This window comes from Sinohyriopsis cumingii, unplaced genomic scaffold, assembly GCF_028554795.1.
Source record: "Sinohyriopsis cumingii isolate HCF-2022 unplaced genomic scaffold, ASM2855479v2 utg000229l, whole genome shotgun sequence".
Classification (NCBI taxonomy): domain Eukaryota; kingdom Metazoa; phylum Mollusca; class Bivalvia; order Unionida; family Unionidae; genus Sinohyriopsis; species Sinohyriopsis cumingii.
The window spans coordinates 358,878-503,056 of record NW_028315879.1 but is presented as its reverse complement, the minus strand read 5'-3'; the positions used below and the strand labels follow the sequence as shown (position 1 = coordinate 503,056).

The 144,179-nt window shown below is 38.3% G+C and overlaps 2 protein-coding genes and 1 pseudogene across 3 annotated transcripts; 2 read left to right on the top strand and 1 right to left on the bottom strand.

Annotated features, from left to right (window-relative positions):
- Nucleotides 1-18,162: 18,162 nt before the first annotated feature.
- LOC149774423 (general transcription factor II-I repeat domain-containing protein 2 pseudogene) lies at nucleotides 18,163-19,965 on the bottom strand (annotated as a pseudogene).
- A 37,146-nt stretch (nucleotides 19,966-57,111) lies between these two features.
- Nucleotides 57,112-96,397, top strand: LOC149774422 (mitochondrial inner membrane subdomain organizer 1-like). 2 transcript variants are annotated; one of them, XM_089945144.1, is made up of 5 exons: nucleotides 57,112-57,215; nucleotides 61,667-61,726; nucleotides 63,208-63,253; nucleotides 70,095-70,258; nucleotides 91,704-96,397. In XM_089945144.1, exons 1-5 carry the CDS (start codon nucleotides 57,117-57,119, stop codon nucleotides 92,004-92,006), a joined length of 672 nt encoding a protein of 223 aa, XP_089801270.1. In that variant the 5' UTR covers nucleotides 57,112-57,116; the 3' UTR covers nucleotides 92,007-96,397. The 2 variants fall into 2 exon arrangements, with proteins under 2 accessions (XP_089801270.1, XP_089801268.1); XM_089945142.1 differs by having other exon boundaries at nucleotides 63,208-63,367.
- Nucleotides 96,398-135,449: 39,052 nt separating this feature from the next.
- LOC149774421 (uncharacterized) lies at nucleotides 135,450-139,927 on the top strand. Its single transcript, XM_089945188.1, has one exon. It carries the CDS (start codon nucleotides 135,536-135,538, stop codon nucleotides 136,784-136,786), a length of 1,251 nt encoding a protein of 416 aa, XP_089801314.1. The 5' UTR covers nucleotides 135,450-135,535; the 3' UTR covers nucleotides 136,787-139,927.
- The last annotated feature ends 4,252 nt before the right edge of the window (nucleotides 139,928-144,179 follow it).

Below are 144,179 nucleotides of genomic sequence, written 5' to 3'. Positions count from 1 at the left end.
GACTTCTCTGCGTTCTACCAAATTGAAGTTAACGGTTCAGAAACTTACGAATTGCTCACCTCCAATTTACGGTACTTACTGACAGATACAGTGTTTGCAAACTCTACGTTACATTCCTTCAATAATCAGAGAACAATAGTAGATGCAAACCTAAGATTCAACTTACCAGTCACTCGGTTCAACTTTAGGAATGTAACGCAATAAATCCTTTTGGTCCCTAGTATGTCCTATACTGTATCTAATATGCATGTACTTGGAAAATACGATATCTAGATTTTGCATCGGGCTTGAAAATACTATCTTGATTTTGTCGCATTTTTTAAGAGTCTTGTCACTGAAAAATTCCTTCCAATCTTTTTATAAATCGGTAGGCTCGCTTGTTACATTCACATGATATTGTCCTCAATTTATTGCACACGGACTTTATTATGTGTGACTATTCCTCTGAGAGAGAGAGAGAGAGAGAGAGAGAGAGAGAGAGCACAGGGATCATGTACGTAAAAAAAAAAGAGATTTTATGCTACCTTGTCGGACAATTGTTGTCATGTGCGCGCGTACATAAAATCTCTTGCTATGTTCGATTTAAGGTTTGATCTATGTTTTACAATTTTAGTCTAAAGGTGATATTTTCTGAGTATTACGGCTGAATCCGCTGCCATAACCACATCCATTCTAGTCATCGGTATTTTTGTGATAACTATCCAATACTGCAACTATTACCACAAGGAAAGTATATAGTCTGTAAACGTTACAGACCGGGGGTATGGGGAAAAATATTTATACTTGCTGTGCCCGCGCTGAAATCTAAATTCGAGACCCACGAGTCGTGTTATGGATGTTCCAAAACTGCGCTGCTTGAAAATTGTGTGTGATTACACTAACTTTAAAGTGGAAAGTGATTCGTATATGACTGTGTATATCAAATTATTCTCCTTATCGAATGTTCTTCCAGCAATATTAGAGAATAATCACCATGGGGGAATGCTTGCGTGTAAAGTCATTGTTAATATCCAAAATGTGTTACAGGACACTAGAAGGGCGAAACAGCCTAATTGTATCAAATGAAACTTACCGAATCCGGGCTTTTCATAATATCGCGCCTTTCTCGGATCATTATTTTTTACATCCAAGGGAAAGGGTAAAAATGTCCGGATTAAATATCGTCTGGAAAATAACTTAGTTGATGTGGAGTTATACAATAACCTCTTAGTTATTTATTGAAACTAAAGCATTTTGTACGAGATACTCTTAATTACTGCTAAACATGCCACCATCTTTCTCCTTATTTTTTTAAGTATATTATTATACAATAAGTCATAAGCAATACCGAAATTTGGAGAAAGAACCCTTTAGGTTAAATTTTGCGAAATAATATGGAAGATTTAAGGATATGCCACTATGGAGCTTTCCTTCTAGTGTCATATATTGCAATAAACGTTCAGTAGATTCGTGTGCGAGCCAGAACATGATTTCCGGTAGTTGAAAGAATATTTGAACTACCGGAATCATGTATTTGTGGTGGAGGAAGACCCAGGGAAGAACTACCCACCCACGGTAGGCTATCTGCAAAAACTTTCTGAGTAACCCAAATGAGCTCAGCTGAGAGTCGAGATTCGAACCCACACCATCAGAAGTGAGATGCGAGTGATGTGTAATGGCGATTGTCTTAGACCACCCGGCTACCCGCGTTCCGAGTGTGTTGTACAACGAAATACCCATTTTTTCATCAGACCGGGGCCTTTGTGTGTGTGTGTGTGTATGTGTGTGTGTGTGCGTGTGTGTGTAACGACTGTTCTGCGGTACAATAATGTATCTCGCCTGTAAGCTGACTGAGTAATTTACAGAAAAATCATACATTTTGTTCGTCGGAAGGTTCTTCGCAAAAAGTGAACCACAGTCTATTCGGATCACCTTGGCTACTCCTACAAGTGGGTTGACCCTAAGATTGACCGAGAAGTAGCGAATGTAAAAGTAGTTATAGAAATTCTCAACAGCTCGGTCGATCATTGTTTTTTAAATAACCGAGGTCGTCCGAACGGCAACTAATGGCAGGTATTGACATACTTTCAACGTGTGATCTATTGGATTGACCTCGAAGTTGTGAATGAGGCATACGTGGTTGAAGAAACTTATTTCATCCATAACCATTGTTTTCCACCGGGGGTGGGGGGGTGGTGCTCAAAGACCGATAAATTAACATAGCTAAAGGACAGATAAGTGTCCACCTAGCTTTTACATGACCTGGGTTAAAGAACGACTGTGAGTTCAATGGACCCATGATAATACATATCCATACTTTGGTAGTCTTTCTTATATAACATACTACCAAAAGAGAATATACATTCTATATCAACCCGAGCACACTAAAGACATACATTATTTCGGGTCGTTGCATCTTTTGTACAAGGGCGCCCGCAGAATTATTTATGGGTGAGGGGAACTTATGTAGTGGTCAGCTATTAACTTTTACGGATATAGGCCATACATGTTTAGAGGTGAAATCTGGAGCGGGAGGGGTGAGAAGTGCCCCCCCCCCCCTCGCCACTGCGTGCGGACTCACATGTTTTTGTCCACTACAGTAAGCCGGTCAGGTAAATTTGGTGCAACATGCTGACATTTAACGGCCGGTTGTTGTTATAGCGGAACGTTATGGAATGTAACAAACTGATTGCCGCGGGAGAGAGGGCGTTGTAATTTTACTTCTGTTTAGCATCAAGTGTATTTGTGTAATTTATCTCCCTTTGTGTTCTGATAAGCAATTTACATCGCCTTAAGGAGGTAGTCTTAACGTCCACATGTACACGGATACTTTTCTTCTGGATAATTCTAATTTTAGCAGTTGTACATGTATAATCTAATGTGATGATGATGATGATGATGACGACGATGGTGATCATGGTAATTGTAAGTAAATGCATACAATTTTACTAAAAGGAGACAAATTAAAATAACAAGAATGAATGGAAAGAAAATACACAAACGAGTATTTTGAACCATTTGTCGGTTGACTGATTTCTTATAATAGTTTATGCAGATAGGGATACTGACAATGGCGTGTTTAGAAATTTCTACTGATAAACAAAAACAACAATATGGACGACGATGGAAACATCAAAAGTTACAAAATTACAAAATAAGAACTGAGGTGTGCTTTCAACTTGAAAAAAAAAAGTTCAGTATTTGGAACCGATATGTTAATGAAGTATCTCTTGCAGTGAATATAAATACCTATATTTAGCTCTAAATCATTCTACGCAAAAAATTGCGCCGATGAAATAGCTGTCACGTGTTTCAAAGGCCGAGTTGAAATATGAAACTTGTTTACGATTACATACTTATTAAATCCGTTCATGAAAACATATCTGTTTGGAGAAAGGTGATACATATTTAGCATAAGTAGACTTTGACGGATAGCACATATCAAATCTTGCACATCTATGGAATACTTTACCTGCGTTTACAATGTCTAAACGTCAACTGTTTTATAGTTATTTAGGCTACCATTAGTCACATCAAGAAAAGTTGACGCATAACAGCCTATAACGCGATAATTCAATTCCATACCGCGCACAAGTCGTCAAGGGACCTATTTCATTGATAGAGAAGTCGATCCACTAAAATGGACCGTAGATTACGTGATCAACATACAAGTCGGACCATTCTTACAATAAACCAAAATGATATTCAATAAAAACTTCACTCGTGATTCATGAAAGGTGATCAACATGAGAGAGAGAGAGAGAGAGAGAGAGAGAGAGAGAGAGAAATCACTCGTCCAGAGGCAATGGAGCTGGAGATCAGCCTTCTTTTTGAGCATATATGGATACAAAATAATATGAAGGCGTTCATGTCTGTCTGAATCTTTTCAAATCAGACACTGCGTGTATATGACCGGGTATAGCATGGCATGGATATGCCTTTGCGTTGACATGATCATTTCTGTAAACTGGAATTGGCAATGGCGAAGTCAAGGGATACATAAAAAGTTTCTGCAGGGATTGGCCTTACTTTATATCACTGAATATATATATGTATGTTGAATTTGAAACGGTGCATAAGTACTCAAACGATCTGAAAACAGAAGAGTTTAGGTTCAAAACGGTTTCATGTAATTGGAATACATAATTGCAAGGTCATGTAATGTATTTGTTACAGGTGTTTTTAAATTGTATTTCAAATATCCTCTAATAACATGCATTCTGATAGTCAGCATGCTCCTTCATCTTCACGTTGTGAAAAAAGACACGATTATAAAGATTAAACTAGTATTATTTAGTTATTTTTGTTGTGGTTTTTTTTTTTGGTGTCAACTTACCCTGCTCGAAAAGGACACAACACAGCGTTTTATCAATCTATTCATTTACCCACACAATAATGGTTCAGTCAAGAAAAAATGCAATCTAACATAAAAGCGGGGACGCTGTTTAAAATGGAGGTCAAACTTTGAACTTTGAATGAAAAAGAAAGAAAAAACTTTGCTTTTTTGGGACCGGTAATCGAAACTTTATCTATCCGGGAAATAACGCTAAGGCTTAGCCTAAGTCAGGCTCAGTACAATGTGAAATAAAATCAAGCTTATAAGACAATCACGTCTAATACAAATCACAAAAAAAAAACGTGTTCATATTCTATCCCTGTCTGTCAGTATGTCTGTATATATTTCTGTGGCCGTCCACTTGTCTGAACAGTTTTTATTTCTTTGCTCTGTTAAAATGTTCTTTCAACCGCCCATATGTTACCATACACTCCCGTGCATCAATTACATCGTGTTCTTAAAACTGTTAAAAAACTGTTCATTAATAAATAATTACCAGCTGGAGTAAATACATTGTGTTCAATCGATGTTTAAAAACCCCAGCCAAATGGTATTAAAAATTAAAAGTAAGCAAAAATTACGTTTATATCAAACAGATTGTGTAAAGGCTAAAATATAAAAACTCTTGATGTAGTGAGAAAAAGACAACTTTTTGAAAATTATAAATGGTTTAGGAAATTAGAGTTACAATTCTTATTTGGACTTTGAAAGGTACAATATATTGTAACCTGACTCTTTTGCTTCTCATCTTGTCAGTCTTTAAAGTATTAGGCAAGCCAGCGACTCGTTGGAATGCAAACAATTTACATATATAAATGTCTTCTCTTGAAGGAGTATGTATGCACTAGAATGAAACAAATACATGGATAACTTACCTATTGACGTCTTCGTCCTTAATTTTTCTTTGGTTACACTGTATCAGAGTGATCCGTCAAGCTTTTGTCATAGACTGGTCAGTTCCTTTTATGTGAATGACACGGTTTGCACTAGGAATGGAATGTCTACCCGTCACTCTCTCTCTCTCTCTCCCTCCCATTACTCAGCTGGTTTCGGGGTGAAAGGTCACGGAATATCCTATTTCACCAGCAAGTTTGCAGACGACTCCAGGGAGTTAAACGCACAGGTTTCATCTGGTCTTTTTCTCGCTCCTAATTAATTCATCTCACACTCTTTATACTGGAAAGAACATCAGTTCGAGTGTTAAGTTCCCATCTATTCCTTTGTTTTAATATTTACGCCTTGAGAAAGATGGTTTTATCGGGAATTCATACACAGGTGCGACCGAATCTCGTCTGCCCAAAGGTATCCTTTTCCACATGAATGCTTCTATACCGTCATGCCGTACCACATTCTTTCGTATAAACTTCGGCGTAACAAAAAGTCACCTAAATAAATATATCAATACTACATTGTGATAAAGACCCGGAGAAAATTCAATATTTTTCAAAGGCAATTAGCCTGGGATGGCAGGATTGCTCAATTTCATTCCAGTCTTAGATCGTTCCTCCACTAATGCTATTACAAATGTACCCTGAAGTTATACATACATATTGTATTTATCCTTATCGCTGTAAACGGCCGGTCACGTGATGGACAGGACAATTTTCCCCATGGCACAGATGAATATGTCGCGTCGAATTAGCAAAGACAGGAACAATTAATAAACTCGGGCTTTTCTTTCCATTAATCTCTGAATGTAGCCCATACTATATACGAATAACTCCGCCATATTTTTACCCTTAAAGGCACGTCCTTTAAGAAAGGATACTGATCAGGTTAGTGTACACGTGTGTGTATAATACAACAGAGTGGAAGCGGATAATGACATTTGATAGAGTTAATAGATGATATCATTTCCCTACAAATCCTGTCTTTTCCGATATGGTTTGTAGGGAATTATATAATCATGACAAATTATAGATGAATAGAAAGGTACAAACGAACCAAAATAAAGCTATTTTTAAAATACCTTTAACGACTGCACATATGGTTTTTAACATTTCTGACTTTTGCAGAAAACAAAGAATTAAGGAGCTTTATAGCTGTAAACAACTTTTTATCATTTAATATTGTTCATTAAAATAAATCATTCATTCTGGTGTGGTTTTATTGTACAAACTGAATGTTTAGTCCACATATGTATCCACACCCATGTTAAAAATGCCAGCCTAGGTTTCGTGTCATATTAGAAACGGTATCTTCCTCAATCCCCCCCCCCCCCCTTCTTCTTACGGAATTAAGTACTTGAGGTGACAAACTGGATATATATATATATATATATATATATATATATATATATATATATATATATATATCCAGTCGAAATCTACCCTAAGTGGTTTGGTGGAAAATGGATTTAAAAGTGATTTAAATGTAATAGTAGAATGCTGGTAAAAGTGTGACCCATGACATACTGAATATAAAATATATTATAGTGGAGGTTTAAAAAAAATAACAATAGTATTTTGTTCGGAAAAGAGTTTAAATTACACTCCGTAATTTAGCTTTTTATATTTGAATAATGATACAACTGTTTATGAAAAGTTATAACTGTCTTAGGCTTACACACCAGTTACATAATAATGGCGTATGGGTTGTTGTGATATGTGTGCCATATGGAAGAATACGTAATCAAAGAAAGAACGAAGGAATAAGCAAACGAATGAATGAATGAATGAATGAATGAATGGAAGGCTCTGTTATATAAAATTAGGTAATTATACATACACAGATTACAGCGGATAGAGACCTGTACATACGCACGACTGCAAACGACAGAATGTGTCAACTACTTCGTATGTTGAGTGATTCCACGAACCTTTACCCTCAGGATTCAGGGTAGTTAACAAATACCATCTACGTTACACAGTAAAGGTCAATCAACTCCATTTGCACACCGCTTAATTGGTCCTTTTTTTCTTTTCGGTCAATGTTCTTTCTCTACCTTTGCTTGATATCTACACTGTGCTAACATTCATTTCAAAGAGCACTCCTACTCGTGGAGCTGTAAAATAAGTTAATGACAAAATTCACGTTTTTAGTTATATTTCTTCCTTTGTATGTGTCTTTATCCTTCTTCGACATCCGTGTGTGTGTGTGTGTGTGAGAGAGAGAGAGAGAGAGAGAGATTATCCTGGCGCCTTTTGTACGGATCCAACAAACGCATTAGCAATTGCAATACCTGAATAACGAATGTCCCGATGCGTATACTTAGGAAATAACGTTAACAGTATTATGCCGGGAATGTTATTTCATTGTGTTTACTCGAAGTAGCATGTAGCATCTAGCTTACCTAAATACTTAGCTAAATTTATTATCTTTTATTTCTAACCTATATTTTTGGCCTATATGAAACTTAGTTCTAAATTACATTGCCCCATGCTGTCAAGTGTTGAATAATGTATTCAAAGAACCGTCACTATGTTTAATCCAAACACAGTGTCTGTACCATACACATAATCCAAAAAAATAAACCTGATCCATTGTCACTGTACAGTTCTTTTCAGGATAAGCCTGATCCATTGCCATTGTACAGTTCTGTTTAAGGAAAAACATGATCCATTACCACAGTACAATTCTGTTTCAGGATAAACCTGATCTATTACCATCGTACAGTTCTGTTTCAGGATAAAACTGATCCAGTACCATTGTACATTTCTGTTTCAGGATAAACATGATCAATCACCACAGTACAGTTCTGTTTCAGGATAAACCTGATCCATTACCATCGTACAGTTCTGTTTCAGGATAAAACTGATCCATTACCATTGTACAGTTCTGTTTCAGGATAAAACTGATCCAGTACATAAACCTGATCTATTACCATCGTACATTTCTGTTTCAGGATAAACCTGATCTATTACCATCGTACAGTTCTGATTCAGAATAAACCTGATCCATTACCATCGTACAGTTCTGTTTCAGGATAAAACTGATCCAGTACCATTGTACAGTTCTGTTTCAGGATAAAACTGATCCAGTACCATTGTACAGTTCTTATTCAGGATAAACCTGATCCATTACCCTCGTACAGTTCTGTTTCAGGATAAAACTGGTCCAGTACCAGTGTACAGTTCTGATTCAGGATAAAACTGATCAAGTACATAAACCTAATCTATTACCATCGTACATTTCTGTTTCAGGATAAACCTGATTTATTACCATCGTACAGTTCTTATTCAGGATAAACCTGATCCATTACCATCGTACAGTTCTGTTGAACTTGCTATTTAAAAAGGTCGGATATTTCGGATTGCCGGATAAACGGTTTGAATTTGAAGTGCCTCAAATAAATCGCTCCAATGTTGAATAATTCTTACACACACACACACACACACACACACACACACACATAATGCATAATCGGACCCCGTATTAATATTGATTATCGATATTTTTATCTCAGTTTGCAATCGATTTTAAATCCTTTTGTTGTTGGGGAGAGGGCTGCGAAGTCAGATTAAAAGGAATTTGCAACTAGGGGAAACCACACGGTGCACCATGCCATCATTCAATGCACCAAATGATCACTGTATGTGACACCACAGGCGCTTTGCCTCTGATTTAAAAAAAAAATTATTTCTCCATTAAAGGTCTTATAACGAATTTTCATTTCCTTACAGTATTATTGAATGGTACAAACAAGGACTGTAGCCGCCATCTTTGTTCGTTTCGGTAGAATCATAAGGGCAATTATAAAGCTCACTAAACTGACTAAATATTATTTCTGAAATGGATCAGCAGTTAGTACACTTAATTTGTTATGTTCATCGCCCAGTTTTCCATCATTGACTGCAATTATTGACCATGACTGCGACGCGTCATATATGATAATGGAACGGAAATTTATAGCATGTTATTGGAATGTCAGACCCCGTTCTTATTGGTCGAAAGTATACGCAGTTATCAGTTCCTCTTGTCATCTCAATCTCTCATGTTTGAGACCGAGCAAATATTTGTTCTAAATGCACCATAAAATAGTGAAATCTCTTCTACAATATTATTACCTAAATTTTTTTTTAATCAATAGTCTTTTTATACATGTATATCGATCGATTAACGATTTATTCGATTAATCGCCTCACTCCTATTACTATCTACCTATCCATATCCATACATACATACATACATAAATACACACACACGTACGTACGTTCATACATACACACACACATCTACATACATACATACATACATACATACATAACCCGCCAAAAGACCACGAGGTACCAAAACCAGCACGCTACAATAATCAACAGCGTCAGAGCCAATTGTTTTTTTCTTGATTAGTCCATGCTTTACTAATCCCAAGATTAAGACACCCCAACAAAAGTTTATCCAGTTAAAGCGAACAGTAAAGTTACTCAATTAGCCATGGAATTTCTTTTCAACACCACGTCCTTACCTCACTTTAAAGGTGACAAGCCACCAGCGAACTTTTTCTTCCAAAAATCTTGACTTTTTGTCCGCAGTTACAGAAGAAAATCATAAAAATTGTACAAAATTGGATACCTATAAATTTAATGGCATTTTTTGTCGTTCATTTCTATTTTTGTTATTTTTTAGTACCAGAGAAAGTATAAACTAATTAAGCAGTGGAAGAGAAAATTCGAAATTTTTACTATTTTATATTTCCGTATTGTCAAAAAGAACAGGAAAATCAGCACCTTTGGACTAACTGTGTACAAGCCACAACTACGAATCTACAAAGATCCTTGGATGTTGTCAGTAATAACCTGAGCCATTCAACAGCTTTCCCTACGTTACGCCTTTGAAATGGTTTTTTATGTCAAAACTTGCTGCAATATATAATTATTGAACGATTATGCAATTCGGACGGAATCCCAAGATTCATTTATCTAAGCAACAGCCATTTTTGAAATTGCCGAATTATAATTACGAACGAAAAGATGTGTGAAATATATATTCTGTTTTAACTGGCCAAATCTCACCTAACACTATTTCCTTCAAATTATTAATCTATCCAATCGATATAGATCTATCTATCTGTTTGTATGTCTATCGAATCAATACAGATCTGTATCCATCCATATATGTGTGTATATATATATATATATATATATATATATATATATATATATATATATATATATATATATTGACGTTCGTCAGTTGATACTGTTGTTTAGCTGAGTGAGAAATATCCTAGGCTGTTGCGGTCGAATGAGAAAAATCTCAAATTGGTATTTGCCTCGTAAAAATAGTTTGACGATTCAACATGAAATTTACATTGGCTCTGACACATGACTTGAAATCCAGTTGATAATAATATCGAGTAATAAATATTTATGTCACGAATGGTTTTCAGGGGAACATATGGGTCATGTGTAAAGAGAAAAGTTCGTTTACAATAGTTTTGCATAGATCTGTCGTTTAAAAAGTGTGTTCTGCAACTTCAAGTTTGGGTAGGAAAAATACATTAACCAGTGTGTGTGTGTGGGGGGGGGGAGGAGTACCCTGTCTTCAGGTATGCATCAGGAACTTAATGCATACAACGTGCGGATGATAAGCAATTACGGCTACATGCTACATTTTAGTTACACCCTGACCGAATTCCTGATATATGGGATAGGATCTCATTGTTAATTTTTCATCTGTGTGTCATATCTTTGTTACTGTTACGACAAAGAATTTATTGCAATGAAACATCTAGGATTGGCATGATATAGACTCATAGATGGTACAACTTTCCTTTCTCTTTCTGACATCAATACTGATTTCTGACTAGCATCACAAAGCTGGGGTAGTTTAAACATGTATGTATTTCTTATTTTCATTCTTTTCTTTTTCTGCTTTTTGTTAAAGCAAAGTTCTGGCAAATTAAATCGTCATCTCCTAAGAACTATTACTATTAACACCTTCCAAACAAGAGGCATATTACAGTGGCATATATATATATATATATATATATATATATATATATATATATATATATATATATATATATATATATATATTCATTCAGACGCATCCGTAATTAAAAATTAAAGTAGTTGTTGTGGTGACTTCTTTGTCCATTGCGACATATGTATGTATGTATGTATGTATGTATGTATGCATGTACGTACGTTCGTACATACGTACGTACGTATGTATGTATGTATGTATGCGTGGATTTCCAGATTTTATATAAGTCAGAAGCTCATATTGCCTTGGAATGTAAACATTCTTCAAGTTCTCCCCCTTTTAATACCAATATTGTCTTACTAAATCGAGTGAGCCTACCGTATGGTTGATAACTGCGTAATTTAGAAACTAGCTCATTAACGGTAACTCGAGAGTTATTTTGAATAAGTATTTAAACATACTCGCTCTCTTTATTAGGGTTACTGTCATGGTGGCCGCATCAGAGACACCGACAATCATCTCAACTACCCCTCATGCGCCTTCTCGTACGTCATCAGAGCGACTAAGTCAAACATGATCGCTTTGCTACAATGTTAGCACGCATAACTCCCGACCGAGACAGTGCGGGTTCGAATCTTACCATGGGATCAGACCATGGCATGTTGAACATGTCCGTGAACAAGGCACTTTACTCCAATTGTATCGGCAGTAAAGCTGTGTTGCTGTGTAGTAAAACAATTAAGTCCAATCAACATTTATTTCAAGGAAATGAGTCTAAAAATATAGTTACTTAAGCAGCGGCCATTTTAAGTAATCTGTTACGGTCCTACGTGACGGCCTGAAAGCGACCGGTTTGGGGTCATTTTCTGATGACTTATGATAATTGCAATGATCACTAATTTTATCAGCAAATGAGAATAAGCCTTATATATTCGCCTTTGGGAGTATGACTGAAGAGCATCAATATGTGCCGAACGATTTGATCGACTGTCAAATTTGTGAAAGCTGCATTTCCACTGGCTAATTTAAAGGTCACCAGAACATGACCCCTAAGCGGTCGCTGTCAGATCTTAACGTAGAACAAAGGAGATCTGATTTTAATCAGACTGTCCGTTACAAGTAGGATAAGAAAAGTATTTGATATATTAATCTTATTTTATATGGCGCATTCTTATGGAGATGCAAGAACCATGGACATTTCGTAATTCACATGCTCCATAAATCTGAAAATGCCATCCTTCCGGAGCTAGTGGAGGAAACGCGTTAACATACAGTAAACATTCCTAAACAGGACACTTGTATGACCAATATGTTTTGTCTTGTTTTTAGCTGCGGTCAGCATCAAGATATTTAAATTGCACTATGACCTTCCTACTGTGACCCAGATATGTGGTCAGTCTGCAGATGTGGTTGGGTTACAAACTGGCATGTTAGGTGTGAATGTACTACTGTAATGAAGGTGATATTTAGTGAAACTTCACCAAATGTCCCCCTATGCAAACTGACCACATATTGTGTTTCTGTCGTTCAAATACTCAGAAAATTTTCATACTGTAGGTATGTTATTAAATAAGTACAGAATAGACCATCCCATGGTATGATATAGCAATATGTGACAGCCAATGCGCAACATTCTGCTTGCTTTAGCGACCAGAACCCATCATCATAATAGCAGCTAAATCCAACATTATAATCACACTTGGAAAAGATGTAGCAGCTAAAACCCAATATTCTAATAACCCTTGGACAACCTGTAGCAGCTACAGCCCAACATTCTAATAATCCTTGAGCAACCTGTGGCATCTAAACCCCAACATTCTAATCACTCTTGGACAACCTGTGGCAGCTAAATTTCAACATGCTAATAACCCTTGGACAACCCGTGGCATCTACTGCCCAACATTCTAATAATCCTTGGGCAACCAGTGGCAGCTAAAACCCAACATTCTAATAAATTTTGGACAACACATAGTAGCTAAAACCCAACATTCTAATCACCCTTTGACAACGTGTGGCACCTAAAACCCAACATTCTAATAACCCGTGGACAACCTGTGGCAACTAAAACCCAGCATTCTAATAACCCTTTGACAACGTGTGGCACCTAAAACCCAACATTCTAATCACCCTTTGACAACCTGTGGCAACTAAAACCCAGCATTCTAATAACCCGTGGACAATCTATGGCAGTTAAACCCCAACATTCTAATCACTCTTGGACAACCTGTGGCAACTAAAACCCAATTTTCCAATAACCCTTGGGCAACATGTGGCAGCTAAAACCCAATATATTCTAATAACCCTTGGACAACCTGTGATTGTCCAAATCCAATATTCTGGTAGTCGCTGGACATTCCATAAAAGCCCAGACCTAACATTCTGGTAGCCCTTTGGCTCAGGGCACAATATTTGTCAAACTCTGTTCTGTTTGCTAGTCTCTACACCTATCTAACCTCCAGAATAGAAAAGTATATGTAAGATAATGTTATAGTCTGGCACAATCATTCCACAGTTGTATTACTTCTTAACAATTTAACTACAATTTTCTCTCCATCAAGGGGACCCCAAGTGACCGAGTGGTCTAAAGCGCTCTACGTTTCGGATCACTGCCATCTCACCTCTGTCTGCGCCGGTTCGAGTCTCGGATTTAGCCAATGTGGGTATGTGAGAAAACTTGCCAGTAGCTTGTCGTGGGTCGGTGGTTCTTTCCGGGATTTTCCCGGGTTCTTCCCCTACCATTAATACTGGCCGCCATGAACACGTGTGTCTATCGTGTGCTAAAAAATGGCGTTAAACCCAACATACAACAACAACAACAACTCTCCATCAAAAACTTATTTCTTCAAGTTGAGTGGTCAGATTAGAAGCACCCGACGACAATATAGTCAGTAAATCTAACTATTCGAAATACAACTTACCACTACATACTGTTTAATATAAACAATGCCAAGAACACTTCATCTTTAGAAATGCAGCAAACGTTTGTTGGCTCAATGCGGAAATGAATATATGCTGAATTTTAAATTTTTGTTCCTCATTAATTTTGAATTAACCACCTACCATAGCTTTTACACGATAAAGGCTTATGCTGCTGTTGCTGCTGCTACTACTGTTACTACTACTACTACCACTACTACTACTCATTCATATCCACCAGCTACGGTGACCTATTGGTTAAAGCGTTCCCTCGGATACGGGAGGTCGCGGGTTCGAACCCCGGCCTAGTCATAACAAATACTTATAAAAATGGTACTATCAGCTGCCTCGCTCGGCACTCAGCATTAAAAGGTTAGTGTTAGGACTGGTCGGCCTGGTGTCAGGATAATGTGACTGGGTGGGATATCATGCTACATGTTTTTCTTGATGTTCCAGTACTCGACATCATTATAAACTGCCACACTGCAGACATCGTAGCGATATGACTGAACTATTGAGCTACCGTAAAATCCAAACACACATACGCAATCACACACACACACACACACACACACACACACCACCACCACCACCACCACCAGCACCACCAATCCAGTTTTATGCGATGATATTGAAATCATCTGTATTCTTTCTATCGTATTGATAAAATCACTTATGCCCTTTCTATCGTATTAATGAAAACATCTGTACTATTTCTATCGTATTAATAAAATCACTTATGCCCTTTCTATTGTATTAATGAGATTATCTGTACTATTTATATCGTATTAAATCACCTATACTCTTTCTAGTAGTAGTAGTAGTAGTAGGGGGTACAAGAGAGGGAAGAGGATATGAGTAAATGTATGTTGCCCATTTGCCCATACGGGTGTACGTATACTTATATAGTGGCGAGAGCAGCAACAGTATCAGCGATGGTACTGGTGGTATTGATGACAATGGTGTCATTATGATGACACTTATGGTGGTCGATGTGAGAAAATGATAAAAAGGGACGCACCGTCCCACCCACCCCTCAGCTCTCAAGTTCTAAGTATGCTAACTAACTTTAGTTGTTTAATGTTACCGGGAAGACTTCCTGCTCAAAGCTGTGCAATAATAGCAGGGATGTCTTTTTATTTTTTATTTTAGTAACATGTATGTATGAAATTCTAAGACTGGCAAAACTGAGATATCAAAAACTTTCTATGTAGATGGATATATTGTGTCTTTTAAAATATAGTTTATTAAGTCACATGTAAGATGGTTCTTAAAATCATGAAACTGGCCAATAAAGTCTTTGCACCAATATATGCTGCCTGCTGCCTAATAGTATGGAGAGAGAGAGAGAGAGAGAGAGAGAGAGAGATCTTCAACGTCAAAACAGACGATTCATTATACTTTGGAATTTATTTCGTTTATGACATGGGTGGTCTAAATACGGCCCGCGGGCTGAATGCTGTCCATGACCTGGTCTTATCCAATAATTTACATCATAGGGTGTGGTTTAATGCACTTATCTGTCCCGCACCCCGGAGGAAGTTCCCCATGCCTGGCTTATAGCATGCATTTCCATAAAAATCTAGGTTGTATATGATGGAAGAACGCTTTGCCCCTTGAGCCGATTATTTGACATGACGCACCTGTCTACGTTCATTATCTCTTGTGTGTCGATTGTTTTGGATATTTATGTCTTGTTTCGGGATGCATATTTCATTATGACAATTCTTGTACCCTAACAGGCACATTTTTTGTTGTTAATGACCATAACATTCACTAAAATCAATTATAAGATGTGGGCGCGCGCATGTCATTGACAGGCTTTATTTCAATCTTATATTTCCGTGAGGGCAAAGTTGTTGAGACGCCTACAAGTTGACAGTTATGTTACTCCGGAGGGTATGTAATCGTCACGTTACTTTGCATCCATTGACAATTTTGTCATAATACATACCAACCAGCGGTAAAGAAAGATGGTTCGTGACGTAAGGCGTTAAATTACCTAATAGAGACATACGCGTGCGCGCGAACGGATAATATTTTTTTGCAGCTGTAGGTGGTTGAAAAATGTAAGACCATTTACTGACACTTTTCACCTAGTGACATGTGCGCGTGGCTTTTGTTATTCGAGTATTCTGGCTTAATCATGTGCGATACAAATTTCTTGAACGTGTCTAGATCTGCATGGTCATGAGCTCGCGTCGGGTTGGAGGAATTTTAAACAGATTCAGGCGAACTCAAAATGTTGACAACGTTAGATACCATCGTAGGCTTTAAGACTGCTCGAATGCTAAGCAGTTTCCGAATACATTTAGTTCAACAGTGTGTGTGTGTGTGTGTGTGTGTGTGTGTGCGTTCTTATCCTTCTCGCAATCATGTGTTTATTAAGTCTAATATGACAGTATTTGTTAGTATTTCGTTCGACACGAGTTGGCCTTTGTTAAACCATTAATTAAAATATTTTTATTGTAATTTTCCACCTTTGAAAAGTAACATGGGCGCAAAAATTGGGAAACTTTTAAAGAGAACATGCTCATATTTCACTAAACAAATTTCCTCAATTTTGAATTATTTCTACTATCTCTTCTTTAACAAATATACAAATACACAAATATTGGAAAAATTATCATAATGCAGGATCACATGGAATTTCGGTTTAGAACAAAATTAGTCAGAAATCTCTTTGTTTAATAAATATAAGGCTCTATATTAAGTCATTGAAGGCAAATCTTAATCTATGATTCTCTGTCAAGTCAGACAATGCAAATCTTAATCTAGGATTCTCTGTCAAATCAGTCAGTGCAAATCTTAATCTATGTTTCTCTTCAGTCAGTCAATGCCAGTCTTTATCTATGATTCTCTGTCAAGTCAATAAATGCAAATCATAATCTTGGATTCTCTCTTCAGTCAGTCAATGCAAATCTTAATCTAGGATTCTCTGTCAAGTCAATCAATACAAATCATTGTTTAGGATTCTCTGTCAAGCCAGTCAAGGTAAAGTTTTATCTGGGTTTTTCTATCAAGTCAGTCAAGGCAAATCTTGATCCAGAGTTTTCCATCAAGTCAGTTAGGGCAAATCTTAATCCAGGGTTTTCCATCAAGTCAGTTAGGGCAAATCTTAATTTATGGTTTTCCAACAAGTCAGTTAGGGCAAATCTTAATCTAGGGTTTTCCATCAAGTCAGTCCAGAGAAATCTTAATCTAGGATTTTCCATCAAGTCAGTTAGGCAAATCTTAATTTATGGTTTTCCAACAAGTCAGTTAGTGCAAATCTTAATCTAGGGTTTTCCATCAAGTCAGTCAAGGGAAATCTTAATCTAGGGTTTTCCATCAAGTCAGTTAGGGCAAATCTTAATCTTTCTACTGCCTAAAGAGACCGTGATTTGGTTTCTTCATTTTAAAATCTTACCGTGCAGCATGCTTGAAAACAATCTATCTCAGCCTAAGCATATCTTTTAACAGTATTGGGGTATTTTTCTTTCTACTCATGGTTTTCACTCGGCCACGAATTCCCATCATTATACGATGCCCTTAAATTTCAATTTTTATGTTTATTTTAACGTTGACACCCAAAGAAATCATGGATGCTATTCTGTTCGACTAATAAATAACCTTTTACTGACCCGATCGAAACTGTGATAAAATCGTGCTTTCTACGCCGTTGTTTAAAAAAGTGTTAACTTAAGGATACAAATACAATCTCCTATCGCGGTGGTACAACAATCTGGTGAATTAAATCCAAATATACGAACAAGGTTAAATTTCTCTGCGGGATCTAGTTTTAAATTTCACGTCCAAGTTTCCATAGGATAGTCTTTCAGTGTCTCTTAACAACAACGTGTTTTCTTGAATTTCACAGCTGTGTCGATGTTTTAATTCGGTCGCATCGCCTCGATTCGATTATGAGAAGAGTGTACGCTGTATATGTTTAGGAGTGAGTAAGATGTAATATAAGTGTACGGTAAACAATAAGCGGAAAATTAAACCTTTTTTAAACATTAATATAAATTAAAACAGAAAAAAGTTTTAATAATAAACAATTATTGGCATACCCATGTTCGCTCTTATGCCAATTTGTCAGAGCTGGATGTTTGGCATCTTTTCTTGGCTACAAGTTCGTTTATGTTGGGAGCAATGTTCTGTGTCATTGAGATTCTCATGATGGACTGCAAGTGTTCATCAGTGAGACAACTCCTGTGTGATGTTTTGTTAATCTTCATCACAGAAAACAGCTGCTCACACAGATATGTGCTACCAAACATGCTCAAGGTTCGAGCCGCATGCAGACGAAGCTGGGGCATCTCTTCAGAAATGAAACGAGTGAACTGTGCAGGCCCCACAGTGTCGTACTTTGCCTTTAGTGTCCCATTACACTGCAGGTCTATTAGCTCCATCTGCAAATTTACAGGTGCAGTTTCCACGTCTATGGCAAATGGGTTACGAAACAGCTCGAAATTACTTTTCTGTGCTTCAAAGTCACTAAAGCGCCGTGTGAACTCGGCGCGAAGTAAGCTAAGTTTTTCAGCAAAGTGTGCATTGGGAAACACCATAGCGTTGACTTGGTTCAACATTGCTTGGCAACAAGAAAAGTGAGACAAGTTGCATTGGTGCATTTGTGTCTCCCATAAGCGCAGCTTCACTTGAAATGCCTTCACTGCATCATGCATATCAGTGATCAAGTGGTCCCGTCCCTGGAGCTGCAGGTTCAAGTCGTTGAGATGAGTGGTTATGTCAGACAGAAACGCCAACTCACATTTCTACTTTTTATCCCGAAAAACTGTGGAGTCTTTTCCTTTGCTGTCCATGAATTGACAGATTTCCTCGATCAGCTGGAAAAATCTACTAAGAACTTTTCCCCGACTTAGCCACCGCACCTCTGTATGATAAGGCATGTCGCCGAACTCTGAGTCTATTTCCTGCAATTGGCGGTGATTTAAACCTTTGGCTCTGATAAAGTTGACGGTTTGTGTTACAGTGCTCATTACACCTTCCATGTTGAGGATTTTACCACACAGCGATCCTTGGTATATGATGCAGTGATATGCTATCAATTCACCAGTACAGTTCTCCTGCATCTTTAACCGTATCCTTCCAACTAGTCCACTTTTTTCGCCGCACATCGCCGGTGCTCCATCTGTTGTAAGTCCAACAAGTTTGTCCCAAGGCAGGTTCATGTTGGTTAAACTTTGACATACGTTGTCAAAAATGTCTTTTCCTGTCGTTGTCCCATGCATGGATTTCATGTCCAATATTTCTTCTGTAACATTCAAACTGGAGTCCACTCCACGGATGAAGATGGTGAGCTGTGCAGTGTCACTCGTGTCATTACTTTCATCGACAGCAAGGGAGAATGCAACAAAGTCTTTGCCTTTTTCGATCAGCTGTGTTTTCACATCAGTGGCCATCTCACAAACCCGATCAGCAACTGTATTTCTGCTAAGGCTTGCATTTGCAAACATCTGCTTTTTGTCTGAACACAAGACGTCACACACTTTCATCATGCAGCGCTTCAGAAACTCTCCTTCTGTAAATGGTCGGCCTGATTTTGCGATCTCCTCCGCCACAATAAAACTTGCTTTCACAGCAGCTTCAGTTTGTGATTTTGCTTTGGTGAAAAACGTCTGCTGTGATGTTAGATTCCTCTTCAATTCTTCTACCTTCTGTAGCTTCTGCTCTGCATTCAGGCTTTTTAACTTGTCTTGATGTTTAGTCTCGTAGTGCCGTCTCAGATTATATTCCTTGATCACAGCCACATTATCTCCACAAATTAGACACACAGGTTTACCGCCAATATCAGTAAACATATATTCAGCCTCCCAGCGGCTTTGAAAGGCTCTGTTTTCAGAATCAACTTTTCTCTTGGCCATTTTAAGGCTAGCTTTGATTTAAAAAAAGATTGTGCATCTACCGACAGACGCTTGATTGATATCATGTTAGCCGTAGCGGGAAAAGGTGATGTAATATCCGGGCACTACACTACTTTCATTTCTTATGCGCCAATCCAAAACGAGCACCTGAACGTTGCAAGGTTACTGTAACGACGAACATCCACTCACTACACAACTTTTATTTTCGCATATTCTGATCGAAGCGAGAACGCTCTCAGGTAGCCTATCGTTCGGCAAGGCTGCTAATTAGGGAATTTGATTTGTACTTTATATCGCAGGGCCATTAAAAAATATTTTTGCCTAAAATTCTCGCTCGGGCCGGATATAATTGTACGCCGGTCAAGACCTCTCGGGCCTGATATAATTGTACGCCGGGCCTGATCTGGCCCGCGGGCCTTGAGTTTGACACATATGCCTTAGAGGTTATTTCTATGAATCTTTTTCTATATACCTCAAAATCAGGAAATCATCATGTGATCTGGTCAGCTTCTCTGCCGCCTTTATAGCATACAAAACATTGTATTTGATTTCCCATCTTCCTTCATACATGTGTCCGATATTCTAGTGTTAAATGTTTATTTTATGTCCATAACGATTGAGAGGGTAGATGGAATTTCAGTAGTAAAGAGCTGTATTTATAGGCCATATACAGTTAGTAAATCCTTTGGTCAGGAGCACTTGTATCCTTTTCTCCATTCAAAATGGAAATTCAACTAATCTAAACGGAAAAACATACACCCCTCAAAAAATAAATCCCCACAAGAAAGAGGTATATATCAGACGTATAAACGATGGAGAAATAATTTAATTTTAAAATATGAATTGAAAATATAATTGAAAAAATTTATTGGATTTGCATTTCGGTTTAGCCCAAGGCATTTCGTTAATTCATTCTAATGCTAAGAAAGAATATGCCGTATTTTTGACAAATTCATAGTACAATAGGGTAAATTTATGTACATTGTGACATTTTCATCTAATTTTAGGAGTCGTTTTCGATTGCTACCGATACCCACCCCACCCCAGTGTTCTCTTTTATATGTCCCACTCGGAGGTTTCCGACTGGCAAAAGGTAATGCGCAGGATAAAATAAATGGATATTAAATGCATTTCTTAACCTATTTAAGAACCGCAAGTTGGTACGTATTATAGGAAAGGATTAAAGTTGACAGTTAATTAATAGCTGCTGTCAACATTGGTTTAAAAAGCAGCATGAAAGCGTTGACACTTTACAACTGACATTTCAGTTACGTATATCTTTGTTAAAACATAAAAGTTTTATATTGCGAACGACTGTCTGTATTTGTTAGTCTTATGTGTTTGAGAGGATATATTATTAAACTGAGAAACAAACGTAAAGTTTAAACATACTACACATGCCTGAGTAAGTGCTGTGTCTCTTTGTTTAGTAATGCTTCCGTGTTTTGGGTTACCAGATATAGGGTACGTGGAATATAGTTCAAGGTTCTCGAATTGACGGAGAAGAACGAGGACGTACCGACTGAGGGAACGTGTGATAGTCGTTAAAAAGGTTATGGCACCGCCTGATCATTACACGTCGCACAGGCTGCATAAGTTTCTAATTCTTAAAGGAGTTCTAACCATACAGACTACTTTATTCACCCAAGTTTTAAGGACTTTAAAGAAACATTTAGATTACCTATCTAATACATGAAAATTATTAAAAAAGAAGAGAGTATACCGCAATTCTGTCGCGGTGCCAACATGCTATCATTTCGGACATGTTTAACTTCCGTGCAGGGCCGTAGAGAGCGACCACTGGCCCTGGGGTAAGAAACACTCGGGCCTTTCCTAGTTCTTGTTCAAATCGTGGCTGCCTGTCCCACCCCACTCCTCTTGTCGGCCTTGCTTCCGCGCTGATCTCCACCGAGGCATTCTTATTTAGGATTCTTTTATCTTGTTACAAATGTTGGGGGGGGGGGGAGAGAGGAAATTTGACTGATGGCAAACATAGCGGAAAAAAATCAAACGTCTATAAACCGTTCGAGACCTTTACAGTTTGCCTGTATATTAGACAAACGGACAGTTCGTCATTTGTAAGTTGTCATTTTCAATAAGAAAATTCGGATATAAAATAAGTACACAAACCACCACTATATAGCTATTGGCATCTCATTTTCGTACAATTTTATAAATTTTCTTTATAATAAAGGAATTTATAAAACTGTTTGAACCATATTAGAGACTCCCCGCTAGATCTTTTATAACGTTCTCAGTAACATAATGCGGCACAGCGTGACTGAATGAAAACACTATCGGGACAGCTATATTGAGAGTATACGCCAAGAAAATGTATCGTCATATTGTGTGATGAAATTCAGCTGGATCCTACTATTTTGTGATTTAAAAACCCTGGATGTATCATCGATATTTAATACAACAATAAAAATGGTATTATCTTTTGTATCTTTTCTTTTAAATTGTGTCAGAAATGAAATTCGGTTACTTTATGAATGAGTTCAACGGTCGGTTATAACATTAATAGTGAATTTTGGCGGGCAATATCTCCACTTCCTCTTGAACATTCTTCATCTTGCATTAAATCAAGCGATATCTGGCATCATTCAAAATGTAAATACATGTTCTAACGATTGCACAAGCTTTAGGAAAGTGAATTTTTTTTAAAAGAGATATATCCAAGGCTTAACTCGAGCATGCACTTTTGCATAATATTTAATCAAACTGATTTTAATTTTAATGGCAATTCCTAAAGTTTAAGAAAAGTATTTTGGTCTAGCCATGAGCAAAATTCTCACTTCTTCGTATGCTGAGTATGAATGTCTGATGCAGATGTGTTCAACAGCGCTGAAGTGTATCCTCAAAAATCTGCGTCAAACTAGCTTTATATTACTGTCGAACAAGGACGTCATTTCAACTTTTTTTTTTTGGGGGGGAGAGGGGCAAAACTTGATTGGGGGGGGGGGTGGAAGAAACTTGACGGCTTGTTAATTTTCGTATATAGGCTACAGCATCTTTACAGCACATGCAAATTCCGGGGGTGGGGTGGGGTGGCAATGCCTCGTTAGCCACCGCGCAACAAAACGGCCGTTACTTAGACACTCACCATATTGGCACCCCCATTTACATATGAAAAGAGTTCCACTATATTGTTCAAAGACAGCGAGGGTGTTGCCAGACTTTGCATTATATTTATCGATGACCAAATATAATCAGTACAAAATGCTGTGAGTGCTGCAGCGGTTGCTGATGATGACACGTGAAACAAGTGTTTACAGCATAATACAACACTCCTGTTAGATAAGTAAATCACGTGACTATTTCTAGTTAGGTATCACATAACTTTAATACGTCTTCCTTTAACGAATTTTCGAGATCAGTTACTTCAGAAATTCGGAGAACATGAAATAGGCGCTGGCGTCAGATTTCTTATTTCAAGTCACGAGCCACGTACGCTGCTACAAACACGTTTCAGCGTACATCTTTCTTGGGAGTGAGAAACCTCTCAGTTGTCGAGAGATGCCCCGGTAGATTCATGACAAAATTTCTCTGTAGAAAATACGAAGGTTGGTAGGCCTACTTATATCTGGGTTTGCCACATATCACACGCCGCGCTGTGTTATTAACTTGAGCAAAGAGATATTTATACTCAAAGTGCTGAACACAATGTTTTCTTTGATAAATGTTTTAGAGATTTCGATCGATCGATCGATCGATCGATCGAGAGAGAGAGAGAGAGAGAGAGAGAGAGAGAAGGGGGGGGGGGGAGGGAGAGGGGCAGGCTTACATGGCCGTAGAGAGCGATCACGGGCCCTGGGGTAAAAAAAAAAAAAACACCAGGGCTTCTCCTACTTCTTGTTCAAACAAGATTTTTCTTTTATAAAATTAAAAAGTGTTGTTTGTTCCGGGCCCACTTACGGTCCCGTGTCCCGGGCATATATTCCTGGTTGACCCCCCACCTCTTGTCGGTCCTGTGGGCTTATCGTTATTGGACAGCACGTTCATTATAATTTTATTACTTTTGGTGTGTAAATCTGTACACTGCACAATGACCACATGGGTTTTCATATAAAAGTTGAGTTTGTATCTGCAGTTGAGAAATAAAGTCCTCGTTTAAGGGAACTCGTAATGAACCAGGCTGAAGCAGCTCTGCCTTCCTACCTAATAAAGTCCTCGTTTAAGGGAACTCGTAATGAACCAGGCTGAAGCAGCTCTGCCTTCCTACCTAATAAAATTATTTTCATGGATTTATTTCTGAAAATTCTTCCACCAGTATGAACTAGTCTCAAGTACAGGCAACGTTTGAGGAGAAAAGTTAACATCAGATATAGAGGTTCAAAAACAAAATATTCAGTTTAACGAAGAAATAGTCGCTTGAGAAAAGTTTGGTTCTGGTTTTGTGGTGCTGAACGCCACATGATAGACTATACCTGGCGGCCAGTACATTTGGCATATTTGGTAAATGAAAAATATAGGGAGACCGCGGGGACACATGCGAAGCTCCCGACAAGCTTTCTCATATACAGACGTTGGTTGAGCTGAAATTCAAACTCACAAGGGCAGAGGTGAGATACGAGAGTGATTTGTAAAAGCGAGCGCCACCTGGGGTCCATATGTGACCCCCCAACAAAACAAAAATGGTCAGTTTAACAACATCTCCATTATGCAAAATCTTTACTTTTGCGTAATCCGTCAGTATATCCTCAGTGTATAATGTGAAGAAACCAGAGTTGTGGCCAGCATGATACAATACAAGGGAGTACAAATATAAATTGATATAAATTGTGTCACTTTATAAATCACAGCATCGTATATGGGCGTACAGGGCAGGCCTAATAACTTTACGTTCGATCTCAAGAGATAAAACGATTAATTGATACTTATTCTAGGGGGACCAGCAGTGGGGAATATGCGGCATGGATGCGCCATCACTTTTATTTAATTATCACCTTGGATGGTTTTCAGCTATTATCGAACGTACTCATGCCTTTTTTTTTTTTTATAGCTGATCGTATCGATCGAACTTATGAATTTTAGGAAGACTCGTACAACAAATCGCCTCCATCCTTATAGTTTCCTGTTATGATACCATCGTCTACTTAATGTCAACGATTAAATCATTATTCAGACCAACGAATTTCAATTAAAAAAATTATAATACAATTTAAAAAGGGATGCTTAAAAGTGTGATTATTAAAAAAAAATTATATCTCCTCAGGTGGAAACGCGCATACATTTCTGGCATACCTGCATGCATTAGACCGGAACCGGAGTTCAAGTAATTTTGTTCATGTTACCCGTATCCCAAAGATTTGGGTATAATGTATCGTTGTTGTCATAGCAATGGCACGGAAATATGATTCTACGGTAAGTGACACCTGGTTGAGAAAGGCCTGCCATTTGGGGAATACGTTGGTAAATGCCGGTTATCGAGTATCGCTCATCTGTGGTGAAACATTCTTATACTGGTTCTAGCAGAAACTAAGCAAGAATTCTTAGTTTAAATAAGTTTGTAAAGCTGTGTTACTATAGCCACTTTGAAATATGGGTTACTATAGCCACTTTGTTAATATGGGTTACTACAGCCACTTTGAAATGTGGATTACTATAGCCACTTTGTTAATATGGGTTACTATAGCCACTTTGTTAATATGGGTTACTATAGCCACTTTGAAATGTGGATTACTATAGCCACTTTGTTAATATGGGTTACTATAGCCACTTTGTTAATATGGGTTACTATAGCCACTTTGTATACATGGGTCAATATAACCACTTTGTAAACATGAGTTACAACAACCACTTCGTACAAATTGCCTTAATAAAACGCATGGGAGAATATTTTGATATATTTGATGAAATCTTCTGCGAGTTCAGGCGACTGAGTATAGGAATCATAAACGTTGTCCCTCTTTCATCTACCTGTAAAATTGACGTGTAATTGCCTTAACGACACACATCTTAGAATCTAGAAAATGAGTTTCACTGTTCATAAACCACGTACGTATCCTGGGAACAAATTTGAAAATCTTGTAAGTGATACGATTTACAAAAAGTATTAGAGTTCAGTCAAGCGAACATAAATTATTTTTTATTAAAGTTTCATCTCACGGAGATCCAATATGTCAGCAAGAATTACATACTGCACGTCTTGAGATGAAACGGACATACATTATGTAGTTATAGATTATTCTCCTATACACAGACAAACAAACACCTCCTCTTTCCCTCTCTGTCTGTCTGTCTGTCTCTCTCTCTCGTTAAATGTTTTATTTTTCTTCTTATCTAATCAATCCTCCCTTCGACCTATCCATCTCTATCCTTCCCGTCCCACCCCCATCCCGTCCATCTTTCCACGCATCTATACATATGCCTCGTAAATTTAATTTACGTAGATCAAGCCGTTCTTTGTAAATTTGCAAATATGGTGTATACTAAAGTCTAACTCTAAATTAAAAATAAAATCTAATCAGGTAATTTATATATGTCTATCTCAAAATTTATGAAATGACATGGCAATTTAATCAGGAAATCTGTATATGGCTATCCATAATATCGATTAAATGTCATAAAAATCTAAGCAGGTCATCTACATATACGCCTATCCAAAATTAATTAAATGTCATGAAAATCTAAGCAGATCATCTACATACATGTCTACCCCAGATCTCAGAAATTGATATGCCTGCCCAAATTTGCTAAAATGTATCGGTGCCTAACCAAAATTGCTTAAATATCAGGAAAATCTAATCAGGTCATCTGTATATGTCTAGTCACAAATCTCTTCAATATCGTGACAATTTAATGACGTCATTTACAAATACCTGCCCAAAAGAGTTTAAATGACATGAAGATCTAATTTGGTCATTTACGTATGCCTACCCATTATCGCTTAAAATCTAGTTAGATTATCTACAATCGTTTACCAAATTGTATTGATCCACTTAAGTAGCTTTGTGTCTTTTCAGAAAGAGAGTAGCAAAGTAATATTTTTTTTTTATATTGCTATCGCAGTAGAAAATTATAACAACAAAACAACAATAATAATAACTACATTTAATCTATACATGAATTTTACTGTATACACTTTTTTACGATTCTAGGAAGTGAATTGATTAATATGCAATATAAATGATAATCCCCAATGTTTTCTTTAAAGGGAAAATTTGGAGATGATGAAAACAACAAAGAAAACATTAATCACGCTAGATTAACATCCTCCTCATTTTCCTCCTCAGCAACAGTAACGATAAGAAAAACAATAGCGCTTTGGCAAAACGACAACGGCAACAGAGTATACACAATAATTTCAACATTGCAACATCCAAACTGTTATTAATTCTAAGCTAAGATTTTTGTAAAGAATTCTCGTATATAGTCCAAAAGAGCGTATCAGATCTATCTCGGTTCCATATCAAACACCATTTATTTGAGCAGAATTCCAAATCAAACACCATTTATTTAAGCCAAATTCCAAATCAAACACCATTTATTTAAGCCAAATTCAAAAATGCAATGCATCTGACTTTTCTGAACACTTTTCCTTGCTGGGTAGAACAAGAGAGAAGAAAAATGGTAAAATGAATACTCCCTTTGCTGCATCTGAGACGACGTAAGCGCACAAAGTGTTGGCACTGTATCAAAACACCCTAGATCAACCATGACTGTAATAGTCATAGCTGATTCAGTAAAATGACGTGGTTCCCCAACGTTTATTAAGTAAAACAAATTGTATAGTCATGGAAAGATCCCTTGTCACTTCTTGCAAAATTTTATATATATATATATATATATATATATATATATATATATATATATATATATATACATACATACATACATACATACATTTACAATAGGTCTTACTCATTTTAGAATAGTATCACGTAATCTTGCATTTTAATTAGATTGCTTTAAGAAACATACCCGTTTTTATATTATAACATTAAGATACGATTACTTCAGGTTTTAAAAAAAAACCTACTGGCGATGCCGTGCAGTTAAACAACACATCAAACTAAACAAAATCTTCCTTGTGTGTCCTTTGTATCGTGACCATTGAGACGAATATTTCTCTGGGTAGATTTACCTTTGTTCTTCATTACGCAAATCTAAATATCCCTTTCGTCTATGCTACAAGACAGCATTGTCGGAGCAGACAAAATATTTGCTTTCACCTAGAATTATGAAGATAGCATCGTGAATATTTATGCCTTTGTTTGCTCCTTGTTAATTCTTTTTGTAGACGTACCTTGTAAATTCGTTTATTACATAAACACATTAAGCAGACTATAAACATTATGTACGAGAAACGATGAATAGACTATTCATTATCATGTATTATGTATGGAGGCGTCAATAGGCCAGTAGTTCCAACGAGTGACAGACTATTTTCTGAATAAGACAGCCTACACTGTCCAGAGTCAAATCGGATACGTGTGTGTGTGTGTGTGTGTTTTCCACATTCATTTAGCTGAGCTGAATGAGTTGTATCAATGAAAGCAACAGTGGGTTCTCAATGGAAAAAAAGCAACAAAAACTATCAGACATCACAACGTATATATGGAGTCTACAAGTGAACCACATCGGCTCAGAGTGTGTGTGCGTGCGTGCGCGCGCGCGCGTGTGTGTGTGTTTTCTACACCACAGCAAACTAAGCTTAATGGTTCATATATAAAAGAAACATTTAGTTCCCAAAGATAAGAAGAAAAAAATCATAACAGGCGGATTACGAAGTACGGTATTTAAATAATTTAATAATTTGTACATTCATTTCAGTGACCGACAGTTTACAATATATTTATCTGTCAGTCTGTCTGTTTATCTGACAAACGAGTAAATAGAAAGCACAAAAAACACCACTTACACAAGCATATTACAGTTATACGAGAGAGAGAGAGAGAGAGAGAGAGAGGCATTTATTTCAAATCAATCAATGGTTTGTATCATTTAAACGTGATTAAATTGCAACTACCGAGTTTGTTTCTGTTATCAATGCAAGTTGCAATGTAAAAGACTGCATCAGAAGAAAATATAGACGATTCAGGACAGTATATAGGGAAGTTAATGTTGTATTAAATTCGTGTCGATGTAGTAGTGTTCGTTACAAAAATGTACCTTGTGGTGTCACAGTATTGCACATATGTCGCGAAGAATTTGATTTCTTACATTGGCCCATATCGTTCACATTATAAATGAGCTAAGTTTAATGAACTCAGTGTTTATTTCCGATTAAAACAGAACGTTGACTCTAAATTTGAATGCAGTATTAACTTAATGATGATGTGGGTTGTTTTTGTTTTTTTGGGGGTGGGGGTGGGTTAACGTCATTTCTCAGCGCAAGCGATTAGATGATAGGTTACCGCTCAGGTGGCCTAGTGGTTAAAGCGTCTGCCTCGGATGCGGAAGGTCGCGGATTTGAACCCCGTTCGAGTCATACCAAAGACTTATAAAAATGGTACTAACAGCTGCCTCACTAGGCGCTCAGCATTAAGAGGTTAGTGGTAAGACTGGTCTGCCTGGTGCCAGGATAGTGTGACTGGGTGGGGCATGATGCTACATGTCTGCGGAATGATGCCCCATTGCTAGACATCACTATAAACTGCCACACTGCAGACATCGCAGCGATATGCCTGAAAAATTTTGAAAGCTACGTTAAAAATCCAAATCACAGAGAGAGAGAGAGAGAGAGAGAGAGAGAGAGAGAGATGATATGTATATTTGTCTTACTTGTCAAGCTGGCAAATATATTTATTATTTATTTTGACTGAAAACTGCTTTTTCCATCGGTATTCTTATATACCTGGTCTAACCCAAATGTATTTATTAGTATATTCAGATCTCAAAAACATGACATGTATACACTGTATACATAATGATATTCATTTTCATTTTCTAAAGTATGCATTTCTAAGGTAATAATCTCAGAACCTTGAAATCTCTTGGAATTTGCAGATACAGACCTTTTCAGTTGTTAGCTGATGAGCAGAAACTATAACCTTTCTTAAAAAGAACATTATATTTCATTTTCTGAAACATCCTTACTGATGTCTCACCAGACATGACATATATTATATGGGTATCTTTCTGGGGCGCAATCAGTACTTCCTGGTTGAAGATAGGGTGAAATAATTACAAAGAATAGAACAGAACTTCAAACCCCACACCCATTAGAGTAGAAATGGGACCGTAGCGAACTAATAAGATATACGTTCGACTCCCGAATAGAACAGAACTTCGCCCCCTTCTCCTAGCATGTTACACCAATTACTGTACTACGAGACGTACAATTATACCCTACTTATAGTTTCCAAAAAGGTACCCAATACTTTTAAGTGCGCCAAAGCCCTTTCTTAAATTTCATTTTTTTCTGGTAATTACTGACAAGCACTAACATGGCTATTTCTTGCACTTGGTCTAATTCGAGAGTCATTTTAAAACGGCTGTCCCCTACCCGAGCTTCATCTACTCCATGTCAACTTAAAAACGGGGTTTAATTTTCATACCCAAGGAAACTTTATACGCCAGCCACCTGCACAGTCACGGAACATGTTCTGCTTTCTACGGCCGCCCTTTTCGTTTAAAGAAGAAGAAAAGGAAGATAGAAGAAAACAAGAAAAAGATGAAACTACCCAGAATTACCATGCCTTATAGGCTAAGATCTTTGCTCGTGTATGAGGATTTTTGCATCAGGGGCGCGCGGAGATTTCCTTTCGCGGCGGGGTGGAGACAAACTTGTAGTGATCAGCTATTACATTTTACGGATGTAGGTCAAAACATGTTAGAGGTGAAATCGGGGTGGATGTCCCCGCCCCTTGCCCCTATGTGCAGGCACCCATGTTAAGCATATAACAAGACGAAAATGGCGGTATTTATCCCCTCAAATGCTCGTAAAAGAGCTTTAAAGAGCTTTCTATAGTTAAAGTCCCTGCTAACTGGACCTTTTTATTTTCCCCTGGACCTAGACCTACATTTTTTTCATTTGATCTACGGTATTATATATATATATATATATATATATATATATATATATATATATATATATATATATATATATATATATATATATATATATATATATATATATATATATATATATATTGGACTATATTTTTGAGAGATGTTGCCTCAGACTTTTAAAATATTAAAGGGACGTTTTGGGTACAACAGATGCGCTAATAGTGAGACAGGAATCTGTAAAATTTAAAATAACCATCTGTTTATCAGCAACTAATCAATGATTTTACTTAAGTGACTGTCATATCTATGATGCACCGCTATATTCCACAAAGAGTAAATTATCATAATAGGTTTTTTATATTATGGAACGTGGTTTCTATACGAAGCATTTCATGTTTGAGGACACACCTGCATAAAGTAAAATCCATGATAACATGCAAAGCATTAGCGTAAAGTACGAGGATTCCGAAATTATTCAAGGTCACGCCACTCACTTTTAAACGGGTGAGGATGGAATATCAACGTATCACGTGACAGAAAGCATGTTATGCTCCCTTCGTAAATATTCATTAAAAAAACGTCGATATATTTCAGTAGTTTGCCCCATGTAAGGCAAATTATTCGACTCGTTTATAAATATGGTGGGTAGTCATGTATGGTCCTCGATAGTTAAGCTAAGTAAGTGCACTGACTGTTGTGGTCACAGTAATAAAGAGTTTCCTTTTTTCTGTCATCAAGTGACTTCGTTTTAAATGTTATATGAAATATTAAAATTTATAACTATATGATAAATAAATAAAAGAAAAAATAAATAAATAATAAATAAATAAATAAATAAATAAATAAATAACAACAAACCATCAGCAAGCACTTTTTAAATTTCTGACAAAACATTGGTGCATTTTGCTGCTAGTGAGTTTAGGCAAATGAACACGTTTGCATTGAGAATACCGTTTTTTCCCTTCTTCATAAGTGAAAATTATAATAAGACGATCCAGCTTAGAGCCTCATGTCTCTGATAAAAGTAAACAAATTTCAATACATACATGCACAAACACAAGCACGCACAACCACAAGCACGCACACGCAAATCCTACTATCATGGCGTTGAAAATTGAGAGGCAAACTTTTGTCGGTGTTCAAGATTTTTAGTGATGAAAACTGGGCGGAGAAATGAAAAGAAAGAAATCGGCGAATTTTTCACAAATGACAAACACTCTAGCAAATAAAAGTTAGCATGGCAAATTGAATACATTTGTAGCAAATAAAGTTAGCATCGCAAATTAAATACACCTGTAGCAAATACAGTTCGCATGATAAATTGAATGTATTTGTAGCAAATAAAGTTAGCATGGCAAATTTAATGCACTTGGAACAAATAAAGTTAGCATGGAAAAACGGAATACACCTGCAGCAAATAAAGTTAGCATAGCAAATTGAATACACTTCTCAAAAATAAAGTTAGCATGGCAAATTAAATGCACTTTTAGTAAACAAAGTTAGCACAGGCAAACTGAATGCACTTGCAGCAAAAAAAAGTTAGCATGACAAATTGAATACACTTGTAGAAAATAAAGTTAGCAAGACAAATTGAATGCACTTGAAGTAAATAAAGTTAGCATTCAAATTGAATGCATATGCAGCAAATAAGGTTAGCATGGAAAAACGGAATGCTCTTGTAGGAAATAAAATTAGCATGTAAATTGAATGCACCTTTAGCAAATAAAGTTAGCATGGCAAACTGAATACACTTGTGGCAAATAAAGTTGCATAGCAAAACGAATGCAGTTCTGAAGAAAATGTTATACTGAAAATAAATTGAAAGCTTCAGGTAAACTATTTAAGTAGTATCACTAAAAATATATTTAAAACAAGCATTTTTAAAAAAATACTTTAAATCGTGTTTACAACCGCATCAAGGGAGGTAAATCTACCAGATAGAAAATTTAACAGTGTTTCCAGAGTAATTTCCTCTCTATTTCGGCTCTCTAAAGTCGTCCAGTCTATTCATTCATTGAGGCAAACATGTCTAGTAGGACAGATGAATCATGATGGGTTGAAATTACAGCAGGTGTGTTAGCCTTATTTATATGGATGTATATGTAAATTGCTTGCAATCCTTTCTGATTAAGAGTATGTCCTACCCATGCTGCTTGAGTTTTTAATTGTCAATGTCCAATTAAAGGTAGGGATCTGGTGGTATTAAAATAAGGGCAATGCCCTGGCTGTGATTTAACCTAGGAAGGGTCAGGTGTCAGATGTACCTGGGGAACTTTCCGTGTACAAGGAAAGCATACATGTTTCCAAAATACAAAAATCATCTGTGCAACATTAACTGCAAGGATAAAGTTATATTTAATGAATTATATATTCACTCCGTTAATTTCGTACAAACGTAGACCAGCTGTAATCAAGTCGGAAATGTTAATAAACCGTGATTTTTTTTACATCCGGGTATTTTGAGGAGATTTCTCATTTGGCTGAGGTGAAAATTCGGTCCTTGCCATTTATGAAATTGTTTAGGACCATACTATGTGTCTCAGTAATGTTCCTAAGACATTATTGAAGGGTTTCAATTTAAATCATTCGGCACACGCATATCAATTACTTAATTATAGTATTATGTATTGCAATACATCTAGTGGTAACGAAGGAGTAATTCACATCATCAAAAGAAGCCATCCATTGTGGCGGAAACATGAACAATACACCGCTGTATGGGTTTTCTGCGCATCTAAGGTTTCTGTCACCAATAGTGGCCCATTCAGGATAACGAATTTGACCGATTTACGAAAATAAATTACTGCAATGATTACCATTTGCAAAAGCGGAAGTTGTCACCAGAACATTCTGTTCAAACTATTACTATTTTTAGACACACGAGATGTTACCCGTTGTGTTTTCATGATTCGCGATATGTCGGACTATTCTGCGCATGGCTTTGAAAGATGTAATGTTTATGCACCGGGCTAGGGAAACGAAAATGTTTACTGTGGAAGCTTACTGCCAGCATTTCAGCCGAGGAACTATGTCAGATTTATACCTGGTTGTACAAAATTCAACGAAACAATGCCATGAAATGACAAGAGATATTAAACAAACTTAACATATCTTGTAAAAAAAGTTAGTAAAAGTTCAACATTTTATAAAAAATAAGCTAGTATGCTGAAAAAGAACAACCATGAATAGGATGTAATAAGTTTACAACGTCTCGCATATGAAAAAAAAATACTACAGAAGTTAGAAACAGACTATAAAAAAGGTATTTCTTGAGAATCCGTTCGAGCGGCAACTTGGATAGCAGATAGCAGATGATACAGTAAGTGTGGGATAATTTCTTGCAAAATTAGAAACTTGGACTAAGATGCTGTATTGTTCTAAGGTAAACAATTCTGTCTTTTAAACAATGTATTTATTTGTTGATTCTAAAAGAGAAATATTAAATAGTTTTTTTTCTGGGTTACAAGTTCAAGAAAGTCATGGAGTGGGTCTTCATGTTTACATCTAGAAATCACATTTTCATATGCATTTAGAATATATATGTGGGATATTTTGGAAATTTTATGAATTTCGCTTTCCTTAATTAAAGAACGATCGTTCTTTCTTGATACAAATTGGATTTTCGACCAAACAAAACACATGATCTAATGATTACAGAAATTACGTATCGTTGCGCAGAATTACCAGAAGCGCGGAATTGGCCCACATGGTGGGTATCTGACTGCGCCATGGAAACCCTACGAATTGCTATGTAATATAAAGTGGTTAACTAAACAAAAGTTCTGGTGAACTATATTATTAAGTAGCAGCATGTTTGTACTATCAGTAGTTTGTTAAAGTTGCTGTCTGATTATATTAAAATGTTGTATCCTCAATTTTCCGCCGAATATGTCTATTGCTTCTATTAAATTTTATGAAGATCGGCATATTTTCTTTTATCACGTATGTCACTCAATTCGTCTACGGAAAGATTTTAATTAACGCTCAGAGAGCACGGAGTAAACTTGAGCTTGTCGGTTAGTTCTCGTTATGATATTTTGTATAATGAGATATTGAAAATGTATAACTGGTATAAAATTTACATCGCCACAGGAGAGATATTGTTATCAGTAGTGAAAGGGGTGAGATTAGCGTCAATGGGAATTAGCATTACAAACACCCCCTAGGCGAGATTAGCGTCAATGGAAATTTAACATTAACCACCCTGGGCGAGATTAGCGTCAATGGAAATTTAACATGGGCAAAAAACCCTGGGTAAGATTAGCGTCAATGGAATTTAACATTGGAGAAAGGAAAAAAAGGAAATATTGAGATTAGCGTCAAAGGCATTCGAACAATGGAAAAAAAAATATCGATTCTAGGGACAAAGGCAATTGAACATGGGGAATAGAGTTTGGGTCTGTCTAGGGACAAGGGGAATTGAACATGGGAATAGAGTTTGGGTTTGTCTAGGGACAAAGGGGAATTGAACATGTTAGAAAAAAAAATTACTTTAGGGACAAGGGGAATTGAACATGGGATTTTTGTTTTTTAAATTTTTTTTTATAAAGGGCGTTTGGGTTTATGTTAATATTAATATTAACATAGACGGCATCTGTCACATCTTCTTCTTCTTCTTAAACTCCTTCTAACTGCAGGTCCATACACAAGTACCCTCTTGAGGCATCCTTGTCTTTCTATGTAAACTCTTCTCATCCATAGACTAGTATCTGTCCTATCAACAACAGTCCACTTGGACCGGACATACATGAGCATGTCCGTCCTAAACATCATGGAAGACACAAGGGTGGATGATTCAACTGTGGTCCACATCGTGAGGCGACGAGAACAGGTGAATCAATGCAGTGAACTGCGCATATTTATAGGTAGAGGAAGGATTGAAACGGATTGAGTCCATTCACCAATCCGAACACGCGTTACAAAATTCAGTCAGTCCGCATCCAATCCGAAGAGAGCAGTCTGTGACGTCATGTGGTCTATATAGATTCGCTAGCGCCTGTGTGCTGTCAATCTATGCGACAGTGATTCAACATGACGGAAACTCAGAAAACGATCCATTGGGGTGCACCAGCAGTGGAGACCACCCAAGGGAACCCGGACTTACTTTCAGAAGAGGTACATTGGGATTTTGTGGATTTTCTTACCTCGCAAGAATTTGTTCCGGAACCTTCGTCTCATTCTTCATTACCGCAAGTGGATAATTTTAGACAGAGACAGAAAGAAGAATTGGAGAAATTTATGCAACGACAAAAGGAAGTGGAACAAGCTTTTCTCCTACAGCAACAGCAACAGCAACAAGAAGAGGTAAGAAAAAAACAAGAAGAAGAAGAAGTAGCAGCAAAGAAACAAGAGGGTGAAAATCAAACGGCTACGGTACTGTTGGACATTTTAGCGGAGTTAAGAAGTCTGAAACAAATGTATCAGACTTCTTTATCACGACCGAAGAGAATACGACCTTCCCGAGCTAAACATGCCAACCCTGTGACTAAGCCTATCGTACCACCCTTAGTGATTTCAACCCAATCATCAGAAGTAGGCCTCGGCCGTGGCAAAGGCTTAAGGCAGTTAAAGTTGATTGCTTAAACTCACCCCCTACACCAAAATAAAAAGGCCCTTTTCAGGGCCACCCACTTCTCTCGAAAAGAGATAGCCTTTCAATTTGCCAATAACTCAAAAATCAACAACAAAAAAAAAACAAACCATTTTACCCTTATAGTACATGTCTGTGTATGAGTGCGTGAGTGTAGCTTCTTATTTTAAAATCAAAACTCAAAGACACTTACCTTATATAATTAATGTATTCTTTTCTCCATAGTTACAATCCAATTCACAATTCACAACAGAACACTTTATAAATTGCATTCACTTCTTCTGTTTCTTTCTTTTTTACTCTCTCTTTTTTTTCAATTTCTTCACCGTCACAGTCTTTTCCTCCTCTTCCTCCTCACTTTCTTCCCTTCTTCTTTTCTTCTCCTGTTTCTTTTTCTTCACCTGGCTGCTTTCTTCCTCTGAAGAATCTCTCTCTTCTTCTGAAGAATCCCTCTTTTCTTCCGACTCCTCTTGTTTCTTTTTTGGGCAATCTTGAGACCAATGTCCTTTTTCTTGACAATAATAACAGGTATCTTGACTTCTGTCTTTTCTAGCCCCTTTTTTTCTTTTTTGACGGCCTGGACACTCTGAAGACCAATGCCCTTTCTGCTGACAGATATAGCAAGTATCTTGACTTTTATCTCGAAAGGAAGGAGAGTAGTCCGTCGGCTGGTCTGAAGAGAATTTTCTAATGACCCCTCGCAAAGCTCTGATGAAACGTTCCATCTGGGTAGTCTCTTCCATCGTTGTGCTCGGTTTGAGAGTGAAATGAATAATGAAAGGACAAGACACACACCCTTTTTATATACGCTGGTTTGTCATGACTATAAATTAGTCTATGGTGTTTAAACTTGAGTCATTTGACGTTTTGCACTCAAGATGAAACGATCCTATTCATTCGAGAAGAAAGAAGAAGAAGAAAGTAAGAGGCAGAAACGTGATCTATCGCCTCGTACCAGAGCTGAAGTCTTGGCACAAATTCATGCCAGTGATTTTGAAGAGGACATGAGTGAACCAGAATCCGAACCCTCTAAACAAAGTTCACCACCCTTAGTTAACCCTGAAAAGTACTATTCCATTCGAGAGACGGAAAAGCGCTCCTCTAGAAAATTTAGAACCACGGCTTACATCTACACAGTGAAGTTTAAAGATTTCAAGTCCGACGTACCATTGGAGAAAGCAGAAGGGTTTATCACCGAGATGTGGGATTCTTTGCTCACCGCACTCAAGCGACAATGTCAACCCAAAGAAGACGATCGCTTGACACTATCCATAGATCACGACAGCTTGAAATCCCCTGTTTGGATCGAGTTTAGCAGACCCGCAGAACTAACCCCTTCCAAAGTCATGGACAAGATTCAACACGTACAACAATCTAATGACCAGTTTGACATCACCGATGGTAAAGCCACACTGAAAATGGCCCACGTCTCTCCTCCTCAAGGGACCGGACAACGCAATAAGGTGTTATTGGTGAACGACCTTCGCAGCACCAAAAAGAGTCTCGTCCAAATTAACAACCCTCAAGACCAGATGTGCTTAGCCCGAGCCATCGTGGTGGGACGAACCTATGCCAACAAGAACGACACGGCAGAATGGAAAAGAACCTGGAAAACTATTCAACAATCGGACCGAGCCAAACAACGAAACGAAGCAGAACTCCTGTTGAAACAAGCTGGCCTGTCCAAAGACACACCCTGTGGCATTCCTGAAATGCAAAAATTGCAAGATGTCCTAGCTCCACGCTACACCTTGAAAGTGCACCCTCAAGAAGTGCGTGGGCCTCTGTTGTTTCGAGGGAAAGACTTTAAGGACGGAAAATACATTCATGTCTATTATCACGATGACCATTTCGATACCATTACCACTATCACTGGATTCCTGGGATACAGTTATTACTGTGAGAAATGTGACTATGGCTATAACAATCGAGAGCAACACAAACATTGCGGATGGAAATGCCCAGGATGTTTGGCCTCTCCACCCTGTCTGAGCGAAGGACAAGAAAGAGTACATTGTCCTGCTTGTCTGCGCACGTTTGTCAGCCCTGCCTGTTACCAACAACATCTGAAGACGCAAGGTTCACAGCAGAAATGTGCTTGTCAACTGCTGAGACTGTGCCCTACGTGTCGACAAGGCCTACGTACCAATAATGCCAAGGCACACGTATGTTCAGGAAAGAAAAAATGTCACATTTGTCACCACATCGTGGACTTGAAACACGAATGCTACGTGCAAAAATACCAACCCCCACCAGAGAAAGAGGACGGTCACAAGAAGAAAGGCAATTTCATCTTTTTCGATTTCGAATGCATGCAAGAGACTGGCATTCACATTCCTAATTTCTGCGTGGCTCATCGAGCGTGCGAGAAGTGCATTCAAGAACCTATCTTCAGTCATTGCCCTCACTGCAGCAAGATTCCCGGAGGGCGTGAAAAAATCTTTCGAGGACCGAACACGTTAGCCGATTTTGCCCAATGGGTCTTAGATCCCATCGACAAGACGTGGAGCCAAGAGGACATCGAACGTTACGGAGATTGTCATCGTCATGCCACAGTGATGGCTCACAATTTCTCCGGATACGATGGACAGTTTCTTCTCAGATACTATACGGAACAAGGCACCGAACGTCCTAAAGTCACTTTGAACGGAGCCAAAATCATTTTCATGCAAGTGGGACAAGTGCAGTTTAAAGATTCGATGAGCTATTTGGCCATGCCTTTGAGTCGAATGCCTAAAACGTTTGGAATGACAGAAATGGCTAAAGGGTACTTTCCACACTTTTTCAATACGGAAGCCAATCAACACGCCGTTCCACCCCATTTGCCTGAGGCTCACTATTACGACCCCGACAACATGCGTACCGAACAACGAGAAGCTTTCTACGCTTGGTACCAGACTCACGCCTCCGACCCTTTCGACTTTCAGGAAGAAATGCTAAAGTATTGTCGTTCCGACGTGGACATTTTACGGCGTTGCTGTGGAAAATTTCGAGAACTGTTCATGGAACACGGAGGGGTCGATCCTTTGAAAGAAGCTTGCACCACTGCCAAAGCGTGTTCCTTAGTGTATCGACAACGATTCATGCCTGAAAACACCGTGGCTGTCATCAGTCCTCAAACGACCCACTATGTCAAACGTCAATACTCGGTCAAAGCCCTACGTTGGTTACATTACTTGTGCGACAAGGAAGACAAATGGATTCAGCATGCCCGCAACGGAGGAGGCCAAAAGACCATCGGAACGTATTCGGTCGATGGTTGGGACTTAGAAAACCCCAAGATCGTGTACGAGTTTAACGGTTGCTTATTTGACGGATGTCCCGTCTGTTACCCTGATCGTAGCACTAAAAATCAGTTTTTACAAGGAACCATGGAAGACTTGTACGAGGACACTTGTCAGCGACGCCTAAAGTTAGAACAGCAAGGATACCAAGTGGTGGAAATGTGGGAACACGAGTACGATCACCGTATGAAAACCGATCTCGAGTTTAAACGTGCCGTGGAAAGTTACAAGCTGATGGACCCCCTAAACCCGAGGGATAGTTTGTACGGAGGAAGGACCAATGCCACCTGTTTGCTGTACCAAGCCGACGAAGAGAAAGGAGAAGAAATCAAATACTTGGACGTGTGTTCGTTGTATCCTTACGTGTGCAAATATTGTCCCTTTCCTGCAGGGCACCCACACTTGTTCACGGAACACATCGACCTGAAAAACATTCGACAATACGAAGGCTTGATCAAGTGTAAAGTTTTGCCTCCCACGAACCTTTACCATCCCGTCTTACCTCACCATTGTCAAGGCAAACTGATGTTTCCATTGTGTCGTACTTGTGCCGAAACGTGCAACCAAGACCAACCTTGTCAGCACACCCAGGAAGAACGGGCCTTGACGGGAACCTGGGTCAGCGTAGAATTGTTCAAAGCTCTGGACATGGGATACCAACTGTTAGAAGTGTACGAAATTTGCCACTTTCCCAAGACACAACAATACCACAAGGGTGACCCCACGCAGAAAGGCATTTTCGCCGACTACGTGGATGCCTTTTTGAAACTGAAGCAAGAAGCCAGCGGCTATCCTTCCTGGTGTCACTCTTCCGAAGACGAAAAGACATTCAAAGAGAAATACTATGAACAAGAAGGCATCTCTTTAGACCACATCGAGAAAAACGAAGGCAGGCGGTCGTTTGCCAAAGTGATGTTAAATTGCTTGTGGGGTAAAATGGCACAACGACCGTGTTTACCCAAGACGGAATATTTGACAGAACCTTCCCGCTACTTTCAGATGATTCACGACAAAACCAAATACATGAAACACGTGGACGTCGTTCGAGAGGATTTGATCTTGGTCAATTACGAAGAAGATCTGGACTTTGTACAAGACGACCCCTTTGGAAATGTCATCATTGCGGCTTACGTGACAGCTCATGCTCGCTTAAAATTGTACGAAGCTTTAGAACTGTTATGGGAACGTGTCCTGTACTTTGACACGGACAGTTGCATTTACATCCATCACCCGAGTCAACAGCACCCTGACATCGAAGGAGACCGTTTAGGAGCCTGGACAGACGAACATCCCGACGACAAGATTCTAAGTTTCGTCAGTGGTGGTCCCAAAAATTACGGCTACGAATACCGGGACAAACAAGGAGAATTGCACACGACGTGTAAAGTGAAAGGATTGACTCTGAATTATCGTACCAGTCGTGTGGTGAACTTTGGGGTATTGAAAGAAGCCTTGCAATCGGGAGAGGATGCAAACTTTAAAGTGACCACCTATCAACCGAACAAAATTGTACGTTTACCCACTCACCACATCGTCAGTCGACCCTTGGAAAAAGTCTATCAAATCGTGTACCAGAAGCGAGTGCGACTTCCCAATCATTTCACCTTACCGTATGGACACGTCGGTATTGGTCTGTATATAAAAAGGAACCCTAGGCAAGATCGATAGTTCATTGTGACTACCAAGACCGAGCGAACAAGATGAATACTTTCAGAGAGACACAAAAGAAGTTTAGACAGGCACAATTCAAGTGTGGGGCTTCTGAAGTGGAATGCGATTGTGAGCCTTGCGACTTTTCAACCTGTGTTAGTGACGGTGCCAGAAGAACCCGTCACCCAGGATGGGACTGTCGTGGACAGGCCTGAAAGACCCTTTCGGGAGGACACTTGTGTGACCTTACCCCCTACTATAGAACTGGTTAGAACATTACCCAAAACATGTTGTACAGACACTTGTGTTTATTCCACGTTGATGGTTATCATGTGCCTTTTATCCTTATACTTAAGCCTTTGACTTTTATGTATTTTTGTCTTTCGTATTCATGTTTGAAACATTCAATAAACGTGTTCTGAAAGAAAGTATATAAACTCTTGTCTTGTTTGTTTTCGTGTCACAAGTGACATTTCTCACACAATGGCTACCTCTGCTGTCTCTGCTCCCTCTTCCTCCACTGTCAAAGTCATCGACGAACACTTAGATCGTGCCAGTTGGGAGGCTTTGTATCTTCGCCATCCCTTTAACATGCTCATTGCTGGACCTAGCGGTTCAGGCAAAACCGAATTTGTCAAACGTTTGATCGAACATAAACATCATTTGATCGATCGACCACCTCAGCGGATCGTGTGGTGTTACAAAGAGTGGCAATCGGCGTACAGCCTCTTGCGAGAAAGTCAAGGCGATTCCATCGTGTTTGTGGAAGGCATTCCTAAAGAAGACGACGGCATCGTCTCTGACTCCCGTCAAACCCATTTGGTCATTTTCGACGACATGTTAAGAGAAGACGAAGAAGAAATTAAACTGTGGTTCACGCGCAAAGGGCATCACCGTAATGCCAGTGTCGTTTACATCACCCAAAATTTGTTTCAACAAAGTAAAGCCCATCGCACCATCAGTCTCAATGCGCATTACGTGGTCTTGTTTAAAAGCCCTCGAGATAAATCGCAAGTGCAAGTCTTAGCCAAACAGTTAGGAACGCCCTGGCTGACTCAGGCGTACGAAGATGCCACTCAAACTCCACACGCCTATTTGCTCGTCGATTTGAAACCTACGATCCCCGAGGATTTGCGATTTCGTACCCACTTGTTTCACCACTGGGGCCAAGACGGAGGGCCTGTCCTGTACACGTCTTCGTCCTCGACTTCATTTCACTCCACATAAAAAAATCTATAAAAACCTCAGACTCTTTTTCGTCTGTCTCACTCACAGTGCGAACATGACGTCCCTTCAGTCGCATCTTCCCGTCAAATTGATTCGTGCCTTGTATGGCATCAGTCGAGAAAAAAATCCACAAATACGAGCTCGTGTCTTAGAAGCTAGTCTCAAAGAAGTCTTACGATGGTTCACGGTGACGGCACGTCAAATATTCCAAGGAATCATTCAGATTCCTCATCAAACCAAACGCTTTTTCGATCGAAACAAAGTCGCTTTGGTCCAACTGGCCGATCCCCGCATCGACACTCAAACCAAAAAACAAATCATTTTGAAACCTGGAGGGAGTGGTACTCTAGGAGGGGTCATCATTCGCTCACTCTTAAGATGGGATCCTAATGCCCCCAAAGTTATCCCCAAGAAAAAAGTCCAACGAAGCCCAAAGAAGAAAAAGAAAAAGACCAGGTCCCCAAGAAGAACTTCTCCAGTGGCGGGACCCTCCTCTTACCAGACACCACCCCGGGAAAAGAAAAGAAGCCCCCAGAAAAAGAAAAGTCCACAGAAGAAAACTAGTCGCAAGAGAGGCACTTCGGCCAGGACGCAACCTTACACCCGCAAACCACGACCTGCCACGGCGGTGACCGCATCTCCGGCAGCCTCACGTTCATCCACTTCTCCGTTGATGACACCAAGAACTGAAGAGTACTTGGAGACGTTGATCACACCAAGAACTTCTCCGTTAATGACCCCAAAAAGAACTTCCCCAGTGGCAGGACCCTCCAATTTAGTGGCAGTGGCTGCTGCTCACAAAGTACCTTTTCCCAAAATCAAAGTCCATGAAAGATCGGGTATGTTACAAAGTTTACTGGATTTGTCCAAGCAAGAACTGGCTCGATTTAGTCCGTTGCGTACCCCTCCACGACGTGTCATGCCTGTCCTCAAACTGATACGCCGTAAAGACAATCAGTGGAGACGCGTTCCAGTATAAAAAAGACCTGTGACCAAGTCGGGGGTATCAGTGTTTTTTTGGTGCTCCTGAAGACTCAAAGATGTCACCCTCCAGAAAACCCCAAGGAAAGAAAAGAAAAGGACTACCACCACGTTTAGTCAAACATGGGGACATGTTATCTGTCCTGTCCAAAGCTTCTCCACCTCTACGAAAAAAACTCATTCAATCGGCCTCCAAAGAGGTCATCGATACCGTGTGCGAATGTTGTTTGAACGTTTTGAAAGGCACGATCCCTTTGTCCAAACACCAGAAACAATGCTTAAGCAAACATCGTCACGTTCTTCGCCAAATGGTTCGAAAGAAAATTCCCATTCGTCAAAAGAAGAAGATGTTGGTCCAACGTGGAGGCATTTTGCCTCTCTTGTTAGGCCCCATACTGAAAGGAGTCTTGGGAACCATGTTGGGAGGACTGGTGGGAGCAAGATAAAAAGGCCCTCGGAAGTCCCAAGATCTCAGAATTGACCCCTGACAACCCTATGGAAGGACGAAAACTTGCTTTAGTGCCTTACAAACGATGGATGGAATACCATCGGTGGCAAGAACAACGCACCCCGCATTTACCTCCCAATGCCCATTTGAGCGAGATGTCCCAGTTACAACACGAATTGCAGTCCTTAATGGATCGCCAAGATTTGTCCGAAACAGAAAAATCGCAAAAGTACGGTCAACTCTTGCAACGACTGCAACTCTTTCACCAGAAAGCTTTAGACGAAACAGCTCTACCCACTCTGAAAGATTTTAAGACCTTGATGAAAAGTCCAGCACCATCACCAGTACCAGTACCAGTACCACCACTACCAGTGACCAAGACAGAAAAAGGAGAAGAAGAAGAAGAAGGGTTTCAAACTCCACCAGAAAAAGTACGCAAGTTAACAACACCACCTACCTCCAGAATTGGATGGATTAAAAAGATGATGGCCACCCCTTCTTCATCACAAGAGAAAAAGAAAGTGAAGACAGAAGTGAAGACAGAAGTGAAACAAGAACCGATATCCCCCGCTCCGATATCCTCCTCTTCAACACCTATTGCTGGCCGCACACGCAAAGCATTGCAATCCAAGAAAGTACCCCAAGAGAAAAAGAGTAGCATCTTCCAGGAGTGGGTGCCTTATTAACACACCAACCAACACAAAAAATGGAAAAAGTCTTAGCCAACATTTACTACGATCCCTCGCATCCTGCAGGTTACGCAGGAGTTCAAAAATTGTATCGTGCTGCCAAAACGCGACTGAAAAGTCTCCGTTTACCTCAAGTGCAACGATGGTTACAGGAACAAGCTACTACACTTTACACAAACCCATTCGACGCAAGTTTGCCAGAAGTCGCACCCGAGTGGAAGGCATCGATCATCAATGGCAAGCCGATTTAGCCGATGTCTCTCATTTGGCCAGCTACAATCGTGGTTACAAATATTTGTTTTGTGTCATCGACGTCTTTTCCAAATTTGCCTGGGTCGTGCCCTTGACTTCCAAATCGAGCAGCGAGTTAGTGCGAGCCCTGCAACGGGTGTTGAAACAAAGCGGTCGTCACCCTCTTCGATGGCAAACGGACAAAGGCACCGAATTTCTGAACCAAGCTTTCCAAAAAGAATTAAAGAAACGTGACATTCATTTTTTTACCACCGAGAATCCCGAAACCAAAGCCAGCATCGTGGAACGTTTTCAACGCACTTTGAAAGAACGCATGTGGAAATATTTTACGCATCACCACACTCTGAAGTACATCGACATCTTACCGCACCTGGTGCAAGCGTACAACCAATCTTACCATCGAAGCATCGGACGTGCCCCGCAAGACGTGACTCCCGACAACGAAGTGTTGGTGTTTGAGCGTCTGTTCGGTACGTCCCCGACGAGGGCTGTCCCCAAGAAAAGTGGAGAGTTGGCCGTAGGAGATTGGGTGCGCATTGGCAAAACCAAACGCACTTTCGACAAAGGTTACTTACCTAACTGGACGACCGAATTGTTTCGCGTCACTGGACAAGTGCATGGCCGTCATCCTGCCGTCTATAAATTGGAAGACATGAACGGAGAAGTGCTCAAAGGAACGTTTTATTTGCCCGAGTTACAACGTGTGACCAAAAAAGAAGACGACGTGTACGACATCGAAAGCATTCTCGAACGCAGAACCCGTAAAGTGGGCAAACGACGTGTCAAAGAAGTCAAAGTACGTTGGAAAGGATATCCGCCCAGTTTTGATTCTTGGATCGACGCTTCGCAAGTCATCGACTATAAAAAGAAGTGACCATCATGCCCTTTCACACAGACGCAGCTACGTCGACCACTCCTCCTTCACCTAGTTCTTCTGTGCAAGATTTACAAAAACAACCCTTGTGGGTGTGGTGTGGAGAACGTGTGCCTAAAACGCAAATCGTCTTTTTCTGCCAAATCTTCGTGGTGTATTGTGTCATCGGGGCAGCCATTGCCAATTTGAGTTTGCAACAAGGAGACAAACAATTGTGGACCATTTTATTGAGCAGTTGCATCGGTTACCTGCTTCCCAATCCCTCCCTGAAATTCTCCTCGAACGGGAACCACGGGAACCTTGTATCCAGTGCCAGTGCCAGTCACCACTCCAACAACAACCACAACCAGAACCCCATTTTGGGTGGAGACACGCCTCTGACATCCACTAACCCCTCGGACAGCCACAGAACTCTGGAATTATGAGTCACGAAAACCAATTTTACTTAACCTTACCCAGTGACAGTTCCATGGAGGTGTTTCCCCACAACACGTTGTGCTGTTACACGGCTAAATTACCTCAAGCCATCCAGTTAGATCACGAAGCCCATTGGGAAGTGGCTTTAGTAGAAATGATTCACCCTACACAAATCCAAAACATCACCGAAAAGCAAAACACTTTTGAGGTCGAAATCATGAACCAACAATTACAAGAAGCCATGAATGACATCGGGTTTTCAGGGGACACAAGACCATCCAACAATTCACCCTTCAATATCTACACCTTGAAAATTGCGGCAGGGTTTTATTTTAGTGGCCAACATTTGGTGGACACCATTACTTCCAGGTTCGAGTTCGCCTTTGGCAAAGCCCTGAACAGAGTCAAAAAAAGTGTCACCCTGGAGTACCATAAAGTGGCTCGTCGCTTACTGATGAAATTTCCGGATACCCAAACATTGTCCATCAGTTTTAATCGTGACTTGTTTGATATTTTAGGTGGAGACACAAAAATGGCTCCAAATTTTAAACCGAAGATCAACAGCAATACGGAATTTTACAAGTTTTTTCGATTCCCTGTAGAACTGAACCAAGGACTGAATTTGATGTTCGTGTACTCCGATGTGGTGGAGTATAACGTGGTGGGACACACCTCTGTACCGTTACTGCGTGTCATTCCTTTCAAAGTGGATAGTACCACGACCAGTGACCAGGAAGGTGGAAACACCTATCACGTCCACCGGGAATTTGTGCATCCTCATTATTTGCCTGTCAGCAAGTCGTATTTGGACACGGTCAACATTGCTATAAAAGGAGATTTGGGACAAAATATTCCATTCACCAAAGGAAAAGTCACGGTGAAACTCCATTTTCGAAAACGGTTCTCTCACGACTCGTAAGTCATGTATCCAGTGTATCGAGGGGTTGCACGACAGCGAGGACACGGTTTAGGAGATATGTTAAAATCGGCCTTTCGTTCGGTGGCCCCGGTGTTGAAACCGATGGTGACACGCGGATTGCACGCCTTGAAAGATGCGGCACTGACACAAGGCAAAGAATTTCTCCAAAATGTCATCATCGATAAACAAAACCCTAAAGAAGCCTTCATGAGGGCAGGCAAAAATGTCTTGCTGCAAACGGGTAAAGACCTTTTGGACCGACAAGACACACCTATAAATGCCCTGCACGCTACCGAGTCAAGCATTCAGCAAGGACAAGGCAGAAAGAGACGACGAAGAAAACACCTTTTCACCAGACTTCAAGCTAGAAAGGCCAAGAAAAGAAGAACCGTTCGAGACTTAGACGTTTTCGATTATTGAGACACTGCAACAAAAAAAATGATGCACCGAGAGTCTTGCGCTTGTTCCAAGACGGAACTGGATATGTTTGCCATGCCACCCACCATGATGACCATGCAAGAATCCCAATGGGTGGAATTTCATCCCGTCTCCTCATTGACCGATTCCGCTCCCATCGAGTTTGAAATCAAGGGACAGCCCGAAGATTACATCGATCTGAATAGCAGTTACTTGTACCTGAAAGTCAAAGTTCTAGATAAGGATGGAAATGCTATAGACACTGAGCCAGTAGCTCCCGTCAACAATTTCATGCATTCCTTGTTCAGCTCAGTGGACTTGTACTTGAACAACAAACTGGTTAGCAGCAGCATGGATACTTACCCTTACCGTGCCTACCTGGAAAATCTCTTGACGTACGGAATAGACGCCAAGAACACTCATCTCAATGTCTGCGTGCTATGGGAACCTGACGAAGCGGGCGAATTTGATAAAACAGGTCTTGAAGCTGACCCCAAATCAAAAACAACCACCAATGAGGGATTTGTAGAACGAAGAAAGAGAATCATAGGACCCAGCCAAAGTTTAGAACTGATGGATCGTTTGCATTTGGACATGTGGTTGCAAGAAAAATATTTGCTCAACGGGGTGGATGTCCGCCTGAGACTGAATCGGAGCAGTACCGCTTTCCATTTATTGGCTGATGCTGGCGAGTACAAAACCAAAATCCAAGAAGCCAGACTCTACGTACGTCGTGTGGAAGTGTTACCTAAAGTAGGTAACGACATCAGTCAGACGTTGAGCAGAACGACCGCCAAGTATCCGATCCGACGCGTAGAAGTGAAAACTTTCACCATTCCTAGGGGACAGCGATCCATGATCGAAGATCATCTGTTCCAAGGACAGCTACCCAAACGTTTGATCCTTGGTATGGTCTCGAATGAAGCCTTCAACGGAGCTATCACTAAAAATCCTTTCAACTTTCACACTTCAACGTGTCCAAGATTGAAGTCAGTCGCGATGGCAAGACCTTGTGTACCCGACCTTTCGAACCTGACTTTGAGAAGAAGAATTACTTGAGATCGTACTTGTCCTTGTACGAAGCCACGGGACAGTTAGGAACCAACACCAGTCACGGCATTACGTACGACGATTATGACGGAGGCTATGCTTTGTGGGCTTTTGATTTCACTCCAGACCAAGGCAGCGACGAGGGACATTTCCACCCTATAAAATCCGGCCAGATTCGTGTGGAAATTCAGTTCGGAAACAGAATCGGTGATGATGATGTAACGTTGAACGTCATCCTGTATGCAGAATTCGATAATACCATAGAAATCAACAGTTTGAGAGAAGTCATTCTAGATTACTAGAAGCCATGGAAGACTGTTATCCCTCTTTACCTAGTGGAGAAGCTTTGAAGATGGAATGTGAGGAGACCGTGGAAGGAGAATCCCAACACAAAGACGAAAAGGACATCGTGATCAAGTCGAGATGGCCAGAACAAGAACTGCAATTGGTCTCCTACTGTGCTACATACCTGGCAGACACAATTACGACATGGATGAAGCATGATTACTATGGATGTCAAAACATCAGTCAAGAAGAAAAATTCAACAAATATCTGGACGAAGCTTGGAGTCTGTTTAAAAAAGACGTGTTACGTTGGTGGTATAAAGACTTGCGTGAACATTTCTGTCCTCCATTAACGTCTCGAGACATCCATTACATCAAAACCCTCTTTGACAAATTCAAAGAGAAAGTCGAGATCGAAATTGATCACTTATTATCAGCAAAAGAACATTTAGTGACTTATTTTGATCGTGATTTTTCTAGAAACGATGAGAAAGTAAATCGTTGATTTTTTGACTAGTATGCTTATTTTGTTGTCTTAAGCTAGGAAACGTAGTGTCCATCCATGACTCAATGACTTGCAACAGTGGAAATCACAATTTCATTCACAACTTTGCCATCCATGTTTAAAGTAGAGTGTAAATTGAAAAAAAATGTTTGATGTTATATTGTTGGATTATTGTTAAAAAATGGTAGAGTTGTTGGTTAGTGTTAAGTGATTTTTGAATAAAAAATGATGTGTTTTGAAAAAAATGCCTTTGTGATTTGTTTGGTTATAAGAATGTTTGATTCATGCTCTTTGACTTCTTACTATCCCTCTCATGACACTCATTGAACATTGCGGCTCGAAAACCGTGGAGGGATGTTTTCCTTCACGTCCGCGCTTTGACTTTAAGAACCGGGTTGTTTCCAGTCTAACCATCCATTGTCGACTCATCCTCCTACGAAGATGTGCTCCAAACTAGCTAAGCTAAACGGAGCCTACGTGAATTTGCATAGGGTCAGACACAGTCTGATACCGAAGCCAGAAGAGATAGAGAATGTGAGAATGCTAAAAGTCACTGATGACTTGATAGAAGAACTCTTCAGAGAAGAAGTGAACAGGGAGAAAGAAGAATGGACAGAGAAGTACAGACTTCAGAGACAGCAGCAACAACAACAACAGCAGCAGCAACAGCAGCAGGAACCTGAACCTGAGAGAGGCTTTGTCGATTGTCGTATCGACACCAAAGAGTTCTTCTTCTCTTTCCGAAGAAGCAGACCTATCGCCAGAAAGTCTATCCTCAGAGGACATCGCATTCTTAGAAACTAAAAGATTGCCATAGCAAAAAAAAAAAAAAAAAAAAAAAAAAAAAGCCCTTTTCAGGGCTACCCCAATACTCTAGAAAAGAAATAACAATCAATTTGCCAATGTGTGTAGGTAGAGTAGTGTGAATATAAACACTAACTCTTTTTTATAGTGTGAGGGTATGTGTTTGTGTGTTTGTGTTTGTAACATCTCACGTACGTTGGTGTGGATAGTAGATTAAGATCATGTTTTTTTTGGCTGTTTGAGGAGTGGGGAGAGTAGATTTGGGGGGTTTGATTGAATTGCTTTGCGTATGTGAATAGTATATTGGAGTGATTAATGAAAAAATTTTTTAGAATAGGAATGGGTAGTATAAAAAAGTGAGTGAGTGTTTCTTTTAGGTCCGCGCGTTGTTTTTTGGTCATGATCTAGGTAAGATCAATTTTATGTTTTTTAGGGGGATGTTTTCCTTCACGTCCGCAGTTTTAGTATAAATTGAAACTCGTTCGGCAGTCCAGCTACCCTTGTTGATTCATCAACACCAGAATGAACACAAGACTGGCGAAACTGTTGGAACTTCATGTTCATCTGGAATATGCCAGGCGCCTGTTGAACGAACTGGCCGCGGAGGCCATTGTGGAAGAAGGAAGGATGAGACAGGAGGAGGAAAGAAGCAATAAAGAAGAGGAGGAGAGAAGATACAAAGAAGAGGAGAGAAGATACAAAGAAGAGGAGGAGAGAAGATACAAAGAAGAGGAGGAGGAAAAGGAGAAAAGAAGAAGAAATTTCAGAATCCCAGAAACCGAAAATTTGGATTCTGAAGCCACATATCCTGCCTCTGCTCTCTCCCCCAAAAAAGTAAAAAGCAACTGGGGAACAAGATGTGTATGTGGCGCCAGGCCTGGAAGGTGCCACCATTAACCAGGTGTCCATGAAGTTCCAAAAAAAAAGCCCTTTTCAGGGCTACCCAATACTCTAGAAAAGAAATAACCATCAATTTGCCAATGTGTGTGTGTGTGTGTGTGTGTGTGTGTGTGTGTAGGTAGAGTAGTGTGAATATAAACACTAACTCTTTTTTCATAGTGCGAGGGTATGTGTTTGTGTGTTTGTGTTTGTAACTGCTCACGTAAGTTTGTGTGAATGGTAGATTATGGGTTTCTTTATTGTTTCTTAGCGTATGTGAAGAGTATAGTTTGGGTTTTGTAACCGCTCACGTACGATTGTGTGGATAGTAGATTATAGATTTTGTTTATTGTTTCTTAGCGTATGTGGAGAGTATAGTTTGGGTTTTGTAACCGCTCACGTACGATTGTGTGGATAGTAGATTATGGATTTTGTTTATTGTTTCTTAGCGTATGTGGAGAGTATAGTTTGGGTTTTGTAACCGCTCACGTACGATTGTGTGGATAGTAGATTATGAATTTTGTTTATTGTTTCTTAGCGTATGTGGAGAGTATAGTTTGGGTTTTGTAACCGCTCACGTACGATTGTGTGGATAGTAGATTATGGATTTTGTTTATTGTTTCTTAGCGTATGTGGAGAGTATAGTTTGGGTTTTGTAACCGCTCACGTACGATTGTGTGGATAGTAGATTATGGATTTTGTTTTAATGATTTGTGTGTGTAAATAGTAGATTTGGGGTTTGTTTATTGTTGCTTCACTTATGTGGATAGTATATTATATGAAATGAGAAAAGTAGGGGATGTTTTCTTTCACGTCCGCACGATGTTAGGTCATGATCTAGGTAATATCAATTTTATGTTTTAGGGGGATGTTTTCCTTCACGTCCACGCTTTTCGTATAAGAACCGACAGTATTCGTCGTTCAAACCATTCTACAGAGAAGATGGCTTCGAACCACCTCGATAAATTTCAAACATTGCAAGACGTCCTTGACAATTTGGGCATGATAGAACAAATGCTAGTACGACTCAATGAAGACCACTATTCTTATAGTCCGCATAGAGTAAAAATGGAGATTAACAACTTAAGAAAAGCAAAGGTGTTGATAAGTGGTGTGATGAAGGAAATAAAGGAGGAGAAAGAGGATGAAGAGGAAAGGATAAGAATACGAAAATGGAATGAAAAAATTGAAAAAGAAGAAGAAAATGAGAAGAGGAAGAAAGAAGAGGAGGAGGAGGAGAAGAAAGAAGAGGAGGAGAAAAAAAAGAAGAAAAAGAGTGTAGGTGAGAAAATAAGAAGTTGGTGGAGAAAAAGAAGAAATTAGAAGCAGAAGAAGAAGAAACCAAAGGCCCTTTTCAGGGCCAGCCATATTTCTCGAAAAGAGAATGACTTTTCAATTGCCTACCCCTTTATAAATTTTTTTTTTAAAAAACAAAAATCCCATGTTCAATTCCCCTTGTCCCTAAAGTAGTTTTTTTTTCTAACATGTTCAATTCCCCTTTGTCCCTAGACAAACCCAAACTCTATTCCCATGTTCAATTCCCCTTGTCCCTAGACAGACCCAAACTCTATTCCCTATGTTCAATTGCCTTTGTCCCTAGAATCGATATTTTTTTTTTCCATTGTTCGAATGCCTTTGACGCTAATCTCAATATTTCCTTTTTTTTCCTTTCTCCAATGTTAAATTCCATTGACGCTAATCTTACCCAGGGTTTTTTGCCCATGTTAAATTTCCATTGACGCTAATCTCGCCCAGGGTGGTTAATGTTAAATTTCCATTGACGCTAATCTCGCCCAGGGGGTGTTTGTAATGCTAATTCCCATTGACGCTAATCTCACCCCTTTCACTACTGTTATCGTTGCTGTGAACCATATAACTATTGAAACCACTTTCTTTTTCCATTTAAGAAATATATTTCCTCTTATGTATTCAACTGAATGTTGTATTTCCACATTTAAGACTAATTCATTTTTCTTCTTCGTCTTCTTCTTCTTCCACTCAGGATGAGCATATCTTAAAATGCGCAACGACTGCAGTCTACATTTACGTAACCAACGAGGATGTGTCATCAGAAATGCTAATACCGGTAATTGAATTTAAAATGACATAAAGTACAAATGAAGTATTACTTTAAAAACAATTCTACATGAATTTTACGAGACTGTGCTTACGTAACATGTGTCTATTCGATATTTAACTGTTAACCATACAGTAACACAGTGATTGTTTCACTCAACGACAAACGGTAAACGTTATTAAGGTATGAATTATTGATTACACATTGTACTATAGTTGATTAAATACGTGAAGTGCTTTTAAGTTTTTCAAAAGGATGGTGAAATCGGAAAGAGATGAGTTTTGAGTGCAAACCGAAATTAAGTGACAATCGAAATTCGGTCGCAGCGTCAGTTACACTAGACTGCAAGCTTGCCTGGGCCACATCAGTTATCAAAGAATGCAGAAATACAACAAAATACCGAACGCAGATAGGTGAGCTCACAATCAATAAAATATTTTGTTTAAAGATGTTACTCTCTGACGTTTATTGAACACTACCGCTCTCGTTCGTAACTTTAAAGTCAATTCTACGAATCACATCTCCAAGACAAGTCACTTTTAGGCTCCCATGCCACCTCAACCATTTAGGAACCAAGGATTGACCCAAGAGCTGCAAATGTATCAAACATTGTTTTCACTGACCATTCACTATGATGGTAGGATTTGCATAAGGCTTTTCTGATGCAGGTTTGTTTATCACCTCTGTCTCTTGATGGTGATTGTGAGATCGAAACTGTCATAAGCTGAAAAGAAATGGGGTCAATATTCTGCTGCATATCCAACTCGGATTTGGCATTCAGGCAACAGCCGTCAGCAAATAGAAGATTACAAAGTGTAACGTAATATAAATTCCTATCTACCAGTAGTCTCTTTGGATTGATGGTCTTGTCATCAGTCCGCTATTTGATGTCGATCCCATTGTCATAGTTGCGGAAGGCAAGAAATGGAAGAGAACATCATACGGAAGAGAGTTGGAACCAGCACGCAGCCCTGTTTGACTCTATTGTTTCATCGTTTCAATTTCATAACGAAGAAATCCGAAATACGACTGTCCATCGAAACTTAGAAATTACTTAGTGCGTATTAATTTTCGTGGCAAGACTCATAAAGCAGCTAATGAACACTTACCACATTTTATATGCATTTCGTGTACCGGTTTGGATTATCTTACAAACTTTCAGTGAATTCACACACACACACACACACAGGAGTGAAAACATAATATCTTCCACAATATTAACTGAAGAGTTGTATATAATTTACATAGAGCTACAGGCATTGAAGACTACGTATAGTCGTACATAACACAGATTGTATATAATTCACACACATAAATATAACATGAGAGAAGACTACTTTCAGTCGTACATAACACAGATTGTATATAATTTATACACAGAAATACAACATGAGTGAAGACTACTTTCAGTCGTACAAACACAGATTGTATATAATTTACACACATAAATATAACATGAGTGAAGACTACTTTCAGTCGTACAAACACAGATTGTATATAATTTATACACAGAAATATAACATGAGTGAAGACTACTTTCAGTCGTACAAATACAGATTGTATATAATTTACACACATAAATATAACATGAGTGAAGACTACTTTCAGTCGTACAAACACAGATTGTATATAATTTATACACAGAAATATAACATGAGTGAAGACTACTTTTAGTCGTACAAACACAGATTGTATATAATTTACACACATAAATATAACATGAGTGAAGACTACTTTCAGTCGTACAAACACAGATTGTATATAATTTACACACATAAATACAACATGAGTGAAGACTACTTTCAGTCGTACAAACACAGATTGTATATAATTTATACACAGAAATATAACACGAGTGAAGACTACTTTCAGTCGTACAAACACAGATTGTATATAATTTACACACATAAATACAACATGAGAGAAGACTACTTTCAGTCGTACATAACACAGATTGTATATAATTTATACACAGAAATACAACATGAGTGAAGACGACCTTCAGTCGTACAAACACAGATTGTATATAATTTACACACAGAAATACAAACAAGTGAAGACTACTTTCAGTCGGACTTAATATAGATTGTATAGCAGGTTGAAAGATGTATATTGGTGGTATTTATGGACAAATCGAACAACAGAGCGGAATGGAGACACTGCGTAGCGTAATAACTTTAGCACTGACGTTAGTACAGAGTTTCGACTTTTTATGCCTACATCACATTCCATTCATTATCTGACCTTTATGGAATGCCTGCCAGCAAGTACAACTCACTGAATGAATTCACGCCCTCTCACTGATCGCAGAAAATAATGTCATGCACTAACTGAAAACTTCATTGTTGTTACTGTTGTTGTAGGGTTTAACGCCATTTTTCAACTGCCCACATTGGCTGAAACCGAGACTAGAACCCACGCATACAGAGGTGAGATGGCAGTGATCCGTAACGGAGAGCGCTTTAGACCACTCGGCCACTCGGGGCATCCGAAAACTTCATTGTAAGTCGATAAATATATGCTTATCAAAATAGGCATTGCTTATGTATTAATTATACGTGGAGTGAGAAACATCTTATTCACTTGTACAATGTCTCCTTCAATATGATTATTTGCAGATCGAGGCCAAAATGTTGTCTTTCTTCGACCAAGGCTAGTAGGCCTAAGTGCGCGCTTCGGATAAAAAACCAAGATGCAATGTATTATTGTGGATTCTAACCCTCTTGGAAACTGGACAAATTCAGTTACTGAATAGCGCGACTTTTAATATATTTTCATATTTATTTTCTTCTGTAAAGACGATATACTCAATGGACACAGGTCAGATTTAAAAAGCCAAATAACCCCCGCCAACCCCCTCCCCAAAAAACCAGGAAAAAAAAAATAGAAAAAAATATATAATTAAAAAGAATCACCGTTGCCGATACTGCAATAGCATGTTCTTTAGTGCAAGTCCGTGTGCTGTGTTAATGGTTATATATCTCTTTGCAGATAGATCCATCGTTGTTGCACCAGCTGCTCCATTACCGTACCTCTTATCAGATGGGTATATTCTACAACCATGGTCCTTGTTTTGAGGTTATATGAAGATATACCCACGTGACACACATGCCATATTTCCCGAAGAATCCGTCGTAAGAAAACTCGTGATTTACCTTGAAAACGATGGTAACGCGTGTCCTAAAAATCTGAAGAAAAGTTAAAAGTAAAAAATGTAAAATTTAAGTAATTTTTTCTTTTTCGCGGAGAAATGCCGTTTTGGAACGAAAAGTACTATTACATGATGCCAAGGCCACCTCTTCCACTCCCACCCCAACCTGTAAGTCATAAAGTCATACCCCCCTCCCTCCCGCGTCGATCCGCACAGTCAGAATTATTTTCATGGGGGGGGGGGGGAGTATGGGGTAACATGTAGGAGTCAACAATTAACTTTTGCGTATGTAGGCCAATAGAGGTGAAATCTGCCCCCCCCCCACAATTGCCTCTCTATGTTGGCGCCCATGCTCACAGTGGAATTGATCTGAAAGTCCAGACATTGTGTTAAATCCATCTTTCGAAAGAATATTAATATCACATTTGCAGGTGGGATAAGCAAAGCAAAACAACACAAAACAATAAAAGATCACCTAAAAAGCACCAAACAAAACAAGAACAAGAACAAAATAAACGTATGCATTTAGAAAGTATAAATACCCATGCATATAAAATAATTTCGTTTGTTTGTTTCTAAAATCAAAGAACAGAAAATGAATAACTACAAATCTTTTTTTTTGCGCAAAAATCTTTTTGTTTTTTAAGGGAGCAAACACCCATATTTGTATAGAAAGAGTTATCTCCCATATAAATGAAAGTCATGCGAAAGAGTGACAAAACAACTGGTCGAACGCAAGAATATTTTGATAAACTACACGCTTTTTTCGATTCTAATATAAGAGGTATCAAAGTGAGTGTAAAAGGTGAAACAGTATGCAAGTTTTGCGCCAATACAAAAGTTTTAATTGCATTTAACAAGTCAGAAGCAGACCGGTGCAAATAATAATTTCTTCCAGTTTGATCAATATCCTCCTATCATATGAGTCGTTAGCAGACTAGTCCACAGGTGCTCGACGCGAGCTTGATGTTGAGAAGAAAAAAAAATCTGAAGGAAAAGAATGATGCAGAGTGACAAAAATACCTTAGACTACCCCCATGACCGTTCTGACATAGGACCCTCTCTATCACAATATATTATGATAGAGAGGGTCCTATGTCAGAACGGGTCATGGGGGTAGTCTAAGGTATTTTTTGTCACTCTGTATGATTTTTTTCCTTCCGATTATTGTTTTTTTCCCTTCTCAACATCAAGCTCGCGTCGAGCACCTGTGGACTAGCCGTGCTCGTTTTTAGCAAGCAAACAACATGCCCGTTTGCATTACTAAATCCGTTTGTTTAATCCTTTAATATCACCAAATTAGTCATCCTTTCTGCAATTCATTAAATAAAACTCTATAATTGCGGAAAGTCGTAGACGTTTAAATATTGTTTAGGCGATAAATATTACATTAGACCTAGATATCACCCATAAGTATCAACACAGATTTGTGGGGCTGATTTGCTGCCAGTAATGAGGGAATGGATGTTTGAATAAAATCATTAAAAAAAGACATCACTATGAGGGAATGGATATCAGAATAAAACGATAGACAAAATATCACTATTGGAATAAAATCATAGAAACAACATCACTTGGAGCATTCTTTAAGGTAATTAAAGTATGTTAAACTTTTATGCTTATCAGTATTTCATCCTTATTGTGAAATATGGTGCTTATGAAATGCTGCCTACTATATATATATATATATATATATATATATATATATATATATATATATATATATATATATATACATGAATAACAGCATTATCATACAGATTAGAGAATATTAATTTGTACTTTATGGACATTCGGACCCAGGTCCATGGGTACACAGCATCCACTACCTTGCCTGTAAGCACCCACTCCCACACCATCTCAACCATGCACACATTACCAAAAAAATGAAGTTACAGTGTCAGCAGTATAGACATCTTTGCATAGCAGATACACTGAAATGTTTATTAGGAGACCTGGGTTAGAATCTCCATTGAATACAAATTAAAATTCTCTAACCTGTATGATAATTCATTTTATTCATATTTATAGAAAACAAATTAAACCCAATTTTAATGGAAAATTATATTTATAACTTTGCATTATTACAGAAGTAGGAGTAGTGTATTTTATTATAACAGCAAACCTCTCCACAACATTTTTGGTTATGTTCCAGTCTGTGTAAGCATTATGATGACAAGAGGTTTATGAATATCAGAGTGAACTGAAGCCACTGTCAACATTTCTGGCTAGAAAATAAAAAAGAATTAAATTGAAGGGTGGGGTGGGGTGGTGGTCTATGTATGTTGCAATGTCCAAAACTGCTTCTGACATTTTGGGTGATAAACTCGTGTCAACAGGTGTGTTTTTGTGTGTGTGTGTGTGACATTTGTTTGAGTAGACATTGGTAGTATATCGTTTTACATTAAAAAGGTGAGTAAATTTATTTATAAATTCAGTGAGGAAAAATGCACTTTTAAACCACCCCGTTGTTTGGTACTAGGTTGAGTATGCCAGACAACTCAACAGACATATGGTGGCTATTCTTTTACCTTTGGATTGAGTAATGGTTGTACACAGGATGTACTAAAGACAAACACAAACAAAACTTCATGGCTTCATTGTTGATGGCTCAATAAAAATTAGATAATCTTTTTATGGCATGGCCCACACAATTTTGCAGTAATTTCACCAATTTTTTTATGTACTAAACTTTAGTGACAAAATAAATAAAAGTTTCATTGAATAATTTGGCAAGCTGCATTGTATCATTGAAGAAAATAAATATCTTATCACTACTTCTACCTTCTTTTTGAAAAGGACATCAGCTCCTTAAAAAGATATATATATATATATATATATATATATATATATATAATCTTGATCTACAGTTATGACTAGATATGGGACACATCTGGGTCAGATCTATAGTGTTCACCATTGATAGGGCAGAGTCTCTCCAACAAACAGCAAATGTCCTGGTCAACAAAAATAGTAAACAATGACAGATACAGAGTGGTGTCCATGTTATTCTTTTTAGCTGCAGTATCAATCAAACAACATAGACCATGGTCTACAAGAGCTTACCAGTAATACCATGCCAGATATATAGTCAGGGTTGGCCTTAGGCCAGTTATACTGATTTTACTGCGCTCACAGGGTCCCCGTGCGTTAGTTATTTTTAAAAATATATGTATCGAGGGAAGGTAATTTTAAAGTGATGGAAGAAAATGTTAAGTTCAGTATCATGTAAAACTTGTTTAAAAGTTTATTTCCAAATGCCGTGCTCACATGGGGCCGTGCACATACATCTAGGGGGCCCCACACAAAAAATGATCCAAATCGGGCTCCGTGTTTGCTAAGGCTGTTCCTGTCAACAGTGTGCAATAGAGGCTGAGTATTTTTAAGTACTTTCTTATGAGTGTATTTGTTAATTTAGAGTACTAATATAATAGAGATGCTTTTGGCTTCCATAATTAGGAGTACAAACATGAGAATGATTACTTTATTAACAGTTCTCAAAAGTTCAAGTGGAATGCTTCTAAAAGAATACCTATATAGAATTTAGAAGCCTGACACTGCACTGTTTGAATAAAAGAGAGAGAGGAAAAGACCATTCCATGCTTTAAAGGAATACCAGATTCCTTTATTCTAAGTATGCAATCATTTTCCAAAAGCATGTTGCTTTTTATGATCCAACTGCTTGCAGTGTTGTCACTTTGATCTTTCCAAGTCTGTCCATATGTGCAATCATACATCTTCTTGGATTCCATAGAATACACACCTGGAAAACCACTAGACATAAACAAACTAAAATTATGCAGGTATATTCTATTCATATCTAATATAATTTTAGGCCATCACACCAAATTGTCTTTTCTTTTCAGGTTTTGTAAAGGTTTTTGGTTGTAGACTTTCAAATAAATAAATATGAACTTGTTAACAGGATCAAGCAAACAGCACTTAATATTTGTAAATGATATTTTATAAGCATCTTTACATTTAATTGATATAAATGACATTTATTAGGTATCATGGCATTTATATTTATATAAATGATAGTTAATAGTGTTATTTATGTCTTTATTATTAGTATAAGATTTGTCCATGATTGTAAATTTTAAGGGCCATTTAGCAAACAACATACTGTATTATAACTAACTTTTCATAATGAGTGTAGACTAAACATCAAGATAATATTTGTAAACGTGTCTTCTTGGATCTGACTTCAGGACATTGATTTTCCCCTTGCATATTCTGGGTCTACCTGATGGTTATCTTAATCTTTACTAAGAATTTTAGTAAAAGACCTGACCTTTTTGGCAACTTAGAATGTTCTGGGAAAGATTTTACTATCATCTTGGTTTTCATATTGTGTCTTGTATTTTTTTATATATAAATGCAGTGATGAACATAATTATTTATTCCCATTTTAAAATCTGTCCAGTGGAATCAGTCTTTTAGTTGAACTCAGTTATAATTTGAGAGGATTTATTTATTTAAATTATTCATTGGAATTACAAAGTAGTCACTGATACTTCTTGATTAAATCATCATTTTGGGAATGTTGTTAATTCATTCAAGGACCTTTTGGATTATGTCATTGTGATACATCAAGAATGTTAACACATCAGCACATTCCAGGCTATTGGGACATCAACACATCCAAGATTGGAATTCATTTTGAACACCTCTGGAATTATTTGGGAACACTCTATAATTTTGGACTTGTGATAGAAATTTGTAGACTGTTTGGGATTTAATTCACAATACTGTCAGTTCCTTTTAAATTATCACTTGTTATTCTAGGGAAATAAATTATTTGTTTGAATTTCACTAGTTGTTTTTCACTCTTTTCTGTTACTAAGTTCAAGACCAAAGGGTCATAACAATAGACATGACTGTTGTATGTATTTAAATGACATTTAATAGGCATCATGGCATTTATATGTATATAAATGATATTTAAATGGTATCATGATATTTATGCATATATAAATGATATTTAAATGGTATCAGGATATTTATACATATATAAATGATATTTAAATTGTATCATGATATTTTTTATACATATATAAATGATATTTAAATGGTATCATGATATTTATACATATATAAATTATATTTAAATGGTATCATGATATTTATACATATATAAATGATATTTAAATGGTATCATGATATTTATTCATATATAAATGATATTTAATAGGCATTGTTATATTTTGACATTCAGTTTTCATACTTTTGTTCTTTTGCAGTATACAATATATGGTGTAGGGTTTGCTGGCCTTGTCCTGATAGCAAGAAGTATACGAATTGTAAGTAAAGTATACGAATTGTAAGTAAATTTCTGATGCAGTCCAATCTAAACTTAATTCTAACAGATGGAGGCAATTGATGTAGAATTTGTTTATAACGCAAAACCAGCATCATAAATCCATAATCAATAGTGCTCTCAAAACTCACTTATTTCGACTGCAAGAATAAACTTAAAGATCTAATAATGTTTCCTACCTTAAATATTCTCAGCATGTTTTTTTTATGTTTTCTAATTTCATGGTGTTTGTTTTTGTAATCATATCATTATGTTTTTTTATCTTATAGGTGTTGTCTAATGTTGTAAAGTGCTTAGAGCTTCTAAAGATTAGGTGCTATACAAAGTCCTCATTATTATTATTATGATAATCTATCATCCGATTTTGCCATAAAGTTTATTTGAACACAGACCCAATGGCATAAATACATAATGTATCATGAAATTATACTACCAAATTTATTTGTAATACAGACCCAATAGCATAGATCCATAATGTACCATGTGATTATACTACCAAATTTATTTGTAATACAGATCCAATGGCATAGATCCATAATGTATCATGAAATTACACTACCAAATTTATTTGTAATACAGACCCAGTAGCATAGATCCATAATGTACCATAAGATTATACTATCAAATTTATTTGTAATACAGACCCAGTGGCATAGATCCATAATGTACCATGAGATTATACTATCAAATTTATTTGTAATACAGACCCAGTGGCATAGATCCATAATGTACCATGAGATTATACCATATTATGTATTAGGCCATTTTCAACATCTTGTTATCAATCTCCTGCTGGATGGATGGTCATATCATGATATGGTTATTACTAAAAGACTTCTTATAATCTCTAGGTGGTCTGTAATTAAAAAAGTGCCTGTCTGATATCCTGTATGACTACCATGGCAGCCATGTTAAAAAAAATCCTATTCTTCTCCTTCTGAACAGAAAGTTAGATTAACACCCAAAGTCTCCATATGGTGTCTAGTTGCTCCTAATGGTACTGATCTTACATCCAATATGGCTGTCATGGCAGCCATCTTCAAATATCTTGTTGTCACTACTCCTCCTGAACAGGAAGTCATATTGACAAAGGGTTTTCATCAAAGACTTCTTGTGGCATTTATTACACAGATTGGACATCCAACATTGCCACCAGATGGTCCTCTTGAAAATCTGGATATTGCTACTTCCTTTGATCTGATGGTCATATAGACATGGGGTTTTCATCAAAAGACTTAAGATGTTTTATTCTTCCTAAATAAAAATGGAGTTGATCTTACATCAGATATTGCCACTGCAGCAGCCAGCTAGGAAATTGCATTATCACCAAGAAATATCAGAGATGGTTTCAAGCTGAGCAGTTGAAAAGGAGAACCAATCTAGGATTCCTGGGAGTTCTTTACAGGCAGTAGAGCACCAATCCATTCAAGTGACTCTTGTTTTGTTTTTCCTTTCCAATTACAGGCCAAGGTATTTAAGAGGGTTGAAGATATTCCAGCAGAGTTTATCAGTAAGCATGTGAAATTGCAGGGGAATGTTTGCAGGGTAGAGCCATTTGGTGTTTTACATGTTAGACACATACCTATCATCACATCCAGATGGAAATACTGGGGAAATAAGGAAGGTATGCAACAATAAGTGTTATTTTATTCAAAGTCCAGCATATTTAAAAATCAAATGGTAGCTCAGTTGGCCATCGGAAAGAGAACCTGGTAGCCCAGTTTAAATGAATTTGCCCAAAGAAAGGAAAGATGGCACTTGAATATGAATCAGTTAGCTTCAAGACTGCCCTTTTACTTATGTGTCATTAAGAATTATTAATCTTTATAAAGTACTTTCTATATATGTATTGAAAATAGGTGTATACTGTAATTCAAATAAATGTACATGTCGTTCGTATTTTACATGTATAATTCAATTAATTTTACATGTATATCATAATTCATGTACATTTACCTGCATATTAAAATTTATGTAATTTTTATGTACATAGGTATACCATAATTCATGTAATTTTACATCTATGTCAAAATTTATATATATATATATATATATATATATATATATATATATATATATATATATATATATATATATACTATAATTCATGTAGTTTTACATGCATACCAAAATTTGGCTTGTTTAAAATATATACAGTATCATTATAAGTGTAATTTGTCATGTATACCATAATTCATGTAATTTTTGTTGACTATAAGTTTTAATACATCATCAGTCCATAAATATTGTGATTAAGTGTACAGTCAAACCCACTTATCTTGACCTCGGTTAACTCGCCAACCCTATTAAGTCGACGTTTTTGAAGTGGAACCGCCAAATTCTCTCTTTGTCTTAGCATTTTCTCATCGGTTATGTCGATTCTTTTATGTCGCCGAACCCTAATATCTCGAGCACATAAAAGGGCCAAATTTGCCACTTAACATCAGTTATCTCGATCCCCATGACCAATCGCCGGCTTTTGAAAATGTTAGTTATCGATGCCACTTCACCATCTCACTACCGTATTTTCGCGTATATAAGACGCGTCTTATACAAAGTTTTACGTACCCCTTACAGAGACTTAAACTCCGCAAGAAGAAATAGCAAACAACAAATAAACAAGTTTTGCATAATTAAAAATAATTATTTATTTCTCAAGATACAGGAGTGAAAGAATCCCTATATTGGGTGTTAACTTATGCTACAGTAATATATACGGTCCAATATTGCCAGGTGTTGACTCGTGTAAGTTTCTTTCGTGGGAATGGAGATCCTATTTTGCAAGAACACGGTCTTTTGATTTTTTAATTTACCTCTTGCGATTGGTTACGTTTATGCTAGCTTTGGACTAACCAATAAAATGATCGTACTTGGTTCACTGCGCATGTGCTGAGTTCACTTAGCACGAATTACACCCCGCACATTTTTTGTGATTTTGTGAGCGATCTTTGTGTTTGCAATGTTGGAGAATATAATAAAGGTTTGTATCGAGAATCGACAGTGGTTTGCATTGTATACTGGTAAATCTCTGCTGTTGGTGCACATATGCCTTTTGTTGTTAGCAAACATGTATGTACATTTTTATAGCATGCCGATCGCTTCATCAAACAAATCGCAGCAACGCTGTTGTGTAAAAAAACCTCCAAAAACACGTGCATGTACATTCTCATTTATTAACGAACATCATGTACATAAAGAAATTTCAAGCATTTGTTAATATATTGTTGCCATATTGGTTTTCGTTTATCTCGATCATCGGTTATCTCGACGCTTTTTGGCAAACCCCTAGGCCGGCGACATAACCGGGTTCAACTGTATTGTATTTTTTGTGCATAGACTGAGATGCCAAACATTCCAATATGGACAAGATTCATTCCTATTTTTATCCTTTAATTTAACCTTTGCAATCACTTCCTTCAGCTTTGTTTATCTCAGTCAGTTTGTATGTAGGCATCCATGACTTACATTATTGCAGTCACTTTTCTGTTGGCTTTGTTCTCATGAGTTTGATAGAATTGCATTTAGGCAAGCTGCAACATAAACTCTAGTATATCCAAATCACATAAGTACTTGTATTGTTGGGTAGTAAATAATATTAGAAAATTGCTCCAGCTCACCTGTGAAAACTTTCTCAGGTGAGCTGGAGCAGTAGTGATGGATACAGATCATACTTTGCCACTCTGTCACACCAATCACAGAAATTCACAACATAATACCCAAGGAACCAACACTGAATAAAAAACCATGTCATTGCAGTCTTTTCTGTATGAACTTCAGTGTAACTCATAACGGAAAGGAAGATTTTAGGAAGCATGATTCAACCAAAGCCACTTTTAGCTAGTATCATTTAATGCTTACCATAAATTTGTGGCTAGAAATTGGAAATATTAATATTTAGTTTTACTGTCCATAGACCAGGTGATGATTATTGGATGGTCTGTTTCTCGTCCATTTGTTAGCACAAATTTTCTATCACCAGTCTTCATAACCTTCATGGAGAATTGCCTTGAAGCTTTTTGCACTCATTCCTATTAAGGCCTAGCTGGTCTTAAATGAAAAGAAAAATGGTGTTACTTGAACATCCATTATGGCCATGAATGTGGCCATTTTGAAAATCTTGTTATTGTTACTTTTTCTGAATGGATGGTCATAACAACATGGACTTCTCACCGAAATGGCATCTTGGTCCAATTGGTCCTAAATGAAAATGGCGGTGATATGCCATCCAATATGGCTACCATTTTGGCCATGTTGAAAATCTTGTTCTCACTTCTTATCTTAAATGGATAGTCATATCAGCATAAGTTTTCACCAGAAGACGAGTTGGTCCAAAATGAAAATGGTGTAAATCTGATCTCTAATATGGGCGGCTATGGTAGCCAGCTTGAAAATCTTGTTTATAACTGCTATTCCTGGATGGATGGTCAAATGGATGTTTTTTTCGAAAACACTTTTCATTGATTTATAAAAAAATATTGCTATCTGACATCCTGAATGACTGCCATGATGAACATCTTAAAAATGTTTTTTCCTCTACTTGTTCTGGATGGATTGAACAATATTTAAACATGGGGTTTTCACCAGAAAGACTTCTTACAATGTGTGGCTGGCTGGTCCTAAATGAAAATGGTTTTGATTATACATCCAGTATGGCTGCCATGGTGGCCATCCTGAAAATCTCATTACTCAAGAATATCAGAGATGGTTTAACACTCAGCAGTTAAATAGAATAAATTTTCTTACTATTAATTCCTGGATTTTTTCTCTCAGTCATTTGTCAGCCCAACCATCTCCTGGAAATTCTTTTCAGTTATTTCTTAGCCCAACCATCAGTTCCTGGAAATTCTTTTCAGTCATTTGTCAGCCCAACTGTCAATTACTGGAAATTCTTTTCAGTCAGTTACCAGCCCATTTTTAGGGACTCGTTATATTCGGATCCTTAATTTTATCTCCATTGGTCATATACCTGAAGAGCTTCTTGTATTTTCTTTTGTCTGTTGTCTGTCCTTTGTCCATTGCCATTTGTCCATCTGTCCATTGCTACTCTTCCTAAACTACTTGGAGGATTGTCATGAAACTTTACACTAAAAGAATCCTTATGTCTAATTGGTCCTAAATGAAAGTGGTGCCCCATCTGTCACCCAGTATAGTCACTGTGGCAGCAATCATGAAAATCTTGCTATCTCCTGAATGAAAAGTCATATTTACATGGGGTATTAACAAAAGACTTATTATGGTGTCTAATTTGTCCGAAAAAAAAATACTGCTAATTTGAAATCCGATATGGCCACCATGGTTGCCATCTTGAACATTTTATCACCTGAACGAAAAGTGAGTTTCCTGGGGTATTTAGCAGAAGACTTCCAAATGATGACTAGTTGTTCATAAATGTAAATTTGTTGCTCACACAAACTGCAGACAACAACATATGTAGACATTTACTTGGACTGATTAAATCCTTTAGTTCAGAGTTTTTCCACATGCTCCAAGAAATGTTGGCACACAGCAAGCAAGCATGTACGATCCCCAGGTATGGCATGATTAATGGAATAATTGATCAATCAATCAATATATATTTTAAAATGTTGATTATCAGCGAAAAAGTCAGGCAGTAGATGTTCTGGAAGACATTTTACCCTTCAAGAGAATTACATTTTTACATTGCCTTTGGAACTGCAGTTTGCCCAGTGTCTACCAAGGAAGCTAGATGGCAACAAATTTAACCAATAGCTGCAGGCCCTCGACCAAATAAAAAACAGTATATTTGTTGTTGCCTGCCATAAAGTGGAGCATACATTTGTAGTTGTTTGCCATAAAGTGGAGCATACATTTGTAGTTGCCCACCATAAAGTGGAGCATACAGTTGTAGTTGCCCACCATAAAGTGAAGCATACATTTGTAGTTGCCCACCATAAAGTGTAGCATACATTTGTAGTTGCCTGCCGTAAAGTGGAGCATATTATTTTATGATGTTGTGAGTCTATTCCCAGGTAAGGTGTAATCCATCCACAACATTTGGTACCTGTTGACAGTGGAGAACCATTGTTACTGTGCAGAAACCATTTGCTGCTTTTAGTCAGTGACCCTGACATTGGACCTTAAGTGCCTAAATTTGGCTCAGAAAGATGCCTCTTCAGTTTCAGGGTAAAATGATTAAAGGTCAGGGTAACTATTTAAAAACAATTTGTGCACAAAAACATAAGTTCTACACGAAATGCATAGACAAAACTTTATGGATGGCTTGCATTTGGGAATTGGTAAAAGACGGTTGATTATGGGTCAATGGTCCAGGCATCTCAGACTGAAAGAAGAAAAAAATTAGTTTCTACTCAATAAAATAAGTTGTACATAAGAGACTGGAATCAAACTTCATGGATGGCTTTGGGGATGTCTTGCACTTGGGGTATCACCAAACTTTGTGATGGGTTACAGATTTGATAACAAAGAAACCTTTTGGTTTTGGGATTAAAAGGTCAAAGGCTACTGACTAAAATGAAAATGTTTTTTGTACAATTACATCAGTTTTAGATCAACAGTGAAAACTCTAGATTCTGAGGTCTAAAGCTGAGAGGTCATGGTCAGTGTAAGTGTACTAATAAAATAATGATAACTTCAGTTTTAGTTTAGTTAAAGGCTGCATAATGTATGTCTTGACCAAAGGTCTTGGTCATTGAGACCCATTAGTCCATAGTCTCCATAGTCCACATTACACTATAGTTCCTGTAGGAAAGATTATGAAACACTGGGTGGTCATATAATGTACCATTCACAGTATTCTTGTTCACAAATTGTCTAACATATTTAGTAAATAAGGCAACTGGCCATTCTAGTTTCCCTCATTATTCAGTAATACAGTATGGAAATAAGGCAACTGGCCATTCTAGTTTCTCTCACCATTCAGTAATACAGTATGGAAATAAGGCAACTGGCCATTCTAGTTTCCCTCACCATTCAGTAATACAGTATGGAAATATGGCAACTGGTCGTTCTAGTTTCTCTCATCATTCAGTAATACAGTATGGAAATAAGGCAATTGGCCATTCTAGTTTCTCTCATCATTCAATAATACAGTATGGAAATAAGGCAACTGGCCATTCTAGTTTCCCTCACCATTCAGTAATACAGTATGGAAATAAGGCAACTGGCCATTCTAGTTTCCCTCACCATTCAGTAATACAGTATGGAAATATGGCAACTGGCCATTCTAGTTTCTCTCATCATTCAGTAATAAAGTATGGAAATAAGGCAACTGTCCATTCTAGTTTCTCTCATCATTCAGTAATACAGTATGGAAATAAGGCAACTGGCCATTCTAGTTTCCCTCATTATTCAGTAATACAGTATGGAAATAAGGCAACTGTCCATTCTAGTTTCCCTCATCATTCAGTAATACAGTATGTAAATAAGGCAACTGTCCATTCTAGTTTCTCTCATCATTCAGTAATACAGTATGGAAATATGGCAACTGGCCATTCTAGTTTCTCTCATCATTCAGTAATACAGTATGGAAATAAGGCAACTGGCCATTCTAGTTTCTCTCATCATTCAGTAATACAGTATGGAAATAAAGCAACTTGTTAAGTAAAACAATCTGGAAATGAAACAAAATATTGTAAAAATTTGGATGTAAGAAAAATCAGAAACCATGCTTCTGTAAAAGGATTGTGTAGGGCGATGTGGAATGGACCACCAGCACCGTAACTTCAATGCATCTTGAAGTCCTTTATCTGATTTCACCCAAAAAATATATTTTATATTGACATAATGAGACCAGTAATTATCCCGATTTTAGATCCAATTTTCCAGCTATAACACACACACACATCTCACTTTCCCATCCATCCATCCATCCATCCACACACACACACACACACACACACACACACACATGACCACCTCAGTGGCCTAGTGGTTAGAACATCCACCTTGGATGTGGGAGGAAATGGGTTCGAACCCTCGGCCGAGTCATACCAAAGAATTTTAAAAATAGTACTAACAGCTGCCGCACTAGGTGCTCAGCATTAAGGTGTTAGTGTTAGGACTGGTTGGACTGGTGTCAGGATAATGTGACTGGGTGGAACATGATGCTATATGTCTGCGACATGATGCCCCGGTGCTTGACATCACCATAAACTGCTACACTGCAGACATTGTAGCAATATGACTGAAAAATTGTTAAAGTTATGTTAAAAATCCAAATCACATGCACAAACACAAAATCAGACAGACATACATACATGCATGCATGCATAATTGAATGAACAAATAAATAAGTTTCTGTTGCAGTTGATAAATAAATAAATACAATTTCTGTAAAAGAAAAGTATAATTTCTCTGTAATAATTTTACAGAGGAGCACCTTCTTCCAGTAAAGCTGGCCTTCCTTGATGTGACACCTGCTGGTAATCAGTGGCTGGTTGACAAAGTGACCAGTAAAAATGTCTGGTTCACATTGCTTGCAGTTGAGCCTGGTGACCCACCTGCTGCATTGCTGTGCCATGTAAAACTCCAAAGGGTATTTCAAATTTTACTTTTCATAATCTAACCTGTCAATATATCCCTAACCTATGTCATGGGATGGGAGTTAAATTCAAAGTAGCTCCCTCTTCATAATGCCTTTCATGGGATCCATAAGAATGACTTGTCTTGTAAGTGAGGGAACTTTAAAATGAGGGTGTGTCCTAATAGTGCATTATTGCAAAAGAAGTGGAGTACCAGTATTTAATGATGTTAAAGCACATTATGGTTGTGCCAAGAACCTAAAATGAAATAAATCAAGTAATCTTGATAGGATAAAATGTGCCCAGTCCAATGGGATCTTTGACTATACCCATGTAATTTGAGTGTTTTACTGAGGGATTTTGTATTGAGGGACTCTTAATGGAATTTATGACTATACCGATGTAGTATGAGGGGCACAGTGATTATATTTTCCATTTTAAAGCAGAATTCTGAGTTTCTTCTCATGTGAATCAGATTTTCCTTGATTTGTTTATTCTTTCTATCATCTCTGATTCAGTTTTTAAATAACTGTCTAGTATCCAGCTCCATTCTGCAATAACTTAACCGTATAAAGATGATCCTTTTAATAGTATTGGCTCCATATGTTATTTAACATTTGATTGTTGTTCAAGAGCATTCTGATTGATGAAGCATTTCTATTCCTCCCACCACTCTGGTGGCCTAGTGGTTAGAATGTCTGCCTCAGATGGGGGAGGTCACAGGTTCAAACCCTGGATGAATCATACCAAAGACTTATAAAAATGGTACTAGCACCTGCCTCACTTGGTGCTCAGCATTAAGAGGTTAGTGTTAGGACTAATTGACCTCTTGTCAGGATAATGTGACTGGGTGGGACATCATACTATATGTCTTTGGCATGATGCTTCAGTGCTAGACATCAGCATAAACTTCCACACTGCAGACATCGTAGCAGTATGACTGTAAAATTGTAGAAGCTACATTAAAAATCCAAATCACACACACACACACACACACACACACACTCTGTTCCTCCAGTGAATCTTCATGTAATGGAAACTGATGGAAGAAAGTATGTTTGTCAAACATGACATCTCAAACTATCTATAGAAACACAGACACAAGAGGTTTGAAAAGTGTGTGGAAATTAGCATGTCTTGAACACAAAGTCAATGGGAATGTACTTGGTCAGTTTGTAAGAAAACTGAATGCCAGAGGACCAGCATTTTGTGATGATGGCCAGAAAGATTTGAGCTAATACTACCAACTGTACAGTAGCATCTAACATGTTAAATGAGAAGGCCTTCACCAGATTGATCTGGAAGTCAGAAGATTCCAAACTGATTCCCTTAAGGACAACGTATAGATCACCAGTGAAATGACTATATTGTTGCCAGATACCCTTGTGTATCAAAGACGGTTACATCTTTAATGAGTTGTTTTTATATCCGGCAAGTAGAGTCATCCTTCAGTGTCATGAATGGTATTATTGATTCCATATCAGAGAACAATCATAGAAATTGACATTTCAGTATGGAATGTCAAATATGATCTAAAGGCAGCTGGAAAATGTGCTGTACTGTATTGTAAAAATATTTTGTACATGAGAAGGCAGATACAACCCTTTGTTAGAATATGTGAGCTACATATATACAAGAACTTAAAAGAAGAAAAAAACTCTTGTTGAGAATGAAAAGAATGAACTGAACATTGAGCCCACATTACAATGGTTTCAAAAAGGAAAGCAAGGCTGCAGAAAAAGCAAGACTAGCACATCAGTATCAACATTTTGTGCCCATTTTGTGCCCAATGGGGGAATAGATAAGTGAATTTATGTGAATGTTTTTATATAGTTGATGTATATAATTAAAAACATTTGCCATGAATGAAAGAAAAGAGGAAAGTGTGATATATATGTGCTGCAAAAACTGACTAATTCTTGTGGTTCAGTTATTGTGTGAACACTGACATTCACATGCAAAAACTTAAGTACTGTATGTGTGGTGTACCAGATGGTATGTATAGCTGTTCAGATGTTTATGACTTGTAGCACATTTGATGTGCCAGATGGTGTAACCAGCTGTTCAGATCCTTTGGTCTTGTGATATGTGTGGCAGATGATCTGGCTGTTTCAGATCCTTTGGTCTTGTGATATGTGTGGCAGATGATCTGGCTGTTTCAGATCCTTTGGTCTTGTGATGTGTGTGGCAGATGATCTGGCTGTTTCAGATCCTTTGGTCTTGTGATATGTGTGGCAGATGATCTGGCTGTTTCAGATCCTTTGGTCTTGGATATGTGTGGCACATGATCTGGCTGTTTCAGATCCATTGGTCTTGTGATATGTGTGGCAGATGATCTGGCTGTTTCAGATCCTTTGGTCTTGTGATATGTGTGGCAGATGATTGGGCTGTTTCAGATCCTTTGATCTTTTGAATTGTGAGGCAGATGGTTTGGCTGGTTTAGATTCCTTTTTTTTTTGTTACCATATATACTTGCTTATATGTTATTTCGAATAAAAATCCCATCCCCTTTCTTAAGGGCTACAAAGAGCCAAAATCTCTTTGACCCTCCTATAAGTTGGGGTGTATTTTGCAAGTCAGATCTGTCATCAGTGAGTTAGAGTTGCATTTTGGAAAAAATTAACAAGCCCTAGATAGACAGAAAGACAGACAGACAGGTAATGAGAGAACCAATGTAAAATACAATTATATAACTGAGTGGAACACGTCACAAATAAATTGGCAGCAGACAGTTTGCCCTAATTAAATCCATTAAAGTCCATAATGCTTGAAATTTGAAATCCATTTATATGATAAATCCATGAATTCGGCTGTGGGTCAAATATCAGTATAAAAATAGTTAAGAATAATCCACTTCACAGTATCCCATACTGTTAATTCCATGCATCTTTCAAATAAACAGTGCTAGTTAAGTCTATGTTTTTTTAATTCACAGTATCTTATGAATGTCACTGTCTAATGTCATCTCGTACAAAGTCCAAGAATTCATCTTTATTGTTTGATAAAGTTCTGAAATCATCCATTATTGTCTAATCATTGTAAATTGTCATGGTCAGTTAATTGTAAATATCTGACTCCCGATTCCTTGGCTTCACTATCACATGTGGGTGTTTATGTTGAGACTGAGCTTTGGTTCTGTCAGCAATACATGGATGATAGTCTGTGAAATCTGTTCAAGGCTGCAACTGAATATTTCAATTGTGTGGCAAGATCACCCTGTGTTACTTAGTGCTGAGCAAGTATCATACTCTTGGCTTGATCAAAGGGTTGTCACTTGGGAAAATAATAAGGATACTGCCTTTACAAGCTAAAATGGATTAAGGTCAAACATTCACTGGAAGATGTAGAACTCTGCTTTGGACTGAATAAGCACATGTATTAAATTTGTGTCCCAATCGAAAGGATTGTCATCTTGAATACAAGTGAGTTCTGCTTTTACAAGCCAAGGTCTTATTGGGTCATGTGCAGTGGCAGAAAATTTGGAAATAAAAAAAATATAATTTATGTAAATGGAAAATACAGCTTAAATCAGACATTTTATTGCATCAAACACAAGTGTTTGTACAACTAAACAAAGATATTAATACAAATACAGGTTGTTAGGACTTGCACAAAATAGAAGCAATATACTTGCTAGTAAACACCCACAGTAAACAACATTGATGCACATTTCACCTTGCAGTGGGTAGTATTTAATTTACCCATAATATTTTAAAATCCAAAAAAATAAATGTAGATATAGGTGTTGTGAAATGAATAGTCATGAAATAGATAAATTATGGTACATACCATATACTCATTTCTGAATGCTATTACTGGCATAGAAACATAAAATATATTTGAATTCACAAAATATACCTGTACTGCAAACATTGCAAGTTTATAACATTACCCTAGAATTTTTTATAAGACTACGTCTACTCTGAATGAATCAACTTTTCAGTAAAAAAGGTTGACTTTTAAGCGAATATATATTTTGTGTGTGACAGATGGTCTGTTTCAGGGGTGGGAAAAATACAGCCCGCAGGATGAATCTGGCCTTTGACCTGGTTTTATCCATTAATTTACATCGTAGTATGGGGCTTTAAAAAATTGCTTATCTAGCCCGCACTCTGGAGAAAGTTGCCCATGCCTAGTCTATCTTGTTCAGATCCCTTAATCTTTGTGGTATTTGTGGAAGATGATCTAACTGGTTCGGACCCTTTAGTCTTGTAGTATAATATAGAGCTCAGCTGATTCAAATGCTTTTTGTGTGATATCTGTGCCTTACAGCCTGAGGTTCAGATCCTTTGGTCTTGTACTATGTGTAATATACAGCTCAGTTGATTCAAATCCTTGTCTTGTGATATTTGTGCCTTACAGTCCAACAGGTTTAGATCCTTTAGTTTTGTGATATGTGTTCTTGCCTTTCAAGCATATGCACTGTACTCAACTGTGGCAATGCTTTGCCCATTTCCTACTGGACAAAGATGGATTATGATTTATGGTTTCTAGAAAGCATAAGAAACTTATGAAATCAGATTGATATTCTCTTGATAAAAATAAATACACAGCACTTTGAATAAAACATTTTTCTAAGATGGCAGATAAAATGATTGGGCATAACATTAAATCCCAGGATGTAGATTGCTGATATTGTTTATTGAACTGTTATCACCATGGCAACAGTTCAGTTAAGCAGCAGGGGGGGGGGGGGCGAATCCGACAACTTTTTCGACAAAATTTGATTGAGGCTTTAAAACGACAAATAGAGCCTTCCTTCGAAATCTCACTTTTCGAACAAAAAAAAAATAAAGTCTCCGTTTGGCAAATGGAGCCTTAGCGTTTTTTGCTCGAAAACGCTATATTTCGCGACAACATCTCGTTGGTGTTTTCCCGTGGTAATCATCGGGCGTCCCGCGTCGATGTCATCGCCCCCCCCCTGCTGCTATGATTTAACCGAATATTTGGTCAAGTCCGATACGATATCGTGTCCGAGGATCATGTAAATTTATCGTTACAAATCCATGTGGGGTCGACTGAGCATGACTAAAAAAGTTTCGAAAAACATTAAAGTCCATGTCACCGCCGCACCATGTCTGCCAAATATTTCGTAGCGTGTGTGTATCAACGCCGTTGAATACAGCAAGAATATTACAGTTGTCTCTGATTACTTTTGGAATCTGAGTGTATCGTTGAGTGACATATATCACGTCAGTGTTTTTATGCCTGCCTCTGGAAAATATCCTAGCTGGGTTTTTTTGATTGTCTAACATAACATCATCGTACACGACTAGATTGTTAACGTCGCCATCAATATCATCGATACCTGGCGCATCATTGATATCCGTAATAAACTCAATGACATTTTTTTTAGCGATCGCTGATGCATTCTCGTTGAAATCTTTCAACACCTCGTAGCATCGTTGATCATCTACGCTAGGAGCAACCAAATACAACTTATCCCACTTCATCCATCTCATTATTAAATTAAGTAACAATTGCGTCTTGCCGGATCCAGATGGTCCGATGATAATCATCCGGATCGAGTTTGGTAACGCTGCAACATGCTTAACTGGTTCTCTTGTTTTAGTCGCTGAAAAGTCAATTATATTCATGTCTCTATACATAAATTATGGATCTATATTGTGTAAAGTGTAGAGTACGTACTGGCACAAATGATATGACAACCGCTACAACAAAAAATAACAGATCGGCGCTTACTGGCAAGTGTGCACAATGCGGTACGAAGAAATTTAGATTTATTTCTATTAAACCCGGGGGTGTTTTAAAAAAAAGCGAGGAAGTGATATTGCAGCCAAGTTATCAAAACTCCCCGGAACCCCGTGGGCAAAGTATCCAGGAGAAAAACACCTCCCAGGATATAGCTACTGTGGCCCCGGAACGCGATTAGATATCAGACTCGATGATCAAAATCAGCCCAAACCCGGTGAGTATCCAATAAACGCTATCGATAAGGCGTGTCATGCTCATGATGTTGCTTACAAAAGTGGCGATCTGCAACAGCGTCATATCGCGGACGTAAAATTAATTCACGCGCTAAATGCTATTCCTGATAAATCCTTCAAAGAAAAATTAGCCTCATGGTTGGTAAAATCGGCTATGAAAGGTAAATTAATGATTGGAAGCGGAGCTTTTCGCGCTGGTAATTGAAAACGCTAGCGTTTATAATAACAACATGGAATCCATCTATTATTCTCCGAGAGGATACTGGAAGGGAAAGGCCGCAATTGGTAAGCTTGCAAGCGCTGCAAAAGTAACGAGGGCCACTGCGGCTAATTGGTTATCCAAACAGGCTATATGGCAAATCTATCTACCACCGCCTAAACAAATCAACTTCTCGCGCTTTGATGTCAGCGTACCTAATGAAGTTCATCAGGCTGATATACTATTTCTGCCGCATGACAACGGTTACAAATACGCGCTAACCGTAGTTGATGTTGCGAGTCGATACAAACAAGCGGAGCCGTTAAAAACAAAGTCAGCAACTGAAGTAGCCGCTGCGTTTGAAAGAATTTATCGAAGAGGTCCTCTGCGCTGGCCAAATCTATTACAAGTTGATCCCGGTAGTGAATTTCGCGGCGCTGTTTTATCAACGCTGAAACATCATAGCGTCGCGATACGACGAGGTCATACTGCGCTACATCGTGATCAGGCAATTGTTGAACGATTCAATCGGACTCTCGCTGAACGGTTATTTGGATATCAATACGCGAAGGAATTCATCCAAGAAAAACGATCTCGTGAATGGGTCAAAAGGTTGCCAGGCGTAATTGCAGCGTTAAATAACGAGATTACCCGAGCAATCAACATGAAGCCCAGCGACGCGATTAAATACGAGTATATACCCGGAAGATCAAAAATAGATAGCGTTTCCAAGCCGATTCTCGGCGATGTTACCGTGAGATATCTGTATGAACCAGGAGAGCTTGAAGGCGGTAAAAAAAGAGCTACTGATCCTATCTGGAGTGTTACCACACATAACATATCAACGATAACACGATCAACTGGTAGACCACCGATCTATAGACTGGATCCAACTGCCCCACAGCGGGGGTTTACACGCGAGCAACTACAAGTGATACCTGACGATACTCAATTGCCCCCGCGTGGTCTTAACTAGCGCCGTTGCGTCTATTACACTCAAGACATGTCAACCTCACATTGTTTTTGACATGACCGAGACTGTTATCGATCCTGTCCACGGTAAATTGGCGAGCGTCTTTATCCGAATAACGCCAGCGCATTACACAATTACAACTCGCGCAGTGATTATTCTGTTGTTGTCGTAACGCAATTATTAATTCGGCATCAATATCAAAACGCCGCTGTTTTTTTTATCCTGTTGGCGGTAACCCGAGAGTTTTCTATCAATGACGCTTGCATCGATGATGTCGTTGGTGACTTCGTCACTGACTCCGTCAATAACAATTCTTCGAAGCTGATTTATCCTCCGTACTCGGGACACTGCAAGATAGACTAGATTCGACCATTCGATGCGATTATCAACCATCCAAACAATTGTGTCCGTGATGGTTAGTCCCTGCGAGGAATGTATTGTTGTTGCGTATCCTAGCGTCCACGGGGATTTATCAGCACGTAGCGCGTCCTCGACGACGCTGATATCAACGAGCACGATATCATTCAGCACGAGAACCTGTTTTTTTGTCCCCGACGCTGTCGGGGCTGGAATTTCAACTTCAATGTTCTGCCGCCGTGTATCCGCGGGTCTATAACATAACGGCACTGGACGCGTTGGAAACTTTTCCTTATGCAACGTAAACAACTTCCGCTGAAGTGTGTCCCTGACTATCTTTCTACTCGCTACAATCAAATCGTTTGGTCTCCATGTTTCCCAGAATTCATTTAACGGCGTTTCCGGAATCACCTCGCGGATTATTTCACACTGAATTCTATCCGGCTGTAATCTGATTAATTTTTTAACCCCGCGCAGTTGTTCATCAAGTGCTCGGTAATCAGTATCGGTTTCTTCATAATAGTCCACAAAACCCTTTAACCAATCATGTGGACCCTCGCCGACAAATGGTGGTGGTTGGCCATGATCCCCACACATGATTACCGCTGTATTCGCGCGCAGCAACCACTCAAGAAACATTCGTAAAGTATCTAACGAAACAGTACATATCTCATCCCAAATGATAACCCCAGGAATAAATTTTTCACCCATTCGATCAGGAGTCCACTCACCGCCACTGTATCGAAAAAAGCTGTGATAAGTAACGGCGTCAACATTTCGTTGTTTTATTTCTCGCGCTAGTCTATGGGTCGGTGTAAGCACGATTATACTTGTCCGCGTTCGAAATAATTCAATTGCCCGAGTCGTCTTTCCTGACCCGCCACAGCCGCTTAAATAAACTGTTTTATGTCTACAAATTGGATCAGAACACGGTGGTGCATTAGACCATTCTGACAATTTATCACCGCGTAGGTAATTGTTTTCAACGGTGACATCCGCTGACGGGGAATAATCGCGTCGTATTTCTTTTTTAATTCTCCATGTACCCCAACTCTCGTCCGGACTAGTAAACTCGGCTACGTTTTCCTTATACGCTACGTCAACATAAAATGAATCAACGGCTACTCTAACCGCGGTGTCGGGGAATCTATTTATCATCGAGAATAAATTGATAGCGGCGTAACCCAGCATAGACGCCCTCAAATGCGGGTATGCCGGGCTGTCTCCATCGCTGTAGGTAACAACTGTACCCAACCTCGTTCCATTGGACAAGAAAGCTGTTTCGCAGTTCACGTATCTATTTTTTGCCACTGCGTCCTTGATTACGAAATCATATTCTGCGTCATCTATAATCAGCCGTGAGCAATATCGTTTGTAGTCGTAGTTTTTTCCACCTTGTGTGAACTTACCGATTATTCTTCTACCGAGATCTTTTGCCTCGTGGTTTCGTTGGTTGAATATCCTCCTGGACCATTCGACGATATATTCCTCGTCGGCATCGATGTGTTTTTTGGACTCGTCAATTATGCTATCTAGACGCTCCGGTTCTGGTAACCAGACTTCAGTCTGCGCTCGGTATGATATAATCGCGTCGCTGACAATCAACGAAATTAGCATTTTACAATCAATCATATACCGTAGCAGCGCTATTGGCAACCACTTCTTTTCAGCCATGTGTCTACCGATCCAAATATAGCAACAGCGATGAAGTCCTGCCGCGAACTCAAATGATACTATGCGAGCGAATCCAGTTAAATCAAAATCAGGCAGTGGTCCATTAATAGCAACACGAGTCATTTCATGTCTGGGGTGTCCAAATCGTTTGAAATACTCAGCGGCGGATCCATACCCGAGAAAACTCGCTGGATAACAGGCAACCATATCAACGGAAATCATAGCGTCGCGGTTGTATTCAGTGTTCCATAGTCCACCGTGATAGTATTCCAAACAACTGGATTGTACATCCGGTAGAAATTCCTTGCGTGTTGGACTCCACGCATTTTTCCTCGCTGCAACATGAGCTACAACCGATGAAATCGTAAAACAATTTGTTAGCAGTTGTTCATCATGCTCTTCAAATTCTATGGCGGTTTTTTTCATTTTGTTGTGAAACGCTTCAGTGCGGTATAATTCACCGTTTGGTCTTACAAACTGATCAAAGGTATCAGCGCTGCGAAGTAACCACACTGATACAGGGTCGTTTTTACACAAACAAGCAATAGCATCAAATAGTTTCCTCTCCGCGAGAAACCCGTTCTCTTCCAGGAATTCCCCCGGGATATACTTTACTGTTCTATCCCGTGGAAACACTGTGATCGCGGGCGTCCATGCGTGTTCGTTATGATCAATAATTTTGATTGGGGCTCCATTTGATTTGTACTTCGATTCGTATAATACTTCACCGGTTATCGTTGTAACGGTTATTGGAAATCTCAGCGATGTTTCTAATCTCGCTATGTCGCTGATGGTTGCTCCACGCTCTTTTACGGTTAGTTCCCACTGGTTGATTTTGCTACGTCGTAAATCAGTCAATTTGTTTCCTCGACATGCATTTGTAAAATGCTCTATTACTCGTTCTGCTACACAATTTATCCCCGTTGACTGTTTCATCGGTTTCAGTTTTCCGATATCAGGTTTCTTATTTAACGGGTATATTCCATAAACAACTGCTGTTTCAGGATACGCTCGTTCATAGTATGGTCTGTCAATTCCGGTTAACAGCCCGGGCTTGGAGTCGCGGCTAACAATGACTGTTTTCTTGTCGCTGAGAACTGGTTCAAATTTATCACGTATGATCCAATCACCTGATTCCACCCGGACAATGAATTTTACTCTGAAGAAATACCTTTTACCGTCAAGTTGTGATATTATCGTTGCTGCGCGGTTGTCGTTCATGGTAGCATCAACAACGCCATCAATTCGAAATGTTGACCAACTATGAGATGCGCCATCACGCTTGAATTCATCGATACAATCGCGTATTTTACTCAACAGGGTTCTATCGTTTATTAACGCTTTTGGTGTGTCCTTGAGGACTCTATCGAAATTGAACTTAATATTTTTCCAGGGCTTAATTGCTGCTAATCTCTCGAACTCATCCATATAATTAAAACAAGTATTTAAATGAAAGAATATAGTATAATGAATCACTGCAAATGGTTGATGATTGGGTCGACAACCCCGTGCAATAAATCATGTAGAGGTGAATTCTGCGGGTATCATTTACAAAGCGTTCGTAATGGTTCTCTTGGCCCCCTCCCGTGCTTGGTTTGTCACGTCGGTGTAAGAGGAAAATCGCGGTTGTGTATCAATTGTGACGGAAAGCGATACAGGGAACTAAAACGCTATTATGACAAGCGAATTAAAAACGCCGTCATTGACCCTACCGCAGACTTCGTCATCAAAACCCCCCAAGACTACGTTGAAAGATTTATAATTAAACCAAATAATAAATTAGACAAGTAGTATTATTATATAAATGGACCAAGAGTTCAGACCTCACCCTGTGCTCGTTAATTACGAGGCATCTCGCGACGGCATTGTTAGAAATTGTAGACTGAAGAAGCCGGTTGGATGGAAAAGTAATCAGGGGTATCTGATGTTTGGTGCCGGAAAGAAGAAGTACCATGTTCATAGGGCGGTATTTGAGGTATTCAACGGACTGATCAACGACGGTCTCGTTATTGATCATATTAATAATAATAAGACTGATAATTCTCTTACAAACCTGCAAGCCATCTCTCAGAGTCAGAATGTCAAAAAAGGCCAAACTGGTAAATACTCAAACAAAGCAAAACCCGTAAAGTCAATTGATACAACAACTCACGAGGAAAAAATATTTCAGTCGATGAATGAAGCCAGTAGATACTTTGACATTTGTATCGCCTCAATACGATTTGTTGCAGAAGGAATACAGAATTCAGCGATCTCAAAAAAGACCGGACGCAAAATTCGATTTTCATATGTAAATAAGGTCACCATGACGAATTGTCTGTAATACCTCTTTTATGTTTAAATACTATCAATAGTAATAACACCGCGCGGGTTCATTTTGTAAAATAATTTTTTTTTTATTTAAAAACAAAATGTTTTATAGGAATAATGAATATCGAAGACATCAATAATATATTAGCCGAGATTTCAAAATTAAAAAATCAAGGAATTGAATTATCTGATGGTCTCGACAGCGAAAAAATATTATCCGATTATGAGTCGAAACGGGGACGTTTTACCCTGGCCCGCGAGTACTTTTTTATAAAACGATTACAACATACGATCAATGAAAACTTGTACCACAATGACGCAAATGCATTCATTGGACTATTCACTGCCGTTGAAATAATACGAAAAAAACTCGGACGTGTTTATGAACGACGCCGGGAGATTTCTAGCAAGATCAAAAACATTAGAAGGATTATAGACGAAAACTCCGTGGAGCCCCCGATGGTACACTCGGCGGGAAATTAGAAATTGCTTCGCAATTGCAATAATGGTAGGTGAATCACTCACTACTCGGCTAGCCAGAGAGCGGCTAGCAGCGCTTAGAAAGTTCATACCGTTACGAGACAGGGTACGAGAGCAACTTCAAACGCGGCAGCAACTACAAACCGATTTTACTGTTGGAAGCGAACAACTCTTTGCCCCGGTAACTAAAGCGACCAAAGATGTTACGGCGGCAACTGTACCCGTCCTCGATGCGCTTGAAAAGATAGCGGCTCAGACCGAACAAACAAAAAGGTCTTTAGAAACACTAGCGGCTGCTACAACACGGAGGCCACCACCACTCGCTATAACCGAACCACAAGAACCTTATGTTACAATGGCCGACGAAGAAGAACTAGGTGCTACCGCAAGAGAACCAGAAGAAGAAATACCGGAAGAAGAAATACCAGAAGAAGAAATACCAGAAGAAGAAAAAGAGAGGAATATACCCCGTAATGTACTTAAGAAGAGCACAAGGGATCAAATTAGAGACCTCAGCAACAGGAGGGAAGAATTAATTGATTTTGCTACCAACAATTTTGCTAAGAAAACACGAGATAAGGAGCATATCAATAGCGGTTACGAGAAAAATATAAAGTCGTTAAAGGATTGGACAAAAATAGTGTATTTAGCGAGTAAACATAAAGATGTATTACTACGTGGTGATGGTCCCGATTACGACGCATTCCACAATAAAGTAAAAAGTAGAATACCAAAAAAAGGAAAAGGATACTCTGTTGGTAAAGAATCCTACGGCGTTACCTGTCCTAACAGTGTTCTCAGTGATATATCACGGCTAGAGGTACTAATCGGAGGAAAACGAGCCGGAAATAACTCTCCGGAAATAATCAATGAGGCCGCTGATATTTGCAAGCGGTTATTTACGGGCGGTATCATGGACGTTAGTGCGTATCGAACGCTCATAGACGAACTCGTGGATGATTAAAAAAATTATCGTTTTTGTTAATTCTGGCCGTTTTTGACCGTTTTTGGTCGTTTTTTGACCGTTTTTGGTCGTTTTTTGCCATTTTTTGACCGTTTTTGGTTGGTTTTTGAGGGCAAAAACCCCAGGAAATCATTTAGAGAAAATCGATGTTTTTGCTGAAAAATCGAAAAAAAACGACTATAAGCAACCAAAAATGACCAAAACCGGAAAAAAACCGGATTTTTATCGAGGGCAAAAACCCCAGGAAATTTTGATAAAATTTATTCCGGTTTTCCACACGGCGGTGGGAAGGGGGTGGTGATCACAATCACTAATTGAAAAACCGATGTTTTTATAATAAAGATGATCATACACTACAACCACGATAAACCAGTACTCGTCTACGTGGTAAACTCGCGATTGCCTGTTTACCGCGCGTACTATGGAGATGGTCTCGGTAGCACCATTGCGGGGTTATTTACAAGAATGGCTCCAAAAGTAGCGCCGTTAGCCAAACAATTAGGAATGAAGGCTATTGATGTTATTCGTGATAAGGGTATTAGTGCTATTGGAGACGTTGCCGGAAAGGCGCTTTCTGCAGCAAAGGACAAACTAATGTCGTTGGTGAAATCCAGGGGATTTTCGAGAAAAAAACAGAAACCACCGGTGATGCCATCAACGACAGTGATGCCTGCGAATATCAGTAAAGTAATAAATAACGCCGTGGAAGAAAAACTAGCGTCGTTGGTAAACAATAATCAAGATGACGCCGCAAACATAATAGCGGGGAGTGGTTTAAAACGACGACGATGATTTAGATGCATCAGCGTATTATTAAATAAAATGTTTAAACGAACAGCTGACCCGGCGTTTGATATGGACGCACCAGTGCACAAGGATGATTCTGTCCGTAATTATCAATTTTATTCCTATTATGCAGTACAACCCGACATACGATCGCGAATTGAACTTCAAGTCCATGATACCAGTAAATACTTTTTACCGTGTGAAGCGTTTATTGAAATCGAAGGAGAACTTGTAACAGAGGCCGATACTCCTGCTGTACCAGCACCGTATCCAGATGGTACCAAAGTTGGCTTAGTCAATAACGGCGTAATGGCGCTGTTTGAGAGCGCAAAATATCTCATTGACGGGCGAGAGATCGAGTCTATAGAACGCGATGTTGATGTTGCTACAACAATAATCGGGCTAGCAAGATATTCCGACGATTATACAAGATCAGCGGGTCCATCTATGATGTTTGCAAAGGATACTAAAAACACTGCCGGAAACTCGCAATTTGTGGTAAGACGACCAAAAAAAAAATGCTGGTGACGCTGATGCTGATGTTGAGAATATGATTATAAACAGCGATCCTAATTTCAACATCGGAGCTGTAACGCGCGTATCAATGTTAACAGGACCGCGTAGATCTTTCTCATGCGCGATTCCACTGCATCATATATTTGGATTTTGTAGGAACGTGCGAAAAGTTATCTACGGAGCAAAGCATACCGTGGTACTTGTGCGAAAAGGTGATGATAGAAATGCAATTTGGAGAATTCCAGCGGATACTGCAAATCCAAATAATGACCCTGGTAAAGTCGTTTTAACTAAAATATCATTGTGGATGCCGGTGTTGACTCCATCCATTACTACAGAGGCACGATTGCTATCCTTCATGGAGCAGGGAGGAAAATCATTACTAAGTTGGCTAACAACAACAACAGATACTAAGCAATCAAATATCAATGGTATATTCACATGGAACCTGGCATCACAACAAGGTATTTCGGCTCCGCGTCATATATTTGTTGCGTTGCAGGATATGACGAGAGTTGATGATCAATTATCCAGCCATATGATATTTGATCGATTAGGCGTTACTGACGTCTCGCTGAGAATAAACGGCCAGCAGGAACCATCTGAGGATATACAACTTAATTACGGTCAAAACCATATCGCACGTGTGTATCATCGATTGCTGTCGTACATGGGTCGTGATCAAAACGTCGACACTGGTTTGCAAATATCACAACTTGATTTCAGAGAACTATATCCGATCTATTACTTTTCGCTGGAACATCTTGATTTAACAAGACAATCCGTCGTTGATATACACTTCCGAGCTAATGTAACTCGCGGCACTATTGCTAATTATAGAGCTATTGCTGTCATCCTCAGCGATAAATCAATGCTGTTGGAAGGTGTTGGTGGACGAATGAGAATCGTTGATGCGCCAGTGGAAAACATGTAATTGAAAGCACAAAACGCGTTTACAATAAATGTCGTATAGTGTCGTCAGTGTAGAGTTGACTGATGGTCAAGTCAAGAAATTACGATCAAAGTCGGCTAAACAATGCGGGACCACAATAACGCTGAAGCCGTCACAGATGGCAGGTGGTAATCATAAGATATCGTTGACGGCGCGTCAAATAAAACATTTCAATAATGCGATGAAGAATAAAAAGGGTGTTCAGGTAGATTTCTCGGCCGCAGCGATTAAAAACATGGAAAAGACCGGTGGGATATTTCCGCTGTTAGCTGCGATTCCAGCGTTGATTGCCGCGGCCGCACCAGCAGTGGCTAAGGCGGCGGCGTTAGGAGCCGTTGGTACCACGGCGGGAATGGCACTGAAAAAGGCAACCGGGAAAGGCTACAAAAAAAAAACGACCCGTGGCCGGAAAGGGTCTAAGACTACCGGGAACCCCGTATTCATGGTACTCGGGAAAGGGTCTAAGACTACCGGGGACCGTTTAATGACTCCTATGTCTAATTTTGATTTAATAGACGCCGCCGACTCGTTAGCGATAAAAAACTTCAGAGGTGTTTTTATGAGGGATCAATTACCGGCGGCACCAAGAAATATTGAAACCGGCATAATTAACCTCGATGGGTCCTCCGGAGCGGGAACTCATTGGGTTGCGTACGCGATTGATCCGCGTGCGATCGTCTATTTTGATTCATACGGGTTAGCCCCGCCGAACGAGTTTATGCGGTATATCCGGACGTGTTCAGCCCGGGTTTTTTATTCCACGCTGCCAACACAGCAGTTAAGCGACCCGCCGATATGCGGCCGTGAAGTATTGAACGTACTCGCGGCAATTTCATCATCGCGAAAACCACCTCATGTGATTGTAAACGAATACACTAGTGGGGTCGTAGAGGCCCGGCGGGTTAATTAGAAACGCCGTTTTTTTTTTACAATAACGATGATTGATATTTGGGGACGACCGGTTTCGGCGCTGAAAAAACCCACGGAAACGCCCGCCACCGATGACATAAAAAAACTAATTGAGGATGAAATCGCTGATACGTTGAATTTAACCAGTGTCGACCCGGGCAAAATAGTTGTATTTCAAGACCGCCAGGGTAAATTGAAATCCAGTAATGTGTCGCTGGATGACGTTTTAACACGACGGCGTGATGTCGCCGAGGACACTATCGCGCTGTATACCAGAGACGGACGACTCAAGCCGGGTGAACATGTATCGTCGGTGAAATTAATCCGGGATGGTTTTATAAGGATGGATATGGTGGTAACCAATATACAACTCGCTGCCACTAGTTTTTTTGGGGCCCCGATGGCAACCGAACCGAATCTTGCAACAATAAAAAATACTATTTCGGAGTTTACAACACTGTCGGGTCAATTTTACACGTTGCGAAAAAATTTTAACAGGATCGATAACAACTTTGATAAATTCTTTGGTAAAAAAAATACCAAGCTGGATGAGATTACAACAACTATAAATGATATCACTGCGTATGGACAGGAAATAAAAACAATCAAGGCTGATGTTGAAGTGAACAAAGAGAATATAGACGCGCATGCAGGGGAAATAGTAACGCTCAAAACCGAGGTTGAAGCGAATAAAGGGAATATAGACACGCAGATAAGGAAAATAAATACACTCGCTGTTAATACTGCAGTGAGCAAACAAAATATCGACGGGCATACACAGGATATAAATACACTCATTACTAAGGTTGCAGCGAACAAAAAAAGTATAGACGGGCATACACAGGAAATAGGAACAATCAGAACTGATGTTGAAGCGATTAAAGACGGACTACCGAGAGTAGCAGAGCAATTCGAAAAAATAAAAATCCCTCATGAGAACATCATCAACATAGTATACACAATTCGGCATGGATCATTCGATTGGACTCCTACACAGAATACAGTAAATATCACCGCAACTGTTAAGGGCATTTATCGATTGACATTGATTTCGGCGATGCAGTTTAGTATATCATCGTCGAGTTCATCCGGGTTTAACAATACAGTGTCAACAATCATTGACAAGGATACAATTGAACGGTTTGTAATTAAGGCCGTTGATAGCAGTCTATTTAGGACAAACATCACATGGTATGTGGAATTTGTAGCGGATCTAAGTAATTAAGAACACTAGCTCTTTTAAAATAAAAATGACCACCAGGGTAATTGAATCAGAGGTATCACCAACGTCACATCAATATCGATTCGATACCGCAAAAGAATTCTCCGCGAACTTGAAAACGCTTTCTGAACAATACCGCGCAAAAATAAAAAAATACCGCAGAAAAATAACCACCATCGACGCGGTCGTGTACTCGGTGTCGGGTATAGTAGCCGGTACCGGTGTTATTTTATCCACGGTGACCACGATAGCCCCGATCGCTGTTCCAATCGCTATCTCCGCGATGACAACAATTGCTGGAGTCGCCAACGCAATCACTAAAAAGATATCATCGTGTTTTCAGAAAAAACTCGACGAGTATACAGTAAAACATCAAATAGTATCCGACGCGTACTCGAAATTATCCGGGTTGATCTCGTTATCGATTGATAATTTGTTCATATCCGATGTTGAATTCTCCACGATGGTCCAGTTGTATAGCTCCGCGATGTCAAAAATCGAGGATTTTTAACTGGAAGCCGGAACCACCTGGTTGTTGAAATTAGACACTAAAAACAACGAATAATAATAATGTCGCTGAACCCCGAAGGGTTTCAGTTGCTTCAACGGATCGCGGAGAACACCACTCCGGTACAAACAAATATGATATCGATAACGTCAACGAAACCCGAATTCAGTGTGAACTTCCCATCGCCGGTTCCAGTGAAGGAAATAGCGCTGGCAAAATTGCGAGTATATCACAGTTGGCCTAATATCCGAGCGGACGCATTTAACGGACAACAACCTAATAACTCGCTGGTTTTTGCGTGGACAAATAAGCCCGATGGGACCCCAGACTGGAATGAGGTTACAATACCAACTGGGTCATACCAAATAGAACAAATCAATAAGGAATTTCAACGCAGGATAAAATCGATCACAGGAAAGGAATCAAAAATCGCTATTACGGTTCATGAACCGACGTTATCGTCGACGATTGAAATAAGCACACCGGGGTATATGGTTGATATTTATAACAGTTCAATAAGAACCATACTAGGATGGCCTAAGAATCCACCCGAGGACTTACGCACGAATGAGAAATCGTATCATGAGATTACCCCCCGGTATCTAGGTAATTTATCTACTATAAAAAGCACGTTATCACCCAGTTGGTTTTTATTTCAAGACAGGAATATCATGCAGTGGTATTTTCAGCATAAGAAAACTACTGAATCGGTCGCCATATTAACATTTATTTTAAGTGATATCACTGATATGTTTGCCGAGATTGATTATTATTACCAATTACAACTAGAACAGCTACGGGAAACAAAAGAACGAAAACACGTTGAGGTGTTAAATCAACTTATATCAGACATGGAATATATCAATGAACGAGTCGTTAAAATGATATCCGATAACAGCGATGGTAGTAAACAAAAATTCCTAACCGAGTATAATATCACAGAAGCCGATTTACCCAATTTCAAGTTTCCAGGATACAACGCGCCAGAACTAAGAAAGTCTCTTAATGATTTTCTCGATTCATCAACTTATATCCTCAAACACGATAACGGAGATGGTGGTAGGCATATTGCCCCGTACAACGTAAATATCGCATCAGTGATAGCGATCAATCTAGTGTGTGATGTTATCGAAGGGAGTTACCAGGTGGATACCAAGCAATCAAATCAAGCTCAACAGGGATATATCCTTTATTCATTTTCACCAACAGCCCCTCCGGGATTTTTGATCATTGAGAGTCCGATTAATCCGGTCTATATGCGATGCCATAATCGGTTTTTAACGAGAATTAATTTTAGAATTACAGATCAGTCAAATAACCTAATTGATTTACAAGAGGAGGAGTTAGTGATCACTCTATTTGTAAGATCATAGCAGCAGGGGGGGGCGATGACATCGACGCGGGACGCCCGATGATTACCACGGGAAAACACCAACGAGATGTTGTCGCGAAATATAGCGTTTTCGAGCAAAAAACGCTAAGTCTCCATTTGCCAAACGGAGACTTTATTTTTTTTTTGTTCGAAAAGTGAGATTTCGAAGGAAGGCTCTATTTGTCGTTTTAAAGCCTCAATCAAATTTTGTCGAAAAAGTTGTCGGATTCGCCCCCCCTGCTGCTTAAGCTTATATAAATTTGTAACCATTTTTTTGTAACTCTATTGTATTTCATGTCATTTTTTGTGCCCTTTATTTTTTCATATTCAGTTCAGTCTTAAAAGTCATAATTATATGTACTAACAATTTTTGTTCATAAAAATTGGTTTTATTATTGAAAAAGGTTTACATTTTCATAGCTATAAAGTAAGAATTCAAAGAGTTATGTGTTTGAGAATTTATGTACACATACATGTATTTTTAAAAATGTATTTCCAAATTAAAGCAGATAAATAACAAAAGCCAGTTCCATTTTTTGCTTATTTTTTGACTGTCATTTTTATATACATTTATTTTTACATTTTCTTATTAAAATCATGTGTATAAAAATATGTATAAAAGACACTAATATTAGCTATTTTCAGTAAAATTTACATTGCCATATTATGGTGTGTATAATGCATTACTTATTTTGTTTCATATCCATTTTTTCAGAGGGAGTGCATGTTTTATTGATGAACCAAAAACAAACAATCATTCTTTTCCAGAACACTGTAAAAAGGCACTTAAGCTGTCTACGTGTCACATTCCTTCCTACTAAATTTTTACTAAGCTGTCTACGTGTTGCATTCCTTCCTACTAAATTTTTACTAAGCTGTCTACGTGTCACATTCCTTCCTACTAAATTTTTACTAAGCTGTCTACGTGTCGCATTCCATCCTACTAAATTTTTACTAAGCTTGTTAACAAAATTCATTAATACTTGCACACTTTGATAGTCTTATTTTTTTTATTGCTTTATGTTAAAAAAACTCATTTCATTTTACATCACTGTGCAGCTTTGTGTTCTGCAATTTGACTGGGAATACATATACAGTGACCCCATCATAGCACACTCTGTTATAATAGGAATTTGGATATAACATGATTGTGGCATGGCTCCCAAAAGTTTCAATATGTTTTTGTACTGAAAAAATATTTTTCAGAGTATGAAAAATAATGTTTGAAAAGTTTATTATAATTTTAGAGAAGATGTTATATATGAATTGAATGTAATGCTTGGTGTAGATTGTGAAAATTTGTAGATTTGTTCGCTCATGAAAAAATAATTTGATTTTTCAGTGCATGAAAATTAATGTGTGAAAAGTTAATTATCATTTTGAGATCATGTATGAAATAGTAGCTAGACTCACAAGACTTTATATTAATTTCCCTGATATCTTGAAGAAGTGCAAAGTTTTGTGCCAAAATTGCTTAGTTTTTAAAGAAAGTCATCTGATTAGTGTTAATCTTATTATTATTGTGCTATGAAAATAAAGCTAGTTAAGTCTTCTCCATTTTTCTTCAGTGCATTCTGTTTCCAATTGTTGCTCCAATGAAAGAAACTATTCTCATCTGAGATTATAATCAATTAATTTCAGTAATTACTAATCTTCAGAGTTAATCTCACTACTAAAGATTGTTCAAATTATGGGATTTATATCAAAAGAATCGCAAAAATAAGAAAGCCACCAACACTCACACAAGGCTTTTGGATATAATCAATTATCAAGCAGTCATTTAGCTAATGAATACTATTCTACATTTCTTACAAAATTGATGTGTGTTTGTGATTTGGATTTTTAATGTAGCTTTATCAATTTTAGTCATATTGCTATGATGTTTGCAGTGTGGCAGTTTATAGTCATGTCTAGCACTGGGGCATCTTGCCACAGACATGTAGAATCATGTCTCACCCAGTCACATTATCCTGACAACAGGCTGACCAGTCCTAACACTAACCTTTTAATGCTGAGTGCCAGGCAAGGTAGGTGATAGTATCATTTTTATAAGTCTTTGGTATGACTTGGGCATGGTTTGAACCCATGACCTCCCATTTCCAAGGTAGATGCTGTAACCACTTAGGCCACTGGAGTGGTCCATGTACAAACTTGGAACAGTTTGAAATTTTGCAGAAAAAATGCAGTCTTAGCTAAGTCCCAGCAAAACTGACTTTATACAAGCACATTTTAAACTTTTAATTCCATAATCCTTATAAAGATGCTAAAATTCCTTGCTTTCTTTGCCAGAACTTCCTCTTGAGCAAAAGCGTCAACTTGGAACTTGTAAAACTTGGATTGTGTAAGATATCAAGTTATGAAGACCTGAAGACCAAGTTTTCACTGAGCACCAATATTTATCAATCCATGCTTCTGGATCAACTTATTCTGGCAGAGAGCAATGCAGTGCGGAAGAAAATTGGTCTCTGGGCTGACACGGATGTACAAAGAAGGGAGAAGACTCTCTTGGGACAAGCAGTTAGGTTTGCAAAGAAGATTCTATTGAGTCCATTCAGTGCAGTTGGATGGGTAGTAAAGAAGTTACGAAGATGACTGTATAACATGTACCATAAGTTTAGAAACATGCGTTGCAGTTATAAACTGTATTGACCTTTGACTTTTTTTATGATGCTGCCATATTCTTTGGAGGATAAATTAAGTCGTGTCTATTCATCCATCACCAATTTTGTTTCAGCACAATTTCTTCTGAAGGACTTCATTGATTATAAATTAAAATAATGTATAAAACATAATAATTACAACATCTGGGTTAATTTTGAGTTTCATAATTATTTTGACCAAATTGATTGAGTTAGGACCCTTGTATGGCAAAACATTCAGGACTGGACAAATCCACTAGCCCAACATATGGGAAAAGATCAAATACATTTCAGGGAAGCAAAGTTTTTGTTTTGCATGTAAGAATGAATACATTGAAAGAGGTTGTTTTTGATTCGTAATGCTTTATGTTCTGCAAGCTTTATACTCAGCCAGTCTCGCTATAGTGCATGTATTGTTATTGAACAATTTTATGTTTCATTTATTTCTTGATCCTACATGTCACTCGATACACTGTCAGTGTCACTTCCATCTTGTTGTCATCGTTAATATAAGTCTCACGGTTTCTTACAAGTTTCTATGTGATGGCTTGTTTGCTTTGGCAAATATGGAATAAATATTTTGACATTTGAACTTTTTATCAGTTACATTTTGTTCGTAATATTTGTAAGCATACAGGATTCACAGACTTGTAGGTTCAAACATTGCCATGGGCAATAGGTGTTTAAGCAGCTACCTAAACATTGGTCCAATGAATTCTGCTGAGCTTTCTGGCTCTCAAAAGTCAGATCCTAAAAGATTGGTTTAATTCATTTTGCTAGTTTGAAGGTGTCTAGATGATTGTTGTTATGATGTAATTTGTGAGATTTGTTACATGCGCATTTGGAAATGAAAATCACTTGTCTCTAATGCTTTGCCACATAGATTCCTTAAAAGCACTATCCATCTGCTCAGATGGAACATATGACCAGTGGATATGATTTATTGCTTGCATCTTGAAAATCTTATTATCACTTGTCCTGACTTGATGGTCACATGGTCATATCACCATTGTGGTTTCACTGAAAGATTTATTATGATGTCTAGCTGGTCTCAAAGGAAAAATGTTTTGTTCTGATAGCTAATATGGCTGCTCAAGTGGCTATCCTGAAAATCTTGCTATTGCTGAGAGAAAGGTAATATTGCCAGTAGTAGTTTTCAACAGAAGACTTCTTATGATGTCTAGTTGGTCCTGAATGGTGTTCAATATGGCCACCACAGTGGCCATCTTGAAACTGTTGTTCTAACTATTCCTAATTGGATGATTGTATCATAATAGAGGTATTACTAAATAGGTTCTAATGATGTTTAGTTTGTCCTAATGGTGCCGTTTAGATTTTCAGTATGCCTGACACAGTGGCGATTTTAAAAATCTTCTTTTTATTATTCCTTTTGAAAAATGGTCATGGGGTTTTCATCAAAAGACATTTTATAATGTCTTGTTGATTGTAATTGATTGTTATTGTTGTTGTGGGGTTTAATACCATTTTTCAGCACAAGATAGGCTATACATGGCAGCCAGTTTCAGTGGTGGAGGAAGAACCTTGGAAAACCCTGGAAAGAACCACTGACACACCAGAAGCTACTGGCAGGCTTTCTCACGTACCCACGTTAGCTGAGCATGCGACTCGAACCCACGCAGACAGAGGTGAGATGGCAGTGATCAGGAACGATGAGCGCTTTAGACCACTTGGGACCCCAATTGTAAATGAAAATGGTGCCAGTGTGATTTCTAATATTGCTGTCACATCAGCCATCTAACTAATATTGTTATCAATATTGTTATTATATTTACTTTTCCTAAATGGCTGGTCATTATTGATATTGTGCTTTCACCAAAAGACTTACTGTTCAAGTGGTTACTAAATGAACAAGGACCTAATCTGATATCCAATATGGCCACCATAGCACCTGTCTTAAAAATTGTGTCATAGTTACTCCTCCTAAAGAGAAAGCAGTATTAATATGGGGGTATCCACCAGATGTGTTGTTGGTCTAAAGGAAATAAGAGCCATTCTTTATGCTCACCACAGCAGGTAATTTACAAGTCTTGTTATCACTTAAGAATTTCACAGAAGTATTTAACAATCAGCAGTTAAAAGGAAGAAATGGTGAGATCTTGAATTCTTGGAGAAAACAAATTAATCCAGTAGAGCATTAGTCCTTTTAAGGGACTCTTGCTCGTTTCTTTATTAAAAAAATGGTTTATTTACTCTTTTTGTCAGTGTGGGATTCCATCACTTAGTTTTAATTTTTCTAATTAATCATTTGCTGACAGTTTTAGGAGCAAGATTTTATTAAAGCGTTAAGATTAATTTGGCTTTTGGTTGAGTTTTTATATTCATAGTTGAGTCCTGAAACCTGAAGGCATTTATCTCTATCAATTTGATAAATTTGAAACTTATTATTGTCATCTACATTTCATGCTTTCTCGACTCTGGGCTTGTTTTGCATTTCAGGTTATTTCTGTGAGAATGTACATTGTATGGACCTGTACTTAACCATGTCTATGGTTACTATGCAGTTGTATGAAATCATCGCCATCATACATGTCTATGAAATCATCGCTATTGAAGAGTTTAAGCTTACCCTTCATGAATATAACAAATATAAGGCAATGAAAAATGAAATATATACTGTATCACACCCAGCATACACTTGGGTTGTGATAGCTGAGGCAGTGAAAATCTAATTGGTACCAGGAGGAAAAGCAGAATCTGGTGAAAAGATTTTGATAAATCTTTCTGCACACTGTATATAGATGTGATTTTGATCATACAATCAAACACGAGACTTATACCCAGCATGCCACCAACACTTGATGCATTGTCAAACATGTTGCTGCATGGCACAAAATTAAATTTTGCTTTCTTTTTATATACACCACGGGGTTACCAGAGGATTTATGGCCACATATGCAGGCTGTAAATGTGGTGGAAGACACTGAAATAGCACCGGTCTACATTTGTCTTGCCAAAAATGTTAGTTACTTACTGGCAAAATGAAATGGGAAAGTTTGTATTATTTGCCAAATTGATTTTGCACAAGGAACCCAGATGAGCTTGATGGAAGACACTGTGTACTTATTAGAATGTTTACATATTTTTCTTGTGTTTATTATCCTTAAATCTGCAGCATCTTCAACATTTATTTGGTCAGTTCTTGTGCAAGCACCTTGTGAAGAACAATGGCAGCCTCGTCTGCTATCACCATCATCTGGTATGAGTGATCTGTAACCTGGGGACTGGGGCCAAATGCTTATTAGAGAATGACTTACAGAAATTTACGTATGGGTATACATGTATTATCAGGTCAATCGGTCCTAAACCTGATTTCTTCTTTACATCTACATGTAATACTGGTGAAAAATATTTGGAAGAAATTAAGGCTTTTATGTACAGACCAATATCTTGTGTGGTGTATTTGATATCACATATCTTACATAAATTTTATTTTGTAAGGTTGAGCGTAGTAAAGTTTCACCTCTGGGACTTTCTTACATGCTGTTCTGTATCTATCCATAATTAAGTTAGCAGCTATTAGCTATTTACAATATACACTTCTTTCTATCCTCGTTAAAAATGGATCATGTTCTAGTATATCTATTTTTGGTAATATACGGTAAAGTTCGACTGATTGGGATAGTTATGTAAGATAATCTTTGTTGTTTTCATAATAGCAATCATGAAATTCATCATTTGTTCGGAGTATCTGATTTAACTGGTAGTACCCATTATCATAATCATGTGTTCACTTTCCATAATGGCACATTATTATCTGCTATGTCACTAATACATGAATAGCAAATTTATTAATACTAACTTCACTGAACATCTGTAATGGATCCATTTTTAAATTCCATATTTTTATGTCTGTTTTAAAATTGCTAATAGCTTAATGACAAATCATTTTTCATCTCTGGTTTTGGTGTAAACATTTGGGCATTCTTTAAATTGCAGTTTCATTTAGCTAACTTCTCAGACTTTTTAGCTTTCTAAGTTTTAACTGCCAACCCAGATGCCTTAGCTGACTACATTAACTGGCTAGCTGGCTGCCTTAGCTTTTAACTGCTTGCCTACCTACCTTGCCCACCAATCTTGCTGTCTTTGCTATCATTTTTCTGCCTTTTCTTATTGTCTGTATAGTCTAGTTTCCCTGGATGCTTGCTTAAATAAAGTTTTGGATCCCATTATGAGCTGTTTCCATAAATTTAGCCAACTGTTTGGCAGCCTTTGTTTCCTGTTTGGTTTCTCATTTTTCAGCATTGGCTGCAAGTTTAGCATGATTTGCTAAAACCTTGAGTTCAGCTAACCATTTCTGAGTTATGTAATAAATTTTGGTTTTATTTTCCTTTTTAATTGCATTATATATTAAAAATTAGATACTAATTTACTGGGAATAGACACACTTACAGTTTTTCTATGATGATTCCGTTTGGTAAAAAAACAATCTTGTTTAAAATCCATACAAAATATTAAGTAAAACAAATTTTCATGGAATATGACCATTTATCTGATGAAGAAATATACAGGCTCAATTAAAGTGCTGATTGGGAGATATAATGAACAAACAATGTGTAATCATTTAGTAGCAAATATATTGATACCTGTCATAAAAATAATATTCTGTTAGATACTGGTGGTAGATATGTTTGCTTGAATTGAGGTAGGAACTCTGGCTATATTATTTAGCAGCAGAGGGGGCGAATCGGACATTTTGTCCAATCGTTATTTTGCTTAATTATTACTTTCTGCACTCAACGATCTAGTGTCGTCAGCGCCTGGTAAAAAAAAAACGACGACGACGCTGGGGATCGTCCAATCGTCATTTGGTTTAATTAACACCTTCTGCGCGCCGATCCCCAGCGTCGTCAGCGTCCGGTAAGCACATCGACGACCGCGTCGATGTCATCGCCCCCTCTGCTGCTAAGTGGTTATTTACAATGAAAATCTTTATGATCTTACAAACAGAGTGATCACTAACTCCTCCTCTTGCAGATCAATTAGGTTATTTGACTGATCGGTAATTCTAAAATTAATTCTCGTTAAAAACCGATCATGGCATCGCATATAGACCGGATTAATCGGACTCTCAACGATTAAAAATCCCGGAGGGGCTGTTGGTGAAAACGAATAAAGGATATATCCCTGTTGAGCCTGATTTGATTGCTTGGTATCTACCTGGTAACTTCCTTCGATAGCATCACACACTAGATTAATCGCTATCACCGATGCAATATTTACGTTGTATGGAGCAATATGCCTACCACCATCTCCGTTATCGTGTCTGAGGATAGTTGATGGGGGGGTGTCCGCGGGTGGATTCTCAGGCCATCCTAGTATGGTTCTTATTGAACTGTTATAAATATCAACCATATACCCCGGTGTGCTTATTTCAATCGTCGACGATAACGTCGGTTCATGAACCGTAATAGCGATTTTTGATTCCTTTCCTGTGATCGATTTTATCCTGCGTTGAAATTCTTTATTGATTTGCTCTATTTGGTATGACCCAGTTGGTATTGTAACCTCCTCCCAGTCTGGGGTCCCATCGGGTTTATTTGTCCGTGCAAAAACCAGCGAGTTATTAGGTTGTTGTCCGTTAAATGCGTCCGCTCGGATATTAGGCCAACTGTGATATACTCGCAATTTTGCCAGCGCTATTTCCTTCACTGGAACCGGCGACGGGAAGTTCACACTGAATTCGGGTTTCGTTGACGTTATTGATATCATATTTGTTTGTACCGGAGTGGTGTTCTCCGCGATCCGCTGAAGTAATTGAAACCCTTCGGGGTTCAGCGACATTATTATTATTCGTTGACTTTAGTGTCTAATTTCAGCAACCAGGTGGTTCCGGCTTCCAGTTGAAAATCCTCGATTTTTGACATCGCGGAGCTATACAACTGGACCATTGTGGAGAATTCAACATCGGATACGAACAAATTATCAATTGACAACGAGATCAACTCGGATAATTTTGAGTACGCGTCGGATACTATTTGATGTTTTACTGTATACTCGTTGAGTTTTTTTTGAAAACACGATGATATCTTCCTAGTGATTGCGTTGGCGACTCCAGCAACTGTTGTCATCGCGGAGACAGCGATTGGAACAGCGATCGGGGTTATCGTGGTCATCGTGGATAAAATAACACCGGCGCCAGCTACTATACCCGATACCGAGTACACGACCGCGTCGATGGCGGTTATTTTTCTGCGGTATTTTTTTATTTTTATACGGTATTGTTCGGAAAGCGTTTTCAAATTCGCGGATAATTCTTTTGCGGTATCGAATCGATATTGATGTGACGTCGGTGATACCTCTGATTCAATTTCCTTGGTGGTCATTTTTATTTTAAAAGAACTAGTGTTTTTAATTACTTAGATTCGCCGCAAATTCCACATACCATGTAATGTTCGCCCCGGCTAGATTTCTATCAACGGCATAAATTGTAAACTTTTCAGTTGCGTTCTTGTCTATAATTGTTGATATTGTATTGTTAAACCCGGATGAACTCGACGATAATATATTAAACTGCATCATTGAAATCAGTGTCAATCGATAAATGCCCTTAACAGTTGCGGTGATATTTACTGTATTCTGTGTAGGAGTCCAATCGAATGATCCATGCCGAATTGTGTATACTGTGTTGATGATGTTCTCATGAGGGATTTTTATTTTTTCGAGTTGCTCTGCCATTCTCGGTAGTCTGTCTTTAATCGCTTCAACATCAGTTATAACTATTCCTACTCCCCGCCAACTCGCGTCTATATTATTCTTGTTCGCTGCAACATTAGTTTTGATTGTTTCTATTTCCCGTGTATTCTCGGTCATGCTTTTTTTGTTCGCTGCAACATCAAGTTTGATTGTTTCTATTTCATATGTATGCACGTCTATACCTTTTTTATTCGCTGCAACATCAGTTTTAATTAATCCTATTCCCCGCCAATACGCGTCTACATTTTTTTTGTTCGCTTCGACATCAGTTTTGATTGTTCCTATTTCCTGTGTATGCGCGTCTACATTTTTTTTGTTCGCTTCAATATCAGTTTTGATTATTCCTATTTCCTGTGTATGTGCGTTTATATTATTTATGATCGTTGCAACATCAGTTTTGATTGTTTCTATTTTCCGTCCATGCGAGTCTACATTATTTATGATCGTTGCAACATTAGCGCCGATTATTTCTATTTCCCGTTCATGCACGTCTACACTTTTTTTGTTCGCTTCAACATCAGTTTTGATTGTTTTTATTTCCTGTCCATACGCAGTGATATCATTTATAGTTATTGTAATCTCATCCGGCTTGGTATTTTTTTTACCAAAGAATTTATCAAAGTTGTCATCGATCCTGTTAACATTTTTTCGTAACGAGGTAAATTGACCCTGCAGCGTCATAAGATCCGAAATAGCATTTGTTATTATTATAAAATTCGGTTCGGTTGCCGTCGGGGGCCTCCGAAAAAAACTATCGACAATGTGTCGCACATCGTCGAAATGCGTTAGCGTCAACACGATCCGTTCTTCATACGATTTAATTTCACTACGTAAACCTTTTAACGAATTTGACATGGTTATATAATTGTCGCCAAGTGTACTTATTTTTCCATTTATCGTCAAGATGGATTCACCCGGTTTGAGTCGTCCGTCGCTGTTATACAGCGCGATAGTGTCCTCGGCGGCATCACGCTGTCGTATTAAAACGTCATTCAGTGACACATTACCGGATTTCAATTTACCCTGGCGGTCTTGAAATACAACTATTTCGCCCGGGTCAACACTTGTTAGATTCAACATATCAGCGATTTCATCCTCAATTAGTTTTTTTATGTCGGCGGCGGCCGTTTCCGTGGATTCTTTCAGCGCCGAAACCGGTCGCCCCCAGATATCAATCATTATTATTGTAAATGTTATTCTCTAAAATCCGTTGAGCTTCTACGACCCCACTAGTGTATTCGTTTACAACCACATGAGGTGGTTTCCGCGATGATGAAATCGCCGCAAGTACGTTCAATACCTCACGGCCACATATCGGTGGGTCACTTAATCGCTGTGTTGGCAGCGTGGAATAAAAAACCCGGGCTGAACACGCCGGGGCAGAACACGCCCGGATATACCGCATGAACTCTTTCGGCGGAGCTAACCCGTATGAATCAAAATAGACGATCGCACGCGGATCAATCGCGTACGCAACCCAATGAGTTCCCGCTCCGGAGGACCCATCGAGGTTAATTATGCCGGTTTCAATATTTCCTGGTGCCGCCGGTAATTGATCTCTCATAAAAACACCTCTGAAGTTTTTTATCGCTAGCGCGTTTGCGGCGTCTATTAAATCAAAATTAGACATTGGAGTCATAGACTCAGGAGTCATTGACTCCCGAGTTAATAAACGGTTCCCGGTAGTCTTAGACCCTTTCCCGAGTACCATGAATACGGGGTTCCCGGTAGTCTTAGACCCTTTCCGGCCACGGGTCGTTTTTTTTTGTAGCCTTTCCCGGTTGCCTTCTTTAATGCCATTCCCGCCGCGGTACCAACGGCTCCTAACGCCGCCGCCTTAGCCACTGCTGGTGCGGCCGCGGCAATCAACGCTGGAATCGCGGCTAACAGCGGAAATATCCCACCGGTCTTTTCCATGTCTTTGATCGCTGCGGCCGAGAAATCTACCTGAACACCCTTTCTGTTCTTCATCGCATTATTGAAATGTTTTATTTGACGCGCCGTCAACGATATCTTATGATTACCACCTGCCATCTGTGACGGCTTCAGCGTTATTGTGGTTCCGCATTGTTTAGCCGACTTTGATCGTAATTTCTTGACTTGACCATCAGTCAACTCTACACTGACGACACTATACGACATTTTATTGTAAACGCGTTTTGTGCTTTCAATTACATGTTTTCCACTGGCGCATCAACGATTCTCATTCGTCCGCCAGCACCTTCTAGCAGCATTGATTTATCGCTGAGGATGACAGCAATAGCTCTATAATTGGCAATAACGCCGCGAGTTACATTAGCTCGGAAGTGTATATCAACGACGGACTGTCTTGTTAAATCAAGATGTTCCAACGAAAAATAATAAATCGGATATAGTTCTTTGAAATCATATTGTGATATTTGCAAACCAGTGTCGACGTTTTGATCACGACTCATATATGACAGCAACCGATGGTACACACGTGCGACATGGTTTTGACCGTAATTAAGTTGTATATCCTCGGATGGTTCCTGCTGGCCGTTTATTCTCAGCGAGACGTCAGTAACGCCTAATCGATCAAATATCATATGGCTGAATAATTGATTATCAACTCTCGTCATATCCTGCAACGCAACAAATATATGACGCGGAGCCGAAATGCCTTGTTGTGATGCCAGGTTCCATGTGAATATACCATTGATATTTGATTGCTTAGTATCTGTTGTTGTTGTTAGCCAACTTAGTAATGATTTTCCTCCCTGCTCCATGAAGGATAGCAATCGTGCCTCTGTGGTAATGGATGGAGTCATTACTGGCATCCACAATAATATTTTAGTTAAAACGACTTTACCAGGGTCATTATTTGGATTTGCAGGATCCGCTGGAATTCTCCAAATTGCATTTCTATCATCACCTTTTCGCACAAGCACCACGGTATGCTTTGCTCCGTAGATAACTTTTCGCACGTTCCTACAAAATCCAAATATATGATGCAGTGGAATCGCGCATGAGAAAGATCTACGCGCCCCTGTTAACATTGATATGCGTGTTGCAGCTCCGATGTTAAAATTAGGATCGCTGTTTATAATCATATTCTCAACATCAACATCATTGTTATTAGCATTATTTCTTGGTCGTCTTACCACAAATTGCGAGTTTCCAGCAGTGTTTCTAGTATCCTTTGCAAACATCATAGATGGACCCGCTGATCTTGTATAATCGTCTGAATATCTTGCTAGCCCGATTATTGTTGTAGCAACATCAACATCGCGTTCTATAGACTCGATCTCTCGCCCGTCAATGAGATATTTTGCGCTCTCAAACAGCGCTATTACGCCGTTATTGACTAAGCCAACTTTGGTACCATCTGGATACGGTGCTGGTACAGCAGGAGTATCGGCCTCTGTTACAAGTTCTCCTTCGATTTCAATAAACGCTTCACACGGTAAAAAATATTTACTGGTATCATGGACTTGAAGTTCAATTCGCGATCGTATGTCGGGTTGTACTGCATGATAGGAATAAAATTGATAATTACGGACAGAATCATCCTTGTGCACTGGTGCGTCCATATCAAACGCCGGGTCAGCTGTTCGTTTAAACATTTTATTTAATAATACGCTGATGCATCTAAATCATCGTCGTGGTTTTAAACCACTTCCCGCTATTATGTTTGCGATGTCATCTTGATTATTGTTTACCAACGACGCTAGTTTTTCTTCCACGGCGTTATTTATCACTTTACTGACATTCGCAGGCATCACTGTCGTTGATGGCATCACCGGTGGTTTTTGCTTTTTTCTCCTCACCAACGACATTAGTTTGTCCCGCGCGGCTGAAAGCGCCTTTCCGGCAACGTCTCCAATAGCGCTGATTCCCTTATCACGAATAACATCAATAGCCTTCATTCCTAATTGTTTGGCTAACGGCGCTACTTTTGGAGCCATTCTTGTAAATAACCCCGCAATGGTGCTACCGAGACCATCTCCATAGTACGCGCGGTAAACAGGCAATCGCGAGTTTACCACGTAGACGAGTACTGGTTTATTGTGGTTGTAGTGTATGATCATCTTTATTATAAAAACACCGGTTTTCCAATTAATCATCCACGAGTTCGTCTATGAGCGTTCGATATGCATTAATGTCCATAATACCGCCTGCAAATAAACGCTTGCAAATATCAGCGGCCTCATTGATTATTTCCGGAGAGTTATTTCCGGCTTGTTTTCCTCCAATTAGTACCTCTAGCCGTGATATATCACTGAGAACACTACCAGGACAGGTAACGCCGTAGGATTCTTTACCAACAGAGTATCCTTTTCCTTTTTTTGGTGTTATACTCTTAACTTCCTTGTGGAATGCGTCGTAATCGGATTTACTACGATGTGGTAATGCATCTTTATGTTTACTCGCTAAATACACTATTCTTGCCCAGTCTTTTAACGACTTTATATTTTTCTCGTAACCGCTATTGATATGCTTCTTATCTCGTATGCTCTTAGCAAAATTGTTGGCAGCAAAATTAATTAATTCTTCCCTGTTGCTGAAGCCTCTAATTTGATCTATTGTGCTCTTCTTGAGTACAATACGGGGTATATTCCCCTCTTTTTCTTCCGGTATTTCTTCTTCCGGTATTTCTTCTTCCGGTATTTCTTCTTCTGGTTCTTTCGCAGTAGCACCTAGTTCTTCCTCGTCGGCCATTGTAACATAAGGTTCTTGTGGTTCGGTTATAGCGAGTGGTGGTGGCCTCCGTGTTGTAGCAGCCGCTATTTTCGCAGGGAGTGTTTCTAAAGACCTTTTTGTTTGTTTTGTCTCTGCCGCTATCTTTTCAAGCGCATCGAGGACGGGTACAGTTGCCGCCGTAACATCTTTGGTCGCTTTAGTTACCGGGGCAAAGAGTTGTTCGCTTCCAACAGTAAAATCGGTTTGTAGTTGCTGCCGCGTTTGAAGTTGTTCTCGGACCCTGTCCCGTAACGGTATGAACTTTTTAAGCGCCGCTAGCCGCTCTCTGGCTAGCCGAGTAGTAAGTGATTCGCCTACCATTATTGCAATTGCGAAGCAATTTCTAATTTCTCGCCGGAGTTTTCGTCTATGATCCTTCTAATGTTTTTGATCTTACTAGAAATCTCCCGGCGTCGTTCATAAACACGTCCGAGTTTTTTTCGTATTATTTCAACGGCAGTGAATAGTCCAATGAATGCATTTGCGTCATTGTGGTACAAGTTTTCATTGATCGTATGTTGTAATCGTTTTATAAAAAAATACTCGCGGGCCAGGGTAAAACGCCCCCGTTTCGATTGTTCGTTAATAATCTCATAATCGGATAATATTTTTTCACTGTCGAGACCATCAGATAATTCAATTCCTTGATTTTTTAATTTTGAAATCTCGGCTAATATATTATTGATGTCTTCGATATTCATTATTCTTATAAAACATCTTGTTTTTAAATAAAAAAAAATGAAACCCCGCGTATCAATCCCGAGGTGTTCATACTTTGTTTTCTTCCGGAACAGACGATTTGTTGTAGCGTTCGCACTGTCATGGTGGCCTTGTCACGGTGACTTCGTCACTCGCTAATTTCTGTTATATATGAAAATCGAATTCTATGCCCGGTCTTTTTTGAGATCGCTGTTTGATATACTCGTTCTGCTACTCTTCGTATTGAGGCTCTACAAATGTCAAAGTATTTTCCCGCCTCATTCATCGACTGAAATATTTTTTCTTCGTGGGTTGTTGCATCAAACGATTTAACACCCATTGCTTGCTTTGAAAATTTACCAGTTTGGCCTTTTTTATTGTTTTCACTCTGAGAGATAGCTTGCAAGTTTATAAGAGAATTATTTAGACAATCAGAATCAATGTGATCAATAACGAAACCATCCTCGATTGGCCCCTTAAACGCTTCATATACCACCCTGTGAACAAGATACTTCTTCTTTCCGGCACCAAACATCAAATACCCCTGATTATTTTTCCATCCAACCGGCTTCTTCAGTCTACGATTTCTAACAATGCCGTCGCGAGATGCCTCGTAATTGACGAGCAGGGGATGCGGCTGAAATTCTTGGTCCATTTGTATAATAATACTACTTGTCTAATTTATTATTTGGTTTAATTATGAATCTTTCAACGTAGTCTTGAGGGATTTTGATGATGGAGTCAGCGGTGGGGTCAATGACGGCGTTTTTAATTCGCTTGTCATAATAGCGTTTTAGTTCCCTGTATCGCTTTCCGCCACAATTAATACATAACTGTGATTTTCCTCTTACACCGACGTGGCAAACCAAGCACGGGAGGGGGCCAAGAGAACCATTACGAACGCTTTGTAAATGATACCCGCAGAATTCACCTCTGCATGATTTATTGCACGGGGTTGTCGACCCAATCATCAACCATTTGCAGTGATTCATTATACTATATTCTTTCATTTAAATACTTGTTTTAATTATATGGATGAGTTCGAGAGATTGGCAGCAATTAAGCCCCGGAAAAATATTAAGTTCAATCTCGATAGAGTCCTCAAGGACACACCAAAAGCGTTAATAAACGATAGAACCCTGTTGAATAAAATACGCGATTGTATCAATGAATTCAAGCGTGATGGTGCATCTCATAGTTGGTCAACATTTCGAATTGATGGTGTTGTTGATGCTACCATGAACGACAACCGCGCAGCAATGATAATATCACAACTTGACGGTAAAAGGTATTTCTTCAGAGTAAAATTCATTGTCCGGGTGGAATCAGGTGATTGGATCATACGTGATAAATTTGAACCAGTTCTCAGCGACAAGAAAACAGTCATTGTCAGCCGCGACTCCAAGCCGGGGTTGTTAACCGGAATTGACAAACCATACTATGAACGAGCGTATCCTGAAACAGCAGTTGTTTATGGAATATACCCGTTAAATAAGAAACCTGATATCGGAAAACTGAAACCGATGAAACAGTCAACGGGGATAAATTGTGTAGCAGAACGAATAATAGAGCATTTTACAAATGCATGTCGAGGAAACAAATTGACTGATTTACGACGTAGCAAAATCAACCAGTGGGAACTAACCGTAAAAGAGCGTGGAGCAACCATCAGCGACATAGCGAGATTAGAAACATCGCTGAGATTTCCAATAACCGTTACAACGCTAACCGGTGAAGTATTATACGAATCGAAGTATAAATCGAAGGGAGCCCCAATCAAAATTATTGATCATAACGAACACGCATGGACGCCCGCGATCACAATATTTCCACGGGATAGAACAGTAAAGTATATACCCGAAGAATTCCTGGGAGAACAATTCTCCAAGGACGGTTTTCTCGCGGAGAGGAAACTATTTGATGCTATTGCCTACTTGTGTAAAAACGACCCTGTATCAGTGTGGTTACTTCGCAGCGCTGAAAACGATGCGGATACCTTTGATCAGTTTGTAAGACCAAACGGTGAATTATATCGCACTGAAGCATTTCACAACAGGATGAAAAAAACCGCCATAGAATTTGAGGAGCATGATGAACAACTGCTAACAAATTGTTTTACGATTCCATCGGTTGTAGCTCATGTTGCAGCAAGGAAAAATGCGTGGAGACCAACGCGCAAGGAATTTCTACCGGATGTACAATCCAGTTGTTTGGAATACTATCACGGTGGACTATGGAACACTGAATACAACCGCGACGCTATGATTTCCGTTGATATGGTTGCCTGTTATCCAGCGAGTTTTCTCGGGTATGGATCCGCCGCTGAATATTTCAAACGATTTGGACACCCCAGTCATGAAATGACTCGTGTTGCTATTAATGGACCACTGCCTGATTTTGATTTAACCGGATTCGCTCGCATAGTATCATTTGAATTCGCGGCAGGACTTCATCGCTGTTGTTATATTTGGATCGGTAGACACATGGCTGAAAAGAAGTGGCTGCCAATAGCGCTGCTACGGTATATGATTGATTGTAGCATGTTAGTTTCGTTGATTGTCAGTGACGCGATTATATCATACCGGGCGCAGACTGAAGTCTGGTTACCAGAACCGGAGCGTCTAGACAGCATAATTGACGAGTCCAGAAAAAACATTGATGCCGACGAGGAATATATCATCGAATGGTCCAGGAGGATATTTAACCAACGAAACCGCGAGGCGAAAGATCTCGGTAGAAGAATAATCGGTAAGTTCACACAAGGTGGAAAAAACTGCGACTACAAACGATATTGCTCACGGCTGATTATAGATGACGCAGAATATGATTTCGTAATCAAGGACGCAGTGGCGAAAAATAGATACGTGAACTGCAAAACAGCTTTCTTGTCCAATGGAACAAGGTTGGGTACAGTTGTTACCTACGGCGATGGAGACAGCCCCGCGTATCCGCATTTGAGGGCGTCTATGCTGGGTTATGCCGCTATCAATTTATTCTCGATGATAAATAGATTCCCCGATACCGCGGTTAGAGTAGCCGTTGATTCATTTTATATTGACGTAGCGTATAAGGGAAACGTAGCCGAGTTTACTAGTCCGGACGAGAGTTGGGGTACATGGAGAATTAAAAATGAAATACGACGCGATTATTCCCCGTCAGCAGATGTCACCGTTGAGAACAACTACTTACGCGGTGATAAATTGTCAGAATGGTCTAATGCACCATCGTGTTCTGATCCAATTTGTAGACACAAGACGGTTTATTTAAGCGGCTGTGGCGGGTCAGGAAAGACGACTCGGGCAATTGAATTATTTCGAACGCGGGCAAGTATAATCGTGCTTACACCGACCCATAGACTAGCGCGAGAGATAAAACAACGAAATGTTGACGCCGTTACTTATCACAGCTTTTTTCGATACAGCGGCGGTGAGTGGACTCCTGATCGAATGGGTGAAAAATTTATTCCCGACATTATCATCTGGGATGAGATATGTACTGTTTCGTTAGATACTTTACAAATGTTTCTTGAGTGGTTGCTGCGCGCGAATACAGCGGTAATCATGTGTGGGGATCATGGCCAACCACCACCATTTGTCGGCGAGGGTCCACATGATTGGTTAAGGGGTTTTGTGGACTATTATGAAGAAACCGATACTGATTACCGAGCACTTGATGAACAACTGCGCGAGGTTAAAAAACTAATCAGATTACAGCCGGATAGAGTTCAGTGTGAAATAATCCGCGAGGTAATTCCGGAAACGCCGTTGAATGAATTCTGGGAAACATGGAGACCAAACGATTTGATTGTAGCGAGTAGAAAGATAGTCAGAGACACACTTCAGCGGAAGTTGTTTACGTTGCATAAGGAAAAGTTTCCAACGCGTCCAGTGCCATTATGTTATAGACCCGCGGACACACGGCGGCAGAACATTGAAGTTGAAATTCCAGCCCCGACAGCGTCGGGGACAAAAAAACAAATTCTCGTGCTGAATGATATCGTGCTCGTTGATATCGGTGTCGTCGAGGACGCGCTACGTGCTGATAAATCCCCGTGGATGCTAGGATACGCAACAACAATACATTCCTCGCAGGGACTAACCATCACGGACACAATTGTTTGGATAGTTGATAATCGCATCGAATGGTCGAATCTAGTCTATCTTGCAGTGTCCAGAGTACGAAGGATAAATCAGCTTCGAAGAATTGTTATTGACGAAGTCAGTGACGGAGTCACCAACGACGAAGCCGGCGACAAAGTCACCATCGATGCAAGCGTCATTGATAGAAAACTCTCGGGTTACCGCCAACAGGATAAAAAAAAACAGCGGCGTTTTGATATTGATGCCGAATTAATAATCTCGCTACGACAACAACAGAATAATCACTGCGCGAGTTGCAATTGTATAATGAGTTGGCGTTATTCGGATAAAGACACTCGCCAATTTACCGTGGACAGAATCGATAACAGTCTCGGTCATGTTAAAAACAATGTGAGGTTGACATGTCTTGAGTGCAATAGACGCAACGGCGCTAGTTAAGACCACGCGGGGGTAATTGAGTATCGTCAGGTATCACTTGTAGTTGCTCGCGTGTAAATCCGCGCTGAGGAGCAGTTGAATCCAGTCTGTAGATCGGTGGTCTACCAGTTGATCGTGTTATCGTTGATATGTTATGTGTGGTAACACTCCAAATAGGATCGGTAGCCCTTTTTTTACCGCCTTCAAGCTCTCCTGGTTCATACAGATATCTAACAGTGACATCGCCAAGAATCGGCTTGGAAACGCTATTTATTTTTGATTTTCCGGGTATATACTCGTATTTAATCGCGTCGCTGGGCTTCATGTTGATTGCTCGGGTAATCTCGTTATTTAACGCGGCAATTACGCCTGGCAACCTTTTGACCCATTCACGAGATCGTTTTTCTTGGATGAATTCCTTCGCGTATTGATATCCAAATAACCGTTCAGCGAGAGTCCGATTGAATCGTTCAACAATTGCCTGATCACGATGTAGCGCAGTATGACCTCGTCGTATCGCGACGCTATGATGTTTCAGCGTTGATAAAACAGCGCCGCGAAATTCACTACCAGGATCAACTTGTAATAGATTTGGCCAGCGCAGAGGACCTCTTCGATAAATCCGCTCAAACGCAGCGGCTACTTCAGTTGCCGACTTTGTTTTTAACGGCTCCGCTTGTTTGTATCGACTCGCAACATCAACTACGGTTAGCGCGTATTTGTAACCGTTGTCATGCGGCAAAAATAGTATATCAGCCTGATGAACTTCATTAGGTACGCTGACATCAAAGCGCGAGAAGTTGATTTGTTTAGGCGGTGGTAGATAGATTTGCCATATAGCCTGTTTGGATAACCAATTAGCCGCAGTGGTCTTTGTTACCTTTGCAGCGCTTGCAAGCTTACCAATTGCGGCCTTCCCCTTCCAGTATCCTCTCGGAGAATAATAGATGGATTCCATGTTGTTATTATAAACGCTATCGTTTTCAATTACCAGCGCCAGAAGCTCCGCTTCCAATCATTAATTTACCTTTCATAGCCGATTTTACCAACCATGAGGCTAATTTTTCTTTGACGGATTTATCAGGAATAGCATTTAATGCGTGAATTAATTTTACATCCGCGATATGACGCTGTTGCAGATCGCTACTTTTGTAAGCAACATCATGAGCATGACACGCCTTATCGATAGCGTTTATTGGATACTCACCGGGTTTGGGCTGATTTTGATCATCGAGTCTAATATCTAATCGTGTTCCGGGGCCACAGTAGCTATATCCTGGGAGGTGCTTTTCTCCTGGATACTTTGCCCACGGTGTTCCGGGGAGTTTTGCCAATTTGGCTGCGATGTCACCTCCTCGCTTTTTTTTAAAACATCTCCGGGTCTAATAGAAATAAATCTAAATTTCTTTGTACCGCATTGTACGCACTTACCAGTAAGCGCCGATCTATTATTTCTTGTTGTAACGGTTGTCATATCATTTGTGCCAGTACGCACTCTACACTTCACACAATATAGATCCATAATTTATGTATAGAAATATGAATATAATTGATTTTTCGGCGACTAAAACAAGAGAACCAGTTAAGCATGTTGCAGCGTTACCAAACTCAATCCGGATGATTATCATCGGACCATCTGGATCCGGCAAGACACAATTGTTACTCAATTTAATAATGAGATGGATGAAGTGGGATAAGTTGTATTTGGTTGCTCCTAGCGTAGATGATCAACGATGCTACGAGGTGTTGAAAGATTTCAACGAGAATGCATCAGCGATCGCTAAAAAAAATGTCATCGAGTTTATTACAGATATCAATGATGCACCGGGTATTGATGATATTGATGGCGACGTTAACAATCTAGTCGTGTACGATGATGTTATGTTAGACAATCAAAAAAACCCAGCTAGGATATTTTCCAGAGGCAGGCATAAAAACACTGACGTGATATATGTCACTCAACGATACACTCAGATTCCAAAAGTAATTAGAGACAACTGTAATATTCTTGCTGTATTCAACGGCGTTGATACACACACGCTACGAAATATTTGGCAGACATGGTGTGGCGGTGACATGGACTTTAATGGTTTTCGAAACTTTTTTAGTCATGCTCAGTCGACCCCACATGGATTTGTAACGATAAATTTACATGATCCTCGGACACGATATCGTATCGGACTTGACCAAATATTCGGTTAGTTGTAAATAATTTTCATTGTAAATAACCACTTAGCAGCAGAGGGGGCGATGACATCGACGCGGTCGTCGATGTGCTTACCGGACGCTGACGACGCTGGGGATCGGCGCGCAGAAGGTGTTAATTAAACCAAATGACGATTGGACGATCCCCAGCGTCGTCGTCGTTTTTTTTTTACCAGGCGCTGACGACACTAGATCGTTGAGTGCAGAAAGTAATAATTAAGCAAAATAACGATTGGACAAAATGTCCGATTCGCCCCCTCTGCTGCTTATTTTAAGTTAATATGTTGGCTGTTTTGCTGTCAAATATAAATTGTAACATTATCAAAACATAAGAGATAGCATACAAAATATTTATTAGATGATTATAAAATGAAAACTTGTGTCACTTTGAATAACAAAACATGACAAAAATCATCCCCCCATATTTATAATGCATTTGATTTACTAACCATCATTCACAGTGATAAAATACATTTCACGTTGATTATATTAAAGTCTTTGAGCTTTATTACATCAGTATTATTATTCAATATTATTATACATAAAATAAAATAAAATGAATCCAATTGTAATTTTAAAAAATAGTTTTAAAGGATATAGAGAAAATTATCTCATAGACAAGTGGAATTTGGAGGAAGTTGCCATTTGTAATCTCCTATTTGCTGATGACTATTGCATGAATGCCAAATCCGAGCCTGATGTGTAACAGAATATTAACTATTTCTCTTAAGCTTGTGACAAATTTGGTCTCAAAATCAGCATCAGGAAGACAGGTGATGAACCAATCTGTACAACAATAGACCGAACCTTCCAGACAATGAGGATGTTCGCCTACATTGGCAGTACACTGTGTACATTGTCACATGCAGTCTACTTCAAAGTAAGGCCAAGCTATATACTTTGCAAACTATATTACACTCATCAATCATGCACCAAAATAAAAGGAATCTGAAGTTCTTTAAACACTACGTAAGATATTCAAGTGTTTTTTTTTAAATAGCCAGAATAACCAGTGAGGAAAACGGGGGAAATTATAAATTAAATAAATATGCAGATTTGTACAGTTATTTGTTCTTATTTTCGTATCATCATGTATGATGTTCTGAACAAGACACAACACTAACACTGATGTTATGCGTGAAAATAAGCTAATTATACTCATTTTACTCTTGCTTACACAATGTGCCTTGTTGCGGTATTGTGTGTCAAATGACCTTAATTATGGGGAAATCAAAAGTTTTAGAACACAGGAGTGAAGTCGACTGAAAATTAAAATTATTTGATTAAGTGAAAGAAATATATTGTGAAAATGTTTCATTTTATTCATTTGTAATGAAATTAAAAAAGAAATGACACCAAAGCAAATTCACTTTCTTCCATATTCTAGTGCTTGAAGGATAAGCAAACAAACCTTTGACCTCCATGAACCTCATCTGTTCAAAGTGTAACATTTGTTAGTGTTATCTTGGGAATAATTGTGGCAAAACTGATGTTTCTATCTTTTAACATTACATAGGCTGCTATGTCAAGAAAATGCTATGTGCGTTTATAAATAGCTTACATTTCATCATGGTGGGGGAGGAGTCTGGGCTTGTGTGGGACTTTGTTACAAATGAATAATGTTCTGTGGGGAAAAACATGAGAACTGTTTTGATGCTTGCAATTTGTTTGTTTCAGCTATACAACCAAAATTAAATTATACAATAATAATACCTATGTGGTCTTTATGGGTGCAGTGTACAGATATTATGAACTTTGAGAGAGTGACAGGTGTAAGGCGAAGATGTTGCATTTGCAACATTTACGACATGCACATTGGAGAGAATGGTGGCCTGCCTCGGCGTTACTTTCATGTAATGTGGCTGAATTTGTGTTGGATGTGTGGAAATTGTACATGATCTAAGCACACGGCTAATCAAAATGACTGCTCCCTTGTCCTTGAAAAATCAGCCTGAGTTAGTCTAAAGTACACTGACTTTAGCAGTATTAAAATAGGGAAAACATTTTGCCAGACTAGACTGTGCCAGCTATTGAACGTGCAATGAATCAGATATGTAGTTTTGTCTCCATATTTGTATTATTTTCACTTTCATGTTTGAATTGCCCACAAAAAAAACCTTTTGACATTTTTGAATATGCCGTCAAATCTGTATTAGTACGATTGAAGGTCGTCTGTGTTCACTCATGCCCGTATCCAAGGCCGATTTGGCCTGTGTCCGGCGCATTAGTAGGCCTAATGTTTAAAATCAAATCTATAAAGAGAAAGTAATTCATACTGAGAATTAAACGACTTGGTGGTTTGTGAGTTATTATTGATAATTAATTGTCTATGTGACTGTACCAATCATTAAATGGCCTGTATAATCAGTCAGTTTAGATAAATTACATCTGATATATCAAGCACGACATTGATGTAAAATCGAAAGGAATTACAGAGCGACTTTCCTTCACGGCGACATAAAATCAAGGGAAATCACTCGCGTGGAGCTTGTAACACTCTTTGGTCATGTATTCTAAACGTCTCTGTCAAAAATGTTGATGCACGATTTAAAATTAAAATTTGTATATAAACAGTTTATAACAAAATAAATGAGAGAAGTATGGTGCTATGTGCGTTTATAAAATAGCTTACATTTCATCATGGTGGGGGAGGGGTCTGGGCTTGTGTGGGACTTTGTTACAAATGAATAATGTTCTGTGGGGAAAAACATGAGAACTGTTTTGATGCTTGCAATTTATTTGTTTCAGCTATACAACCAAAAATTAAATTATACAGTAATAATACCTATGCGGTCTTTATGAGTGCAGTGTACAGATATTATGAACTTTGAGAGTGACAGGTGTAAGGTGAAGATGTGTTAATTGTGACAATAGCGTTTTATCCTTGTGTACATTATCATAATCATGTCAGGCCTCGTTAGCTTATTTTATCTTGTAATATATGCGGGAAATGTCAGCATCGCATTTAAGATACAGGTTAGTGTAATGATTCATTATCCTTTTTTATTCTGTCAGTCTTCCTCTCTTAAATATTTATTTATTTATCTATTTCTGAATTGAACATACCAAGTGGCATAGATGATGCTTGTATATTCATACATTTTAGATATAAAAGTATATATATAATTTTTTTTGTCTTCAAGCTTACCAACTTCATATAGTTATAGAATTTCTTTATTTTTAGAACATAATGAAAATAATTAAATATTGAATCAATTAGCGATTAGTAAAAAACATCTTACTGATTTCAATATTTCAGGCTGACTCCAACATTGTTTGAAGTAATTGAGAAGTACTAAATGTTTGACTTTAAATGCCAGTATATCATGTTCTGTAATTTCCAAAATGATTTCTAAATTAATTATTAATGAGCATGAAGTTAGTAGCGAAATCTTCTATACAATAAATCAATACTACGATTACAGATACATGTCAATTTTTAATATCTTGAAGCTGAATAGATTTTAACAATGTTTAGTATTTTAGATGATTTACATTGGTGAATGTGCCTTGGGAATTGAACAGGGCGTAAAGTTTTCTCCGATCGTGGGACATTTCTAACCATGCTTTGAATGTTGGTATGACTCTTGAGTCTTTCTTAGTTGTCTTGATTTAAAAAAAAAAAAGTAATACGATATTTCAGCAGTACTTGCTCTCTCTCTCTCTCTCTCTCTCTCTCTCATATTTGATGTCAATTTAAAATGTATAGTAATAAATCATTCCCGATATTTTACAAGTGGACGATTATTGAATATTTCAAGTTGTAAAAGTAGTTCCAGGCTGGGTGTACGATAGGGAAATTTTAGATGTGAGATACGGAATGTTCGATACGGAATCACAGCTTGATCATCTGTATCGAATGTCAGATCAGCCAGGTAAGATAAAATGGGTATGCAATAAGGAGAAGAATGATAACATTTATAATTGGTATTATATTTAAAATGAAATTATTCGGAATAAAATTGATTCAACCATTGTACTGAACGCTTTCAATACAAATATGGACCTTGCAGACATCATTGCTTGGTGTGGTATCTGGAAACAGAAAACGGAATGACAGTTTTTAGATTATGATATTTGTGTCACCAAAGTACAGTTTGAATATTTTTTACATAACTAATAGGTAGTTCATAGCTTTCGATACGTTTTACATAGCCGTCCAGAGATTGTGCATAGCAGCCGTCGACAGATTGTGCATAACAGCCGTCGAGAGATTGTGCACAGCAGCCGTCGACAGCTTTTGCATATTAGCCGTCGATATGTTTTACATAGCTATCGACATGTTTTACACATCTATCGATATGATAAAAAACAATTTGATAAATGAAAAATAAATAAATAAACTTACTACAAAGAATGTTTTCAGAGATGTATGTATGTAGGTAGGTAGGTACGTACGTACGTGCGTGCGTGCGTAAGTACGTATGTATGTATGGCTCCGATATATAAATGGGTAATACGATACATTAAATATAAATACATAAATCTATACAACCCTAACAAGTAGTAAATGTAATAGTTTTATTGACACATACTCACACTAGTGGCTGTATCATGTCAACCAATGGTAAAGTTAGAAAAATGTAACAAGGAAGATTTTCACAAAATGATAGAAAACAAACCAGAATGTAAGCAAGAAGTACAAGGTAAAATGTTAAAGGAAAAGATGCTAAAATTCCGTCCAATAGACGATAAATATAACACGTGCGTATGTGTGATTTTGATTTTTAAGGTAGTTTTAACAATTTTAGTCATATCGCTACGATGTCTGCAGTGTGGCAGTTCATAGTGATGTCTGGCACTGGTGCATCATGTCGCAGACGTGTAGCAACATGTCTCACCGAGTCACATTATCCCGACACCAGCTGACCAGTCCTAACACTAACATCTTAATGCTGCCAAGCGAGGCAGCTGTTAGTACCATTTTTATGTCTTTAGTATGACTCGGCCGGGTTTCGAAACCGCGTTCGCACAACAAATATGTTAACAATGACATAAAACAAAATTAGTAATTTGCTGGATTCTCTTGTTCCGCGATCATCATTCTTTGCCAGATTTCGATCCGTAGGGAGTACTTGTAATTACTTAGGTCATGAGAACTGGTACAGAGGTTTAAAAAAAGGGTAACAAATAGGATACTGAAATTCACACTTAAAAAGAGATAAATATAAATGTGCGTTTGTTCAGTTATTGACCAATCAAACAGCACATTTCTTAGTTCAAGTTTAAGTGTTATAGCTTTTTATCATGTTAAGAGGCCGTTTTGACACTACTGTTCAAAGTATCTCAAATATAAAATGTTATTATAACATAGATCAATGCATATATAAAGAACTAAGTTATTTCTTAAAATTTGAACCTCCGGGTAGAATTCAGAGTTAAGATTGCTTGACCGATGACGTAGACGTTTCACAACTGTGCTTGTTTAAACTCAAAATATTTTTCGTTCGTGTACACTCAAGAAGGTATTTTTTAAAATAAGGAATGGAAAAGACTTGCATAGCACTGCTTTGTGAATTTAAAACAATAGCGATCGGTATAATAAGAAATAGCCCTTCTTGACTACGCCCTTAACCCACTTGGGTGAAAACACTCAAATCACACAATATATGTACTGTTTGGAATAGGGTCACAATAATTATTACCGGGTCGGTATCCATGCATGTAGTTAGAGCATTTTTTCCTCTTTCTTTTTTGTCATGATACACGAAATTTAGGTATTGTTGATATTGATTTAAAGCATTAAAGTTTGGTGTGTGTGTAGTTTGGCGACAGTACACTGTGAATACTGAGGCATTGTTGCTGGTCCTGATGTGAAATCTGTGACCCACTGTACGTTGTTTTGTTTATAGTCCAGCCTCTCCAAACCATACCGGTTAGCCTATGACACAAACTTTATCTTTATAGATTTTTTAGATTAGGCTATGTTCTATTAGGATTTAGACTCACTGAAATGATTAGTACTGACAAACAAATGTATGGACTATACAGGAAAAATAACTGGGATCTGAATCCTGGCATAAAACGTTGTGCTGGTGCTGCACATAGTGCATTTATACCTGTTGTCGTGATGGTGCACTCGCTTTTCTAGAAACGTCACTCCCCAAACAAGTTGACATTTGCATCTTTCTTACAGAAAAATTCGCTGTTGCTTTTATCTGGTTTCTCAATGAAATCGCAAACATGAACGGAAAGTGCGAAAATATAGGGCTTTTATCCATAAAATCGAGCACTCGTATTTCTGACTTACTGTGTTATTTTAAAAATAAAATTCAAGGTAAAAATGGCAGAAATATTAACTCGAAATGAGACAGACCCTACGGTCAAACGACCTGTGCAGGCAGTGTAGGCCGATAGATCAGCACTACACCTATAATGATACTGATTGGCGATTTAGAGGATGGTATCGCCTAGTCATTAAAATTTGCAAAAATCTGCAGACACTTTTGTCTGCACATATCGGTGTACATTTAATATACTTTCTATTATTTTTCGCATATGGAGCTAACATCGGCCGAAGGGTTCTTTTGGTGATATGCACATACTATTTCAAGATCAATGCCTATGTTTGGCGACTTGTAAATCCACGTAGAATAGCACAAACCCCTGGCCTGTGGCCATTTTGAATTTCATGCTAAATATCACCATTACCAAATACTGCGAAGAGTCTAAACTCTACGCAGGTATGTTCCGGAAAGATCTGCATGCAACAAAATTGCACTTTTTAATAAACAGGTGGCATCATCCCCACATATCGTCCATCAGTATCAACACATATCTGGAGGGGATTTATCGGACCACAGGCAGTGGTAAAGAATACAAAGTCATCCAGAGAGTAGTTTTGGTTCAGTCTAAGACTTTGAATTAAGACAATCATTAAATAGCAGTGTTCCGCATATTGTTGATTTTGGTCAAAAGGTTTCATGCTGGCTAGGTCTTTAGGTCATTGTCATTATAGGAGGTCGGAACTCTAAAAATATTTGACTCGTAATTTATTCCATAAAGAAACTCGGGTTTTCTGCAATACCTTTAAATCTTAGCCGATTTAAACAAATGCTCCAAATGTTTTCAAAAAATAAAGGTCGGCCGCTCGGACAAAAAACCCAGCCCAGATAATATCAGCTCATTAATCTATTCGGCGCGCTTCACTGTTTTCAGAAAATAATGCTTTCATCAACAGTAAAGGCAAAATCTAACATCAGGGCATCTTTTTGAAGAGGTTGGCATGCTATCCAAACAACTACAACAACAACAATAATAATAATAATAATAATAATAATAAACGTGTCGGTTCGAATCCTACCATCGGATCAGCCCTGATCTGCTACCATAGTATATCCTTGAGCAAGGCACTTTACTCCAATCGTCTCAACACTTAGTAACCTACTCCTATGCCTGTGCCGTGCAAGATCACACGGTTCACAACAAAGAAATTATTACTCGGTGCGTAAATCTGACGAAAGCTTTTGCCGAAGAGCGAGGACGATGTAGCGTAGAAAAAGCTCTTAAGTTGTAACGATACATGATGTAGGCCGGTTCTCACGCGTGTGTTGCTCTGATATCTTCATACACTTATACCGAGTGTTACCATAAAACAAAAGGTTTTCCGCTTGCTCGTGAGAAAGGCTCGACCGAGTGCTACCATAAAGCCCACACCAATCTACATGATCGTGACAAAGGATGGTGATAATTAGTAAGCAAACTTACATATGATTAGCATTACGACTATCCAACAGGGGTTCCACCGATTCCGACATTGTCCAACCAACTATTACAGCAGATGAAATCGGGTGGAAGTTCACCACTGTCGGCGCCATTGTAGTGAGTGTGATTACCACATATGCCAGGAATAGTTATTCCCATACACAGAAACTTGTTGGCGTCGATACATTTACCGTGGTACGTGTGCTCACAGACGAAGGTGTTCTCGTATGGCAAGAGAGGCCCGTCATCTTCATTGGGAAGTTAGAAATGTATTGAATATATTATATTAAGTTACTGAGCCGACATTGCATTGTGGTTTATAAAGGTTTTCTTTCTATCACCATGTCATGAATCAAAAGAGTTATTTATGGGAATAGCGATTTATTAATAGTAAGACAGGATCAAAGAAATTCAATTTAAATTGCATGCGTTATTGGATACATACTGAGAAATATCAAAACAAATCAAGAAAATAAGAAAATCACAAGAAAACCCAAAAACAACCTCATTCACACACACACACACACACACACATGAGCGCGCACATGACATATGACATATTGTAAATCATTTGAATTTTGTTTTGACTGAATTTCTTTCTTACATTTTGTTAATATGATTCATGACACTAAAGATGCCTGTATGGGACTTGAAGGAAAATGCTTCTGAAATTCTATTATGTCATAACCTCCTCCCCCACACGAAACCAAGAACAACACACACACACACACACACACACACACACACACACACAGAGCACAGCCAACAAACCCAAAAACAAAATATCAATTCCATAAAAGGTAAGTTAACTGGAAAATCTACAAATAAAATTTAATATTGAAACTCGTAATCAGCATTTAATTAAAATTAACGGGCTTTCCTAACTTATTAATTAATTAATTATTAATTATCTCTGTTTATAGCATGCAATATACCAGTTTGTCAACCGCATTTAAACTGCGTAATACTTGCACAAGGAAAACTAAACAAACATATTTGAAATGGATAATAATTAGTGTAACTAGACAATTTCGAAGATTTCAAAAGTTATGAGAGAGAGAGAGAGAGAGAGAGAGAGAGAGAGAGAGAGAGAGAGAATAGAGAGATACCTAGATTGACGACCAGAAAGTCTTTAACATTCTCTTCTACAGGAAGGGAACTAACACGAATCACCAAAAGAACGGACAGAATTACTTTCCCCAAAGGATTCATCATTGTACAGTAAGTCTACAGAAAATATCGAAAGCCGACCCTAGTCATAGGTAATCCAGACTAGTTCATGGAATCTGACATGTGGTGTACTTATCAAGAAAAGGGACTGGTCATGCATTGAACAATCGCAAATTTAGATATATTTGGTTCATGCCTACCGTGTCACATTCAGTACGCTTATCTGTCATTCCCGCTATTGGAAGCCAAACTGTTGTCTTCCTTCTCTCGAACGCTATATGGGTAGATCATTAACATGTCATATATAAATGTGTACTTATATTTTCAGTACTGGACAAACTCAGTTATGCAATGGTGCGATTTTTAAAATATTTTTTCGTATTTATTATCCCACAAAAAAACAATTTCCTGAGTTGCTCCCACAGGCCAAATTTGTTTTACACAAAAAAATGCCGTTGCTGATATTGCAATAAAAATTTCTTTAGTGCAAGTCCGTCTGGCGCGTTGTAAAAAGGTTATACATTTGTTTGCATACAGATCTATTGTTGTTAGACGATCTACTTAGATCTTGTATCTCGGATCGTCGGGGGTGGGGGAGGCATTCTTCTCGTGTGGTCCTTGTTTTAAGTGTTATGACAAAATACTCACGTGAGACGACATATGTCATATTACCAAGTGAACCGGAAATGACCCACTGCGCTAACTGATAGCCTCGTTTAAAGTCGACGAATATTAGCTTATCAAGAAAAGGAATTGTTCATGCATTGAAGATAGGCAACCTGAGAAATATTTGTTCACTCCTACCATGTCACGTTCAATAAGCTTCTTTGCAGATTCACCTTTTCAAGGCCGCAATGTTGTCTTCCTTCGCCCCAGGGCCTGCGTGGTGCGCGCTTCGTTCAGGACACCAACATGGCACACATTATTCTGTACTTTTATTTTTCAAAATAGAGCTAACTCGAAAGGTGCTACTTTTAATATATTTTCGTATTTATTATCCCATATAAGGTCGATTTACTCAGTGGTCCCACCAGCCAGTTTAAAAAAAACCAATAAAATATAAATGAATAAATTAGAAAAAAACAAAACAAAATTTATAGAAAAGAAAAAAAAGAAAGGAATCGCCGTTGCTAATCTTGCAATAGTGTCTGTGTTGAAAAACGGTTAAATACGCTTTGCATATATATATATATATATATATATATATATATATATATATATATATATATATATATATATTGCTGTTACAATAGCTGCCTTATTATCGTATCTCATATTAAAGGGAAGTTCTATACATTTATGGTCCTTGTTTTGAGGTTATATGATTATATGACGATAGGCCCATGTGCCGCATATGCCATATTTTCCGAAGAATCCGTTGTAAGAAAAGTCGTGATTTACCCTAAAAACGATGATAACAAGTGTCTTAATAATCTGAAGTAAAGTGAACAGTTAAAAATGTAAAATTTGGGTAATTTTGTTCTAAATGGTGAAATGCCGTTTTGGAACGGGAAGTACTATTACACGATGTCAAGGGCACGTGGGCATAATATGACGTAGACAGAATAAAGACACCAGGGGAGACATATTTTTTTTTTCCTTCGCGACAAGTAACACGTTTCTAAATGTCGTGTGTTTCAGTTACAACCAATGGCCAAATGCATTATAAAACTACGGTATAAATAGACAAAGATATCGTGCTAATGTTCCGAACATCATCATCTGGATTCTGGAGTGAGCTGTATGTACACATTTTTCCCCTGACGTTAAGTCAGTCATTGCATAATTTGCTCTTTATTTCGGTAGGCATATGCATATCATTGTTTTCTTAATTATCATTTACTGAAGACGTTATGCATGTGATAACAGGCTACTTCCTCGTGGTCGCTTCAGTGCCACACATCGTCCACCAAGGTACGTCATTTTTTTTTTTTTTGGGGGGGGGATCCCCCCCTCCCGAATTTGCATGTGCTGTAAAATTGCTGTAGCCTGTATACGAAAATTAACAAGCCTGTCATATTTTGCCCACCCACCCCGAAAAATTGAAATGACGTCCCTGCTATTACTATCTCTCTAATCTGTTGTTCAGCCTGAGCCAGCGCGTTGATATTCTCATAAATCAAGTTTTGCCTCCCCCCATCAAGTTTTGTTTCCCCCTGAATCAAGTTTTGCCCCACCCCTGAAAAAAGTTGAAATGGCGTCCCTGCCTCCACCACCCCACGGTGTCTGGGTCACCAATCCTAAGGTTATTCCAGTCCCCCAGTCCCCCTCCCCCACTTCTTTGTGGACCCTCACAGTGGAAAACAAGAAACAAAAGCTGGATAGACCGTGTTTATTTAGAATATATAAATATGTATGGTGTTATGTATATCTATATTATATTATGTGTATTATGATTCATGATTATAGTTAGCAAGGGTTATTTAATTAATACTATTTTGAATAATAATATTCTTTATGAAACCGCTCTGGTGACCTAGTGGTTAGAGCGTCTGCCTCGGATGCGGGAGGTCGTGGATTCGATCCCCTACCGAGTCATACCAAAGACTTATAAAAATGGTACTAACAGCTGCCTCGCTTGGCGCTCAGCCTTAAGAGGTTAGTGTTAGGACTGGTCAGCCTGGTGTCAGGATAATGTGACTGGGTGGGACATCAAGCTAAATGTCTGCGGGATGGTGTCCCAGTGCTAGACATCACTATAAACTGCCACACTGCAGACATCGTAGCGATATGACTGAATTTTTTTTAAAGCTACGTTAAAAATCCAAATCACACACACACACACACACACACACACACACACACATACGCTTTTATGAATGGGTTTATACTGTATGATGAGTCATGTATCAAATTCATACATCCATTCATAAGTTTAATGGTAGAAATGTACTGTAATTCAAGTAAACATCATGGGATGTGAATGGAGTATTGGGTTTTATAAAAAGGCTAGAATGACCTAATTCTTGATTAGCTAATGTAATACATGTGACCCTTGTTTACCTGTTCAATGTACAATGTAGATGAGTCATTGAACCATCTTAATGTTTTAGTAAATACGACTTATGTAAGAACAATATTGGGTGGAATTAAGCATCCCTACTTGTATTACCAGTCTTGAAAGTTACATTGAAAGAAATTAAATTTTTAGTTTAATCCTTCGTTGCAATTAAAGTGCTCAAAACACTTCAGATTAATTGGAATAATAGCTGTATGGAATTATTATAACTTCATTCAAAGGTATTTGGATTTATAGCTGTATAGAAAATACTGTGAATTCATTTAAAGCCTATTTGGATTATATCAGTGGGATGTATTCAGTAAAACTGGTACATAACTACATTAGTGATACCAGGAGTAACATCATTTGGAATACCCTTGAAACTCATCCGGATTACTCGAAAGTTTCGGATTACTTCATAAAACTATTTAGAACTTTATGACTTAATTCACCATACTGTAAGTTAGTTTTAATTATTTCATTTGGAATTTTAGGGCAATAAATGATTTTTCCCCCAAATTTATAAATTGTGTTGGTTTTGATAATTCTTGTTATTTATTAAGCACTCAGAATCTAACAAATGAACTATTTTGTCTGTTTGTTCTTTAATTAGAAGTAAAAACAATAAATACATATATGTCTTTGCTCTAAGAGTTTTCTTTTATTTGGTAAGGGAACCAATACACGTGTCTTTTCTATATGAAACTTATTCCCCAGATAAATGCGCGTCATTCAAAAGGTTGAAACAATTACCAATTTGTTACACTATTTTTTTAAACTGCGTACGTTTTTCGTTTCTAAGACAAGGATATAAATCACAAAATGAGACATGATGCAAGTTTTGCTTCGATACAAATAATTTTTTTTATACATTTGGCATATGTATGACTGTAAAACATATCTCTCTCTCTCTCTCTCTCTCTCTCTCTGAGACCTCTCCAACCTTTGACACGTTTATGTCAGTGTTATGCATATTTAATTTTATATTATGAATGATGGTACAATTTTGGCCTAATGGCCTTTTGCCATTTTTACAACAAAATAAATTGGTGCATCAATATATTCAAGAATATTGGCATATCAGAACATTCAAGACTATTGATATCAAGACATTTAGACTCTTGGTACACCAGGACATTCAAGACTATCGGAATTCATTCCGACGTTCTATTCATTTAGTCTTCTGCTAGAACATTTAGGATTACTATGGATTTAATTCACAATACTGTAAGTGTCTTTAAAAAATTCACTTTGTTATCTAGAGCAATGAATTTTTGTTGAAGTTTACGCAAACCTTTTGGCTTCGCTTCTTTCTTTTACTAAATTTAAAACCATAAAGTCGTAAAACTAGCTATAGTTTAATCTGGTACTCTTGATCCACTACTATGAATATTTCTTAGTTATATTTTCTCGTCGATTGTTATAATAACGGAGTCTAAAGACTCCGTCGTTTGCACCGTAATATGTCTGAGACAATATAAAAAAATTCGGCAATACAAATACATGTAGGCTTATTTGCATTCGACAGTTCCGCTGAGAAGAACCGTGCAAAATGTACAATGTACTTAATACAAAGAGTCTTATAAGTTATAACCGTAGTTTGTACCTGAATTAATCTAACATCAAGTTCATTGTGTTCCTCACGCGAGACACTGATAATGTTTTTATTTCGGCAAACAAATAATACATATCTAACATTTTTATACGAGTAGGCTTAAATATTAGGATCATTACCAATAGAAGTAAACATATTTATCAGGGCCTGGGTCATGGATATTGGATTTTCCCATACAAATACATAGCCTCCCTGATGTTTACAGCATCCTTATAATTTTAGCAAAAGATTTTATCTTGTTGACAAACTCAGAATCTTCTAGATTATAAAATTGCATTAAGTCATATTATTTCCAGAAAATGCTACTTGTGGCCTAGATTGAGTAGAGGACTGAAGCAGAAATGAGTCTTATTTTTGAGTTCAATACTTGATTTGGATTTTTTAAAAATATATATTCAAGTATTTATTCACATGAAATACAAAGTGCTTTTAAATAATATTCTTGGACAGAAACATTAACTTGGGTATAATGAAATCACACAAGGACTTCTTGGATAATATTATTGTGATTAATTGAAAGATTGTTAGTACATCATTTCACTTTGGGCTATTGGTACATTAGTACATTCAAGACTACAGGCATATCAAGGCCTTCAGCGCTGGGTCTTATTTTAAACAGCACTTGAATTTATTTAAAACTTTATTCATTAGGACTTATGATAGAACTTTGTGGACTATTTGGTATTTAATTCACTAATACAGTATATTCTTTTTAAATTTTCACTTTGTATTCTAGGGAAATAAATTATTTGTTGAATTTTACAAAATGTTATGCTTTTCACTATCTTCTGTTACTTTATTTAAGAGCCTAGAGTCGTAATGGTATGTGGATACAGCTAATGACGGGGGAAAAATGCGTGGATAAACAGATAACAAATGTGCACGCACTACCAAGTCTAATAAGTTCATTTAAATTATAGCAACAACAACATCAAAAATGCTGACCAGCAAACATGAGGAAAGAACCAAATTTAAAGAAGCTGGTCGAATTATTTTTGGTAATATAAATGGTTTGATAAAACTAAATCGAACATATTATGAGATCGCGAATCTGGATCGTATTTATTATACCAGGTTATAATAGTGTTCTACTTGTCGACCAATGTCTGTGTTTGTTCCACTTGTCGACAGTGTCTGTATCAGATTGGTTTTATTAGACCCTTGTATATACTCACATATAATCTTGTTAAGAGCAAAATAGAAAATGATAGTTGAAACCACCTTAATGTGCAAATACCATCACGATGTCGACTTGGTACTGTAGCATTAGCACATGAGAACGATCAGTTATTGGCGACATCAACTTGCGTTAAAACACTAAGGGATTGTTTCTACAACGACGAAGTGAAATTCACCGCTGCATCCACCCCGGATACATTCACCAGTGAATATGTTACGCCAACATTGACTCACTGAGACAAAAAATCTCGACTATTATTCAAGATGGATGCACTTGTTCGAAGACGACGAGAACGATGATTTCAGATATCATTTAGCGGTGTAATTGGTATTTTAAAAAAATAAAAAGGGTGCGAGGCCACCAAAAAGCAAAATTGCAGGAAATTTGAATGTTTCCCAAGCAGATATTTGTATGAGCGTATAACAGTTGTGCCAGTAAAAATGGGCAATTGGTAAGATCGGCCTGGCTAGAAATTGTACTATGCAATTGTATTATTAATAGAATAAATATGACAGACTTTCGACGTTACTGACGTGGGAAAAAATCGAAAGGGAGCAACAGTTCTGAGATGAAATCACCAAGAGAACCGCGCGAATCGTAAAATACAAACGCGCGTGTTTGCATGTAGATGTTGTTTGTGGGCTTCTCGCGGTGATATCTGTTGGTCTTGGTGTGACAGGACTCACGGCAACAACAACCATCGTAAGTGTTCCAGTCGGAATTATTATTGGGGCTATATCGATAGTAACCCGTGTCTTTGGTAGTGCTAGCAAGTTAATTTCGATACGAGTTTATTCCCGAATACGTGTCTATACATGACTGCTTGCAGCGGATCAAAGTAATTTCGACACAGTCAGAAGCCTGTATTCGGTGGCTATCGAGGATAAAATAATTAGCATGGCCCGCTTAATATTCAAGTGAGATGCCGCTGACTGGAATACTGTCCTCTCATTGGCTAAAAGAAAATAACGCCCTGCATTTATTTATAACGTATTTTCAGTTGGCCAATGAGAAGGTAGTATTCCATTCAGCGTGTTGTTCTTGTTATATTATCAAGACCTACACCATATCTTGTTCTGGGATCGTGTAAATTTATTGTTATAAATCCGTGTGGAGTAGAAGAAGTTTTTGAACTTAATGATGCCCATATCCATACTACACCAAGTCTGATGAATATTTCGCAGATTACGTGTATCAACTCCATTAAACAAAACTAAAATATCACAGTTATCTCTGATCACTTTAAGTATTTGTGTATATTTCTGAGTAACATAAATCACATCAGTATTTTTATGCCTACCTCGAGAAAATATTCTTGCTGGATTTGTTTGTTTGTCCAGCATTACGTCGTCGTATACTACGAGATTATTAATAAATCAATCTAATTCATCTACGGACGGTGCATCATCAATATCAGTTATAAAATTAATAATATCGTCAAAATCTTCATTTAACAATTTTGCATTTTCATTAAAATCTTTAAGTTCTTTAAGTACATCATAGCATCTCTAATCATCAACTGATGGTACAACTAAATATAACTTGTCCCACTTTAATCACCTCATTATCAAATTAAATAATAATTGCGTTTTACCTGATCCGTAAGGACCTAGTATTATCATTCTGATAGAATTTGGCAATGCTGAAATATGTTTTACTGGCTTTTGTTTTCGTGTCGCTGAGAAATCAATGACATCTATGTTGTACAAATATAATAAATAATATGAATTTATATTGTGTTCGATGTAGACCATCCACTCCCACATGTGGAATAATAGCAATAATAACAAAAAATAAAAAGCGTACACTTACAGGTAAACATATAAAATGTGGTACAAATAAATATATATTTATCTCTGGACACAAAGTGTCTAGTCGTGATAACGTTACTTCATTAGGAAAATTACCAGAAACTCCATGGGCTAAATGCCAAGGAGAAAACATCTTCCAGGGTATGATTATTGTGGTCCTGGAACTCGACTTGATATCCGACTTGACGAGCGAGATCAACCAAGACCTGGAGAGTATCCAGTAAATGCGATTGATCAAGCATGTCACGTTCATGATGTAGCTTATAAAAGTAAAGATCTGCAACAACGACATATTGCAGATGTGAAGTTGATACACTCGTTAAATTCTATTTTAAAAAAATCTATTAGAGAATCTTTAGCTGATTGATTGGTAAGATCTGCGATGAAAGGTAAATTATTATTGGGAGCCGGTAATTAATCAACCGGCTTATTATAAAATAATGGAATCGATTCATTATAGCCCAAGATGATACTGGAGGGGTAGAGCAGCGATTAGTAAACTCGCTGATGCAGAAAATGTTACACGTTCTGTTGCTGCAATATGGTTAGTACGACATTCAATATGGCAAATTTATCTACCACCACCTACAAAAATTCCGCATGCACATTTTGATGTTAGTACTACTAATGAAGTTCATCAAGCATATATTTTAGTTTTACCACATGATACTATTCAAATTGGAAGACGTCAATCACCTACATACAAATACGCGTTAACTGTCGCTGATGTTGCAAGTAGATTTAAGGAAGCAGAGCCGTTATGAACTAAAACAGCAACTGAAGTTTCTTCTGCTTTTGAATGAATTTATCAACGAGGACCCTTGCTATGGCCACAACTATTACAAGTTGATCCTGATAAGGAATTTCTTGGTGCAGTATCATCTCGGATGAAAACACATAACGTCAAAATCAGACGAGGACATACAGCAATTCATCATGACCAGGCAACTGTTGAACGATTTAATCGAACACTTGCTGAGCGGTTATTTTGGATATCAATATGCGAAGGAAATAATTCAGAAAGATATGAAATCTCGCGAATGAGTTACAAAATTACCAAGTATGATAGCTGCGTTAAATAATGAAATTACTCGAACAACTGCCATGAAACCTGCTAATGCGATTATATAAAAAACACATACCAATACAATGACATGAATGTTCAAAACAACCTGTATTAGGTAATGTGTCTGTCAGGTATTTATATGAACCTGTTGAACTTGAAGGTGGTAAAAATGAGCGACTGATCATATCTGGAGTATTACAACACATAAAATTTTTAGCGTGGTTAGATCCACGGGTAGACCTGCAATATTTGAACCTAAGTTTGGTGACAAGAATTACTTGAGATCGTACTTGTTCCTGTACGAAGCCACTGGACAGTTATGGACTAACACCAGTCATGGCATTACGTACGAATATTATGCAAGAGGTTATGTTTTGTGGGCTTTTGATTTCACTCAGACCAAGGCAGCGACGAGGGACATTTCAACCCTATAAAATCTGGTACACTTCGTGTGGAAATTCAGTTTGAACACCCATCTCTAGACCACACGGCGAACGTCCTCTTGTGTGCCGAATTCGATAATACCATAGAAATCAACAGTTTGAGAGAAGTTATTCTAGACTATTAGAAGCAGCGGAAGACTGTAATCCCTATTTAAATAGTGTAGAATCTATGAAAATGAAATGGAAGGATTCAGAAGAAGAGCCCCAAGACAAAGACGAAAAGGACATATTGATGAAGTCCAGATGGCTAGAACAAGAACAACATTTAGTCTCCTGTTTTGCCAAACTCCTGGCAGAAAAAATTACGGAACGGATCAAGAAAGATTGCTATGGATGTCAAAACAATCATCCCAGTCAAATTCAACACGATAAATGTCTGATGCTGAGTCAAGAAGAAAAATTGGACGAGTATCTGGACAAAGGTTGGAGTCTCGTCTCGGAAGAAGCAGTGTTTCATCAGTGGAATAAAGTCTTGCGTGATCATTCTTGCCCTCCATTGACTGCTCTAGAGATCCGTCGCATTGAATCTCTCTTGGCACAGGGTACGAAGACGGAGCTAATAGACGTTTACTTGTCAGAGATTTTCAGGCAAAATGCCCGGATTGAATTGATGACTTATCATTATCTGTGAAGAAAAAAAAACCAAGAAAAAAACAACAGTAAAAATGGATACCTTGGAACTTTATTACCTTTTGAACCACAGTTCGTACACTGCTTCTGGGAATCCTGTCGTGTGTGCTAAAGATGAACTGCCTCATCGCAAACCCCAAGACCATCAAGCTTATGTCATCAACACGGACGACAGTCATCTTTCAGGCACCCACTGGATAGCCGTCTACTTTCCTAAAGAAGGTTGTGTGGAGTATTTTGATTCGTATGGATTGCCACCTCTGGAAGACATCATTGACTTTATGAGAAGAAATGCCAAGACGACACGATTCAATAATGTGAAATTACAAGACACAGATTCCATGGTGTGTGGACAATATTATGTGTATTTTCTTCAACAACGCAATATTGGATATTCTTTATAACATTTAGTGGCTTATTTGGATGACAAAGCAGATCGATGGTTTTGTGACCGTTATGGCTATTTTTTGTCTTTAGCTAGGAAACGTAGTGTAAATCAATGGCCCAATGAATTCTATCAGTGGAAGTCTAGCTTGACTTTACAACGTTGTCAACCTTGTAAAAATAGTTTGTTATTGTAAAAATGTTTTTTTTTGTTTGTGTTATTTTTAATTGTTAATTGTTAGTTATTTCAATAAAAAACGTTGTGTTATGAAAAAATGTGGTTGTGCTTTTGTTTTCCATTTTTATCATGATATTTGCTCTTTGACGTCTCTCTATTCCTCACCTTCAAATCAAATTGCATGGATAATAGATAATATGAGACTCGAGTGTAAGGGACGTTTTCCTTCACGTCCGTGCTTGAAGATTATAATGGGAAGAGTTCATCATTCGCGCCATTTAACACTGAATAACAAAAGAAGAGGAAGATGGCAATCGAATTGTTTAAAACATTGAAGGACAGATGGTACTGGATGGTGGATGCAGCGTACGTAGTGGAAAGGATTGAGAAAGAATGGAGGTATCAAGTCAAGTGACCAGTCTGAAAGTAGCCAGGGATCTGATACAAGGCATGTTTGAGGAAGAAGTAGAAAAGTTAAGAGGTTTCATTCAACCTCCCTATGTGAGAGTGGGAACCTTGAAGGAGGCACTTGACAAGGTCAGCAAAGTCAGGTGCTTTCTAGAAGACATATTGCATAGGACAAAGTGGTCTTTCGTAAAGTGGGGGCTAGAGCAACGAAAGAATGGAGAAGAAATGATGAGAAAAGTATTGGAAGAAGAGGTCAAGAAGATTAAAGTTAAGTGGGATAAAGAAAGAAAGGATAAAGACAATGTTAAGGAAAAAGAGGAGTTTGAAAGAATGAATGAAAACTGGATGAAGATACAGGAGAAATTTAGATCTATGGGCCATCCTGACTGGATGCCAGAGAAGGAGAAGAAGAAGAATGATTGAAAAAATGGAGAGGATAGAAGAAGAAGAACCCAAGGGTCCTTTTCAGAGCCACTCATATGCCTCAAAAAGATTTTCTTAATTGCCTAAAATTGTTTCTAGTCTGTTATAAAATTATTTGTGTGTTTATGTCCATATGTGTTATATATGTTATATAAATCTAAGTCCCGCCAAACGTTCTAGGCTTTTTCCCGCTCTTTGTTCACGATTGAGGTCAGCCTGGTGTACCCCACGTCACCACCCCTGTTCATACAATTGTTGCCACATTGTTACCAATCTTCAGTACCGTGACGTTATCACACCTGTTCCATTCCTATTGTCCTTATACAACAACCCCAACCTTTTTGTCAGTATATACTCCCAACCTTTTGTCCGTATAGTGTCCCAGGGGCGTCTAAAAATCTTGTAGTATAGAGTGTCCGGAGGGTGTCTGTAATGTCCGTATAGTATCTACCTTCACTACTCATCATGATTAACAACCTGAAACAGTAAGTAGACCAGAAAGTCAAGATCTATCACAGTTTGCCGACGAGAGCGGAATCTGGAAAGCGGGCAACCCATCCAGTGAGGCTGTGGTAGGCGAATTGGTGTCGATGTGCCGATAGAAGGGGCATCAGACTAGAACCCGGTAAAACAATTGGAGTACTGTTTACACCAAAAAGCAAAATCTGTACTGAACCACCAAGAGTATATCTTAATAACGCCGAAATAAAATTTGAAGAAAAGGAAGTAACTATATTGCTAGGGATTCTATTTGATGAACACCGATCATGTGGAAAACACAGCAGAGCTAGTGAAAAATTGTGAAAGGGGCCTAAATCTCTTGTTAATCATCAATAAACTGATGAGGGTGGGTGGGGCGAACCAAACCATTATTTTCACATTATATTGGACATTATTAATTCGTTCGAAAATCGTCCATGGGTGCCAGGTGTATGCCTCGGTCCACCCCAGTTTATTTAAGAAAGCAAACATTAGCTATCTGCAACGTTGGTCTCAACAGCACATCTGGGAAAGAACTTCAGATCCTAGCAGGGTAACCACCCCTCAAGATATAACGAAGAATTGCTCCTGAGGTACGCGGCAACGATTTCATCCATTTACCATGACTATCATCTAGCGATATTATAAGCTCATTAGGCATACACTGGTCCAAAATAACCATGGGGAAAAAGAATCCATGACCTTCAAAGAGAATTAAAATCAGTAAAACCATGGCAGAAGCGACAAAATATACAACCCTGCCCTTGGACCTGCAACATCCCAAAAATGAACTTTGATGATCTTAAATATAGGACAAAGCATGATCAACTATTAGAAATATGGATAAAACTGCTCTCGAAGATAGACGGTATACATGAGGGATATGCCGAAATCTATAATGATGGTTCTAAATCCCGAATCCCAGTTTGCAATGCAGCTGTGATGGTGATTCTAGGCGAAGGCATCACGATTGGGGGGGGGGGGGAGACTACCAAATGACTGCTTCATTGATACAGTCGAGGTCTGGGCAATAATTCAAGCAGTTAAACGGATTGAAACACCAAATTAACAAAGGCATCTATGATAAGCGACTCCCTCAGCGTGCTGTACTCCCTGGAATCGGGTAACTCTTCTAGCAAAGAAAATCTGGGGAGAAGTAAACGTAAGACTAAAAATCCTGGATCATATTAACAGTGGCGTCACTAGGGTTGGTGTCACCCAGTGCGATAACTCATGATGTCACCCCCATGGACCTCCTTCCTGCACAAAAATTCTAAATTTTTATAGACAGTCATGTACAGTAACTCATGGTGTCACCCTCATGGAACACTTCCTGCACAAAAATTCTAAATTTTTATAGACAGTCATGTACAGTAATTCATGGTGTCACCCCCATGGAAGACTTCCTGCACAAAAGTCGAAAATTGTATAGACAGTCATTTGGGTGTCACCCCCTCTGATGGTGTCACCCGGTGCGGTCTGCACCCCCCCCCCCCCAGTGACGCCACTGCATATTAATTCTGCTGTAGAATTAATGTTGGCGAGATTTTTCCACAGTCTCGGTGGTGGTGGTACGATAAATAGCTTTTGCTCAGATATCAATTACAATACTTCTTCTACAATGAGTTCTGCAGTTTTCGAATCGAGTTTGATACCTGTCGATATTCATACATTGATACGTATATATTTGTGCATACTCGTGCTTGTATGGTTGCAGAAACGCTTCTCGTAAGTGCAAGTTTGGACAGACGGCGTAGTCTGATATGTGGCCTCCAAACAATTCGCGAATTTCCCCTGCCTCGAAAAATTGGAAAATTGGAAATGATCTTATTGTAGAGTTTCCATAAAGTGTATCCTTCGGGTTTTGTCGTAGATACGAAAGAGTGCATTAACCAACACTGTTTGTATTGTCCAGGATTGTTTTGTGTTGCATCGCATACGGGAGTGTCGTCCTTTTGCATTCGAAACCCTTGGTTGAGTAGGTATTGTACAAGACTCAGTCGATCGAGAACACCATAGCGTAGTCGACAGAGTAGAGTTCATATCCATGAGCTAGTAGCCATCGCTCAAAATCTGCAAGACACGTCTGCAATTGTTCCATAGGGATTTCGGAAACATCACTTTTGCTACAAATACAGCAGTTGAAGGTGTACTCGAATCAAAGATATTCTGGGTTTCCCATGCAGATCAAGCTCGTTTGTTTGTATCGGATTCTATCTGCTCTTTTGGCGTTTGCTCTATAACTCCGCTGCTACCGATTATCCGGAGTTTACGGAACACTATGAACAACAACACTCCTTATGTGTGAACAAAACATACTATAGTCTGATAATATAAACCCGTTTGTTTGTACCCCCCTACCGATTTAAATAATGGAAACCTTTAATGTCATAAAAAGTGCAAGGAACTTAGTCAATTCATTTATTGATTTATAGTTTCTAACCTGACTCTGAGTAGAGTGGCCCTAACACCGTGATCGTCAGCGCGTTTCATACTTAACGAAAGCTTTCAATGTAATAGACGGACATGCTCGGATCCATTTCCAGTTCCTGGACAAGTCCATTTTCAGCAAAGGGGTGTTTTACGACTACAGATGTACATACATAAGTCGTCTGCTTCCGATATTTACAATGTCGAATCAAGCAAAGGAAAATGACAACTACGCTTTTCATGTGGATTTAACAAGCGGTTTAATTTCTATGAACATGTATGCAGAGGGATATAATTCCAAACTCTCAACGTTATGTAATTTACGCAATTATTCAGCATTTGCCGAACAGGATGAACTACGTCATTATGTAGTCTATAGGAAATAAACTAGCCTATAGTGTACGCAATATGGCGCCGTGTTAGTATGGAAAGTCCGTTTAGCATGAAATCGTGCAGGGGATGGCACATTAGTGACATTCTGGTCACAGTCAGTTAGAAATTATAAATCAATGATTCAATCGACTTAGTTCTGTGCACTTTTTATCACATTAAACTTTCTCGTTTTTGAAATCGGTAGAGGGGTACAAACTAACGGGGATGTAGAGTCAGACTATAGCCTTGAAAATTGAGGATGGATGCAGTGTTAGTGTTGATGTTCCGGTAGGTTTGAGACGCGAAGAAGGTGAGTGTTATGAACCGCTTGGTTGTAATCGAGTTACAAATTATAAATCAATGAATGAAACGAGTGAGTGTTGTGAATATTTTTTAAATATCTATTTTTTTTAAATAAAAATTATTTAATTTTTTTTACATTTTATTTTAAATCGGTAGGGGTACAAGCTACTGGGGATGTAGGCTAAAAGTATAGTATATATTATCAGATCCAATCAGATGGGTGGGGGTGGGCAGTGGGGGTTATATAGCCCGGGAATCAATCCCTCAGGTGCCTCGAAAAGCGTTTTTTAAATACACAATTCTGAAAATAAGAAATAAACATCGTTGTGTACTTAGTTATCTTTAAATCTTTATACAGTAAATTATATCGGCTGCTTTTGGCATTCCAAATTTCAATATAACCAGGCCTAGGGGCTTCAGACTCTCGAAGTGGTACGGGCCTCTTGTAACCTCTGAAGGGGGCTGTATATAAAGTGTTGGATGTAAATGTGTGTGTTTGTAATTAAAAATTTTAACATTACCATTCTAGTTTTTCCCCTTAAACTTTTAGACCCTTTTTTTTCAACCATAACAATTTTAGCATTACCATCCCGTTAGTCCCCATAAACACCCTTTTCCCCCATAAACACTTTTATTCCTTTGAAACCCTTCTCATGCACAACTTTAACATAGGATTACCTGTATGTCCCCATAAATTGAAGTCAACCATTTCTGACAACGTTGCCATTTACCCAAAATGTTAAACCTAAAGACAATTTTCACATCTGATTTCCCGTACGAACTCCAAGTGTCCCAACAATGTAAGTTTATGAGGTAATGTTAATTTCCTTACGTTCATTAATAATCCCAAATAACTAATTACGTCATTTCAGTTATTAGAATGTCAATTGTGATTTAGGTACGTTTTTGGCCTGGATACGACTTGGATAGAGTACATTTTGATTCTGCACATTTCGGTCTAGGTATTCGTTTATTGGGGACGTTCTGAAATTCTCCTGGATAAAAAAAAAATCACCAAAAAGCAACAAAATATGTATGTCAAGACTCTATGAACCAAATGTTTAGTCCGATTGGAAATAAAAAAATGCACACGAAAAAACACACTGGAGGAAAAACATTTGAGTGTGAAATATATGATGAGACGACCGGTAGGAATGGTCCAATTAATGTGCATAGAGAGATGCATACTGGAAAAAAAACGTTGAAGTGTGAAGTTTGTACAAAAATGTTCAGTCAGAGTGGATATTTAAAGGTGCACATGAGGATACATAGTGGAGAAAAACCATTTAAGTGTCATGTATGTGACAAAATGTTTAATCAGAGTGGATCTCTAAAAGGTCACATGAGGACACATACTGGAGAAAAACCATTTAAGTGTGAATTATGTGATGACAAGTTTACTTACAGTGGAAATCTGAAGAAACACATGAGGAAACATACTGGCGAAAAACCATTCAAGTGTGAAGTATGTGATGAAATATTTAGTCACAGTGGAAGTCGGAAAAAACACATGATGATACATACTGGGGACAAACCATTTAAGTGTGAAGTTTGTGATGAAATGTTTAGTCAGAGTGGAACTCTTCAGGTTCACATGCGGATACATACTGGAGAAAAACCATTTAAATGTGAAGTATGTGGTGAAAAGTTTAGTCAGAGTGGACATTTGAAGGGACACATGAGTATACACACTGGGGAGAAACGATTCAAATGTGAAGAGTGTGATGAAATGTTTAGTCACAGTGGAAATCTGAAAGTGCACATAAGGAAACATACTGGTGAAAAACCATTCAAGTGTGAAATATGTGCTGAAAGGTTTGGACACAGTGGAAGTCTGAAAAAGCACTCAAGGATTCATACTGGAGACAAACCATTTAAGTGTGAGCTATGTGATGAAATCTTTAGCCAGAGTTTTAGTCTTCATGTGCACATGCGGAGACATACCGGAGAAAAACCATTCAAGTGTGACATATGTCATGAAGTGTTCAGTCAGAGAGGACATCTCAATGTTCACACGAGGATACATACTGGAGAAAAACCATACAAGTGTGAAATATGCAGTGAAACGTTTAATCAGACTGGGCATCTAAAAGTACACATGAGGATACATACTGGAGAAAAACCATTCAAGTGTGAAGTGTGTGATGAAAGATTTAGCCACAGTGGACGTCTGAAGAAGCACACGTTGAACCATACCGGAGAAAAACCATTTATGTGTGAAGTATGTGGTGAAATGTTTAGCGAGAATGGAAGTATGAAGAAGCACAGGATGATTCATACAGGAGAAGAAAACAATTAAAGTGAAATATGTGATACATTTTTAACTGAGAGTAGAAATCACAAGAAGTTCATGAAGGTACCTGTAATTTTCCTATAAACTTTTTTTATTGGGGAAAGTGCATTGTAACATCATGAAACATTTTCAGACATGTGAGTTATCTTCATAAAAGAAAAAGAAAATGAATAAAATGTAAATTATAATATGAATTAATACCAACATATATTAGTCTTTGAATTCCAAAACTTAGAGTATGGTTTTAAGTTCATCTGAGGCATTTATGAAGAATGAGTTTTGGGCTCTCAGACATTTCAACTCCAAAGACAATTCAGCCTGGACATTTCGACCCCAAGGACAATTTGACACCAAGACATTCAGCCTCAAAGACAATTCAGCCCAGATATTTTGATCCCAATGACAATTCAACCTCAGCTTCATTAGTGTGTTTATGTGTAGATCATATAATAATGCAGCATGGTCAATGGCCTTTTCATTCCTCAAACAAGATCAGTCAAAAATAAAAGATGCCTGGGTCAGCCATTCAAATTTTACACACAATAAAAGCAAATGTCACTGTATGGATTTTGGGTGGATTTAAACTGGAGCTAAACATCAACAATGATAATGGTTAAAGAACAAGTATGTTTTTATATAACATATAATTAAAAGAAGAAAAAATAGGTTGCAGTTCCAGTACCTTAGGGACTATTACACTTTGTAAGTAATTCAATATAGCTGTTAAAAAAATATAGTAGCTATAGTATACAAGGTGTAAGAAACATAAAGCTATTTAATGGCTTGCGTATTTCATACCTCTTTTAATGTAAATTAACACAATTCAGTTAGTATTATACCAAAAACAATCTAATTGAAATGTCACAATCAGTGTTTTATCTACCCATATGTCATGCGTCAAAAACGCAGACTTTTCCAATTTGACACACAAAAATCATTGCCGGTACGTAAATTGATGCACCACAATGTTATGTTTTGCTGATTAACAGAAAACAAAGGTTTGGTCTAAAAGTCAACGATGGTACTTAAATTGACGCACCCTAATATTATGTGTTGCTGATTAACACAAAATTGAGGTTTGGTCTAACAACTTTATAGGCTAGATTACAACTCTCCCAAACAGGGAAAAAATGCACACATCAGTTTCTTATGCTAATGTTATCATAATACATAGGGTTACAACTGAGTTTGGAGCCTGGAGCTGAGCTCATGTGACCTGTAACTGTCACATCATTTGTGGCAACAGGATGTTAGAACTGTACAATCACCCACCCAAGAAAGAGGCAGAAAATAAACACGTGATTTTAAAGTGATTCTCACGAGAAACTATTATTTTATGTGCACCTTTGTCACGCAATGAAGCAACAATGTCTATTTGCTAAATTGTATGCCTTGCATTGGTCCAAGATACTGTCAGTGTTCAACTGAAAATGTCAACCCATGCAAAAACATTAAAATAGATTTGAAACAAATGAAATTATCCTTTGGACCACGTTTATGACTGACCAATGATAATAGTATTATTATTGAACCAGTGGAGCCTTCATCATCCAAAGATGAGGTAATAGTTACTTGTAAGATAAAATGTTAATTTGTGCAGCAATGGTTGAAAACACAGCTGGCTACTTTTTCAAAAAGAAGTTAAGTCGAGTGAAGAATGTGACAGTGAAGATGCCTTTATGTTATGTTTTGCCATATATGAAAAGAGGCTTAAAAAAAACCTCCATGACCAAATGTGCAAAAAACAATAACTTTCAGAACAGTACACATGCAAGGCAAGCTGAGTTGCCAGAACACAAACTGCTGATGGAAGGTCCACAACACCAGGCAGATTTGAATGCAGGTTTACAAAAACATTCTTTTAAACAAGACATAGCAGTGAAAGTGTGTACATTGGCTGAGTGTAAAAGACATCCCTTTTTTAAAACAGAAATGGCATCTTAATTTAATACACAGCTCAACAGCTGAAGAAATTGATGCCATTGGCATTTTGAAGAATTCTGGCAATTAGTATGACTCAGCTACTACCTGTTCAAAGTTATTGGAGAGCCTATCAACAGGGCCAGATTAAGGCCTTTGGGGGCCCTGGGCACAGCCAACATAGGGGTCCATAACTATCATGCCTTGTTTATAGATATGGTTACAGTACTATTAACAACACTGCCTGTGAAATCAGATGATAATATACAGGGCCCCTTGAGCCTTGAGGGCCCTGGGCACGTTGCCCACTTTACCCTATGGAAAATCCGGCCCTGCCTATCAAACATTATTGAGGATAGTCTTATACGTGGCATGCAAAATTCGTCATTTGTGACAGCAATGGCAGATGAAAGCACTGACATGGACACCAATAAACACCTTGTCGTATATGCTCAGATTATTTCAGATGACATGAAACCATCAGCAAGATTTTTAACAAGAATGTTCAGATGCTTCTGGCAAGGGAATTGTCTTATTGGCTTTAGTCTAACTTATTTTTTTGTTGTGTAATTAAACAAATACAGATATTATTTTTTTTACAAACTACTGAAAACTGATAATCTGCTTTAATAAAACTCATTGGTTTTGTGATTTTGACTCACTGTGTTTTGCCTTGATGATTCAAATGACTTACATGAAGCCATTTGTAGATAAAATGCTGCACAGTATAAAATTTATTAAATTCATTAAAAAATTTACACACAATTATACCAAACAATTTTGTTAAAGCTTAGTATAAAAATTAATATGGAATGAAAATTTCGGCCTCTTTTGTAATAATAATAATAATGAGGACATTGTATGGTGCCTCATCTTTAGAAGCTCTAAGCGCTTTTCAACATTAGACAACACCTATAACATAAAAAACATATATAATGATATGATTACAAAAAACAAACACCATGAAATTAGAAAACATAAAACATGTTGAAAATATTTAAGGTAGGAAACATTATTAGGTCTTTAAGTTTGTTCTTGCAGTCAAAATAGGTGAGTTTTAAGAGCGCTCTTGAATGAGATCACTGTGTCTTTGTGTCTAAGTTCAGTGGGAAATTCGTTCCACGTTTATACAAATTAACAGTGTGGTGTGTTTGATTTTCATACATCTTTCTTTACATTCAAATTAGCGTGCATTCATTAACTTAATTAAAGTAACTTTAATTATAATGAACAGTTTGCATCTTTTTTCATTGACTTAACTGTTTTGATTACAATTTTCATTCAAATTAGCATGCATTCATCAACTTAATAGAAGTGACTTTGATTATAATTAACTTATGACATCTTTTTTCAGCCACTTAACAGTGTGTTGGTATCTTCTTTGATTGCAGACATCAGTGAATATCTGTGATTAGTGGGAATGACCATTAGCAATGTGCTAGTTACATGTACTGTTTTCTAAAAGTGCGTGAATTGGGGTTGAATTGTCCCATGGCTGGGGTTGAAATGACTTGGGGTCGAAATGTCTTGGGAATTTTCTTAGGGTCAAAATATCTTGGGGTGAAAATGTCTCACTTTCAAGTTTTGTATGTGTAGCTTGGAAATATTCATGACCAGGTCATGTCTTGTTCTTAGGACCCTGTTAACCCCTAATGGGTGCTCTTGAGCTAGCCCAACCCATTACACATTCACCCAGTCTTTATGAGACACATCCCTGTGTATCAAGGCCCAAATTCCACATAACTGCACCTTCCCTAGCCGGTTGGAGGTGCATTATGTGGAATCTTGTTGGGGTTGCTAAATGTAACAGGGAAATTTCATTGCCAGGCCAGGGCTCGAATATGAAGGCCCTCCATAACTATAGGTGGGTGATCTACCACTTGAACTATCAAAGTCAACATGTCCAGGTTGATCTGTTACATATGCTGTAATTTGCAATTCTGAGAATAAAATGATGCACATTAATGCACCAATCTCATTATAAAAAATATCAACACTTAATTATAATATAGAATATTCCATTGGAAAACTACAGTAAAATCTGACCTAATGGTCACCTGAGATGAGGGGGCAGCTGCTGACAAAGGCTATTCTAAATTACCCCCAGCAAATTTTCTGTATAAATGTCATGTAATCATCGGTCACCTGTCTTCTTTGGTCAATGACCATATGTTTCTTAACCAAGCAGTCGTTTCACCCTGCCTTCAGTGGTCAGCAGCCATGTGTTTCTTAACCAAGCAGTCATTTCACCCAGTCTTCCACAGTTGGCAGCCAAGTGTTTCTTAAGTAGTGATTTCACCCTGCTTTCTGCAGTCACTGGGGCGTATCATCAGTGACCACTCCTAGTGTGCAGATTAAACTGCTTTTGTTTGATTAGCAAGGCATGGTATATATAAAGGTATATTACCTAAATCAATAGCGGCAGGAAACCTCGTCGTTTCATTCCTAATCATCAAAGGTCTCTCATAAAAGCACTGTCTTTTGATTGCAGTGAGTTTGAGTGACTGCTTACTCCATCATTTGTTTGAAGTGCGAGCTCCTATTTTCATGTCTAATTACATCAGCTGGCCAAATAAAAGGTCAGTCCTTTTCCCATTAATATGTGAATTTTGGATGAAATGCTAAAAATTGATTTAAAAAATTGAGTTGATCAAAATTTCAACACGTTAGACAATGATAGGAAGCAGCAGAGGGGGCGAACAGACCAAAAGCTTTTTGCACAATAAGCCCTCCCCACGGAAACTATTCGATAGAGGGCTTATTTCGACGAAATAAACCCTTCTATTCAGAAAACGAGACAAAAAAAAATGTCCCCGATCCCTCGAAGAGTTTTCGCGGGGAAATTAAATCGTGGACAAATAAATAATGGCAAATATTGGAGAAGCATTCACAACTAGATTGGCACGACAACGACTAGCCGCGATTAAAAAATTTATTCCTGTCCGTGATTCCGTCAGAGAAAAATTAAAAGCAAGACAAGAAGCGCAAGTTGAGTTTGCAACATCTGCGGAGGAATTATTTAAGCCTATTACAGCAGCTACTGGTGAAGTTAAAACTGCAATTGTAGGAAAACCTGATCCTGCTGACCCTACCAAAACAAAACGAGGGTTACTTCAAGCAATAGAAGAACTTAAACAGCAACAGGCAGATGAAGGTGCTGTAGTTGATCCAGGTGCCGCCGGAGTAGTGACAGTTGCCAAGGAAACATTTATTAATAAATTTACCGAAGATGGTATTACTGATATAAAAAATATTCCACTTACTAGCGTGGATGAGCTTAGGGAGTTTTCTGCTTGGATTGTCTTAAATTATCCTAACCGGCAAGATTTTCTAAAACCAGGAGCTGCCTCGGGTATGACCCTGAATGATTGGAGGGATTATGTTTACAAAATAAACCGAGGTATTTCTCGAATATCTAAAATTGATGATACCTATAATTTCATAAAAACTGGCGTAATTGGGGTTACTAAGGAAATTCGAGACCAACAAATGAAGGCAAGGGAAAGGGAAAGGCAGGCAAAAATACAGGAAATGGAAATGAAAAGGCAGGAAAGGGAGGAAGAAAAGAAGAAAAAAATACAGGAAAAGGAAATGAAAAAACAGTCGAGACTACAGGAGAAGAAACCACCAGCTCTAAAAATAGACCCCGCAATAACACTGCCTGATCCAGTGCCTGAAATTTCATCACCTGAACAAATGGGGGCTAGCGCTCCTGATGATGATTTTACCACTCCTGTTTCGTCCATCCCCCCAAATATATCAGAAAAAAGAAAAAAATTAGAGAGGGAACTAGCCAATTTAAATGATATATTAAGAGAATTAAACGATGAAATAGAAGAACAAAAAACATTGAAGGGTACTTCTGCTAAAATGGTTTTATCAGATAAAATAGCTCAGAAAAATGATGTAATTTCTGATATTAAAAGGGTACAAAAGGAAATAAGGAAAATAGGAAAAGGTTACACTGGTCGCGGATATAACAACCACATCTGTCCTGACAATATCGTCAATGACGTATCACGGTTGGAAGTTCTCATCGGAGGAAGACGTGCCGGAAACAACTCTCGGGAAATTATAAATGAAGCCGCAGATATCTGTCAGAGACTATTTCAGCGTGGCATTATGGATATCGGCGTTTACCGGGGACTCATTGATGAACTCGCAGACGGTTACCACAGCGACTAGCAAATTTAGTTAGAGAAACAATAATTAAATAAAATGATCGTGCACAATTCTCAACCCGGACACGCTCGTGTGTTACAAGTCCGCGTAGTAAACTCGCGATTACCAGTCTACAGAGCAACCTACGGAGATGGTCTCGGTGATACAATTACTGGTTTGTTTTCAAGAATAGCCCCTAAGGCATTACCGATTGCAAAACAATTGTCGATGAAAGCTATTGATGTTATCAAGGATAAAGCCCTTGGATCTGTTGGTGATCTCGCCGGGAAGGCATTCGCGTCAATCAAGGATAGACTGTTACGGTTAACTCGTAGATCAAAAAAACCGCCACCGGTGAAACTGGCCAGTACTGAACTTATGCCCGCGGACGTCAGTAAAGTAATAAATCAGGCTGCCAATCAAAAACTTGCAGAGCTTGTAACTCAAATACCTGAACAAATAAATACGAGTCTGATATCAGGAAGCGGAATTTCCCGAAGTGGTCTTCGTTTTAGACGACAATAATTTTATATAAAATGTTTAAACGCGTATCTGATCCAGCATTTGATATGGAAGCACCAATACTCAAAGACGAATCCGTGCGCGATTATCAGTATTATTCTTACGAAGCAAGAAATCCTAATCAGCGAGGACGAATTGAATTACAAGTTCAGGACACAAGTAGATATTTCTTGCCCGCTGAAGCATTTCTTGAAGTCACGGGGGAACTTGTAACAGATGTTCCTATTGATACACCATACGACGCTAATATTCAAGTTGGGTTTGTTAACAACGGTATCATGGCACTATTCAGAAGTGCCTCATACAGCATTGACGGGAGAGAAATTGAAACGATTCAGGATAATGTTGACGTTGCCACAACAATCGTCGGATTAGCACGATACTCAGATGATTACACCAGATCGGCTGGTCCGACTATGATGTTTGCTAAGGATAATTATGATGAACCAGATGGTAGACCTAGCATTATTAGACAACCATACAACCGTGCTGCTCCTGCTGTTCTTAATAATGATGTTGAAGATTTAGTATTTTCCAACCCTAATTATAATTTAGGATTTAAGACGCGTCAATTAATGTTGGGGGATGTAAGGAGGAAATTCTCATGCGCAATTCCACTGTCTCACATCTTTGGGTTCTGTAGAAATGTCAGAAAGGTTATTTTTGGAGCTAAGCACACAGTTGTATTTGTGCGAAAAGGTGACGACAACGACGCTATCTGGCGAGACGATGATCCCGCTGTCGCTGCCGGTAAAGTAATATTATCAAAGCTTGCGTTGTGGATGCCAGTAATGTC

Excerpts from the sequence above, each read along its gene's own strand:
- LOC149774421 (XM_089945188.1), top strand. The coding sequence starts at position 135,536 with ATGAACCAAATGTTTAGTCCGATTGGAAATAAAAAAATGCACACGAAA.
- LOC149774422 (XM_089945142.1), top strand. The coding sequence starts at position 57,117 with ATGAAAGTCATGCGAAAGAGTGACAAAACAACTGGTCGAACGCAAGAA. Across the intron at positions 57,216-61,666 it reads CTAATATAAGAGGTATCAAA|TATACAATATATGGTGTAGG; the intron begins GTGAGTGTAAAA and ends GTTCTTTTGCAG. Across the intron at positions 61,727-63,207 it reads TAGCAAGAAGTATACGAATT|GCCAAGGTATTTAAGAGGGT; the intron begins GTAAGTAAAGTA and ends TTCCAATTACAG.